Below are 121,553 nucleotides of genomic sequence, written 5' to 3' on the forward strand. Positions count from 1 at the left end.
CTGGGAGCCCCAGGAGATCTCTCTCTCTCTCTCTCTCTCTCTCTCTCTCTCTCTCTCTCTCTCTCTCTCTCTCTCTCTCTCTCTCTCTCTCTCTCTCTCATCTCTCTGTCTCTTTCTGTCTGTCTGTCTCTGTGTCTCTCTATCTCTCTCTGTCTCTGTCTCAGATCTCTCTCAGAGATCTCTCTGTCTCTTTCTTTCTCTGGCTCTCTCTGTCTCTGCCTCTCTGTCTCTCTCGGAGATCTCTCTGTCTCTTTCTTTCTGTCTCTGTCTCTCTCTGTGTCTCTCTCTCAGATCTCTCTCTCCGAGATCTCTCTGTCTCTTTCTCTCTCTGTTTCTCTATCTCTCTGTCTCCGTGTCTGTCTGTCTGTCTCTGTCTCTTTGTCTCTCCCTCCCTCCCTCTCTCTCCTCTCTCCGTACCTGGGCGCGCCCGGCTTGGGCTTGGCTGCACCGCCCCTCTTGTCACGCTATGGGATGGGAGGAAGAGGAGGGCAAGTGACTCCCTGGGCTGGCTTTTCTCCTCCCCCTTTTTCTTGTTCTTTTTTTTTTTCTCGCTGGTCTTCTGCGAGGGCGGCAGGGGCCGCTGTGCGGAGCTCGGTTGAGTTACTCCCTTAAATACAGTGGTGCGCGCTCCGCTGCGCTTCCCCTCTTGCTCCGTCTCGGTTCCCAAGGCTAGCGCTCGGCCCCGGCGTCTTACCCACTCTGCGCCCGGCTCACTTCCACCTCGCGCCAGCCTGTGAGTACTACTCTTTCCTTGGGTGGGAAACGAATTTTCTTTGGGAACGGAATCTCCCTTCAAGGTTTGGAACTCGGGCGAGGGATCGGGAGAGGAGGAGAACAGAGTAATCTGGGGGAACCTGAAAGCTCGGAGAAGCCAGGTGCCCTGAGATTGGGATGCCTGGTTTTCGGGGTGAATCGGAGCCCCCCGCACCAGGATGGGAACGACCTTTGAATGGTGTTTTGAAACAAGAAAGGAGGCCCTTCTCTCAGCTGAAGGTCCCGTGTTGTTGCTGCCTAGCAGGGTGGGGTTGGGGGTCGGGGGGCCAAACAGGAATGTGACGTACGCCAGCTCTCCTCGCTTCCTCCCTTCGCCACTGTCCCAAAGGAATCAATGGACAGATTGATGTAGCCTTCCTCCGGTGGAGAGGAGCCCGGTAGGAAGTTCTCTCGGTTCCGGGATAGCAGGTTTCGCCCTCTATGGAGTGCCCCCGCACGGCGCCTGCACCAGGCTTCCAACCGCGTGGGTCCCGGGAGAGGAAAGGCGCTCACTGGGGTTTGTCCTTGAAGTGCAGAGGTCGTCATGATTCGACTGGACTAATGACTGGCACACTCTTGCCCTAACTCTTGCTCCTAACTAAGTGTAAACTCTCTGGATTGTCCTAATTCCTTAGCTTCCTTCCCTTTCCTGGTCCTTTTGTGCTCCGGCAGCCCGGAATTCACTTTGGGCGTTGCACTTGGCGCTGGGTACTGTTTCTTTGGCTCCCCGAACTGCATCCTGTACTAGTAGCTTTTGCTGGTCGGAGAAAAAGGATGATGATGAGTAGTTTTTACTTGTAAAACTGGTCATGCCGGAGATGGGAAAGAGCAAAAGAGTTGCTTTTTTTTCTTCCAAGTTCTTGGATAAGGAAAAGTGTCTTCCTAATCATCCAGTTTTTATTTTGTTAAATATTTAGTGTCTACTATGTGAACAGCTTTGTCTTAGGTACAGTAGAATGCAATATGCGTAAAAATACGATCAATCTTTAGGAAGCTCACAATCCAATTGCATAAGCCAAGTACTCAAAACAACCTTTTCCCCAAAGAAGTATCCTTCCCCATTGCATCTTTCTCTCGGCCCTAAACTTGCTGGTGTTTCCCCTATCTTGAATGTTTTCCCTTGGCCCTTCTTTTATCACACCAAGGCACCATTCTGTTACTCTACCCCCTGAGATAAATGGATGGGAAGAACTTTGTAAACCTTAAAGAGATATATGTATACACACAGATTACATATATGTGTATGTATAAAACACACACATATGTATATATGTGCATATAAAGTTTGTGGTAAATTATATGTTATATATAATTTACCACAAACTTAAAGAAAGAGTGCTTTATACTGGGGTCTCACTCTAATATCCTGAACACATTCTCTCTTCATCTCCTGAAGTCTGGTTTCCTGTCCCAACTCTCCTGGAATTGCTCTCTTCAAGGTCTCCAACCACCTTGCTTGATGCCAAATCAAGTGGCTATTTTCTTAGTCCTCATTTCTGACCTCCCTGCTGTTTTAAAAACTATGAACTCTCCCTTCCTTCTCTTCCTTTGGTTTCTCTTTTTGTGGTTTCTCAAAACTGCTATCTTGGTTTCCTTTCTAGTTCTTTGGATGTTCCTATTCTGTCTCATTCCCTAGCTTCAGTTTTTTCTTGCCTCCCTAAATTCATATAATCCATGAAGCAGGCATCTGCTACAGGCTTTTCTCCTTGTATGTTCTTTCTCTGTGGTGGTTTCATCCAAGTTTATGACTTCAGCTCTCTCTTCTTGATAATCCTTGTATTTACCTTTGCTGCTACCTGATTTCCCTGCTGAATTACACCACAGCATCTCTAGTTGCCTTCTGGAACTTTCCATTTGGATTGTTCCAGTATCATTTCAAAGTCAAACTTTATGAAATGGAATTCCATTGATCTTTCAAAACAAGCTTCAGTGGTTCTACCTACTATATTCTCAGTTTCCAACATTTGAAAGCTTGGGGCCATCTTTGACTCTATTACCTTGGTCTGCTCCCCCATGCCTTATATCCAATTATCTGTCCTGTTGATTCCATTGTAATGTTTCTTGCATCCACTCCTTTCTTTTCAACTACTCCTGCCCATTCTATTACTACCTTAATCACCTTGAATCTGAACCATTTCATAGTTTTCTAATTGGTCTTCCACACTGTAGTTTCCCATTCCAATCTATCCTAATCACCACTGCCAGATTATTTGCAAAATAGCTCTCTACCTGAAACTGCTGCATAAAGAAGTCCAATATCTCTACATTCTCTACATCTACAGAATAGACCAAACACCATAGCTTTGTATCCAAGGTACTCCAAAGTAGGACTTTAACATACCTCACATAACTCTTTTACCATTTCACTCTTATTTGGACCCTCAGCTCTAGGCAAACAGGTTTATGATAGCCTGTACTGTTGGTACCAACCACTCCTTTCTTCTTGATACTCTCTTCTCCCATTACTTTCCTAACACTTCTCTCTACTGGTTTTCTTACATCTTTACCAGCTTTATCTTTGGCTAATTTCTCCTCCCACCAAAGAGTCCTTCAAAGATTCTACCTTTAACCCTCTTTTTTTTCCTAGTGGTAATTACATCCACTCCCATTCAGTTCACCAAACATTAAATGTCTACTATGTTCTACACACTGTGATGGGAGAAGGAGGCAAAAAGCTAAACATTCCTTGTCCTAAAGGAATATTCTACTTGGGGGATACAATGTATACACAAGCAAATAACAAGGACACATAAAATAAAAACAATTGAAAGAGGGAAAGGGTGCTAATCACTGAGGTTATCAAGGGAAGTCGGCTATAAGAAGTAGTACTTGAGGGGCAGCTAGGTGGCGCAGTGGATAGAGCACCAGCCCTGGAGTCAGGAGGACCTGAGTTCAAATCTGGCCTCAGACACTTGACACTTACTAGCTGTGTGACCCTGGGCAAGTCACTTAACTCCAATTGCCTCACCAAAAAAAAAAAAAAAAACCAAAAACCAAAACCAAGAAGTAGTACTTGAGCAGTGCTTTGTAGAAAGCCTAGGATATAGAAAGGCAAAAGTGAAGCGGGATTGCATTCCAAGCATAGGGAACAGCCTAGATAAAGGTACAAAGGCTGGAGATGGCTTCCAAGCTAGTTTGACTAGAAAGGACAGAACATGTGGATTCTTTCCATTAGTACCTTTATATAGATGACTCCCAGATTTATATAGTATGTACTAGTCTCCTAACTTCATTCCTGAATCTCCAATTCTGTGTTCAACATCTTCACCTGGATAGCCTTCTACTACCTCAAAAATAACACATCTGAAACTAATGTTCCTCTCAAAATCTTTACCTTCTCCCAACATGCCTACTTCTAGAGGTGGCATTGCCCACCATCCTCCCAGACACCAAATTTCAGAATCTTTCTTTACTCTTCCTTTTCCTTTGTTTCCAAATCTAGTCGGTAGCCATGTCATGTTGGGTCTTTATCTTTCATAGGTCCCCTACTCTTCAATCATTCTGTCACAACCCCAATTCAGGCCCTAATTTTCCTTTTCTGGACTATTGTTTGTTTTGGGTTTTTTTTGGGGGGGGGGAGCAACAAGGGTTAAGTGACTTGCCCAGGGTCACACAGCTAGTAAGTGTCAAGTGTCTGAGGCTGGATTTGAATTCAGGTCCTCCTGAATCCAGGGCCAGTGCTTTATCCACTTCGCCACCTAGCTGCCCCCTTTTCTGGACTATTGTAATAACTTCTTCATTGATCTCCTTGCTAGTATCTTCCAGTGTAACCATAACACTGCTTCCAAAATAATCTTGGAAGATTACAGGAAGATAGAACAGGTCTGATCATGTTATTCCCTTGATTAAATGTATTCAGTGATGACAAGAGTTTTCTAAAAGATAAAGTACAAACTCCTTAGTCTGGCAGTTAAGACACTCCAAACTCTTGCTGAAATCTACCTTTCCAGATTCATCTTACTCTACTTCTCTCTGTTACAACTAAATTCAATTAATTAAATTGTTAGATATTCCCTAAAATGATTTTCTATGATCTCCTATTCTCCAAAGTTCTGGAACTCTGATTCAAAGCCCAATCTCTTCTGCAAACACACCTTCATTCATCAAGTCACTCTACTATGATCTCCCCAGTGATCTCTAGTAGCACCCAATTGCCTGTCATTTTATTTGGTAATTCTTAGATGTTGTTCAGTATTGTGTTCTGTCTTTACAGCAATACTGTTAATTGTCTGAGGAAAAGAGGGAATCCTGGCTCTGCAAGGATATAGAAGCAAGGAATTTAGGTATATCATTTAACCCTGATGGCCTCATCTTCCTCCTCTGTAAAATGACTGTATTCTACTATATCAATAGTTTTGTAGATTGTCAGGGCTAGATAGGGCCTTAGAGATCATTGAATCTAACCCATGTCATTGTACATAAGAGGAAATGGAGGCTCAGACTTGTCCAAAGTTCCTTCTGGTGAATGACAGAATTAGGTTTCCCTAAGGAGGCTGAGAGATGTGACCTGACTTCACAGTTACACAGTTGCTTACCCAGGTGTTACACAGTTGGTAAGTAGCAGAACTGGAGCTCAAACCTGGCTCTTCTATATAATCCACTCTGCCCTGATGTTGCTCTGCAACTTTGTGAATTCTCTGATCCCCAGGAACTAGTACAGTATCTGAGACATGATCAGTGTTCTATAAATGTTTATAGATGATGAAGGGCAAATTAATGTTCTCCAGGAAACATATTGAGGGGAGAAGGGAAGTAAGTTGGGGTTGATAATAGAAAACTTCCTGAAAGATGTGGGTTTTAATCCAGGTTTTAAAGGCTATGAGGAACATATATTTTAATTTAGAGTGGAGGTTTGGGAGAAAGGAAGGCATTAGGGGTAGAAGAAATGATGAGAGATAAAATGAGAAAGTCACTTGCAAATCCATGGGCCAAGCCCAGCCTAGCTGAAAGTGTGTCATTTTAGGAGAATAATGAACAGAGAGGAAGAGGTCAATTGGTAGAGCACTTTGAAAATTAAGTTGATGGGTTTTGTTTATGTACAAACTATGAAGAAACCACATTAATTTCTTGAGTTGAGAAAAAGCGATGGAAAAGGTTATTATTGAAGGCATGGGAAGAATTGATTGGAGCAGGGAGACCAGAAAGGAGTCTTACCATTTCTAGGCATAAGGCCCAATATGGGCCTCAACTTCATCTGAGCAAGCAAAGAGTTGGCAAATACTGCTTAGTCAGTCAATAAGCATTTGAGTGCCTGAAATCCGCCAGACACTGTGCTAAGCATTGAATATACAGAGCAAGGCAAAAGACTGTCCCTGCCTTTGAGGAGCAGACAGTCTAATGGAGTCAGTCTACAAACAATTCTTTACAAACAAGGTGTATGAATATGAAACAGTCAACAGTGAGAAGGCATAAGAATCAAGAGGAATTGGGGAGGGCTTCCTGGAGGAAGTCAGGAAGCAGAGATGAGGAGGGAGAGCATTTCATGGGTGGGGAAACCATCTAGTTTCCTAGCTTCTGGAACCTTCTCTAAAGCTGCTTTGTGTAAGATACTGCCATTTTCATGTTGGACATTTTTATGAACTATAAAGGGGGTGGAAAGATATTTTAAAATTTTATTTTTAATGTATGGAGGGAACATATTTAACTTTATTATTATGTATTTATTATTATTATGTATAGATTATGTATTATGGAGGGGAAGTATTTAATGAATTGAGAGGAGAAGGGAAGTAAGTTGGGGTTGAGAATGGAAAATTTCCTGAAAGATGTGGGTTTTAATGCAGGTTTTAAATTGTAAAAGTATTTTATTATTTTCTAGCTACATGTAAAGAGAGTTTTCAACATTTGTTTTTCTAAGATTTCTAGTTTCAAATTTTTCTCCCTCCCTTCCTTCCCCCCCTCCCCAAGACAGCAAGTAATCTGATATAGGTTATATGTGTATAATCACATTAAACATATTTCTTTAATGCAGGTTTTAAAGGATATGAGGAACATAGATTTGAATTTGGAGTGGAGGTTTAGGAGAAAGGAAAGCATTAGGGGCACTTCCATAATATAGTACAATAAAAAAATTGCAAATGAAATTACAAATCTGTTATGTACAATTTGCTATTCCTTATAAATATATATCATGTAAATTTCTTTTTTCTTTCCTCCCCTTTCTCTCCCTATTCTGCCCCCCCCCCCAGATGGCTACTATTGTCAAATAGGTATCTATGTATATCTGTATCTGGAAAATTATTCTGTGCATACTTCTATAAAAGTCAAAATGACTGGGGGCTCCTAGGTGGCACAGTGGATAAAGCACTGGCCCTGGGTTCAGGAGGACCTGAGTTCAAATCCAGCCTCAGACACTTGACACTTACTAGCTGTGTGACCCTGGGCAAGTCACTTAACCCTCATTACCCTGCCCCTCCCCAAAAAAAAGTCAAAACGACTTATTTGCTCAAAGTTCATTCTTTGCTGTTACTGTATACAGTGTTTTCCTGGTTCTCTTCACTTCACATTTGCATGAGAAACACAGCTGAAAGCTGCTTAAAGAGAACACAGCTTCTTCAGAAACAAATGCTTGAGGAAAGCCACAAACTGGGTGAAGAGCATTCTTCAGTGGCTGGGATACTGCATGAAAGTTGCATTGCATTGTTTTCCATCAGCTTAGTAACATATGATTGTTTTCAGGGTTTTAAAGGTTATAACTGAGGAAAATATAGATACGAGAACTGTTTGGGGACTACTGTATAATAATTATTTGTTATACCTGATAGACATGTGGGTTTGGAGTTTTTCATCCTCAGCTGGAGCTTGATCCCTACTTATGAAGAGGCCCTGATATGAATGAAGCATTAGAAGCCAGATCAGAAGAAGCCAAAAAGGAAGATGCAGCAGCTGCAGGAAGAGAAAAGGAAAGCAAACCAAAAGAGTGGGGACTGCCCCTGAAATTAGCAGAGCAGAGAACAATAAGGAAAGAGGAGATATATCCCTATTTGACACATGGATTTCTCTCTCTCTTTTTTTTGGTGAGGCAGTTGGGGTTAAGTGACTTGCTTAGGGTCACACAGCTAGTGTTAAGTGTCTGAGGCCAGATTTGAACTCAGGTCCTCCTGAATCCAGGGCTGGTGCTCTATCCACTGTGCCACCTAGCTGACCCTACACATGGATTTCTTGACACACTTACCTTAATGCTAGGTTATTGTACATGGATGCCTATTATCACCCCATGGAAACTGTGGGCATCGGTGGAAGAGTATGTCCTAAGTTTATGGAACTGTTAGATTTATGTATTTCTTACTCGCACATTCTTTTGACTGTTATGATTGTATTTGCTTTTGTCTTTTCATTTAGTAAACATTTCATGCCCAAGAGTCAATGGTGCCATTGTGACTGATTTGTACAGTTGGGAAACACACTTTGGGGCTCAAGAACTATAGTCTTGAGTGTGTGTATGTATTTTTCCCACATTATGGTTAACCTTAGAACCTTAAGAATGAGTAGTAGCTATGAATGTGCCCATCTGAAGTGCCACTCAGAGCTGGTGGAGTGGGTATAGGTGGGTTGAGCTAACCTAATCAACCCCAGCAGAGAAAGTGGTGGGGGAAGGGATGACAGTAGGGAGAGGAAGAGAGAGTTAGAGACACAGAGGAAGACAGACAGACTGGGGAAAGAGACAGAGGAAGAGAGGGAGGAGAGAGAAGGAGTCTATGCCTCACTTGGATCTACTTCGCATGTATCTCATATATGCTTATTTCTGTACAGTACACATCATCTCCATCACCAGAACGTAAGCACCTTGAGAATAGGATTGCTTTTGCTTTTTCTCTTTGTACACCTAGCCCTTAGCATAGTGCTTGACTGCTAGTAAATACTTCCTAAGTGTTTGTGGGCTGATCGACAACTTTTGATGTGCAGGGTCAAGGAGAGAAAGGACTTGGAAGATCAGGAAGGTAGTGCTGACACATACTGAGAGTGATGGGGAAATATCAGAGGCAGAAAAATCTTTTCTGTTTGTATGTCTGTATATATTGTGGAGGTATTAGCTTTTATCATTCTGTCCTGTTCAAGCTAATGTTTGCCTAAGACTGTGATGACTTAGATACTGTGCACTGTTCAAAATAATTTTATGATTGTGCTTTTTCCAGAGCTGTGCTATCAAACTCAAATAGAAATAGGGTCACTAATCTGTACATAAAGCTCCCCGCAGGCACATATTGACTTAGAAAACCACATATTGACATTATCTGCATTTTATTGTATTTTTATTTATTTTGTTTAATACTTCCTAATTATCTTTTAGTCTTGTGTGGTGACCCTGCCCTGTGCCTGATATCACTGTTCTAGACCACTGAGGTTTGAGTCTTAGCTCTGACTGTTACAAGCTGTGTGACACTGGGAAATTCACTTAATCTTTCTCAACCTCAGCTTCATTGGTGAAATGAGGATGATAATAGTTGTACTACCCATACCACAGGGAAGGAGGAGAATGTGGGAAAATGCTTTGAAACTTGTCCCCCATGCCTGGAACGCTCTTCCTTGTCATCTCTACCTCCTGGCTTCGCTGTGTCAAGATAATGGAAAGTGATAGATGAGATTTAGCAGATACTCCGGAGCCCACCTGAGTGGTTGATTTTGACTGGATTAGTAGTTGATTAGATTCTAAGCACATCTGGCTGGTACTTGAGAGTACTTAAGAAAGTTTGGTTCTCAAGATCTAAAAAACTTTGAACTTCTGGCCCAATCAACCAACCAGCTTGAAGAACCTCCCCATTCTGGGAGGGGACAGGAAGGAAGAAAGGGGAGCCTGCGGGAAGAGCGCTGTTTTTTTGGTTCCTGACTTGGTGGTGACGGCAGGGAAAGACAGAGAAGAACTGAGGAAAGATAGGATTGTGAGGTTGTAAGAATTCTGTTCCCAATCTTTCTCTTTCTATGTTTCAATAAACCCTTAAAAATCTAAACTCCTTTTATCAGTGATTTTAGTCAGTTTCCCCCAAAACTGGGGAAACAGATTAGAACCCACATTTAGAATTTTAAATTACACACCTGACTTCCTTCAAGTCCCAGCTAAAATCCTGCCTTCTGTAGGAAAGCTTTCCCAATTTCCCTTAATTCTAGCACCTTCTCTCCAATTTATCCTGAACCTGTGTTGTTTTCATGTTATCTCCATGCGCTAGGGGACTGAGCTCCTTAAGAATAGCTACTGTGTGTGTGTGCATGCTTGGTTTGTTTTTTGACTTTTCTTTATAGTCCTAGCACTTAGCACAGTGCCTGACACATAGTGGGAGTGGGGTGGGAAGGAAACAAACATTTATTTATCACCTACTACATGACAGGCACTGTGCTAAGTACTAGACAAACATTATTTCATTTGATAGTAGGTACTTAATAGACCAAACTGACTGACTGAATGCACCTGGAGTCCTGTCAGGTCCAAGATGACCTATGTTCAAATGTGGGATTAGATACTTTCTGGATGTGGGACCTTGGGCAAATCACTTATCTGTTGCTTGCCTCAATTTCCTCATCTGTAAAATGGAGATAAAATGGGCTAATTGTAAAGTGCTTTGCAAACTGTTAAAGTGCTATGTAAATATTAGCTGCTATTATTATTGTTGTTATTATTACTGTTACCATTATTATTACTATCTTCATCATCATCATTACTTGTGTTAATAATGACTGCCTCAAGTGCTATAGAAATCTGAGCTAACATTAATAGTTGGGGGCATAGGGTTTCCATGTCTAGAAGTATTAGTAAACATAAATAACAAAGTGTGTTGTGTTAACAATAAATCCATGGAAGTTGACAAATGAGTAATCAGTGTGGACTTTGTTTTTCTATAAAGGCTTAATGGAAATGGGACCTAAGACAGATTTTGTAGTTGTTGGTTGAAGGATGGTAGGATTGGAAGCATAGAATTAATGAAATAGTTCATTTTTAAAATTAAAGTTTTATTTTTTTTCAAATAGAAATCTATTTTCTCCTTCCCTCTCCTCAACCCGGACCTAATGGAAAAGAAAAAACAAAAAACAAAACAAAACAAAATGTGCATAGTCAAGAAAAAGAAATTCCCTCATTGGGCATGTAAAAGAAAAAAAATTTGGTTCTGCACCCTGAATCCATCAGCTCATTGTCAGGATAGCATGCATTATCATTGGTCCCCTGGAATCATAGATTGTCATTGTGTTGATCAGAGTTCTTACAACTTTCAGAGTTGTATGTCTTTATTGTGTTATTCTTATTGTATAATTTTGCTCCCGAGTTTTCTCCTTTCATCATTAGTTTATGAAGTCTTCAAAAATGTTTGTTTTTAAAATATTGATGTTATTGTTTAAATTGTTCTTCAGGTTCTGCTCACTTCACTTGGCATCAGTTCCTACGAGTCTTTACATTTCTCTTTGAAATCATCTATTTCCTCATTTCTTATAAACTATTCCAGTGCAGACATACAGCATAGTTTATTTAGCCATCCCCTAACTGATAGGCATCCCCTTAGTTTCCAGTTCTTTGCCACAACAACAAGAAATTATAATTAAAAATTAGAAATAATTACAAGAAAATGTAATTATAAATTCTCTTTATAATGATAAATAAATATAATCTATAATAACTATGAAACTTCAGCTAAGGATTTGATTTAATGTCATGTGAAATGTATATTTTCCCCTCCCTGAACTAGCCATCGTTCTCCTATTCTCAAGTAATAGTATTCAGATTTTCTTCAAATCTCTTTCTTTGATTCCTTTCTGCATCCCTGTTTGTGGCTGCACTGATATCAAAGGGTGGGGATGGGGAGATAGTATGGGGAGAATAAATCATTCCAGGACTGTGGTAGAATTAGGGCAAAATTCAGGATTCAGGTAGCTCATGACAAATATCAAGATCTGAGATGAAATCTATGATAGTAGAAAAGCCTCAAGGTGTCAGGCTGCTTCTTATTTCTTTTTGTGTCCTTCCCAGTACCTAGCAGATGACATTGCAGAGAGGTTGCTTTGCAAATGTCAGATGAAATGCCTTGGTTTCAGTCTAAGGCAAAAGTCTGTAGGAGTTTCAAAGTTAATAAAATTTGAAGGGTTTGTTCTCTGAAGATTTGAGTGTTTCTTTTTTTTTTTTTTTGCAGGGCAATGGGGGTTAAGTGACTTGCCCAGGGTCACACAGCTAGTAAGTGTTAAGTGTCTGAGGCCAGATTTGAACTCAGGTCTTCCTGAATCCAGGGCCCGTGCTTTATCCACTGCGCCACCTAGCCACCCCTTGAGTGTTTCTAATTATTGATTTATATTGATTGTGTTGAAATCATTAGAAGGAAATATAAACACTGTCTATTTGATAAGACTGTGGGCATGCATTCTCTAATTATTCCTAAATACAGTAATAATAACTCAATGACTGATGGGTTAGGCTGTGGAAAAACAAAACTCTTGATAAATTATGCAAAGCTGGATGTTGTTGGCAGGTAGGCGATGTTTTTGTCCCCACCCTGTTCAAACAGGGCTAAGCCTGGTGAAATTTTTGTCTTCAGTGTTTGTTTTCTGTGTTACATAGCCTACTTTTCCTGTGTCATTTCTCTTGGGTACAGAGCTTTCCTCCATAATAGGTACCTCTCCTTTCTCTTCGTCTTCTCCAAACCGGGAAGTTCTAATTTCAACCATATATGTTGCTCCTACATAATATATCTTTTTTTTTTTTTTTTGCGGGGCAATGGGGGTTAAGTGACTTGCCCAGGGTCACACAGCTAGTAAATGTCAAGTGTCTGAGGCCGGATTTGAACTCAGGTCCTCCTGAATCCAGGGCCGGTGCTTTATCCACTGCGCCACCTAGCTGCCCCCTTTTTTTTTCTTTTTTTCATAATATATCTTAGTGTGACTGAGCTTCCAGCATATTACTCAAACTCCCATTTGCCATTTGAGCCTTTATCTCTAATAGTAAAGAGCTTCCCTACCCCCACTCCTCAAGACTATCAGGCAAGGCATCCTGTCTTTGGTCATGTGATGAAAAACAACAACAATAACATTGCTAATCTGGGGTTGGTGGTGGAATGAGAGGGTGGGATGAAGATAATCCCTGCTCACATTTACGTAGGCCTTTAAGGCTTTAGGCATTTTATCATGTCCTGTGATCCTCACAAGAGTTCTTTGAAGTACATGATATTATTCTCATTACAGATTTAAAAAAAGACCAAACTTTGACTTTGAGAGAAGTGATGTGACATATTCACTGTCATGCAACTAGTAAGTGTCAGAATCAGAATTTGAACACAGGTTGTTTTGACTCAAGTCTGGATCTCTTTCTGCTTTGTCAAACTGCCTCTCATAAATATAAAGATCCTGAAAATATTCTGTGCCTGTTTTTCACATGGTCCCAAAGATAAACTTAATTGAATAATTGTAGGATGAATTATGGGCATTTGGAGTCTGGAACTAGTGATCCGTAGGTCCATTCTCGCAGTTAGCTCATCTTTCTCTTAAGAAGGATCAGTAGGGAGAAGACCAGTTATGGCTGTTAGAGACTGACTCCTGGTCTCCAAGGATATGAGGAAACTTCCCCTGCTCTACTTAGTGGAGGTTTGGCTGGGGCTGGGGAAGGGTGAAGTGGGTGTGGGTGTGAGGGGCTGTTACTTAATCCCCCTTTTTTGTGCCAAGACTAGAGGATGGAGGTGTGGTGCTTTGGAATGCTAGATTAGGAGTCAGAGAACAATTTTTTATTTGATCTGGATTCAAATCCTGGTGCTTCTAGGTAGACTGTCATCCATGATTTTGGGCAAATGGTATTGTCTCTGAGCCTCAGTTACCTCACCTCTAAAATAAGGGGATTGGACTACAATTTCTTTCAGCTAGAAATCCATATATTATATTTTTACATGTCTGACATTTTAGTCTCTCTCTAAATAATATGTATATATATATGTATCTCGATCATCTATTTATTCATCTATCTATCTATCTATCTATCTATCTATCTATCTATCTATCTATCTATCTATCTATCTATCTATCTATCTATCGGTGGGGCAGTGAGGGTTAAGTGACTTGCCCAGGGTCACACAGCTAGTGTCAAGTGTCTGATCTGGATTTGAACTCAGGTCCTCCTGAATCCAGGGCCAGTGCTTTATCCACTGTACCACCTAGCTGCCCCTATTTAATTGTCTTTTGACCCCACCCATACCCACTCCCATCTCCTTATCTAGTGTCCTAAATGCTTCCTATATGCTTTCTACTCTTGGTAATAGAAATATTGAAAAAAGTCCATGGGATGCATCCTCTTCGTTGGTAGAGGTATTATTGAAAAATGCCTTTCATTGCATTCAGAGAAGTGATGATTAAACAAAAATTTAGTAGTATTTATTCATTCAGAGGAAGTTTTTAAAAGATCATCTTAGAAGTTCATATTTTAAAACTTTTAATTTTATTTGTGATATAATTATATTTTATGTGTGTATCAAACAGATATAATATACACAGAGACACACATATGACATATATAATGTAAATTTCTATGTTATTACATTTAGATATACATAGCTATATTCTAATACATATAACTTAGTATTTTAATTCCTTAAATAACTGTTTCATAAATAACAAATACATATCAATTTATATAAATTATTTATATGACAAATGTGTTTAAATATAATTACTATATAAATAATACCTAAATAACTCATAAATGCACAAAATATATGTGTGTGTGTATACAAATACATATATACCTCCTGTACCCTTCCCAGCACACCCCTCCCCCACCTTTCCAAGAAGTTCATATTTTTAATATGGAAAACCCCCCACATATAAAGAATACTCGTGGGTTGTCTTTTTCTATTCTTTGAGATAGGAAGTTTATTCAGAGAGTAAGTTTACAGGGTTAGTGACTGGTTAGTGTTAAACTATACACTATACTATGCATGAGCAGTACATAAGTGTATAAGTGACAGTTGTTTGACTTGGCAAATATTTGTTTGAAAATATTTGCTCTTCCAAAACTGAGGTCCCTAGGCTAAGAATTTGCAATAAAGCAGTACTTACATGCAAATCATCACCACACATGCCTAATTTGTACTAGGTTTAATTAATTGTGAGTGGCTGACAATGCAATCTTTCTCCAAAATAGTTCCTAGTCCCTAATTTCTCTCTCTTTCTGTCTGTCTGGCTCTCTCCCCTCATATTATATACACATATGCATATATATAATATACATATATATGACCTGTTACTTCACCTGTGTAGGATACTCCCAAAGTAGAATTCCCTTCACTGATACATACCTGTAACTCTGATTTAGAGTCTCAGAGAATTGCCTAGGGACAATGAGAGGTTAAATGACTTATCCAGGGTCATATGACTGACTAGTACTTATCAAAGGCTGGATTTAAGGCTCCCTGACCCCAAGGCCATATTCCACATTGTTTCTCTTATTTGTATTTTACAAATACATATTAAAAAATTTGGAGACATTTAATATATGCATATGCATGTATGTGTATACATATACATACATGCATATACATATATTCTTTTTATTTAGAGGAAAATGCTGTAAGTTCTTTTGAATTCATTCTTTATATTGCCTTACTTGCTAGAAATGCTCAATGAATAAGTGAGTAGATGACAGTAAGAAGTCTGAGTTGTGGAACCATTTGCAGCACAGATGAAAATGTGTCAAGGACTGACTTTAATATTAAGAACTGCAGGAAAGATTTCGGAATTTTAAAAAATGCATTTGCTGTTCACATTAATTTAATAGTTTTTCTTTACACACATATGTTCACATGAACACTCACACATATACACACAAACACACTTGCACATCTATGTACACTCACACACACAGAGATATACACATGTATCTGAAAAGGAGGTTAAAAGGGTTAACAGATAACTTATCAATTGTACCTAAAAAGGTTAACAGAGAAACTAAGGTTTGTGTTCTTACTGTAACCAAGAGGGTTCAGTCCCTATCAACCCTCACCATGAGTCCCTTATTCGACCACCCACTACCAAACACTTAGAACCTTTCAGATAAACACATTGAAGGACTGCATCAAAAACTATATGATTCATTTGAAATTTAGGTATCTATTTTTTTAAAAAAATGAACACATTTATTGATAATTTTGAGTTCCAAATTTTATCCCTCCTTCCCTCCCTCCTCTCACCCCTCCCTGAGGCAGTAAGCAATCAGATATGGGTTATCCATGTGCAATTACGTAAACCATTACCATATTTAGTCATTTTGTACAAGAAAAAAATGAAAGAGTGAAAAATAGGATACTTCAGTCTGTATTCAATCAGTTCTTTCTTTGGAGGTGTATAGTATACTTCATCATTAGTCCTTTGGGATTGTCTTGGATCATTGTATTGCTGAGAATAGTTAAGCCATTCACACTTCTTCATGGGGTATCTATTTTTATTTAAAGGTATGCTTTAGTTTAAGATGGACCCATTTTTTGTTTTTGAAGAAACTGTGTCTACTTGATTTGTTTTTCTATTTTTTTTCCTTTTCTTTTGTGGGGCAGTAAGGGTTAAGTGACTTGCCCAGGGTCACACAGCTAATAAGTGTCAAGTTTGAGAGTGGATTTGAACTCAGGTCCTCCTGAATCCAGGGCCCATGCTTTATCCACTGAGCCACCTAGCTGCCCTGAACTGTGTCTCCTTGAAAATAAGATCACTTTTTTTGTTTGTTTGTTTGTTTTTTGCGGGGCAATTGGGGTTAAGTGACTTGCCCAGGGTCACACAGCTAGTAAGTGTTAAGTATCCGAGGCCAGATTTGAACTCAGGTCCTCCTGACTCCAGGGCCGGTGCTCCATCCACTGTGCCACCTAGCTGCCCCATAAGATCACTTTGTGATGTAAGTTCCTCTGCATTTTAGTCATTCAGACTTTCAACCATTCTGTGAAGGAAATGATTTCCAAGGACTTTTTCTTGTTCCTCTGTCTCTAATAATGCTAAACTTTATTTATTTATTTAGTTTTTGCAAGGTGATTGAGGTTAAGTGACTTGCCTAGGGTCACACAGCTAGTAAGTATTAATTTAGAATAGGAATTTATTAGGTCAAAAATGCCAGTTCTCCTTATGTTAAAATAATATTTTTGTCGAGCATCCTGGTGACTTTTTGATTTAATAAAGTACCAGGATACAGGTTGCTTCAGGGAGTTTAGAGTGGGTCCCTATCTGATTTTAATGAGCAGCATATGAATGGAAGCCAAAAATGGGCATTATAGCATTAGCTAAAGTCTTTAAACTTGAAAAATTCCTCAAGACTTTGAACCAATGCGAGTGAAGCAGGCAGGTGGAATCTTTCAAAGTGTTCCTAATTCTAGACACAAACAACAATTAAGTGGCCTTTAGTGAAAGCATAATAAGCTCCTGTTTTATAGATTGACAAGAATAAGTTACAAGAACAGATCAAGGTTAGGCAATGGGAAGACAGAAATGACAGAGGTATAAAGAGGCTAGATTCATCTCTAACTTCCCTTAATCTGCTTTTTTTTTTTTTTTTGGTGGGGCAATGAGGGTTAAGTGACTTGCCCAGGGTCACATTGTTACTAATTGTCAAGTGTTTGAGGTTGGATTTGAACTCAGGTCCTCCTGAGTCCAGGGCTAGTGCTTTATCCACTGCGCCACCTAGCTGCCCCAGTGTTTTTACTTTTAAAGAGTGATAGAATAATAGAGCATTTGGGCTAGAGAGGACCTGAAAGCATGCTATATCACAGCACATGCTATATCACAGCTCACTACGGTTTCCATGACATCATAGAGGGGGTTGTTTCTTCTCACAGTCAATCTTTCTCTTTTTCTTCCTTCATCCTTCATTCTTTCCAGTTGGCACATAGTAAATGTTTATGGATCGGATTAGGCTTTAATATATATTTTCTAGAGGTCAGCCAACAAGCATTTATTAAATGCTTACTGTGTGCCAGGTGCCAAGCTAAGCTCAGGAGGGAGAAAGAGGAGCATGGGTAGAAGCATAGGACAGACAAGCTAATGTAGCTGAAGCAGCATGACTACCCTGAAGAAGAGACAGGAAGCAACAGGTACAAGGGAGGGTCAGGCTACTACCAGCACCTTGACCCCCATATCCAGACCCTCAGACTCTGATAGAGACAGCTCAAGACCTGAGCCAAGAGCCTTGGAAATGGCAGTGTCCACCAAACCATTGGACCTGCTTCTAGCTCCCTGACCCCTGACCTCACGTCATGGGGGAGGTAGGAGGACTCAATGTAGAGTAGCTCCACCCTCCTTACCACCTGTTGCTGCTGTTGTTCTGTTGTGTCTGGTTCTTTGTGACCCCCATTTGGGGTTTTCTTGGCAGAGATACTGGAGTGCTTTGTCATTTCCTTCTCTAGCTCATTTTACAGATGAGGAAAGTGAGGCAAACAGGGTTAAGTGATTTGCCCTGGGTCACACAGCTAGTGAGTGTCTGAGGTCAGATTTGAACTTGTCTTCCTGACTTCTGACCCAGCACTCTATTCGCTGTGCCACCTAGCTGCCTTATCACTACTAGTAACAATTGCTGACCGATTGCCATCTTCTGACAAAGAAGTGTAGAAACCCTGCTGTGACCACTGGTCCTGCTTCCTGTTTAGCCCTCAGTCATCATCTGGGGAGGAGAGTGGGGGGACAATTCCTGTAGAAAAGGGGCCAGCCATCTCCACCAACTGCTCACCAACTTAACACACAGGAAGGGCAAGCCAGCCTAGGCCTCCTAAGGTCCCTTGCTGAAGCATCAAGGCACCCTTAGAGAAAAAGGAGGCAGCAGGTGCCAGGCAAATGAAACCACCATTTTGACTACTGTCTCCCCTCAGACTCTGATGGAGACAGCCCAGAACCCAAGAGCCTTCGGAATGCCTATTCTTCCAGCCCACTGCCCTCAGCTGTGGAGCTGCAGCCTGGCAACTGTTCTGCAGGTGTTAGTGCCATATCTGCTGAAGACCTAGAAAAGCAATCTCATCAATTGGGAATTATGCCCAAAGAGTTATTATATGCCTATGCTCTTTGAGTCAGCAATGCTACTACTAGATCTATTTTCAAAGATGGTTAGGGGAAAAAGGAAAAGAAGCTACAAAATAATGAAGAGTGAAGTAAGTAGAACCAAGTGAATATGTATGCGGTAACAGCAATATTATTTTAAGAACAACTTTGAGTGAATAAGTCATTTTGACTATTATAAGTAACCCAAATTAACTACAAAGGACATAGGAAGGAAGACATTATCTGCATCCAGAAAAAGGACTGATAAATAGAAGTATGTATAGAATGATTTTACACACACACACACACACACACACACACACACACACACACACACACACGTCTAATGGTAGCCATCTCTAGGACAGGGAGGAGGGAAGGAAAAAAAAGGAAAAAAAATTACATGATAACTTTATTATATATTTTGAAGGAATAGCAAATTGTATATGATAGATTTGCAATTTCATATGCAGTCATCTTTTTTATTATACTATATTATGGAAATGCTTGTTTTATTTCAGAAATTAAAAATAAAATAAATAAAATGAAAAAAAATGAAAAGAAAGCTCATAACCAAAATCTTCATTGGCATTTTCAAATGGTTCAACATCTGAACATATGATTTTATTAGCAGAAATGACATTAAAGGATTGCCATTTGCTTTGCCATTGTACCCTAAGGACCATGGGACTTTTCCATCTGACTTGAAGCTAAAGTTGTCTTTCCCATTCAATTGTGAGATTCTTGGGAGAGAGTTGAGATTTGCTTTTGCTTTTCTTTGTATCTTCAGGACTTATCACAGTGCTTGGTACATAGTAGACAATACAGAATGTCATGGCAGAAGCACTTGAGAGGCTGGAAAACCTAGGTAAAACCTAGGTCTTTTTCCTAGCTTTGGAAGCATAGGTCGGTCTCTCTCTCTCTCTCTCTCTCTCTCTCTCTCTCTCTCTCTCTCTCTCTCCTCTCTCTCTCCTCTCTCTCTCTTCTCTCTCTCTTCTCTCTCTCTCTGCCTTTGCCCACTAGGAAGAATAAAAAGAGCACATAAAGATGAAGGCTCTAAATGTGTTTGGCAGCTGTTGGGGGTGAGGGATTGTTTTCCTTCTATAAAAACATTTATATACATTTTGATATACACATATATGTATATATAATGATGCAAACCTGAAAGCACTATAGAAATACTAATTATCATCATGATTATTTTTGTTATCTATAAGTTGCAAAGAAGATGCCAACTTGCACTGGTAGAGGAAGATTTTCTCAGGAGTTTCCTATACCCTTGAAATCACAGGTCCATCCCTATTCCTATACCTGATGTCCTATACATGATGGCCTCTACATCCTGGCTTCCATTAAGTCCCAACAAAAATCCCACCTTTTACAGGAAGCCTTTCCCAATTCCTCTTAATTCTAGTGCCTTCCCTCTATTAGTTATTTCCTATTTATTTTGCATATAGTTTGTTTTTTAGATATCTGTTTGTATGTTGTCTCTCCCATTAGATTGTGAGCTCCTTCAGGGTAGGTACTATTTTTGGCTTCTTCTTGTATCTTGATCACTCAGCACAGTGCTTGGCATATAGTAGGTATTCAATAAATATTTATTGACCTTGGACAAATGTCCAATCCATGCACGATTCTCAGTCATATTCATTGGCTAATATCAGTCAGGTGTTTATCAAATGAACATTTAGCTAATTTAATATTAGCATTTAACTAGTTACTGTTGGTATTAGCCACTAAATCTAAGCTAGATTTGATGGCTGCTTGTAGACAGATGCTCTTCTATAGGTCTAAGTCAATTAGTAGTAAATAAATAGACCATAAGAGTAGAGACAGAGTGACTGGATAAATTGAGTCAAAGCCCAATTTGTGGATGCTTTTAAAAATGCTTTTTTAAGAAATGGCGTACTAACGTACTTTCACCACAACCCACATATCCTACTTTCACTGTCAAAATATCTCTCCAATTATGCCATTAATGAGAGAGGCCATTTAATCTATCCACACATGGAAAAGGGAACAAATAGTTAAGAACTCTTTTAATCTGGGCAGAAATATTAATACACTGCTATATAAGCAATTTGACCACTTCCCCAGATTATATGGCTTTTTCTTCACAGTTTCTTTGACAATCTATTGTATACAATTAAAATCTCAAAGTCTCATGTATTTATTTTGTAGAGGGGCAGAGGAAAGATGAGGTACTGAGTTCTTTTGGCATGAACTTTATGTGAAATCCAGCAGTTTGCCTTTTTCTTATGAGTTTCATGATAGGATTTAGCTAATAAATATTTTAAAATTTGGAACTTAGGAACTTATCGACAATTTAGTAAAATAAAAACATAAGCTTATACTGTTAAGCTAACAAAATGGATCAAATCCACTTTTCCACAAGGTACATCTTTAGTAAGTGAAGTTCTTTTCACGCATTTAAGAGTTTATAAAACTTTTTTAGAGCAGAACTTGTGGAAATTGTTCCAAATAAATAAATAAATTGTTAATAACAATTCCTATTGTAAGGCAATGGAACACAATTCCTACTACTGTGTAATTTATTGTCTAATGGGAGCAGACACAGTAAACATAGTAAATGACAGGGATATTAAATAAAAGATGAAACCAACTATAGCTGTTCAGAGTTATAACTGGGGAACATGAAACAGAAGAAACATGGGTTGAATGAACATAGGTTCTGCCCTGGTAAGAGGATAGGATGGGGCAGTGTTGAATGTCAGGCTCCAGACTTTGCTAAGGGGATGAAATTGCTATCAACCAACATTTTATTAAACACCTACTATGTGTCAGGCGGTGTGCTAAGTGCTCAATATACAAAAAGAGGCCAGGGGGCAGTTAGGTGGTACAGTGGATAGAGCACCAGCCCTGGATTCAGGAGGGACCTGAGTTTAAATCCGACCTCACATACTTGACACTTACTAGCTGTGTGACCCTGGGCAAGTCACTTAACCCTCATTGCCCCGCCAAAAAACCCCACACAAACAACCCAGATATAAAAAGAGGCCCAAAAGAGTACCTCCTCTCAAGGAGCTCACAATCTAATGGGGGAGACAATATGCAAATAAATATCTAAAAAACAAGCTATATACAGGATAAATAGAAAATAATTAACAAAGGAAAAGAACTAGAATTAAGAGAGATTGGTAAAGGCTTTCTGTAAAAGGTGGGATTTTAGTTAAGACTTAAAGGAAACGGGGATATACAGCTGAGGGGGCATTCCGGGCATGGGAGAGCCAGAGAAAATATCAAGAGCTGAGAAATGGGGTGTCTTCTTCGTGGAACTTTCGAGGAGGCCAGTGTCATCGATCAAAGAACACACAGTAGGGTGTAAGATATAAGACTGGAAATATAGGAGGAGGCTACTTTATGAAGGGCTTTGAACACCAAGCAGAACATTTTGTATTTGATCTTGAAAATGATAGGGAACCACTGGAAGTTATTGAGTGGGGGCTGACATGGTCAGACCTGTGCTTTAGTTGAATGGGAAATGGGAGAGACTTGAAGCAGGCAGACCCTTCAAGAGGCTATTGCAATAGTCCAAGCCTGAGGAAATGAGGGCCTGCACTAGAGTGCTGTCAGTGTCAGAGCAGAGAAGGGGGCATATTTGAGAGATATTGCAAAGGTAAAATTGATAGGCCTTGGTAACAGATAAAATATGGTGGGAGAGGGGGGTGGTGAGGGGACAGCAAGAAGTAATTCTGGAGGGGGCAGTTAGGTGGCGCAGTAGATAAAGCACCAGCCCTGGATTCAGGAGGACCTGAGTTCAAATTTGGCCTCAGACACTTGACACTTACTAGCTGTGTGACCTTGGGCAAGTCACTTAACCCTCATTGCCCCACCAAACAAACAAACCAAAATACAAAAACAAGAAGTAATTCTGGAAAGAAAGAAGGCAGAAACATTCACCAGTTTCAGGTCACCATTAAGAACCAGGATGTTTGTCTGTAGGAGTATGGAATAGCATATGGTGCTACATAGCAGGCAAGGGGCTCATTTGTTTGCCAGGTTGTTGTTTGTTCTCCATTCTTGAAGAGGGCCATCACATCAGGGTGATGTCATGATTTGCAGTGAATTGGATTTAAGTGAAAGGCGGCTTTGCAGTCACCAGCCTCACTCTCTCCTACAGAACCATCTGGGTTCAGTGGCATCAGGGTGACTGGAGACAGTCCCATATGTTTTTTGTTTTTGTTTTGGCGAGGCAGTTGGGGTTAAGTTACTTGCCCAGGGTCACACAGCCAGTAAGTGTTAAGTGTTTAAGGACGAATTTGAACTTAGGTCCTCCTGACTCCAGGGCCAGTACTCTATCCACCGCACCACCTAGCTGCCCCCAGTCCCATAGTTTTCAAGGCAATTGTGGTTAAGTGATTTGCCCCAGGTCATACAGGAAGTGTCTGAGGTGAGATTTGAACTCAGATCTTCCTGACTCCAGAGTCAGTGCTCTATCCACTGTGCCATCCAGCTTCCCCCAATTTGCCAGGTTAGGTATCAGCAGGTGAGAAAAGGATATTTGTTATGATTGCCTGTACTTTGGGGGTATTCTGAGTGCTCAAAGAGCATGGCCTGTGTTCAGAATGGTTTTTCTTACAGAGAGCTGATTCATCCCCACAAATATAAACTGCTACTGGCAATAATGAAGGATGGACATAGCTAGTGGTATCACTGGAGTTAAGCAGAAGTTGTCCAGAGGCTAGCTTCAAGCTTTGAGTCTTGTGTGAAGTTATGGAGTTGAGGCATATGGTTTGATAGAGAGGAGGAAATTATGGGGAGGAGAAATGATATATCATTCTTCTGTGTAGGAAAAGGGATGAGTTATGAACAGACAATAGCAAGTAATAGAGGATAGCATAAAGAGCTGGGGTATGACAGGTAAAGCTTCAGTGAATCACAAGATTGAATTTTTATTTTGTTGAAGAAATAATTGAATTTACTATGATATTTTTCATTCTACTATGTTGGCTCCCCATCTTCTTCATGACCTTTTAAAAACATTTTTTGGTATCTTTCATTTTAATAAAACATTCATTTCCAAATATATGCTTCTTTCCTGTCTGGCAAACCAACCCTTGTAAGAAAGGAAGAAAAAATGCAGTTCAGAGAAACTAACAAATATATCAAATGAATTAGGCCCTATATACAATGTTCCACACCCATCATCCTCCAGCTGTTCAAAGAGAGGAGAGAGGTACATTTTCTCAAATTTTCTCTGGGGCTAAGCTTGGTCATTATAATTACAGAGTCTATAGATCAACAGACATTTGCTAAAACCTTCTATGTATCAGGCATTGTGCTAGAAGCTGAGGGTATAGCTAAAAAGAATGAAATAATCTCTTTTTATAAGGAGTTTGCATTCTATCTGGGAAAACAATGTGTGTGTGTGATATTAAGCCCCTACTATTTGCCAAGCATTGTGCTAAGCATTGGAGATACAAAGAAAGATAAAAGACAGTCCCCACCCTTGCGTAGCTCACAAACTAATGGGGGAGACAACTTGCAAAAAACATGCAAACAAGCTATAAACCCGATAACTATGAAATAATCAATGGAGAAGACACTAGAGTTAAGAAGGTGTGTGTGTGTGTGTGTGTGTGTGTGTGTGTGTGTGTGTGTGTGTGAATTGTGTGTATAGAATTTATGCAAAACACATACAAAGTGCTTAGGGAGAATGGTTACTAGTGGTTACCATGGTGGTGTGAGTCAACAAAGTCTTTATGTAAAAGGTGTTGATTGAATGAAGAGAGGGACTCTATGAAGCAAAAGTGAAGGGAGAGTGTGCTATGTTTTGGGGTGGTCAGTATAAGGACATGGAGACTGGAGATGGAAGGCTGCATAGGAGAACAGAGAAGACCAGTTTAGCTGGATTATAGGGTCAGTCAAGTTGATAAGCATTTATTAAGTGCTTCTGATGTGCCAACATGGTCCTAAGTGCATTGTATACAACAATGAAAGGCAAAAACATTTCCTTTTTTTCAAAGAACTCCCATGCTAATGGGGGAAATGTGTATAATATATACATCCAAGATATTTACGGAGTAGGGAGAAGATAATCTTAGAGGGGAGGGTACTAGTAGCCCAGTGACTGGAAAAGGCCTCCTGCATAGGGTAGGATTTGAGCTGAATTTTGAAGGAAGGCAAAGAAACTAAGATGAAGAGTGAGAGCACTCAGGGTGGTAGTTAAGGCAAAGGTGCTGAATTGGGAGATGGAGGATTATCTATGAGAATAGTGAGTAGGGCAGTTTTGCTACAGAATAGGTAGCTAGGTGGTGCAGTGTATAGAGCCCCAGGCCTGGAGTCAACAAGACTCATCTTCCTGAGTTCAAATCTGGTCTCGGACACTTGCTTAATTTCATTTTTTTTCTTTTTTGTTTTTGAGGCAATTGGGGTTAAGTGACTTGCCCAGAGTCACACAGCTAGTAAGTGTTAAGTGTCTGAGGCCAGATTTTAACTCAGGTCCTCCTGAATCTAGGGCCAGTGCTCTATCCACTGCGCCACCTAGCTGCCCCTCTCGGATACTTGCTAACCTTGTTTGCCTCAATTTTCTCATCTGTAAAATGAGCTGGAGAAGGAAATGACAAACCACTCCAGTATCTTTGCAAAGAAAGCACCAGATGGGGTCATGAAGAATCACACACAATTAAAATGACTAAATAACAACAGTGACAGAATGCCCACGTTGAGTAAAGTACAAAAGGACTAGAAAGGTGAGAGAGGAGAAAGGAGAAACCATTTGTCTTGTATTCATTTTGTCAACATAACCTGTGTACAAATGTACTCATAAAAAAGATCTGACTTCCTGTAATGGGCAATGTCATTTTTTTTTCTTTTCTCCTTCTTTAGGAGACATCGAGTATTCTCATTTCCCTTCTTCTATTGGGGACTCCTAGAACCCAGTTCTCTGTCCAACTTCCTTCTCATAGAATAGTCATAAAATCCTTCAATCTCAGTCCTACTGCTGTGATCCAAAGGATAGAGATTTCTGTTCCTATTACTAAGGGTGAACCAGGAGAGAAAATAAATTTTTAGAGTTCCAACTTGGAACTTGACCTGGATTTTCACATAGACAGTGTTATGAATTGTGGTTATGTTCATAGTCTTATTAGCCTTTGGTTTGGATATCAGATTAAGAAGAGTGAAGGGGCAACTAGGTGGTACAGTGGATAAAGCACTGGCCCTGGATTCAGGAGGACCTGAGTTCAAATCTAGCCTCAGATACTTGATACTTACTAGCTGTGTGACCCCTGGGCAAGTCACTTAACCTTCATTGCCCCACAAAACAAAAACAAACAAAAAGAAAAAGAGTGGAGGAAGGGAAGTAATGTATAATGAGGCTGGAAAGATAGGTTTGGGCCAGATCCTGGAGGGCTTTAAAAGCCCAAAACAAAAAGTTTATAATTTATTCTAGAGGCAATAGAGAGAGTCTTAGTTAAGCAGTGAAATGGACAAATCTCTGCTTTAGGAGAATCACTTTGGAAGTTATATGGATTGTAGACTGGAATAGAGAGAAGAGACTTGAAGCAGGGAGACAAATTAGGAAGCCATTATAATAATATAGATGAGAAATGATTTAATAATGTAAAGCATAATCATCTCTGAGAGGCAGGCTTTGTTTTGTATTTGCCCAACCTTTAGTCTTCTTTTTGGAAAGGGCGTGAGGCCAGCGTGCTCACCCTAACCCAACATTAATCCGTGCTCTTCTGCATACTCCTAAGCTTCTTTAAGCACTACTGATTGAAATACATAGGTGTGCTTCAAAGATCTCTGACTTCATTGATGTAGGTTCTTCCTCTGCTGATCCACATCATGAGAGCTCCATATCTAAGACTTCCTTTGGTCATTGTGGCAGAAGAAAAGTAATTGCTTGTGGCTATGCCTCTGATGTTTGTCTGAATTAATGTAGGCTGATGATGTACAAGAATAATTATAACAGCACTTCTTGTCACCATGAACTGGAAACAAAACAGTTGCCTGTCAATTGGTAAATGGCTAAAGAAACTAGTTTATGAATGTAATGGAATTTTATTGGGCCATAAGAAATGTGAAGGATTCAGAGAAACATGGGAAAACTTATTTGAACTGGTAAAATGAGCAGAACCAGAATAATTTTCATTAGGTTCATAATAATAATGGGAAAGAAAACAGGCTTGAAAGACCTCAGAACTCCATTCATTCCAGTCATGACTTTAAAAGACTGATGGAGTATACTGCATACTTCCCACCTCTTAGGACAGAGGTGATGGACTTAAAGAACAGAATGAACTATGAATTCTCAGAGGTGACCAATGTATTATTTTGTTTTGCTTGACTTACATGTTTGTTAGAAGAAAGACCTTATATTTGGAGGGCATGTAGTGTGGTAGGTAGTAACAGACATGCCAAAAAAAAAAGCATCAATAAAACAAACAAGAAAAAAGTGCAACAGGAGATGCTAGCAGAGCTGTTTTGTTACAACTTTTAAAAATATATGGGGGCAGTGTTGTATGAAAGGAGAGAAGGTTAGTATTCCCCTTTATAAGGATGGAAAAGGTCCTAGTGGCCTTTACAATACATATATGGTTAAGGCATTGCCACTTACTCTGTGGCAACAATATATGGGAGCAGCTAGGTGGTGCAGTGGATAAAGCACTGGCCCTGGATTCAGGAGGACCTGAATTCAAATCCAGCCTCAGACACTTGACACTTACTATCTGTGTGACCCTGGGTAAGTCACTTAACTCTCATTGCCCAACAAAACAAAACTATATATATATATCCTTAAAAAAACAAACCATGTAATGGAAATTCAGAGTTTTATATAATATTTTATTGCTTCTTTGTATTTGATTAATTTCATATTAAAAATAAAATTTCCTTTTTTTTTCTTACAAACCCAGGGTAACTTCTATGCTATGATGAGGCATTATATTAGGACTTTAGTGTAGGTTTGTTGAACTATTCACCAAAAATTCATATAAACCTGAGCTATACTTTATGTTTAGTTAGGAAAAATTCACTTGCTCTATGAATGTAAAGTACAGAAGATCTCAGTTCACCATCCTGGATCACTGCTGACTCTAGCTAGGAAGGGTAAAAGATCTGAAGTAAAGCTATTATCCTAGCCCCACCACTTAATTGTGTTACCTTGGGCAAATCATCTAATCTTTCAGAACCTCAGTTTCCTCATTTGTAAAATGGGTGAAATAATATTTATATTAACTGCATAGAAGGATAATTGAGAGGACAGTGCTATTAGGAAAGAACTATATAAACTGGAGCCATTCATTGTTTTCCAGAGTTCACCTATCCAGCAATGATAAATATCTGGAATGTCACTGAAACCATGCAGAACAATGCTGTGGGGAGAACTTGGAAGTCACAGGACCTGAAACTTAATGTTGGCTCTGCCACTTGATGTGGCCTTTGGCAAGTGACTTCACCCCCTCTGGATTCTTTTTTGCTTATAGGTAAAAAAGAAAAAGGAGAGTGCCCGGCTTCTGAAGTGTCTTCCAAAACTATCTCTGTGCTTTTATGGTGACCCTAAGAATTATGTCCCTGTGAACCAGAAAGGAAGGAAAGAAAAAAGACTTCCTAGCAGACAAAACATATGTCACACACTCTACCTCAATGAATCCCATGTACTCAAAGGAGAACCAGCTCCTTATGTCCTTTTCTTGTACCTATTTATTTTTTATTTTGGGCATAAGTATTTTTTAAATGGTATTTTATTTTATTTTTTACAATTACATGTAAAGATAATTTTTGACATCCATTTTTTAAAAAAGATTTTGAGTTCCAAATTTTTCTCCCTCCCTACCTTGCTCCTCCCCAAGATGGCAAGCAGTCTGATATAGGCTGTACATTACAATCATATTGAACATTTTTCCACATTAATCATTTTGTAAGAGAAGAATCAGAACAAAAGGAAAATACCACAAGAAAGAAAGAAAGAAACAACAACAAAAGTGAAAATAGTGTTTCATTTCGCATTCAGACTCCATAGTTCTTTTTTCTGGATGTGGAGAGCATTTTTCATCATGAGTCTTTCGGCATTGTCTTGAATCATTGTATTGCTGAGAAGAACAAAGTCTATCACAGTTGATCATCACACAATGCTGTTGTTACTGTGTACAAGGTTCTCCTGGTTCTGCTCATTTTACTCAGCTTCTGTTCATATGAACGGAAATCTGAAATCTGCCAGCTCATCATTTCTTATGGCACAATGGTATTCCATTACATTCATATAACACAGTGTGTTTAGTCATTCCCCAATTGATGGGCATCCCCTCAATGTCCAATTCTTTGCCACCACAAAAAGAACAGCTGTAAATATTTTTGTCTGTGTGTGTCCTTTTACCTTTTTTATGATCTCTTTGGGATATAGGCCTAGCAGTGGTATTGCTGGGTCAAAGGATATGTACAGTTTTATATCCTTTTGGGTATGGTTCCAAATTGCTCTCACAGCTCCACCAACAATGTATTTGTGTTCCAGTTTTCCCACATCTTCTCCAACATTTATCATTTTCCTTTTTTTGGTTATATTAGCCATTTGGATAGGTATGAGGTGGTACCTCAGAGTAGTTTTAATGTTTAAAAAAATATTTTCCCCAAATAAATGTAAAAACAATTTTAACATTTTAAAAAAGTTGAGTTCTAATTTCTATTCCTCCCCACTCCTCTCTAAGATGGTAAGCAATCTGATGTAGGTTATACATGTGCCATCACGTAGAGCATTTCTGTATTAGTCATTTTTGTTGAAGAAAACTTGAACAAACAAAAAAAAGAAAGAAGGAAAGTGGGAAATAGTATGCTTTGAACTGTATTAAGACTCCATCAGTTATTTTTCTTGATGTGGATAGCATTTTTCATTATGAGTCCTTTGGGATTGTCTTGGATTATTGTATTGCTGAGAATAGCTAAGTCATTTGCAGTTCTTCATTGTACAATATTTCTGTTATTGTGTACAGTGTTCTCCTGGTTCTGCACATTTCACTCTGTATCAGTTCATGTAAGTCCAGGTTTTTTGGAAATTATTCTATTTGTCATTTCTTATAAGCACAATAATATTCTGTTATAATCAATACCACTGCTTATTCAGCCATTCTCCAACTGATGGGTATCCCCTCCATTTCTGATTCTTAGCCATCACAAAAAGAGCTGCTATAAATATTTTTGTACAAATTGGTTCTTTTTCCTTTTAAAAAAAAATCTCTTTGGGATATAGACCTGGTAGTGGCATCAAGGGGTATGTATAGTTTTATGGCCCTTTGGGCACAGTTCCAAATTGTTTAGCCTTAATTCTAATAAGTTTGGCTGTCTAGGTTTCCATCCCATCACAGATTAAAAACAGCAAATTTAAGAGCTGTGGGGCAGGGAGGCATGATACTCTTAGAAGTAAGAAACAATTTCCAGGCATGAAAGTAATAAAGAGCCAGAAAAACCCTACAAAGTAAACACAAAAGTGTCTCAAAAGTATAACAGCCTTGGGCTAGTCAGTGAAAGGGCAAATAACCCCATTCCTTTAAAAAAAAAGCCCTTAAAGCCATTGCTCTATTCCAACTGAGTACAATATTAGATATGAATTTTCCCAACTGTAAAATGGGGATAATAGGGGGCGGCTAGGTGGCGCAGTGGATAAAGTACCGGCCCTGGATTCAGGAGTACCTGAGTTCAAATCCGGCCTCAGACACTTGACACTTACCAGCTGTGTGACCCTAGGCAAGTCACTTAACCCCCATTGCCCCGCAAAAAAAAAATGGGGATAATAATAGTACCTACCTCCCAGGTTTAATTGTGAGGATCAAATAAAATATTTGTAAAGTGCCTAGCACAATACTTAGTATACAGTAGGTGCTATATAAATGCTGCTGCTGATAATGAGGATGAGGATGATTATAATATTGACAATGATGGCCTTGAGTCATAAAGGAAAGGTTCAATCCTTCTCACTGTACCTGCTGAAGAAGTAAAGAATGCAGGGGGAGGATAATCTCCCTGCTAGCTAGACACCTTCCAGAGTTCACTTTGTCCTCTTATTTATGTTATACAAGTTTAACTTGTGACCTTGGGTTGGTCTCTCAAACAATTCACCGTACTTTTCTGTGTGCTGGAGCACAGAGCTCTGTGTTCAGTATTCATTTAGTGAATGCTGGGGAGGATGATTACTTCTTCAATGTCTTGGTAGTTTACAGTTTTATCTCCCTGTGTAGTGTAACTGAAACTCAGCAACTTTGACATGTATAGAGGGACCTTGTTGTGGCATCTTTTGATTGGTCATTAGGTATGACATGTCAGAATTGGCATCAGAGGACCTGGGTCCAAACACTGATTCTTTCACTTACTACCTATGTTATCTTGGGCAAATGATTGAATCTCTCCAGGAATATTTCCTTATATGTAAACTGAAGGCTGAAATGGATGAGCTCTAAGGTCCCTTTGGGGTCTTTTCTAGTTGGTAATCTCTAATCCTGTGGTGATCCTGTGATCTTTTGAGTAGAACACTGGGTTTGGGCAGAAACTGGCTATGTTGTCCCACATGGAGGACATTCTACTAGGAGAGAAGATGGAGCAGCATTGGGACTAAAGCCTAATGACTTATTCTTGCAAAGAGCTATAGGACCTCATCTTAATTGGTGGATCTCAGAAGTAGATCTGTTACTTCAAGGGTATAACATCAGCTCATACTCCATGATTTCTTCTATTGTTTTTTGCTCTTTTTGGAGGGTGGGGTGGAGTAAGGACACAGAACTGTAATGGGAAACTCCCTCTACCAATTCAGATTGACATTTGCTCATACTCTGTCATTAAGTTTTGAGAGGTGCAGGACACAGTGGATAGAGATCTGGCCTCAGAATCGGGAAGACCTGGTTTCAAGTCCCACCTCTTACTCACTAGATGGCCTTGGGCAGAGCAGTATCCCAGTTGACTTTCCTTGTGCTTTACTCACCAATAAATAACAATGACTGACATTTATAAAGTACTTTAAAGTTTGCAAACCAACTTTACATACATGACCTTATTTGCGAAGCTCAACAACCCTGTGAGCTAAGTACTTGAGGTATAATTATTCCTATTTTACAGATAAGAAAACTGAGCCTTTGAGATATTTTTCTTGACTAGCCCATGGTCACAGAGCTGGAAAGCTGGGATTTGAACCTAAATCTTCTCGACTGTAAGTCTAAACTGTAGTGTGCAAAACTATATGTGATTGCCTTATTTCTGTCCCAAGTTTGGGGAAAATTAGCTGGCGTTTCTAATATTTTTGTTACTTATAAATTAGAAGCTTTAGCACCAGTTTTGGGCATTAAGCATTTATTAAAGCATACCAAGTATTAGTAAAAAGAGAACACCTGGCTCAGAAAGTTAAGAAGCCCTATCTAGACACCACCTCAGAGTCTCAGGACAAAATAAGGAAGTTCCTGTCCCTGTGAGAGCAGAAGCTACCTCAGGATCCGGACGAGAGGTGGCCCCTCCACACCGCTTCAAGCTAATTGGCCAGCATCACCCAAATCCATTGGTTCACTGGGTTTGAGGGTGGTCCAGAGCAGTACATGATGAGGTCAGAGGTTCAGAGAACACCCCCCTTGAGGGCCAGGCTCTCAAGTAGGTATGGTTTCAATCAAGGCAACTTTAAGTGAGTTAATCAGCAATGTCAATCCAATCAATCCCAATATTATCCCCCTCAAGGGGGGCCTCTTGGTGGCCCAAAACCTATTATTTTCTCACAAACCCCCTTATGCCTTATTGTCCATAAGGTTTTTACTACATTGCCCCCATTTTACAATGGAAGATCTAATCCAGAGAAAAGTTAGGATCCTTTTCCAAGGTCTTAGTCTCTGCTTAACTATTGCCCAATTCGACTAATCAGTAAATATTAATGTGCCAAGAATATACTGAAGATACAAATGAAAAAATGAGATGACCCCTGCCTTTAGGGAATTTACTTTCTACATATACAGATAGAAATATATGGAGAATATCCACAAAGATACACAATTTTGTTTGGGGAGGGAGGAGGGGAGGGAGGAGACTAGCAGCTGTCAGGATAAGGAACATTTCATGTAGAAGGTGAGACTTGAGCTGAATTTTAAAGGAATTTCAGGTCTCCAAGAGGTATAGGGGAGGAGAGAGAGACTTTTAGGTATGGGGAAAAGCCAGGGCAAAGGCTCATAGATAAATAGAGTGCTATGTGTGACAAACAGCAAATAGTCCAGTAAGACTGAACTGGTGTGTGTAGAGAAGAATATTATACAAGAAGACAAGAATTAGGAAGGGGGTAGATTAAGAAGAGCCGGCTAGGTGGCGAAGTAGATGCAGTGCTGGGCTCAGAGTCAGAAAGACTTGAGTTCAAATCCAGCCTCGAAAACTTCCTAGCAGTATGATCTTGGGCAAATCACTTTGCCTATGGATCAGTAATCCACTGGAGAGGGAGATAGCAAATCGATTTGGTATCTTTGCCAAGAAAACTCCATGGACAGAGTTCCATGGGGTCACAAAGAGTTGGACACGACTGAATGACTGAACAACAAAGTTATGGAGAGCTTTAAATGCCAGATCCAGTAGTGTATATGTGCTCCTAGTGGTAATAGAAAGTAACCAGAGTTTGTTGAATAAGGAGATCCCATGATCAGATTCCTACTATAGGAAAATCACATAGACAGCTAGATGGGATAGATTGGAGTAGGCAGAGAATTGTGGTAGGGAGACTAATTAGAAGGCTTTTGCAATAATCTAAGTGTGAGGCAATGAGGTCCTGAACTAAGGTGTGGCTATGTGACTAAAGATAAATGATAGTTTATAAGAGATGATGTGGAGTTAGAAATGGCAAGATGTGGCAACTGATTGGACATGTGGGGTGAGGCAGAATGAAAGTCCAGGATGAAACTGAAGTTATAAACCTCAGAGACTGGAAGACTGGTGGTACACTCAACAGTACTAAGGAAGTTTGAAAGAACAGTGGTTTTGGAGGACAAGAAAATGAATTCTGTTTTGGACATGTTGAGCCGAAGTTGCCTACCAGATATCCAGTCTGAAATGTCCATTAGGCAGCGGGTGATGAGGGAGGACTGCAGCTCAGGAGAAAGGGTAGGGCTGGATATGTAGGTCTTTGAGTCATCTAGTTAGAGATGATAATGAAGCCCATTGAAGTTGATGAGGTCACTAAGAAAGGTTTAGGAAGGGGGGAAAAAAAGCACCCAGGACAGAGCTTTCAGGTACATCCACAGTTAGTAGGTATGACATGGATGAAGATGCAGCAAAGGAGACCTGGAAAGAGTGATCAGAAAGGCAGGAAAACCAGGAGGGAGCAGTGGCTTGAAAACCTGAGGAGGAGAGACTACCCAAGCTGCCCAGAGTTCAGAAAGGATGATGCTTGGTTCCTTGAATGAGCCAGCTCCTCTGCTTCTATTGTACACAGTACAATTGCCATCTGTCTTGTGTAGTCTACTCATTTATCTGCCTCAAGTTTGTGACTGGACTTTGGTGAAGGGATTCATTGTTCCTTAAAATTCTGTGTTTCTAGACCTAAAAAGAAGTAGAAATAGCTACTGGTTCTTAAGCCTTAGGCCCGTACATAGGAGGGACTGAACAAAAGAGACTTAAGGAATGATAAATATTTTTTGTGTGGGTTATTTAGAGAAAAGAATGCAGAAATTCTTTAATTCAAGTAAAAATCACATTTGTTTTGAGAAGCCAAATAGACTGGTTATTGTACAATATTAATGAAAGTGGGAGTATTTGGGCAGAAGCATATGGCTTGCTAACATCTAGGTCTTAATTGGTCATTAAAATAATAATATTCACTGTAGATAAAAAATGACTTTTGGGGGGAGGGTGGGACAATGGGGGTTAAGTGACTTGCCCAGGGTCACACAGCTAGTAAGTATCAAGTGTCTGTGGCTGGATTTGAACTCAAGTCCTCCTGACTCCAGGACCAGTGCTCTATCCACTGCGCCACTTAGCTGCCCCCTGACCATTTTTAAAAGAGTTGAAATAAGAGTTCCAGTTTTGTGTATGACATTAATGAAGGAAGAAAATAAAGAAGGAAGGAAATAAGCATTTATTAAGCACCAGCCCTGTGCCAGGCACTATGCTAAGTACTTTCCAAAGAAGTCATTTGATCTTTACAACTACCCTGAGAACCAGGTGCTATTATTATACCCATATTACAGTTAAGGAAAGTGAGACAGAGGTAAAATGATTTGCCCAGGGTCACATAGCTAGGAAGTGTCTGAGGCTGGATTTGAACTCAGGTCTAGCTGCCTCTTGGGGTGTAGGACTGGGCAGGTGAGAGAGATGATGTGCCTTTTTGCTATGGGGAGAAGGAATGTAAATTCTATTTGCCATGGACTCTTGACTATCATGGCAAAGATTTATGTTTCATAATCTAAGGAATGGTACCACTGATCCAAACATAAATAAAAGCAGGGAGGAAAGGTATTCACCTCGAAACATTCCTTTATCATATGAAGTCCCACAGTAGATGACTTGAAAATATATGAACAAACCCTGATTTATAATTCTTTCTACAGCTTTGAAACATATAATTTTGGGGGTGGCTAGGTGGCACAGTGGATAAAGCACCGGCCCTGGAGTCAGGAGTACCTGAGTTCAAATCCGGCCTCAGACACTTAACACTTACTAGCTGTGTGACCCTGGGCAAGTCACTTAACCCCAATTGCCTCACTAAAAATTAAAAAAAAAAAAGAAACATATAATCTTGATCAAGTTGGTAGGCCAGTGATTTCTATGAAATAGGGACCTTCTGGATAAGAATCTACCAATGCAGGTCAACACCTTCTCTGCAACATATATTCTTAGTGACTTAGAACTTTGAATTGTTCAGTGACTTGCCCAAGGGTTACAAAAACAGTATTTGTCAGATAAAAAACTTGAACCCAGATCTTCGCCTCTGAGGCCATCTGTCCAGCCATTGCACTGATCCAGTAAGGTGAGCAGCAGCCTGTAGGCTACAAGTAAACAGGAAGAACCTCTTTTATTTTTTCCATACATGCTTCAGGGCTGTTATCAGTCCTTTCATTACAGACCCCGTGCTTCACTAAAAGCAGGAATCTACCATATCATAGACTAAGAGCTGGAAAGAGCCCCAGATTTGGATTCAGAGGACCTGGGTTCAAATCCATTTTCTTTCATTGCACAGATTACCCTGCACAAGTCATGTGACTTCCTTAGGCTTCAATTTCCTCACCTGCATAAATTATTTTTCAGCCCTAAGTCCATGATCATGAGTCCAAGCTCCTCACATTTTTTTACCCTCAGTATAAAAATAAGACCAGCTAGCCATCAAAGGTCAGGCTCTGTGAAGTGATTACATCTTTTTTTTTTTTTTTTTTTTTTTTAGTGAGGCAGTTGGGGTTAAGTGACTTGCTCAGGGTCACACAACTAGTAACTGTTAAGTGTCTGAGGCTGGATTTGAACTCAGGTCCTCCTGACTCCAGGGCCGGTGCTCTATCCACTGTGCCACCTAACTGCCCCTGAAGTGATTACATCTTGATGGAATCATGGACATCTTCAGGTTTCTACATTCCCAGACCAAATGCTGTCAATCCACCCAGGGGGTAATTAGACTTTGTAAGATGTCTTCATTTTAACACAACACAAGGCCAGCTGGAAGAGACCTCCAAAGCCACCTAACCCAACGCATTCATTTTACCAATGAGGAAACTGAGGCCCAGAGGTTTTGACTTGCCCACTGTCACACAGGGTTACACAGCATCAGAGATGGAATTCAAATTCAGGTTCTCTGATTCCAGAGGCTATCAAAACTGACTTGTAAATCAGATCACCAGTTTGCTCTTATGTAGATTTGGAATACTTTCTCCTTGGTACCACAAACAATGAAATCCTTAAATTCTACCCTCCATATTTTCTAGATTTCAGGCAATTTTATTTCCATGTGACATTATGACCCTTCTTGATTTCAACATATATTCATAACATTTTACAATCACCAAGTTTATGGGTAATTTTTTTTCCACTAATAACCATTTAGGTTGGCATTATGACATATATCCTGATAAGACATACGGAGGTACCTCGATCTTATCAGTAAGTTAGCTCCAACTCCCAGCTCCTGTTTAAAACTGAGGATTTGGACGAGATGCTCTCTGAGGATTCTTTTGGTTTTAGATGTATGATCCTTTTATCCTTCCACCTCTAAGTACTAGGATCATGATGAACCACACCTTAGTTTTCTCATCTATAAAATGGCAACATTTACTCGTTCAGTTGTTTCCAACTCTCCGTGATGCCATTTGTGGTTTTCTTGGCAGAGATACTAGAGTGGTTTGCCATTTCCTTCTCTGCCTCAATACAGATTTCTACCTCCTTTACAAGTGAGGCAAACAGAATTCAGTGATTTACTTAGAGTCACACAGCTAGGAAGTATCTGATCTCAGATTTGAACTCAGGTCTTCCTGACTCCAGGCCTGGCACTCTATCCATTGTGCTACCTAGTTGTAAAGGATTATAGAGAAGAAAGCACTTTGTGCTTGGAGGTTAGGTATATGTGTATTTTACATGTGGATATGTACACATGCATATATCCCTGGGGGGCCCTTGTGCACTTGACTGGGTTACTCCTACTTCATTTGGTTTGGTCCTGTGACTTTATTAGTACAAGAACTCCTAAGCCCCCAAATTTGGGAAAATGGAGCTCAACAAAGGTTCTTTCTACTTATAAAAACTTATTAGAAGTTGACTTTTTCTTCCTAAAATCTCGGTTATTCCAGAAAATCTGGTCCATGTGGTCATTATGATAGTAGCGCCCTGAAGCAGACCTTTCTGACTTTTGTCACTGCCTTTGTAGCCAGACTTGTTGCTATTTGGCTTTTGAGCCTTTTTGTTCAACTATGAAAGCAAAGGAACTAGATCTGAGGCCAGATTCCCATAGGAAGTGTTTTTTTTAAAATATGTCTCACATCTATAGCCAGCACTCAGTGAATACAAATGATGATTATGAGGAAAAAAGTCTTTGGTTATTCAGTTGTTTTTTTTAATCTTTGTTGTTATTTAAGTGGCTGTTTTATGTCCTAACTAGGAGCTGAGCATCTAAGAAGTAAGAATGTAATTACTGGATTTTCTTTTAAACAGTGCCAATAGACCTAGAGTACTGGATCAGCTCTGTCATCAGCTAGCTGTGTGTTCTGACCTTCCCAGAACTCAATTTTCTCATCTCATCTATAACATGAGGCAACTAGACTAGATCACAAAAGTCACTCATTTCAGAAATTGTTATCTGAAGAGCACAGAACTTAGAAAGGGTGAATCATGTCTAATGAATTTGTAGCACAAAGTCTCTGTAATAGAGAAGTGGTGGTGAGCCATAATGAGTACTAATTTAACTACATTTCTTACTTTTTGATATTTGGTGCACTGCTGATTCAGTACATGTGTCTATTTTAAACATGCATGGCCACTCCCCCAGATCACAAATGTGATCATGGTCCCTAGGCCACCATTTTGCTTCTCTGTCTCTCCCCCCAGCTAGTGAGAGCTTGTGCTTATAAGTGTGGGCCCACAAGTCAGCAGCTCCTCTGAAACCAGCCTTTTAGTTGTTGAGTTGTTTTAGTTATGTTCAACTTTCCGTGACCCCAGATACTCCAGTATTTTTGTTAAGAAAATCCCAAATGGGGTCATATAGATTTATACACGACTCAACAACAACAACTTTAGAAAATGAACTTGGAATCAGGAAGGCCTCAGATGCTTACTAGCTGTGTGATGCTGAGTATAACTTCTCTCAAGCTCAATTTCTTCATCTGTAAAATGGGGGTATTAATAGCACCTACTTCACAGGGTTGTTGTGAAGATCAAATTAAATAATATGGCTAACCCTTTGCAAATGCTAAAGCTAGCTATACTTCATTCTCCAGGCAAATCAAATTATCTATAATACACTGCTCTTACCCTCTCTTTTCCCATCTCTGTGTCCTTGATCATCAGCCTGGAATAGATTTTTCTTTTCTATCATGCTCATTTCTGTCCACTGAAATCCTTCCTTTCTTTTTTTTTCTTTCCCTTTTTTAATTTTGCAGGGCATTGAGGGTTAAGTGACTTGCCCAGGGTCACACAGCTAGTAAGTGTCAAGTGTCTGAGGCTGGATTTGAACTCAGGTCCTCCTGAATCCAGGGCCAGTGCTTTATCTACTGTGCCACCTAGCTGCCCCCAATCCTTCCTTTCTTGAAGTCCTAACTCAGGTAACACTTCAAAGATTCCAAAATTTAAGGCTGGAAAGGGCTGCACAATCCTTTCATTTTACAGATGGGGAAACTAAGGCTATGAGGTTAAATAACTTGCCCAAGGCCAAAAAGGTAATGGCTCTGCCATTAACTATATGTATGACCTTAGGTAAGTGATTCCACTATACCCAAAGGGCTGTAGAACTGTGCATACCCTTTGATCCAGCAATTCCAAAAGAGAAAAAGACCTATTTATACAAAAATATTTATAGCAGGTCTTTTTGTGGTGACTAAGAATTGGAAATCAAAGGAATGCCCATCAATTGGGGAATGGCTAAACAAACTGTGGTATATGATGGTGATGGTGTGGTATATGAGTATTATGCTATAAGAAATGACACCCAGGATGATTTCAGAAAGGCCTGGAAAGACTTGGATGAACTGATGTATAGTGAAGTAAGCAGAACCAGGAACATTGTGCACAGAGACAGCAATATTGTTTGATGAAGAACTGTGAAAGACTTAATTATTCTCAACAATACAATGATCCAAGACAATCCCAAAAGACTATCGATGAGACATACTATCTCCCTCCAAAGAAACAACTGATATTGGAGGAACAGACTAAAGCATACTATTTTTTTCTTTCTTTCATTTTTTTCTTTTATCCAAGTTTTCTTATACAAAATTACTAATATGGCAATGTTTTAAAAAGAATTGCACATGTGTAACCCATATTAGATTGCTTACTGCCTTAAGGAGGGGGAGGGAAGGAGGGATAAAAATTGGACCCCCAAACTATAAATAAAAATGTTTATTCCTTTAAGTAAGTGATTCTAATTCTATGAACCTCCATTTTTTATTCATAAAATGGATATAATAATACTTGCATTTTCAGCATCCTTGTAAACACAATGGTCTATTCATTATGGTTCATCTTTGCTACCAGTTATCTTTTATTTATTTATTCTGAAGGTGGTTAGGGTTGAGTGACTTGCCCAGGGTCACACAGGTCCTGTGGAAGGTCAGATTTGAACTCAGGTCCTCCTGACTTCAAGCCCAGTGCCCTAGTGTCTTTTTAATTGATTACATTCAATTTATTTGCCATGATGTGGAGAAGTTTTGCACATCAACATTTATGTTGATGTATTAGAGGACTTAGGCAACTAGGTGACACAGTGGATAGAGTGCTGGGTCTGGAGTCAGTAAGACTCATCTTTTTGAGTTCAAATCCAGCCTCAGACACTTACTAACTATGTGACCCCGGGCAAGTCACTTAACTTTTTTTTTGCCTCAGTTCCTCATCTGTAAATTGAGCTGGAGAAGGAAATGATAAACCACTCCAGTATCTTTGCCAAGAAAAACCCAAATGGGGTCAAGAAGAGTTATACATTACTGAGACAACTGAACAAATCAAAAGGTTTAATTTTATGATATTGGTGGCTAGAGAATGGGGCCCTTTATAATGAATTGCTGATTGTAGTATTAAACCCCACAATATTTTTAACATTTTATTTCTCATCTATTTTCTTTTTCTTTTCTGTTTTATATTAATACCATAGACTTACATGAAAGGTTGTCAAAGCTAATTGCAGAAGCATCCTTATCATCTCATGCTCCCTCCTCTAAATACCAAAGTAAGTGTTTAATTCTTGGCATTTCCTTTGTTGTCTTTTTTTTTTTCCGGGACAGGCAAGGATAAGGATAAAGCTATGCCTAGGTAGAAGGGGTGAGAATTGCTTCTCAGGAATGAGGTAATAATGAGAGAGGAGCCCTAGGAAGAGATAATAGTGAAAGGTTTGGGAAAAGGGACATTGTCAGACTTGAAGGAAAATGATATGCTGCTACGCATATTCTTTTTTTTTTTTTTTTAACAGGGCAATGGGGTTAAGTGACTTGCCCAGGGTCACACAGCTAGTAAGTGTTAAGTGTCTGAGGCCGGATTTGAACTCAGGAACTCCTGAATCCAGGGCCGGTGCTTTATCCACTGCACCACCTAGCCACTCCCTATGCATATTCTAAAAAAAAATTTTAGAACTATATCTCCAGTTCAGAACCACCTTGGAATGTCTTTTTTGTTGTTGTTCAGTCGTTTTCAGTTGTGTCTGACTCTTTGTGACACCATTTGGGGTTTTCTTGGCCAAGATACTGGAATAGCTTATCATTTCCTTTTCCAGCTCAATTTACAGATGAGGAATTGAGGCAAACAAGGTAAAGTGATTTGCCCAGGGTCACACAGTTAGTAAGTGTCTGAGGCTGGATTTGAACTTAGAAAAAAGAGTCTTCCTGACTCCAAGCTCAGCACTCTATCCACTGTGCCACCTAGCTACCCAGAATGTCCTTAGGAAGCTCATTTTAGGGGACATCAACCATTACAATCAGTGTTAGGATAACAATAGGATGAGCAGACCTAAGGACCAGCCATGATCCTAGGCTACTCTGAAGGGGGGATCCAGTATAATGACAGTTCTGATGGTAGTAGTGTTACAAGGCAGTAACCTACTTCTGTATTAGCAGGAAGAAAGCCAAATGGTAAAAGGCAAACCCTTCATTATTTAAATAGTGCTATTTTGTTGTAAAGCAAGGAATGATTATCTGAGATATGAATTTGCATCAGGAACATTTCTTCATGATGCAGGAACCGAGACAATGTTTTTGCATCATCATCCGATGCCTATCTTGGGAATTTGTTATCTTGCCTGATGTTTCTGTAATAATGTGTATTGATTTCTCTTCTTGGCCCAAGTATTTCTTTCTTTTTGTAGATGTGTGACTAGTAGATCTTGTTTGCTGTTTGAGAAAAGGAAAAATGTCATAGATTACCAGCTCTTTTTCATGTTTTGCTATTTTTGTTGTTGCCTTGTTTTTGCTTTTTCACTGGTAATAGTACTGATGAAAGACACGGTGAAAGAGTTATTGGCGAGCTTGTAAACTGAGAAAAACCTGGGCTCAGGTCTTACTTCTGATATAGACTATGTCCCTGTACAAGTCACTTAGCTACTAACTATCCTCAAGTGACTTTCTAATAATATAGGTTGTAGAGCCAGGTGCCTGTCTGCATTGTGAGAGAAATTCCTAGGAATTTCCAATGAATACAATTCCAATAAAAATCAAAAGACATTATTCTTATGGACTAATTGGAGAGGGCATAAAAAATAAAACAGATGGAACTTGCTTGTGTGAAATTGATTTGTTCTTCATAACTTTAAAATACATTTTGTTGGGGCAGCTAGGTGGTACAGTGGATAGAGCACCAGCCCTGGAGTCAGGAGTACCTGAGTTCAAATCCGGCCTCAGACACTTAACACTTACTAGCTGTGTGAACCTGGGCAAGTCACTTAACCCCAATTGCCTCACCAAAAAAAAAAAAATACATTTTGTTGTTTAGTCGTTTCAGTCGCATCTGTCTTTTCATGCCCCCATTTGAGGTTTTCATGGCATAGATGCTGGAATAGTTTGCTATTTTCTTCTCCAGTTCATTTTATAGATGAGGAAACTGAGGCACACAGAGTTAAGTGACTTCTCAGCATCAGACAGCTGGTAAGTTTCTGAGGCCAGATTTGAACTTAGGAAAATGAATCTTTCAGACTCCAGGTCCAGTGCTCTATCCACTGCACTGCCTAACTGCCCTAAAATATATTTATTTAATGCACTTAAATATATCTTTAGTTTTTTCTTAGCGAATCTGAGCTGCTCAGGACTCATGAAGTTTCACAAGGTCATAGTATTAGAGATGGAAGAGGCCTGAGAGATTATTTAGAGATTTAACACCCTCGTTTTACGGATGAGGAAACTATGGATCAGAGAAACCAGTTTATCTGTCCACAGTCACATAAATAATGAGGAGTTGAGGATTCAAACACAGTGCTTTCACCACTGTACCATGCTGCTTCCAAATTCATTCTATTCAACATAAATAGGGAAAACACACAGTCTTTTGGAAGCATCTGCTTTAACCAAAGTGACCCTTGTCAAGCTGGTTAATTCATCCTACTCTTAGAATTACTAGCACCTGCTGCCCCCTTTTCTGGCATTTTGCCATCAAGACTAAAGAAGTAAAGAGGGATCTTTTTTAACCAAGGGGAGTTTTATATTTTTCTTGGTTTCATTTAGAATTGTTCACATAGAGGCCAGATTGTTAGTGATGAGTTTCTATACATAGCTAAGTTGGTCCTTAGAAAGCATGCCTGGGGCAGCTAGATGGCGCAGTGGATAGAGCACTGGCCCTGGAGTCAGGAGTACCTGAGTTCAAATCCAGCCTCAGACACTTAACACTCACTAGCTGTGTGACCCTGGGCAAGTCACTTAACCCCAATTGCCTCACTAAAAAAAAAAGAATGCATGCCTGTCAAGATTTCAGAGAGACCTGGAAGGATTTGCATGAACTGATGATGAGTGAGATGAGCAGAACCAGGAGAACATTGTGCATAGTATCATTAACATTATGTGTTGATCAACTGTGATAGACTTGATTCTTCTCAGCAATACAACGGTACAATTTAGTTCTAAAGGACTCATGATGGAAAAGGCTCTCCAAATCCAGAAAAAAAAGAACTGTGAAATATGGATGCAAATGGAACCATACTATTTCTTTTGTTTTTGGTGCTGTTGTTTTTCTTTTTTGAGGTTTTTCCTTTTTGCTCTTATTCTTGACTAATGCAGAAATATGTTTAATGTTATTGTACATATATAACCTATATCAGATTACTTGCTGTCTTGCGGGGGGGAGGGAGAGGAGGGAGGGAAAATTTTGAAACTAGAAATCTTATAAAAACAAATGTTGAAAACTATTTCTACATGTAACTGGAAAATAATAAAATACTTTCATACTAAAAAAAAAAAGAAAGTATGCTTGTCAACAAGACCATAGTCACAACTTTTCCAGTATAGTATAGAAGTTCTGAGAACTTGTGCTCTGGTCATATAACTTTTGGAGACCCAGGATCACCAATATTTTTATTACAAATACTTTTCCCAGTGATGCAGCATAGATACAAATCATGAAATACCATAGATCTCTGAAGAGTCAAAGTTATGGATCACCCACAGGATGATGGTGGCTATAAGAAGACTATAGCTTATTACTAATAATAAACTCAACTTGCAAAAGTAGCATAAAAGACATCAAGAAGGAAGAAAACTGATTATATAGCAGGTGCAACAGACGGGGAGCTCACCTGATACAGCAGCATTACCTATGTAATGCCAAGTGACCTAGACAAAGGTCCCACAGCACATTTAGTCCCTCCTGCCCAGGAAATGGATGGATGAATGGATGGGAGTTATACAGACAATAGTTGCAAAGGATGAAAAGACATAGATGGATTGTGATGTGCATTATTGGATGTACAACCCACATCAGTAAGAACACTGAATCATTCTCAAATATTTTTAGCATCACATCACTTTAGATCTGGGGGGAAAGATTTTTGAGGGTCTCTGATTCAATCATCTTTTTTTGCGTAGGAAAACTGAGATATAGAAAATATGTTCAATGTCTAAAGCTATTTTAGTGAGGAACCAGATTAAAAACAAGGTATTTTGATTTATAGATAAGTGAGTATTTTCTTTTGTCTTTTATATCTTCTACCTCACTGCTTCACACACCCACACACCCACCCACACACACACACACACACACACACACACACACGTCAAGTAAGAGCTCAGGGAAAGTTTTAAACTAGCAAGACTATTAATCCAAACAAAATTGTTAAATTCAAATATACTCATCCTTCTTTACATTATCCAGACACTTTTTTTTCCTGATGGGCAACTTATTATGGCAAAAATAAAGGAAAGGAAATGCAAACCAGTAAATCTTGCTATTTAGGGAGAGCCTAAAGTAAATTAGCTGATGTTTGAAAAATATCTGAATTCAATTTTTAAAAACCATCAGAACAAGGGGGCAGCTAGGTGGCGCAGTAGATAAAGCACCGGCCCTGGATTCAGGAGTACCAGAGTTCAAATCCGGCCTCAGATGCTTAACACTTGATAACCGTGTGACCCTGGGCAAGTCACTTAACCCCAATTGCCTCACCAAAAAAACCCCAACCCAAAACATTAGAACAAGTTGTAGCCTATAAAATTCTGACTATATTTTACAACACTTTTCCCTCTTCTATTCTGAATGAGACCAGGATAGAAGAGTCCAGATATTTCTTCTAGATAGGATGATAGTGGTAAGACAGTAGTAAGAAGGGTGGACTGGCTACTCAGTGTGGTGTAGTGAACAGAGGAATGGATTTCTAGTTACAAACCCTGGGATCAAGCAGAATCAGGAGAACATTGTATACAGTAACAGCAACATTTTGTGATGATCAACTGTGAATAGACTTAGCTCTTCTCAGCAACACAGTGCTCCAAGACAGTTACAAAGAACTCATGCTGGAAAATGCCCTCCACATCCAGAGAATTATGGAGTCTGAATGCAGAAAGAAGTGCACTATTTTTACTTTTTTTGTGGCTTTTTCCTTTTGTTCTGTTTCTTCTTTTAGAACATGACTAATGTGGGGATATGTTTAAGATGATTGTATCTATATCAGGTTGCCATCTTGGGGAAGGGCGATGAGAGAGAGGGAGGGAGAAAAATATTTGAAACTCAAAATCTTATAAAAAATGAATGTTGAAAACTTATCTTCTCATGTAATTGGAAAAAATAAAATACTATTAAAAGAAAAAAACCTGGATTAAAGTCCCAGCCCATCTACTTATTGCTTTTGTGGTGCTGGACAAGTCCCTTCATCCAGCTCAGCTCATTACCTCCTGGAAGACCTCTTCCCCAGTGGCCTTCCAACACTGGCAACATCTCTACCACACCTAGATCTTCCTCTTGGACTGGAAATGTAAAATAAGTGGAAAAATAGTTAATTACATTTTGCAGCTCATGTTAAAATAAAGTCACTGTATCCTAGAGTACTGAAAGTACTAGAAAATAGAATTGATGAAATACTGTTAATATCTTTGGACATCAATTTCTTCAAGGCTTACAACCTTTTCAAGGTTGGATTACCTAACTTCAAAGGTCTCTTCAGATTAAAGACCATGATCAATGATATTTGAAAGATTTGGGAGAACGGAAGACATTTCATAGGACTGGAGAAAGGCCAGTTTTCACAAAAAGGGAAGAGAGTGGAATCTGCTAAGTATAGATTCGTGAGTGTGACTTTTATTCCTTAGAAATTTTTAGAACATATTATTAAAAAGATGGTTTGTGGGGTGGCTAGGTGGCGCAGTAGATAAAGCACCGGCCCTGGAGTCAGGAGTTCCTGAGTTCAAATTCGGCCTCAGACACTTGACACTTACTAGCTGTGTGACCTTGGGTGAGTCACTTAAGCCCCATTGCCCTGGGGGGCGGGGGGGGGGGGGAAGATGGTTTGTGAAAATTTTGAAAGGGAAGCAGTGATCACTAAAAGTCAGAATGCCAAACAGGTCAGTGCAGATAAAAATCCTTTCCTTTTATGACAGAATAATTCGACTGGTTAATTAGGGGAATTCCATAGACAAACTTAGATTTCAACAATTCCTTTGACAAGATCTTTCATGCTATCCTTGTGGGCAAGAAAAAGATATGGGCTAGATGACATCAGAGTCAGTTGGATCTGGAACTGCTTTCTCTTGCCTCCAGGAGTAAATACAAAATGCTCTGTTTAGCATTCAAAGCCTTTCATAACCTAGCCTCCTTCTAACTTTCCAGTCTTCTTACACCTTACTCCCTAACACCCCTTCTTCAGTCCAGGGACAGTGGCCTCCTGGATGTTCCATAAACAACACACTCTATCAGCTCCATGCATTGTCTGTAGCCATTCCCCCATGCCTGGAATCCTTCCTCTCCCTCCTCTGTTCTGACTACTGACTTCCCTGGCTTCCTTTAAATCCCAACCAAAATTCTGTCTTGTACAGGAAGCCTTCCTCAGCCGTTCTTAATTCCAGTGCCTTCCTGCTATTATTTCCTCTTTATCCTATATATAACTTGTTTTTTTACATATTTGTTTGTATGTTGTCTCTCCCCCCCACCCCCCACCCCATAGATTTTAAGCTCCTTGAGGGTAGGGACTGTTTTTTGCCTCTTTTTGTTTCTCCAGGACTTAGCACAGTCCCTGACAGTTAATAATATTAATAATAATAGGCACTTAATAGATGTTGATTGATTGATTGATTGAATGACCAGGCCCAAAGATTACACATTAACTTATAATGTAATACCAAAAAAAAAAAAAGATTATACATTAACTGAGAGCTGTCAGCTTCCAGGGAAGATTTTAGAAGAGTGCTTCAGGGATCTGTACTTGACCCTTACTGTTCAGTTTTTTTTTATTACTGTCTTGGAGAAGAGATGAAATTTGTTCTTTATCGTCCCAGGGAACAGACTAAGAGATATGGTTGGAAATTGTAGATAGGCTGATATAAGGCTATATCTGTAAAATGAGCTGGAGAACGAAATGGAAAACCACTCCAGTATCTTTGCCAAGAAAACCCCAAATGGGGTAATGGAGAGAGAGACTGAAACAAATGAGCAACAACAACAACAACGAAAGAAAAATCTTCCTGATAATAGTACGATTCCTGGCATATAGTATGCACTTACATAATAAGTATTTATTAACTGATGAATTGACTGATAATTATTAGTATCCCAAAGTAGAATGGGCTCCCTTAGGAGGCAGGGGGGTCCTTCCCCTCATTGAAGATATTCAAATAGAAGTCAAATGACATATTTCAGGCATTAATTGGACCGACGGTCCTTTCTCATACTTAGGTTCTTCTCCTCTGATAATTTCAGGCCTAATAATGACTCTCTTTGTTCTGCCCTTTCATAATATTCTTTCCTGTTCATTCTTATATTCTACCATTCAGTATTTTCTTCTCCTCGCTTTGTTATCTCTCAACATTCTCTGGCTCTAAAGAGTTCTGGCAGACTGTTTTCTAAGGTACCATCATGCTAGAAGTAGTACACAGATTAATATCTAGCACATACTTACCATGTTGTCTCAGTTTAAATGAACAGGCATTTGTTGAGTGCCTGCTACATACCATGCACTGAGGCTAACTAGATGAAAGTCAGAGAGACCCTGCCCTCAAGGAGTTTACATTCATTTCAAAAAATACTATAAATTGGCCATGTATTAGGACAGAAAAACCTCACAACCAAATGCAGAAAAGCAGAAATAATAAATACATTCTTTTCAGATCATAACACAATAAAATTACATTAAATAATGGACAATTGAAAGAGGTTAGCAATTAATTTGAAATTAAATAATCTGATCCTAAAAAATAAGTGGGTCAAAGAAGAAATCTAGAAACAATCAATGATTTTATTAAAGAAAATGACAAAGATGAGGCAACATATCAAAATTTAAGGGATGCAGCCAAATCAATACTCAGGGGAAAATTTATATCCCTAACTGCTTACATTAATAAAACTGAGAAAAAGCAGATCAATGAATAGGGCATGCAACTAAAAAAAAATTAGAAAATGAATAAATTAAAGATCCCCAATTAAACACGAAATTGGAAATCTTGAATATCAAAGGAGATATTAATAAAATTGAAAGAAACCCATTGAACTAATAAATAAAACTAGGTTTTACGAAAAAATCCAATAAAATAGATAAACTGTTGGTTAATTTGGTCAAAAGAAGGAAAAAAGAAAAGCAAATTGCTAGTATCAAAAATGAAAGGGGTGGGGCAGCTGAGTGGCACAGTGGATAAAGTGCTGGCCCTGGATTCAGGAGGACCTGAGTTCAAATCTGGCCCCAGACCCTTGACACTTACCAGCTCTGACCCTGCGCAAGTCACCTAACCCCAACTGCCCCACAAAAAAAAAAATTAAAGGGGTGAACTCATTACCAATGAAGAAGAAATTAAGACAATTATTAGAAACTTTTGCCCAATTATATGCTAATAAATTTGGCAATCTAAATGAAATGGATGAATATCTACAAAAATATAAATTACCTAGGTTAACAGAAGAAGAAATCAAATACTTAAATAGCCCAATTTTAGAGAAGGAAATTGAACAAGCCATCAAGGAATTTCCTAAGAAAAAAATCTCCAGGACCATATGGATTCACAAGTGAATTCTACCAAACATTTAAGGAACAATTAATCCAGATACTATATAAACTATTTGGGGAAATGAGTGACTCAGAGTCCTACCAAATTCCTTCTATGAGACAAATATGGTGCTGACACCTAAACCAGGAAGAGCCAAAACAGAAAAAGAAAATTATAGCCCAATGACTATTGATGCAGAAATTTTAAATAAAATATGAGCAAAGCAATTACAGCAACAAACCACAAGGGTCCCAGGTGGGATTCACACCAGGAATGTAGGGCTGGTTCTTTAGGAAAACTATCAGTATAATCGACCATATCAATAACAAAACCAACAGAAGTCATATGATTATCTCAATAGATGCAGAAAAGGCCTTTGACAAAATACAGCACCCATTCCTACTAAAAACACTAGAGAGCATAGGAATAAATGGAGCTTACTTTAAAATAAGTAATATTTGTCTAAAGACATCAGTGATCAGTATCTATAATGGGGATAATCTAGAAGCCTTCCCAGTACAATCAGGGGTGAAGTAAGGATGCCCATTATCAACTCTATTTAATATTGTACCAGAAATGTTAGCTATAGCAATAAGAGAAGAAAAAGAAATTAAAGGAATTAGAATAGGTAATGAGGAAACAACACTATCACTCTTTGCAGATCATGTGATGTTATACTTAGAAAATCCTAGAGAATCAACTAAAAAGCTACTTGAAATTATTAACAACTTTAGCAAAGTTGCAGGATACAAAATAAATCCATGTAAATTATCAGCATTTCCATATATTACAAAGTCCAACATCATTTAAAATAACTGTAGACAATATAAAAAACTTGGGACTCTACCTGCCAAAACAAACCTAGAAACTATATAAAACATTTTTCACAGAAATAAAGTCAGATCTAAACAATTGGAAAAATATTAATTGTTCATGGCTAGGCAGAGCCAATGTAATAAAAATCATAATCCTATTATTTAGTGCCATACCAATCAAACTATCAAAAAATGTTTTATAGACCTAGAAAAAATAACAACAAAATTTATCTGGAAGAACAAAAGCTCAAAGATATCAAGGGAATAAATTTAAAAAGCAAAAGAAGGTAGTCTAGCAGGATCAGATCTCAAACTATAATAAAGTGGTAATTATCAAAACAATCTGGTACTGGCTAAGAAATAGAAAGGTGGATCAGTGGAATAGAATAGATACAAATTACACTATAGTAAGTGACTATAGTAATCTAGTATATGATAAACTGAAAGATACAAGCTTTTGGAAGAAAAACTCATTATTTAACAAAAACTGCTGGAAAAACTGGAAAACAGGGGTAGATAGGTAGCACAGTGAATAAAGCACTGGCCATGGATTCAGGAGGACCTGAGTTCAAATCCGGCCTCAGACACTTGACACTAGCTGTGTGACCCTGGGCAAGTCACTTAACCGTTATTGCCCTGCAAGAAGAAGAAGAAGAAGAAGAAGAAGAAGAAGAAGAAGAAGAAGAAGAAGAAGAAGAAGAAGAAGAAGAAGAAGAAGAAGAAGAAAACAAGAGTAAACAAAAAAAACTGGAAAACAGCATGGCATAAATTAGGTATAAACCAACATCTCACACCATATATTAAATTTAGGTCAAAATGGGTACATGATTTACACATAAAGGATGATACCATAAGCAAATTAAGAGATCATTAAAAAAAAAAAAGAGATCATGCAATAGTTTATCTGTTGGATTTGTGGACAGAGGGAGAATTTAGGGCCAAAGAAGATATAGAGAGCAAAACAAAATGTAATGTAGATAATTTTGGTTATGCAAAATTAAAAAGCTTTTGCACAAACAAAAGCAATGCAACTAAGATTATAAGGAAAACAGAAATCTGGGAATGAATTTTTGAAAAAAGTATCTCTGATAAAGGCCTCATTTCTCAAATGTATAGAGAACTGACTCAATTTGATAAAAATACAAGTCATTCCTAATTGATAAATGGCCAAAGGATATGAACAGGCAGTTTTCAGACAAAGAAATCAAAGCTATCTATAGTCATATTTAAAAAAAAGGCTCTGAATTACTATTGATCAGAGAAATGCAAATTAAAACAACTCTGAGGTATCACCTCTTGTCTATCAGAGTGGCAAATATGACAAAAAAGGAAAATATTGGATGTTGGAGGGGATGTGGGAAAACTGGGACACTAATCTACTCTTGGTAGAGTTGTGAATTGATCCAACCATTCTGAAGAATAATTTGGAATTATGCCCAAAGGGCTATAAAACTGTGCATACATTTTGATCCAGCAATACCACTGCTAGGTTTATATCCCAAAGACATCCCCCAAAAGAGAAAAAGACCCACTTGTACAAAGATATATCTAGCAGCTATTTTTGTAGTGGCTAAGAATTGGAAATCAAAGGAATGCCCATCAATTGGGGAATGGCTAAACAAGCTGTGGTATGTGAATATGATGAAATGTTATTGTGCTATAAGAAAAATGACAAGCGGAATGATTTCAGAAGGGCCTGGAAAGACACATGAACTGATGCATAGTGAAGTGAGCAGAACCAGGAGAATGTAGTGCACAGTAATATTGTTTGATGAAGAATTGCAAATGACTTAACTACTCTCAGCAATAAAATGATCCAATACAAACCCAAGATGAATGATGAAGTGTACTATGCACCTCCAAAAAAAGAACTGATATTGATTGAATGCAGACTGAAGCACGCTATTTTTCACTTTCTTTAATTTTTTTTTCTTATATGAAATGACTAATATGGTAATGTTTTACATAATTGCACTGTATAACCTATCTCTGATTGCTAATTGCCTCAGGGAGGGGTTGGGAGGGAGAGAAGGAGGGAGAGAATTTGGAACTCAAAGCTTTAAATAAAAATGTTTATTATTATTAATTTTTTAAAAAATCCTCTATGCCTCCTGTTCTAATTAATCTGCTTCTAGTGCGTGTCTAAAGCAGAAGTTGAAACCAAGTATTCCTGACTTTGAGGCTAGCTAATCTGGTCATGCTGCCTCTATACATTCAAACTTTTCCCTCTATATTTCTCAGTCCCTCTATCAGTGCCTCACTGTCAATAGGTGATCATGCCTTGGATTTTACTGAAAAGATTGTGGCTGTCTAGACCAGACTTCCTAATCTCTTTTTTTCTACCTGTCACTTCACTGACACCTTGAAATATCTTCAGTCTTTCCCACATCTCTTCCTTTTCCCCTTTCTCAGAGGGAAGGGTCTTCCTCTTCATTTCCAGTGCTAGGTTTTCCACATGTGACTGATTCCATCCCTACTGTTTCACTTGAGCTCTTATTTCATGTTATCTCTTCTTTCCCTAGTGTCTTCAATCTTTCCCTCCCCATAGGCTCCTACTCTTTTGCCTTTAAACAGGCTCAGGTCTCCTCTACCCTAAAAATCCCTTCCCATGAGCTTACTCTCATCCTATTTTTTTTTTTTTTTTGGTGAGGCAATTGGGGTTAAGTGACTTGCCTAGGGTCACACAGCTAGTAATTGTTAAGTGTCTGAGGCCGGATTTGAACTCAGGTCCTACTGAATCCAGGGCTAGTGCCCTCTCCACTGCACCACCTAGCTGCCCCCATCCTAATTCTTTTTCACCATTAACTACCAAACTCCTTGAGAAGGAGAGCATGTGGTATAATGAAAAGCACTAAACTATGAGAAAGAAAACCTAGGTTCTAGAATGAGCTGTCAGTAATTAGATGCATGACCTTGGACCAGTGACAAACTTTCTATGCCTTGGCTTCCCATTTACTGGTGTGTGTGCGCGCGCGCTGGAGGGTGGGTGGGGTGAAGCAATCAGGGTTAAGTGACTTGCCTAGGGTCACACAGCTAATAAGTGTCAGAAGCTAGATTTGAACTCAGGGCCTCCTGACTCCAAGACTGATGGCGCTCTATCCACTGTACCACCAGCTGCCCAGCTGTCTGCTGTTTTTTTTTTAAATGTGTCCCTTTGCAATCTGTCTTCTCTTTCCACACTGATCTGAAACTGACTTCTTGAAAGTGGTGCCCAGTTATCCAGTCCAACAGCCCTTTCTCAGTCTTTGTACTTTCAGATGTCTCTGCTGCTTTTCCTTTGGGAAACCATTCTCTTGTTTGTTTGTTTTTTTAAATTTTATTTTAGTGGGGAAATGAGGGTCCAGTGACTTGTCCAGGGTCACACAGCTAGTAAGTGTCAAGTGTTTGAGGCCAGATTTGAACTCAGGTCCTCTTGCGTCCAGGGCTGGTGCTTTATCCACCTGTGCCACTGAGCTGCCCCCTCTTGGTTTTTGTTGTTGTTGTTTTTTTCTTTTTTCTTTTGTTGTTGTTGTTGTTGTTTTTCTTTTTTTTTGGTGAGGCAATTGGGGTTAAGTGACTTGTTCAGGGTCACACAGCTAGTAAGTGTCAAGCATCTGAGGGTGGATTTGAACTCAGGTCCTCCTGAATCCAGGGCCGGTGCTTTATCCACTGCGCCACCTAGTTGCCCCTTGGTTTTTGATAGTACATTTTCCTAGTTGTCTGATCTCTCTGAGCTCACTTTTCTCTCTCCAGTGACTTCTTTCTTTGGCAGCCTAAATATAGGCATTTTAAAGGTCCTGCCCTCTTTCCTTCAGAGAGGTCATCCGCTCCTATTTCCTTCAGAGAGGTCATCCGCTCCTATTTGCTTCCAATGTCATCTCTATGAACTTTAAGTCCCAAATTTTATCTCTAGCCTTAATCTCTCTCTCTCTTCAGTTTTAGTTTCAAATTTCTGAATGCCTATTGAATATTTTAACTAGAAAAGCCTACTAGAGCCTCAGCATAGCTAAAGCTAAACTCATCTCCCCCTATTCTTTCCATTAATGTTACCACTTTAGTCCCCTCAGGCTCAAAATCTCAGAATCATCTTTAATTCATTCCGCTCTATTACTCTCTGTTTTCCAAATGCTACAGATTCTTCCCCTTTTCCCCATTTCATACCCACCCTTTCTTTTTTATTCTCACTACTACCACCTATTTTAGACCTTTATAACTGTGCTAATTTCCTAAGTGGTCTTCTGACCTTCAACCTCTCTGCTCTATTCACTAGCCTGTGTTATGTTAACCTTCAGAACATCACCAATCATGACCCTCCCCCATCCATAAATTTTAAATGGTTCCCCATTACCTGTAGAACAAAGTCCAGATTCCTTAGGGAGGTCACCATACCTTTTGTTCTCAGCTTACCAGGCCAGTCCAACACAAAGCTCAAACACCATTCCTTCTGGAGTCATACCTCCAACTTCACTTTCTTGAAACTGGGCTATGGTTCATATTGTTCTCTCCTCCTGGAATGTTGTCCTCACCATATGTACCTATGAAAGTCTTACCCATTCACCATATGTACCTATGAAAGTCTTATCCATTATCCCTTCCCTAGTTTCCATCTTGTCCCACTTCCCCCTTTCCAACACCAGCCAGAAGATACCTACCTTCTTGGCCCTTGGTCTGAGAGCTCTTTGTATCTATGGCTTTGTTTGTTAATGATTGTATTCATATCTTATCTCCTTATACTTGCTTATGAGTCCCTTGAGAACAGATTTTGCATTCTGTAAAGGCATTAAAAATGTAAACTCGGTTAGAAAAAGGGACTGGACCTGTGATTTCATGGGAGTTTTGTTTGTTTGTTTTTTGGTGAGGCATTTGGGGTTAAGTGACTTTCCCAGGGTTACACAGCTAGTAAGTGTTAAGTGTCTGAGGTTGGATTTGAATTCTGGTCCTCCTGATTCCAGGGCCAGTGCTCTATCCACTACACCACCTAGCTGCCCCGTGATTTTATGTTAAAGGAAATTCCCTGTCCAAGGACAAACAGTTAATATGTGTCAGAGTTGAGACATGAAGCCTGGTCTTTCCAGTTCCAAGGTTGGCTTTCTACCTGCTCTTCAATGTTGCTTCTGTTTGTGGAAAGAGAAACTGCATAACTACATCAAATACAAGGTAAGAAGACTGTGAGTGAGTCAGGAGGATATTTCCAGGCCCAAGGAGCAAAGAATTGTTGTTGTTGTTCCTGTTTGGTCATTTCAGTCATATCCAATTTTTTGTGACTCCATTTGAGGTTTTCTGGGCAAAGATATTGAGGTGGTTTGCCATTTCCTTCTCCAGCTCATTTGACAGATGAAGAAAGGGAGGCAAACAGAGTTGAGTGACTTGTGCAGGGTCACATAGCTAGTATGTAACTAAGGCTGGTATTTGAATTCGGGTCTTCTTGACTTCAGGCATGGTGCTCTATCCTCTGTGCCACCTAACTGCCCTGATTGTAACCCTGACTTTTTTTTAAAGATACAATAGCTGTGGGGGCAGCTAGGTGGCTCAGTGGATAAAGCACCAGCCCTGGATTCAAGAGGACCTGAGTTCAAATCTGGCCTCGGACACTTGGCACTACCTGTGTGACCCTGGGCAAGTCACTTAGCCCGAAGTGCCTCACCAAAAAAAAAAAAAAGATACAATAGCTTCCCCTGATAACCTATGTATCTCTCTAAATAGTATTTTTAGGATATTCTTAATAGTTTAAACTAAATCCAAAATTGCAACACTGTTTTGTATAATCACTCTTCTGAGGCATACTGATCCCTAAATGCTGTACTTTTTTTTTGACGCTGGCCTCCCTGCTGTTCCTTATACAAGATACTCCACCTCCAGACTCCAGGCATTCTCACGGGTGTTTCCTGGGCCTGGAATGCTCCGCCTTTTGGCTTCCTTCAAGTCCCAGCTGAAATCCCAACTATATTCTATACAGCCTTTCACAATCCTTCTTAATGCTAGTGTCTTCCCTCTGCTGATCATCTCCAATTTGTTCTATATCTCCTTTGACTTCCCTTTTGAGCTCTTTGAGATCAGACTGTCTTTTGCTTTTCTTTGTATAACCAGAGCCTGGGGCACAAAGTAAGCACTGAAGAAACACTCATTAACTGACAGACAGAAAAACACCAGACCCATTAGGAGTAATACAATTTTAACTCATAACTATACAGTAGTTTCAGATTTGCAAAGTATTTTATATTATGTAATCTCATTTGAACTTCATGATAACACTATGAGGTAGTGCTACAGGTATTTATTATTAGCCCCATTTTGCAGATAAGGAAAATGAGACTCAAAAGGATTATGTGAGGGGCAGCTAGGTGGCACAGTGGATAGAGCACTGGCCCTGGATTCAGGAGGACCTGAGTTCAAATATGACCTCAGACACTTGACACTTACCAGCTGTGTGACCCTGGGCAAGTCACTTAACCCCAATTGCCTCACCAAACAAACAAACAAACAAAAGGATTAAGTGACTTCTCCATGTTCTCAAAGCTAGTGAGCAGCAGAAATGAGATTCCAAGCCTAGGTTATTTCCTGATTCCAAAGGTAACACTTTCTCCACTTATCCTACCCTATCCAATACTCTCTTCCATATCCCCTCAAATGTGAAGCTTTGAACTGGCCTTCTAATATGTCTTAATAAGGACTCTAGCTAATATTAAGGACAATGAAAGAATTTACATGGTTAGACAGTGTTAACTGAATCTGAAAACAGGTCTACTGACTTGAAGTCTAACATTCATTTTGTTATTCTACATTGCTTCTGTATGAACAACAACAGATTTTTATTTTTTTAATTTCTAAAATTTTTTTTGTGGGGCAATGGGGGTTAAGTGACTTGCCCAGGGTCACACAGTTAGTAAGTGTCAAGTGTCTGAGGCCAGATTTGAACTCAGGTCCTCCTGAATCCAGGGCTGGAGCTTTACCCACTGCGCCATCTAGCTGCCCCACAACAACATATTTTTGAGCAGCAAGGTGGTGCAGTGCATAGAGGTGGGCCTGGACAAATACTTCCTAGCTGTGTGACCCTGGGAAAGTCACTTAACCCTGTTTGCCTCAGTTCCCTCATCTGTAAAATGAGCTGGAGAAGGAAATGGCAAACCACTCCAGTATCTTTGCCCAGAAAACCCCAAATGGGGTCATGAAGAGTGGGACAAGACTGAAATGACTGAACAACAACAATCTGTGTGCTAGTCATAAGGAGTAGTAGTAGAAAGAGCTTTTAAGTAGAAGTTAGGAGACTTTTGAGGTCTACTAATTAGCTCTGTGACACTGGGCAATCACTGGGCCTTTGTTTTCTCATCAGTCAGATGAAGAGATCAAGTAAGTATATACTCAATGCAGAGCAAGCACTGTGCCAGGCCAAGGATGATATCAGCTTTAGAAAAGGTATCTTTACCCCCATAGTACTTAGTTTAGTATCCAAACACATGAGTATAATATATGTTATCATATTATAAGTATGTTAAAGAGCTGCCCCCACAAAAAGTGGTTTGTGAGGTCTGAGAGGAAAAGATGTTACTGCCAGGTGGAATCAAGGAAGATTTCAAGGAGGATGCAAGTTGTGCTTTGAAGGATGGGTAAGAATTCAGCAGTTAAGGAGAAAGGAAAGAAGACAATCCAGGAATTTTGAACAGTAAGTACAGCCTGTGAAAAGCTGTAGAGGTAGGGGAAGTCCAGGGAATTTTTGGAGAGAGGTATAGAGGGGAGAAATAGGAGATAAAGATGGGAAAGAGTGGCATACTGTGGAGCACCTTGAATTCTAGGTAAAAAAATTTGAACTAGACATAGTAGGACCACTAGAGATTTTTTTTTTTTTTGGTGAGGCAATTGGGGTTAAGTGACTTGCCCAGGGTCACACAGCTAGTAAGTGTTAAATGTCTGAGTCCAGATTTGAACTCAGGTCCTCCTGACTCCAGGGCCGGTGCTCTATCCACTGTGCCACCTAGCTGCCCCTGCCACTAGAGATTTTTGAGGAGAAATGTGACCCTTTTCAGTTTCTTTTTATTTCATCTTCCCTGTTTTGCATATAGTAAGTAATTAATAAATAAATATTTGTTGAAATTAATAGCTATGTGACTCGATAAGTTAGAACTGCTCCCTCAGTTTCTCCATCTGTAAAATAAGAGTAGTAAAGTATCTAAGATAATTCACTAGTATGAGAATTTACAATAAAGAGTTTAGCAAGCCTTAAAACACTTGATAAAGTCAGTTGTTATATCACCATCTTGTTTTTCCACACTGCCTAGCATATTTTTATTGTTGTTGTTAAGTATTTTTTTCAGTCATGTCCAACTCTCTGTGACCCCATTTAGGGTTTTCTTGGCAAAGATCTTGGGGTGGTTTGTCATTTCCTTCTCCAATTTATTTTAAACTTGAGAAAACTGAAGCAAAGAGGCTCAGGTGACTTGCCTTGACAGCTAGGAAGTGTCTGAGGCCATATTTGAACTCAGGAAGATGAGTCTTCCTGACTCCACACCTGACACTCTATCCACAGTGCCACCGAGCTACCTGTCTAGCAGATAGTAGGTGCTTAATAAATGTTTATTTACTATGTGACCTCAGTGAAGCTTTATCTTTAAGTGAAGCATGAGATCTTAATATACACAGAAAGCTTGCATGACATGTTAGTACTTGCTAGTAGGATTCTTCCATTATGTTTAATGCTATAGTGTTCAGATCAATCACTGCATAAAAGGCAATCCATTGAGTTTGTCTGGGATAGTAGCTTAAATAACCAATAACAGTATCAGGGCAAGTTTTCCTCAGTGTGGGAGATATGCATAGATAATCCAGAAAAGTGAATAATCCAAAACCTTTTTCTATTTGGCTTTAGAGCATGATAGTTTCTGACTAAATAATGGGAAAACCAAGATAAGATAGATGAAATTCATATTTCTCTTCCCATTTGTATTTATTTAAACTACTCTTAAAATTAAATTATCTTCTTTGAGCATAACACCAAGTGGGCAATGAGAGAAGGAATTTATAAGTTCTATGGGTAACAGGGAAAGAGCAAACCATGTTTAAAAATTCATTGCAGACTATTTTCATTGTAGATAATTCCCACCTATTTAAGAGTCGACTATGTTTTTGTTTCTTTATCTGATATTCTTCTTACTCAGTTCTTCTCATCATAAAGTTTGTTGTTGATCAATCCTTAATTTATTAGGCAGCCCTGGATCCTATTTTTTAAACGTGTGAAAATTTTGTTTATACAACTCCTTTGTACCCATATTTTTCAAAATCTATCTGCTCTTAATTCATAAAGACACTGTTCCCTGGATTTAAGTTACATCTTGAATGTTCTTCTGAATCATCAGAGAAGTCTTTGTTAATAATGATATTATCTCTTGCTCCCTCCCTTCCTCCCCCGGACACTTAACTATATCTAGATGAAATGTAATAACATTCTCATTTCCCCATATGTTATTCTTCCAGTTTATTTCCTGTATTGCTTGGTTAAGTGTGTGAGTGATTTATATTATATAAGACATACAGAGGTTGGTTAGACTCTGCTGGTTTGCTCTGTCCTGTGTAAGGTTTTGTTTAAGAAGAATGCATAACTCAAGAGTTGTGAGATGTGTTGATTGAGAGGAGATGTCCAGCCAGTATCTAGACCTGTATGATAACCGATTTAAAAATGAAAATAAACAAAACAAGGATTTAGAGAAACAGGTACCTGCCACATATCTCTTAGACAACCCTTTCAATGTAAACTATCTTTTGATATGCCAGGAATGTGTTCTCTCCTTTCTATAGTTCTGGAGCTAGATAACCAACCCCCCAAGCCTTTCCTGACTCCAATCTGTCTCCTTCAATATCGTCACTCCATAGTTATTGAAGTTACTTTGTGTACACATTGTATTTACTTTCTTAAGGGGGCCCATCTCTCGTTATCCTGATATCCCATCTTGTCACTGGACCCAGATGGCTCTGGAGGAGAGAGTGAGGCTGGTGACTTTGAGCAACCCTCCCTCGCTTAAATCCAATTCACTGAAAGTCATGACATCACCTCCTGATGTCATGGTCTTCTAGAAGGAAAGAAATACAACAGCCATAACAGCTTTCTTGAGTATCTATTGCATCCCCCGCAGTTAAATGAAAACTGCTTAAGGGTGGGAATTGCTTCTTTTTTGTCTTTAATAACTTCAGTACCTAGTACATAGGGCCTTGCACATAGTAGGCAATTAATAAATAGTTGTTGAATTTCGTTCAACTTAATAGCTGTGCAATTCTGGAGAAGTCACAACTGCTCCAAGCTTCATTTTCTCTATCTGTGAAATAGGAGTAGTGACAGTATCTAAGGTACTTCACTAGTTGTGGGTACCAGGTGAGAATGTACAATAAAGAGCTTTGCAAGCCTTAAAACTCTTTATAAAGTCAGTTTTTATATCATTATGTTATTTTCCCAAACCTTTTAGAAATCATAATTACATACTATGGGGAGTAACTAATTGTTGTTCAGTCATTTCAGTCGTGACCAACTCTCTGTGACCCAATTTAGGGTTTTCCTGGCAAAGTTATTGGAGTGGTTTGCCATTTCCCTCTCCAGCTCCTTTGACAGATGAGGAAACTGAGGCAGACAGAGGTTAAGAGACCTGCCCAGCGTCACACAGCTAATGGGTGTCTGAGGCTGAATTTGAACTTAGGTTTTCCTGACTCCAGGACTACTGTTCCATAGCTTTCTGCATGACTAATTATTGTAAAATTATTAGGGGAAAAGTAAGAATAAAAGGTTGCAAGGAAGATCAATCTTAAAAGTGGATCACCATAGGTCCAGGAGGCACGAATACAAAGTAGATGTTGAACAATTAAAATCACTTTAACAGCTAAAATTCTTCTTAAAGTAAGAGACCAAAGGAGTTGATTAGATTTGGTAAGGCATACACTGAATTGAATGCCTATGAGGGGAGTACAGTTTTGCAAATTACTTATGTGCATCTTATCTTGGTAGCATGAAAGCTTACAAAGGGCAAAGATAGGTTTTCATCTTGTGCTTGAATCTCCTGTTCCTGCCCAAGTGCTTATTGAATTAAAAAGAAATACTTAACTGAAGAATGTAATGGTTTAGGAAGAGGATAGACAAAAAATTGTATGTTTTTTATGGTTCTCTTCTAACTCCATGACTGAGCTTTGGCTGGTTAGTAGTATAGTTATCCCTTCTGTATCTCAACTTTCTCCATTTTTTCCAGTTACATGTAAAGATAGTTTTCAACATTCTTTTTTTTTTTTTTTTTGTGGGGCAATGAGGGTTAAGTGACTTGCCCAGAGTCACATAGCTAGTAAGGGTCAAGTGTCTGAGGTCGGATTTGAACTCAGGTCCTCCTGAATCCAGGGCTGGTGCTTTATGCACTGCACCACCTAGCTGTCCTCGACATTCATTTTTGAAAGATTTTGAATTCCAGATTTTTCTCCTTTCTTTCCTCCCTTCCCTCCTGCCTCCCCAAGACAGCAAGCAATCTGATAGAGGTTATACATGTACAATCATGTTAAACATTTCCACATTAGTCATGCTGTGAAAGAAGAATCAGAACAAAAGGGGAAAACCATGAGAAAGCAAAAGCAAAAAAAAAAAAAAGTAAAAATAGTATGCTTCGATCTGCATTCAGACTCCATAATTCTTTCTCTGGATGTGGATAAGACTTTTCATCACAAGTCTTTTGGAATTGTCCTGGATCATTGAATTGCTGAGAAGAGCTAAATCAAATGAAAGGCTTAGCTCTTCTCAGCAATCCAATGATCCCATCAAGGTTTTGATATATCTTGGGTTAGAATAAGAAATTAAATGAGAAGTTTTGGGAGTTTTGCAGAAACCACAGACAATACAGAAAGGGCAGCAGATGGCACAGGAAAAATTTAGAAACTCAGAAATGCATAAAATATTTGTATTGGATAATATCAATATATTAGACTTCTGTGGTACAAAGGGAGGGCCAAAAAATTTTACACGGATTTCCCAGATCATGGGGGCGCCTTGCCCCTAACCCCCCTCAATTTGGAACAGATAAGTGTAGTTGTGTTTCCTGTCAAGTCTGGCACAGTGAACAATTTTTCTTCTTAACTTAACAGAGTTGAGTTTATTTAACTTTGGGAAGTTGATAACTGTAGCTTAGAATAATCAGTATTCCTGGCTCTGCCTTCCAGTTCTTACTGCCTATCGTCTATTCTGGTTGCCCTTTGGTATTTCCTTTGCTTGTCCTAATTTAGCCCCTCGCTTGGGACATTTCTAAGTATTGTTTTCTCCAGGTATTCATGGTTGAAAATATACTGGATGAGATTTGAGACCTAGTTTCAGCCATAACTCTGACATTAACTAATAATAACAACTTACATTTTCATAGATTTTTCACATGTATAGAATACCCTTCTTCTCAAGGATCCCAAGAAGTCTGTATTGTTAGTAATACTATCCCTCTTTCACAAATAAGGAAACTGAGGCAGAGAGGTATTAATTGGCCTGCCTTAGGTCAGGGATTTGAAATTGTGATCTCAGCCTAGGACTCTTTTTTTTCTCCCACGTTGCTTCGCAACTGCATGACATTTCACAATGTACATGGGCTCTCTGGCCCTCAGTTTCTCCATTTTTGGACACAGATTTGCATGAGGAAATGATATTTATTTTACTGAGCCACTTATAAATTTTAGTTTAGTTTAGTTTTGGTTTTTTTGGTGAGGCAATTGGGGTTAAATGACTTGCCCAGGGTCACACAGCTAGTAAGTGTTAAGTGTCTGAGGCTGGATTTGAACTCAGGTCCTCCTGACTCCAGGGTGTGTGCTCTATCCACTGCACCACCTAGCTGTCCCCAATTTCTCCATTTTTAAAAAAAGGAGGTGGAGGTTTGAACAAGATGACCTTCAATGTCCTCCTAGCTCTAAAACTGAGTCAGAGCATGACATGGAAATATGGTCTAATGAAAATATTTGGAATCAGAGGACCCGGGTTCTAATTGCATTGCTGTTGCTTAGTACCTTTGTAACCTCAGGCAAGTTCCTTCACCTCTCTTGGCCTCAGCTGCTTCTTTTGTAAATAGAAGAGGTTGGAGTAATTCCAACTCTGGATTTATGATTTTGTTACTTCAGTGCTGTTGCTGATTTGACTCCTTTGGGAGTCAAATCTTTCCTCACCATTCGATGGTTAACATAGTTGGGAGTGCTCTTGGTAAAATTTCTTTGGTTGGCTCAGTGGATAGAGTTCTGGGCCAGAAGTCAGGAAGTCTCATCTTCAAATCTGACCTCTGACACTTACTAGCTGTGTGACCTTGGGCAAGTTATTTGCCCCTGTTTGCCTCAGTTTCCTCATCTGTCAAATGAGCTGGAGAAGGAAATGGTGAACCACTCCAGTATCTTTGCCCAGAAAACCCCAAATGGAGTCATGAAGAGTGGGACAAGATTGAAACAACTAAACAACAACAAAGAAAACAAAGGTTCCTGAAAATACCATGTAACACAAGATATTTTGTATTTGAACCCTGCCTTCCTATTAGCTTCTAATGTAAAGAGACATTTTTAAGAGGATGATATCTGAACCCAATACTGACAAACTAGACTGCTCCTCAGTGCCATATATGGCACACTGTTGGTGAGGATGGCAAGGTGGTTCTCCGTCTTCTGCTAATGTCTGCAGCATGCTGTAGTGGAAAGAAGGCTGCATTTAAGACCCAGAGATCTGGTTTGTAGTCCCAGTTCTAAAGCTTACTGGCTATAGTGACCTTGGGCAAGTCATTTAAGATCTCTGAGCTTTAGATTCTTCATATGTAAAATAGAGATGCCCCCCAAATTATTGCTTATCTCACAGGGTTATTGTGAAGAAAGCCTTTTGTAAACTTCAAAGAAACAGAGGGAGCAGTTTAACTGTTAGTTGTCCTCCTGAAGCATCAGGAATCAAGGTTAAAGTGTCCTGTACACATAAGCTGCAGCTGCTGGTTATGTTGCATGTGATTAAGAAGAGTGACATGAAGCCTAACCAATCCAAAGTTCTCTTCTTTGTCTGTTTACTATCATGCTGTTGGACTTAATTTACAATTCCTCTGTTATTGTCTATGGGCATTGTTTAAAAAGTTTTTATTCTTTGAAAATCAGAAGAGAGGAAGAAGTGAGAGATTCTTGTTCTGTCCCATTAATAGATTAGTACTAATTAATGTTGCTTTTTTTTTACCTGAAGATCACTGATTATTAGATTGGTTTGTTGACCTAGGTCAGGAAGTCATAGCAAGTTTAGAAACAATTAAGCCCTCCTCCTATTTTAATCAAAGTTTGCATACCTCATGGTCAACTAATTTGACCATCTTGAAGGGGCCTCCAGCTAATGGGTATCGAAATGAAGTGACTTACATTGATTTTTTTTTTTTTGGTGGCGCAGTGGGGGTTAAGTGACTTGTACAGGGTCACACAGCTAGTACGTGTTAAGTATTTGAGGCCAGATTTGAACTCAGGTCCTCCTGAATCCAGGGCCGGTTCTTTATCCACTTCGCCACCTAGCTGCCCCCACTTACATTAATTTTTTTTTTTTTAGTGAGGCAATTGGGGTTAAGTGACTTGCCCAGGGTCACACAGCTAGTAAGTGTTAAGTGTCTGAGGCCAGATTTGAACTCAGGTACTCCTGACTCCAGGGCTGGTACTCTATCCACTGCACCACCTAGCTGCCCCTACACTGATTTTTAATGGAAGCTCTCTCTCTCTTGCATTCTTATCTGACCAGTGTGGTCCTCAGATTCAAAAATCTTTAACATTATATGGACCATTTTATTCTTATACATTAAAATATTTGTAGAAAATAAATATTTATATTTGTAGCAGCAACTTTTTGTAATAGCAAAGGACTGGAAGTAGTGTTGATAGCCATTACTTGGGGAATGGCTAAACGAATGATGGCACATGAATGAAGGGGATGATTACTGTGCTATAAGCAAGGAATATGAAGAATTCAGAGAAACATGCAAAAAGTTATATGAATAGAGACAGTGAAGTAATCATAAAGCAGAACAGATAAAATAATTACAAGAAAAATGACAAAAAATGTTTTTGTCCTTTTGTTTTCTTTTTATATGGGATGGGCATATGGGGAAAAGAGTAGGGGAAAATATATTAGGAATTGAAAGTGATCTAAAAAAAGATATCAACAATTAAAAAAAAATTAATGACTTTTCAGTGCAGTGGCTGCATCCATTTTATTTATTTGAGGTTCTAGTTGGGAAATAGCAAAAATGCCCTCCCTAATATTAATTATTAAAGGAAGGGGGAGACAATCCAAGGACAATTCAATATATTAGTTCAACAATGACTTCCCCCAGAAATGAATAGGAAGCCAATGCAGACTGTGTAGCATGGACATGATGAAGAAGAAATTTTTTTGATGAAAGAGATTTGTGAGCATCTTTGATGATAAATCCATGAGCACTATTTTGAATGAACATAATTTGTATGTTGCAAACTCCATGTGGTGAATTTCACATCCAACAACATTTAGGTTTTCAGTGTAGATCATGAAAATCACATTGAAATCGTCAAGTATAACATTTAATAATCTGGGAACTTTTAATAATGAATTTCAAAGCTATATCACAAATGGCAGACCCATAAATAGATATGGCCTGTTTTGGGAAATGATTACTTCAATATAGAGATAATTACTTCAGTGTGATAAAGGCACCATATCTATAATATTTGCTTATTTTTTAAATCAAAGTACAGGCTGGTCTACTTATTAGCATTTAGGGGCCCAAGGAACACCTTTCCACTTTACAAATGACCGAGGAAAAGGAAATGCTCATTTCATAAAATAAGGAAGGAAGGCTTTCATTACGATGATTTTTTAAAAGGATCTGAATAGACAGGAAAATACTTACTTGTATCAGGAAGTTGGAGAGTAGAAGAATGTAACATAGGAGAAAGGGAAGAAGGATTATTGAACACATAGAGCTAATAGAGATGAGGTTCATTCAGAAAAGGTAGTTGAACCTTGTGGGGAAGAAATTGTTGTGTGTCACTCATTAACCTGTTATTCAGTGCTATCCTCCAATTCAGGAATCTTTAGCTTCAGTAGAGAACTTCTCTCCCCACTTCTTTGTCTCTGTGTGTGTGTGTGTGTGTGTGTGTGTGTGTGTAGGAGGGTGTTTTCCTAGGTAGCATTGCGAAATAAGTTATTGAGCAATGAAAGATCAAAAGAAAAGAGACAAGTAGCATTGGTTGGTGATTCCTTCTGAGTGGTACCAAAGACAATTAAACTGATGATCATAATAAGGAGGTTTTCTTTCTTCACTGGATGTGTGTTTACAATACACTGGAGGACATCCTAAAACTTGTTAGATTTAATAACTTTACCCCACCTTTAATGATTCACAAGTTTCTTTCTCGGTCAAAACAGTTTGATGTAGTGGAAAGGGTTCTACAGTTAGAGTTGGAGGATGTAGGTTCGAATCCTGGCTCAGTCACATCTACCTGAATGACTTTGGGCAAGTCACTTAGGTTCTCTGTGATATGAATGATGGGGATTTTTTATAAGAGATAGAGTAAATCTAAAAGTAGCTAGCTAGCTAGCTAGTCAGTGTGGACTTTCATGGATATAATTAAAATTACTTTAAGCTGGAGAGGGAGAAACTGCCTACATATATTTGGCAAGCTAGAGTCCATAAAGAATAGCCGTAGGAAAAAAAGCAGTAGCCATCTACACCAAGATTCACAGAAAACAAAAACCAAGAGAAGAGCCTGCAATAAAACCCATGGTTTCAGATTTCTATATTTTTATTGTTGTTCAGTCATTCAGTTGTGTCTGACTCTTTGTGACCCCATGGGGCATAGCATGCCAGGCTCTTTTATCCTCCACTATCTTTTAAAGTCTAAGTTCATATTCATTGTTTCCATTATACTATCCATCTCATCCTCTGCCATCACCTTTTCCTTTTGTCTTCCATCTTTCCCAACATCAGGGGCTTTTCATCTGTCCATCTATCCATTCATCCATCCATCCATCCATCCATCCATCTAATTATTTTTTCTTTTTTTTTGGCAGGGCAATTGGGGTTAAGTGACTTGCCCAGGGTCACACAGCCAGTAAGTGTCAAGTGTCTGAGGCCGGATTTGAACTCAGGTACTCCTAAATCCAGGGCCAGCGCTTTATCCACTGTGCCACCTAGCTGCCCCCATCTTTCTAATTCTTAAGAAACAAAACAAGCATTTCCATGACATAGTAGAATAGGATAAAAAGATGATTACACATGAAACTGCAAATCTATTATGTACAACTTGCTATTTCTTTTGTATATTAATATATTATGAAATATTATATGTTTTAATATGATATATTAATGCATAATATATATATATATAAAAGTTATCATGTAACCATCAAGCTCATCATTTCTTGTAGCACAGTAGTATTCCATCATAATCATATGTCAAATCTTGTTCAACCATTCCCCAGTTGATGGACATTCCTGTAATTTCTAGTTCTTTGCCTTTTTCCCTAATCATCTTTGGAAACAGACCTAGTAGTGGTATTGCTGGGCCAAAGGCAGTTTAATTATTCTTTAATAACATCAGGATCTGTTCCAATGACTCCCATCTTCCCATCAAGGGGCCAAAGTACTTAAGCTTCAGCTTCAGGATTAGACCTTCAGATTTCTATATTCATGTGGACAAGTAGGATAAACTAAAGATCTTAATTTAAGGCAGGCAAAATAAAAATCCTAATATAAGGGAGGCAAAGTTGAGCCCATAACTATCAGTGATTCATCAATAAGACTTAGTGATATGTGTGGCCCAAGACTGGAGCATGATTCTGGAAAAGAAATAGCTTATTACAAAGGAACCCAGTAGATAAAGGGAGAGGGGAAAGGGTGGAATAGGACTATATGTTAAAAAGATCTTCCTCTGGGGCAGCTAGGTGGTACAGCAGATAAAGCACCAGCCCTGGATTCAGGAGGTCCTGAGTTCAAATCCAGCCTCAGACACTTGGCACTTACTAGCTGTGTGATGCTGGACAAGTCACTTAACCCTCATTGCCCCACCAAAAAAAAAAAGATCTTCCTCATGTGAAGAAATCCATGAACCAGAGCAAAAAAAAAATTGTAGAAATTGGTATGAATAGTGGGATGGACAATATTAATATAATATGAGAAGGCAAAACTACCTTGCTTTTTGTTTTTGTTTTCTTTTTCTGATAAAGAATCATCTTTGGACTAGAAAGGACAGGGCAAAAATGATTCATGTGGATTTTTAACTACAAGATATGTAGGGAGATTTTAAGGGAACACCTAGCTTCCTATGATGAACTTGATCCATAAGATAGTAAATTCCTCTTCACCCGAGCTCTTAATGCTGCCATGGGTCTGTTGTAGAGGAGATTCTTATTCAGGTACAGGTTAGACTGGATGGCCTTTGAAGTTCCTTCCAAGTCTGAGCACCTGAGATTCTGATTCTGTCTTTTGTTTCAAATTGAGGCAAAGCCAAATAACTTTAGTGCAAGCACAGGAAAGTTTGGCATAAACTTGGTGGTTGTTATTAGATTAAAATACAATGCCAAACATCAACATTCTAAAGGCTGTTTGCAGTACTGGAAGGCATGAAAGCCTGAGACTTTCTTCTGTATGAATTTTGGGATGAATTTTTAGAAATCATGGGTTGTAGTAGGACCCTTTGAGATCATTTAATTCAACTCTCTTCCCTGCTGCCCTGCTCCACCCCCACCCCAACAGAAGAAAACAGTGGCATCACCAAAAAGGTGAAGGGTTTTGTCTCATAATACAAGTACACTGGAAGGAGCAAAGGTAAGATTTGAACACAGGAGTTCTGATTCCAGGTCTAGTGATCTGTCATCCTGCTTTGTCTTGAGAGAACAGCAAAACAATATAAAATTACTTTATTTATTATCTAGGAAGGGTTTAAATAGATTAACAGGGACTCATTTATATCCAGGCTGATTGTATCATGGATACTTAAAGTCTAAAAACCACAAAACTTAGTGTAGTCTTCGGTTCCAAACCAGAGGAAGAGGTGTAGTTGGTTTTTTCCTACGTGCAAAATAATTTTCATTTTAAAGAAAAGACCTTAGAAATTAACAATTAACTAGAAAAGAGAGTACCTTATACACATCTCCCACCCCTGCCAGAATTATGATGAAACACGTTAACTAAACCTAGCATTTACCCATCATGAGAAAGTTAGCAGGCCTTCGGTCCTCAAAGAATTGAGAGCTTTTTCATCTCAGTCAGAGCTTCCACTGGATTCCATCCCCCTTCCATTTGTCAGTCATCATTTTACTCAGGCCAAAAACCAGCATTTTGCAAGATCTAAGAATATTCCAGAAATCCTACAAAGGAACCTGTGAGAGAAAGGAAGTCTAAGGGATCCAGGATGGTGCCAAAAGCTGCCTTGTCACACAATCCTCTGCAGGATATATTTACAAGTATTGGAAGGAGGAGGTATGGAGGGAGGTTAGTATTTTGATGACAATTCTAAGAACAGATTGGGTTCAGCAGGTACCATTTGGGGGGGGGGCAGGGCAATGAGGGTTAAGTGACTTGCCCAGGGTCACACAGCTAGTAAGTGTCAAGTGTCTGAGGTTAGAATTGAACTCAGGTCCTCCTGAATTCAGGGCCGGTGCTTTATCCACTGCGCCACCTAGCTGCCCCCCAGAGCAGGTACCATTTGAAAGAAGAATTTATGACCCATTTGTTCAGATTTAGCTCAAGAACTACCTTTTGCACAAAGCCTTTTCTGTTTCTGGCCCATACCCCGCCCTCTTCTCCCATCTACAGGGGCCTTTCCCCCATCAAAATTATCTCCATGCAGTAGTAAATAGAACATTGGACTTGGGAGTAAGACCTGAGTTTGAATCCTGCCTGATACTCATTAACTCTGTCACCCTAGACAAGCCCCTTAACCTCTCTGTGCCTCATTTTGCTCATTTGTAAAGTGGGGATAGCAATAGTACTTATTTCACAGAATTATTGTGTAGATCAAGTGAGATGATATATTAAAACACTTTGCAAACCTTTGTGGCATTAAAAAAGTTCAAGAGATATAGTTTCTGGGTAATTTAATCATTTTAGTAATACAACTAACATGTTATTAATAAAAAAGGTCAGTGGCATTCTTGAATGCCAAAGACCCTCATGGTAGTGGGCTTACATCTTATATGCCCTTGGAAAAGTGGGTGTTCTTGAGGGTGGCAATGAACTCTGATTAGTTAACAATTAATGATAAAATGAAGATTACAGTGAGAGGTAGGCTCATTCTAATGAGGATTTTAGGGGCACATGACTCAGATCACCCAAATTATGGTAAAAAAGATTTCTCAATTTCCATATCACCCATCTGACAAAAGAGAGAATCCACATTTTCCTAGACCTGTCTGAGTAAGCACAATGAGCAAGAATCCATCCATTTGCCTAAACTTAGAATTTATTTTCCTGTCTTTGATTAGATCTTACCTGGGTAAGTCTTTGAGAGAGATTTTCTATACTGATTGATTTCTGGATGAGGGAGTAGAAAAGGGGGAAAACTTTGGTCTTGATTCAATAATTAGTTATTAATACAAGAAAGAAATGATTACTTCTCTCTCCTCAAAGTGCTATATAAATGTTAGCTATTATATATATATATATGCATGTATGTGTGTACACATATATGTGTATGTGTGTATATGTGTGTGTGTATATATATATGTATGTATGTGTGTATATATATATATATATATATATATATATATATATATATATATATATATATATATATATATATATATATAATTCTGATCTATATTAGTAGAAGGAGTTTCCTGATTTAGAAGTTCTTTAAGTCAATGAAAGTAGAGGTCCACTAATTACTTTGACCTACAGGATATACTTATATATGTGTTGTTTCCCCTGTTAATGTGTAGCTTTATGGGGGACATTAGAGCCTTTAGCATTCAAGAAACAGTAGGGTTTATGTTAGTATATTCCTAAATCTGTGCTAGTATGCTACTGTTCTTTGGAAATCCCCCACCCTGCCTTCTCTCTCTCTTAGCTAGCTAGCTATCTATGTCTGTCTATAGACTGAACTCTTAGGTATTTTATAGACAGTATTCTCTTTCAAGTACAAGATCTACAGCTAGATATAAGGCTCTTCCATAGTCCTATTGTGTATATATGTTGCATGGGAGCATGTATCTGTATACACAAATGCATATGTAAAAATATATTTACATGTCCATATGTATATATTCACATATATGTACATATACACAGACATATCCATATATATGTATGTATAGATACATTGCTACCAGCCCGGATATCCAGAGGTATGATGCAAAGATGGTGATAAGAAGTCAAAAATCCTCTACACCCTTCAAAGCTCACAAGGTCCTCCTCCAGCCAAATGATGGAGTAAAGGAGACATGTGATCAGGGCATGCTGGACCTAGCTTTTAAGAGCTGGTTGTTTAAGAAAAAAGAGCTGGTTGTTAAATTTTCACCTCGGAAATCAGCAAATGCTACAAATCAGGGATTGATTTATTGATCTGTTGACTGTCTAGACTTAAGAAAGCAATGGAGAAAATGTTAATAACACAGATTAAACTTAATCTATCTTGTGTACATTTTCCCCCTGGACTGCCAATTGTTAAATAGGACACAACTCTATCTAGGACCTATGCCAAGGCCAAACCTGCAGTCTCCCCTTCCCTCACCACCTCCTAGCCATGGCTGTTCCTCAGGGGTTTGCTGCAATTCCCTCTCTCCCATTTGGCACTCTTAGAATGCTTCATTTTTTACCTAAACTCCATGCTTTTATGTAAGATCCATCGGGCACGATGAAATCCCTGAGTCAGTTGGAACAGAGTTCCTATCTTATATCATTTCACCTTCATACAATAGCTTTCAAGGACTTTTCACACTTATTCCAAAGTCTCTGATTGAGATTGATGGAATGATCATCTTATCACTGACTTTAAGTGACTTGTTTGGGTAAATATCAGTCAATTCCACCTTCACAGAAAGATATGGAGAGATGGATAGAAACAGAATCTCTCCCCTCCTCCCCTTATCTATATATGTATATACACATACCTAGAGAAAGAGGACAGAGAGAGGAGAGAGATGGAAAGAGGAAGGGGGAAGAAACCAAGAAAGAAGGAGGGAGGGAGAGAGAGGAAGAGAGGAGAGAAACAAAGGCAGAGATGGAGAGAGAGAGAGAGAGAGAGAGAGAGAGAGAGAGAGAGAGAGAGAGAGAGAGAGAGAGAAGAGGGGAAGGGTAGGGAAGGAAGAGAAGAGAAGAGAAGAGAAGAGAAGAGAAGAGAAGAGAAGAGAAGAGAAGAGAAGAGAAGAGAAGAGAAGAGAAGAGAAGAGAAGGAAGGCATTTGACATTTGTAGCAGTACTCCTATGTAGTTTGTCAGTTATGTCAATCTTCCATAGTATCAGATTGGCATCCCTGAGCATTTACCTTTTAATGGTATTCCCAAATCTTTTTTAGAGTATAGTCAGATACTTGTTTTGCCCTGTGATTGCATCGATGCTGGTACTTCTGCCAATGATGCAGGCAGCAACCCGTCCATGTCTTCCAATTCAGTGCAACTCTTGAGCCTCTCCTGCCACTAATAAAAACTAGGATCCACTGAATATGCCAGGAACCTTCCTCTGCCTCCCTTGACATTGCTTAGATACCAACAGAAGACATAGATTATCTTACACTTCTCACTATGTGATTGACTCACTTTCCTTTTTCGTCATGCAAGTTTTTAATGACAATTTTGATATCACTTCTGTACAGTTCTCTACAGGTAATGTATGGCAGCCCATTCACAGCCATGTGAGTTTCTTCAATGCTTTTTTTTGTGGGGGGGAGCGGTAATCCTCAATTTCAGTTCTTCAGATCCACGGTAGTGTATGACTGGGCCTTTGTTTCAGGGTGAAGCTGAGTTCATTGAAAGGTAATGAGGCGGGGCAGCTAGATGGCGCAGTGGTTAAAGCGCTGGCCCTGGATTCAGGAGTACCTGAGTTCAAATCCAGCTTCAGACACTTAACACTTACTAGCTATGTGACCCTGGGCACTTAGTCACTTAACCCCCATTGCCCCGCAAAAAAAAAAAAAAAAAAAAAAAAAAAAAAGAAGGAAAGGTAATGAGGCCTCCTCAGCTCCTTTTCATTAGTAGCCATAATTCACTGATTGTAACCAGTGTCCAAGAATATACTGGTGTAACAACTCTATGGGTTGTGCATCTAACTGTATATTGTAGTTTAGGAAATAAACTTACATTTTCTTCCTGTAACACCCTCCCCCACACCCATTCAGGTAGGTTAAAATCTTTGGGGATTATGGGTTTCATTTAAGAGGCTCCCTAATGTTCTAGGACCTGATCCAAACAGCACATTGTTATCTGCAAATAGGAGACTGGAGGATATCACCATCTATGGAGGGGTTCTTAACTTGGTGTCCATGAATTTTTCTTAGTTTTTATGGCTTATAATTATATTTCAATAAAAGTGGTTTCTTCTGTAGTCCTATGTATGTTCTCTTACATATTTAAAAACATTATTTTGAGAAAGAGTCCATAGGCTTCACCAGACTGTCAAAGGGCACCATGATACAGAAAAATTTAAGAATCCCTGATCTAGGGGGCAGCTAGGTGGCACAGTGGATAAAACACTTGCCCTGGATTCAGGAGGACCTGAGTTCAAATCCAGCCTCAGACACTTGACACTTACTAGCTGTGTGACCTTGGGCAAGTCACTTAACCTTCATTGCCCTCCCCCCCCCAAAAAAGAATTCCTGATCTAGAGGAACCACCCACATTATAATGATAAAGACTTGTGGAGGACATGGTTCTCCCTATTTTATACTTCTTTTACTATTAGTAATCAGAGGATTTTAGAACAAAGTTATAATCATTGTTATATCTTTCAAGCAATATGAGTTTGATACGTGTAAAGGGGGGACAAATTGTTGGGAGAACAAAGGCACACAAACTTACTCAGATTTCTACCCTTTATTCTTGGAGATCTCCAGGTAAAAGATTTTTCACATTTTCTTAAAATTCTACCAGCCCTGAGGGGCATCTAGGTGGTGCAGTGGATAGAGCACTGGCCCTGGATTCAGGAGGACCTGAGCTCAAATCTGGCCTCAGACGCTTGACACTTACTAGCTGTGTAACCCTGGGCAAGTCACTTAACCCCAATTGCCTCAAAAAAAAAAATCTACCAGCCTTAGACAACAGAAAGTTCTTCCTTATAGCTAGCTCAAGTTACTCATGCTTCAACCCATGCCTATTTTAATTTGTCCTCAAGGTGATAAAGAATTGCTATTTTCCTTATAGTAGTTTTTCTGTATAATTAACAATCTATTATCATGGCATCCTTGATCTTTCTTTTCTCCCCACTAAAGAACAATTTATTTCATCTTTATGTGTTCTAGCTTCTAGCTTTTCAATCATCTTTATTGCTCTCTCCAAATTTCCCACATTTCTTGGGTATCTTCTAGTATCTCACTGACGGCAGAAAGAGCTCACTCAACATTGCTGCTCAGCTATAGTTTTAAAATAGAACTATGGCCATGTTGAATGATGGGAAATGATGGATCAAGGAAAACAAAATTTGGATATTTAAAACCAAATATAGACATTTGAAACTACAGATACTCAAAACCCCTACCTAAGTTTTAGTCTTTTAGGACTGAAGAGGTATAATAGATCTTAAGAAAGTATGTGATTACTGGATTTGGAAATGTGTCAGTGTTAATTCACCTTTTTTTTTTCTTGAGGGGCAATGGGGGTTAAGTGACTTGCCCAGGGTCACACAGCTAGTAAGTGTGTGTTAAGTGTCTGAGGCCGGATTTGAACTCAGGTACTCCTGAATCCAGGGCCGGTGCTTTATCCACTGTGTCACCTAGCCTCCCCCTAATTCACCTTTTTTTTTTAAAAAAAAAAATACTCCATCTCCAATATACACTTCATTCAATAACTATTTATTGAATGTAGGAAGGGAAGTTGTAAGAGATAAGACTGAAAAGATAGGCTAGCATCAAATTAGAGAACACCTTGGCTTTTGAACTTTACCTTGTTAAGTTAATGAAGCAATGGAAGTTTATGAGCAAGAAGATAACTTGTTCATATTAATCTGGTCACAATGTGGATAGGAGAAAGAGAACAGAGATAAGAAAGATATTATAGCTCCATTGGGGAGTCATAGGTCCTGAACTGAGATGGGGTCAGTCAAACTAAAATAAAGGGGAGAGACATCTAGCATGATGGCAGTAGAAATTTAGCAACTGATTAATCAAGAAAGAAGTCAAGATATCTTGGGGGTTTTCTGCACAAGTACCTGCGAATATGGTAGTGTCATTTACAGAAATAGGAAAGTCAGGAAGAGGAAGGTTTTCTGGAAAAGAGGTTGAGTTTAGTTTTGGATATGTTCTTTGAAGTGCTGGTGAGATATCCAGACTAATAGAGGTGGTATGGAGGTCAGTGCTATAGATAAGGATTTGGGAAGCATTTAAATAGAAATGAGAGTAGGGGCAGCTAGGTGGTGAAGTGAATAGAGCACTGGCCCTGGAGTCTGGAGGACCTGAGTTCAAAAGAGGCCTCAGACACTAGCTGTGTGACCCTAGGCCAGTCACTTAACCCTATTGTCTTCCCCCACACCCCATAGAAGTGAGAGTAGAAGCTATAGGAATGGATGAGAAACCAAAAGAAAGCATATAAATGAAAAGTCAGAAAACAGAACCCTGGAGAATGACAACTTTAAGGGATTGGAAGTAGGAAGGAGACTGATCAGAGACTTAGGAGGGAGACCTGGAGACCCAATTTCATAGAAGCCAAAGGGACCCTTTCAAATGCAGCAAAAAGATCAAATAGCCTAAAGACTAGAGAAAGACCATGGGATTTACAACAACCAGAAGGTAGGAGAGAGTTATTTTCTTAAGGTGTTAGGATAGAAGCCAAATGGTAATAGTTTGAAAAATAAAAGTTATATGTGGGTTGTAAGCAAGAGTGTGCAGGAGGATATAGATATAACCTATATCAGATTGCCTGCTGTCTAGGGGAGGGGGGAGGGAGGGGAGGGAGGGAGAAAAATCTGCAATTGTAAAGCTTGTATAAACAAAAGTTGAGAACTATCTTTACATGTAACGGAAAAAAATAAAATACCTTATATGTAAAAAAAAAAAGGAAAAAAAAAAAGAGTGTGCAGGAGGGAGACAGTTCTTGAGAACCAATTGTTAAATTTTCAGCATGAGTACTAGTAAGCCAGAAATCTGCAAATACAATTAATCAGGAGTTGATTAAGTATTTTTGTTGTTGTTGTTAATTAAATGATGGAGAAAATGGTGATCATTCAGATGAGACTTAAAAATAGGTCATGCGGGGCAGCTAGGTGGCGCAGTGGATAAAGCACTGGCTTTGGATTCAGGAGGACCTGAGTTCAAATACAGCCTCAGACACTTGACACTTAACTAGCTGTGTGACCCTGGGCAAGTCACTTAACCCTCATTGCCCTTAAAAAAAAAGGATTGGGGCAGCTAGGTGGCACAGTGGATAGAGCACTGGCCCTGGAGTCAGGAGGATCTGAGTTCAAATCCGGCCTCAGACACTTTACACTTACTAGCTGTGTGACCCTGGGCAAGTCACTTAACCCCAATTGCCTCACTAAAAAAAAAAAAAAAAGGTAGGTCATTAGTACATTGGGATGGGGGTGGAGTCAGTTGTTAAACATTTATTTCCCAGCACATTTCTGGTGGTAAGGAAGTAGAGAACACATTTATAACATACCCCTCAAATTTAGTGGTAAAGAGGGACAGAGGAACACTGTCAAGGGAAGAAGATTTTAGGTGGAGCTTTGAGCAGATTTGTAGCTGTAGGGGGAGGAGCTAATAGAGAGATTTGTTGTTGTTTGTCCTTTGTTTTTCTGAAGAGGACCAATGACATCTGCGAGGGTGATATCTTGACTTACTTGGGAATTGTATTTAAGTGAGGCAGAGCTATGCAAAGTCATCAGCCTCACTCTCTCCTCCAGAGTCATCAAAATCCAATGGTAAGACAAAAGTTAAGATGACTGGCAATGGCCTGGTATGCTGTGGATGACCTTGGCCTTTCTAAATTAAGGTCTTTCCAAGGCTTTAGTTTGTTTCATTCAGTGACTAAGGAGTAGGTAAGAATTGAGACAAAAGATGGCCTAATTTATCATCACAAAAATATCAATCTGGGAGCGAAGACTTCTGAAGATGCTAGAGGGAGGGAATAATTGGTAGACTAAGGCCCTAGAAGATGAGGTTGGAGATGAGATTAAGGCCACAAAAGGAAAAATTAGCCATGAACCGGAAAAGAGAGATTTCTGTAGAACTGGGAAGGAGACAGACAATGGTTGAATGATGATGATAACTAACATTTATATAGCACTTGAGATTTTGCAAAGCTTGCATTGATCTCATTTAACTCTCAACCACTTTTTCTAGTAGGTGCTCTTGTTATCTGCATTTAGAGATTAAATGACCTGCCCAGGTTTACCTAGCTAGTAAATGTCCAAGGCAAGATTTGAGTGCCAAACCCAGTAATCAATCTATTAAATCATCTAAATAATAAATGCGTGGAGGGGCCGCTAGGTGGCGCAGTGGATAGAGCACCAGCCCTGGATTCTGGAGGACCTGAATTCAAATCCAGCCTCAGACACTTGACACTTATTAGCTGTGTGACCCTGGGCAAGTCACTTAACTCCAATTGCCTCACCAAAAATAATAATAATAATAATAAATGTATGGAGTTATTTTGAAGTGAAATTAGAAGAGGTTATACCCATTTGAAGACCTGTATACTCAATAGAGTAGAAGGCAGTCTTCTACAGAGTTTGGGCAGGTTCGGGGTGGGAATTTGAGTGGAGAAGGTCTAGAATAGCCTGGGTAGGGGAATTTGATAGGGAGTCTACTGAAGATAAAGTCTGCTAAATAGCACGAATAGCCCAGCCATTAGCATGAATTTGTATGGAGGACTATTGAGCCAATTTTATTATTTTTCTCCAATGTATGAGTGTAAAAGTTGAGAAACAGAACAGTAGAATTTTCAACAACATTTGGAGATTAGAAAGGTGAGTAGGATGGAAGGACAAAGAAACCAAAATGTTTTATTGGTGCCTTTTATCATGACTTCACAGTTTTTCTGAGGCAGAAAAACCTTCCTCCTTTCCCATCTGGGTTGAACTTTCTAACAAAGGCAAATCAGCCCCAACTACCCCAAACAATGATCAAATCTAATAATCCTTGCAGTATTCTTCCCTAGTGACTGTCCCTCACCTCTCATCTGTGGAGGGAAGTATGTTTCATCATCTATTTTCCCAGACCATCGATGATTTTATTTTTTGTTACTCAGAGTATGATTTCCTTTTAGTTCTCTGTTTTTAAAAAAAATTGTTCTAGTTTCTATTATATATAGCATACCATATATATATATATATATATATATATATATATACATTATGTATAATACTATTTTGGTTTTGTTTATTTCACTGTCGGGCAGTTTATACAAATCTTCCCATGTTTCTATGGCTTCCTCATAGTCTTTATTTTTTATTGCCCAACAGCATTTATAGAACGCAGTTAGTTCAACCATTTTTCCATTACTGTACACCCCTTTGTTTCCCCTTTTTTTTTCTTTGCAGGGCAATGAGGGTTAAGTGACTTGCCAGGGTCACACAGCTAGTAAGTGTCAAGTGTCTGAGGCTGGATTTGAACTCAGGCCCTTCTGAATCCAGAGCCGGTGCTTTATCCACTGAGCCACGTAGTTGCCCCTGTTTCCATTTTTTAAAGCAAAAGTCTTTTAGCTTTGTTATCTGGGTATGACTTTAAAGTAATAGGATCAATTTAAAATATAGGTCATTATTTATAAATCCAAATGACTATTTTCCTTCAAAGTAATGACCTTTCTTTGAAGTTTGCTCAGAATTGGTCTTAGAGGTTTGTTCTTCTTTTAATTGCCTTCAAAATCAGTTTACAAAATACTCAAAAATCAGTTTCACTATCTATCATTTAATAGCATTTTGGACCAAAAATGGCATTAGCTCAGTTTGGCCAACTTCCTTCACTAGATTCAGTCCTGAATGACTTGAGGCTGATTTTTAAAAATGTATCCATTTTGAAAGGATGAAAATTTGCCATTATTTACAAATATCAAAAATAATTCACCACAGACTATGAAAGAAATTTTGAATGCAATGGATTATGTCTTTTTGAGGACTGTTATAAGAATTTTTTAATATCTTTGCCAAGAAAACCCCAAATGGAGACACAAAGAATCAGACATGACTGAAATGATTGAACAGCAACAGCAATAGTATATGAACACTTTAAGAGTATTGATTATTGATTATTTTATTTGTATTTCCAGTGTCTAGCATAGTACCTGGCTCAGAGTGGACACCTAATAAATGCCTGTTGATTGATTGTGAAGGCTTCATCTGGTTGTTGTTGTTGTTTTTAATATATATTGTTGGTAGGGGCAGTCGGTGGTGCAGTGGATAGAGCACTGGTCCCTGGATTCAGGAGGACCTGAGATCAAATCTGGCCTCAGACACTTGACACTTACTAGCTGTGTGACCTTGGGCAAGTCACTTAACCCTAATTGCCTCACCCTCCCCCCCCATAAAAAAAGGAAAAAAAGAAAGAAAGGGGGAAGTAGTTTCATGAAACTAACATTGATTTATTAGTCTGACAGAGTTTGACATTGTTTAAAATGTGCCATACCCATAGCTCCCCACCTTTGCAAAGGTGAGAGGGAGGTGAATTATTATCTCTTCTTCACAGTTCAGCTATTAAAATTTCACATCATTCAGGGTATTTTTTTTTTTTACTTCAAAAATGCTTTGGGGGCAACTAGGTGGCACAATGGATAAAGCACCGGCCCTGGATTCAGGAGGACCTGAGTTCAAATCCAGCTTCAGACACTTGATACTTACTAGCTGTGTGACCCTGGGCAAGTCACTTAACCCCCATTGCCCTGCAAAAAAAATGCTTCAAGTTTTACAAAGCACTACATATGTAAATATCATTGTTCATAACAATATTCATCCAGTGTTCGGGCCAAAGAGATTGTACTTTGTTTCCTGAGCCCACCTCATACTTTCCTGCCTTTGTACATTTGCACATATTATTATCTCTATCTGAAATACCCTTTCCTTGTATGTTTTTTTTTGCCAGTCAAAATCCTATTCATCCTTTTAAACCTCAGCTCAAATGCCAACCCCTCCATGAAGCCTTCCATCATACTAGAAAAGACCATTAAAGGTGGGAGAGGTGGGAGAAAAGACCATTCTTCTAGCTCAGGGATTCTGAACCGGGGTCTGCAGATCCCTAAAGATTCTGTGGACAGATATCAAGGGGTCTGTGAACTTGGATGGGAAAAATACATGTTTATTTCAATAGAATTTATTTTCTTTTTAATCCTCTGCACTTTATTTTATGCATCTAAAAACATTCTCATGAGAAGGGGTCCAAAGGTTTCACCAGTCTGCCAAAGGGATCCATGACACCAGAAAGGTTAAGAACCCCTATTCTATATAAAGGGAATCCCACCATCCTTTGAATTATCATAGTACTTTCCTTGGTACATTTCATACACTTTCAGGTTCTATTTGCTGTTCAGTTTACTGGTGCCTTCTCAGCCTTGGTTTTGACTTTCTCTGGACTTCAAATATTGCTGGGACCTCCTTGCTGGGGAACAGCTTTTCGCCCTCAAATATTCTTCTTCAAGACCTGTCTTACCTTCTCCCATTGGTGAGTTCCTCCTGGAGCTCCCAAAAGGTCACCCCCCCCCCTTCATTCCTCTCCTGGCCCTGACTTTCTGACTTTATCTAGACTTTGAAATCATCTCCCTAAGCAGTACTTTTTCCTTCCTTTTGTGTGTATTCACCTATTAGAATATAAGCTCTGAGGGCAGCTAGATGGCACAGTGAATAAAGCACCGGCACTGGATTCAGGAGGACCTGAGATCAAATCCTGTCTCTGACACTTGACATTTATTAGCTGTGTGAACCTGGGCAAGTCACTTAACCCTCATTGCCCCACAATAAAATAAAATTTAAAATAAGTGTAATGTTATCTTTATTTTGTTGTATTTTAAATTTTATTTTCTTAAATATTACCCAATTACATTTTAATCTGGTTTGGGCCACATTTGGTAATGTTGCCAGCCATGGCCCATGGGTCACGTGTTTGATACCTCTGCTCTGAGGTCATTAAATTGCTCTTGGCTTTCCCTTTTCTTTCAATTAACATATGACATGGACCCAAAGCCCTTCACATCCTGGTTGTCTTTCTTTGGGCTACCCTCAATACATCAGTGTCCTTTTGGAGCCCAGAATGGAAAACAGCACTCCAAATGAGGTCAAATGAGGGCAGAATACAGTGAGACTACGTCATTTCTCTTCCTGGAAGATATGTCCCAATTAAGGTATCCGAAGATCCTATTAACTTTTTGTGGCTGCTGTATCACACTGCTACTTCCTGAAGCTTGGAGTGCACCAAAACATCTAGTTCTTCTTCAGAACTACTGATGTTTTTCCATGCTTCCCATATGCTCTACTTGTTATGTTGATATTCCCCCACACATACACAACTGCAAGACTTCCACTTATTCCTATTGAATTTCAACTGATCATTTCAACCCAATGCTCTAGACTCTCAAGATCATTTTGGATCCTGACCCCGTCAATGACTGTGTTAACCCTCCCAGATTTGTGTCATCTCTAAAATTGATGAACATTTCACCTATGGCTTTATGCAAGTCATTGATAAACATGTCAAACAGCCCAGGACCAAGCACAGATCCTTGAGATACTCTACTGAACACTTCCTGCCACACTGACATTGAACCATTTACAACCACTCTTTAAGTCTGACCAGCCAAACACTTCTGAATTCATCTAAATGTATCATTATTGCCTAATCCATTTTTTCCATAATAATATTATTAGATACTTTTATCAAAAGTTTGCTAAATCTAGGTAAACTACATCCATGGCTTTTCCCTCTTCTAATAGCTTACTAATCATGTCCAAAAAAAATTGAAATGAGGTTAGTCTAGAATGACCTGTTCTTGATGAAGTCAAGCTGACTGTTGTCACCCCATTTATTTTCTAGGTGTTGACTAACCATCTTTTTAATGATCTGTTCTAGAATTTCCCCAAGACTTGAAGTTAGGCTTACTAGTCTGTAGTTTTCAGATTCTGTTCTCTCCCCTTTAAATAAAAAATCAGGACATTTGGCTTTCTGCAATCTTGTGGTACCTTTCTTGTTTTTCATGATCATTTAAATATCACTGACAGTGACTCAACAGTCCCATCTGCCATTTCTTTCAGGATACAAAGGTATAGTTCATCTGGACCAGGTTATTTTGAATTCATCACGGGTAGCTACATGCTATCTTCTTAAATCTAAAGTATCAACTCCCTATTAGTCATTTTTGTTCTGTCATTTCTATGTTAAGCCCATTCCCCTTTGCAAAGAAAATAGGGGGAAAAATGAGCAGCTCTGCCTTCTCTCTGCTGTCAGGAGTCATTGTCTCATTGACCCTAAGCAAAGAGACTATCCCTTGTGAGCCTCCTTTTTTTCTCCAATATATTAATCTCTCTCTCTCTCTCTCTCTCTCTCTCTCTCTCTCTCTCTCTCTCTCTCTCTCTCTCTTTCTCTCTCTCTCTCCCCCTCTCTCCCTCCCTCCCTCTCTCCGTTTTTTGTTGTCCTTAGCTTTCCTGTTCAGTCTCATCTCATTCTGAGCTTTAACCATCCTTACAGTATTTTTTACATCCTATATCATGCGCTTATATTTACATTGTATTTCTTGTCTTTGCTTCTATATATTCCTTTAAAAAAAATTTAAAATAATATTTTATTTTTCCCCAGTTACATGTAAAGTCAAGAAGTTATTACTTGCATACCTTCTGGCACAAACAATTCCAGCAGATGTCTGGATAATCGAATTACTTGCCTTTATGATAGAGTTATCAGTTTTTTAAATTCATGATCTATTTTCTCTTTTTGTTCAGGTGGCCTATGGTATACTCATGAAAAAATCATTTCTGTTTCTCCCTCCTCCCACCCAAATATTCTCTGTTCTGCTCTTCCCTCCCAGTTTCTGGATTTTCTCACATGACATTATCTTCTTAATATATAGTACTCTCCAATAGCCCCACCCCTTTTGTTGTTCAGTTGTTTTTCAGTCATGTCCAACTCTTCATGACCCCATTTGGGATTTTCTTGGCACAGATATTGGAGTGTTTTTCTATTTCCTTTTCCAGTTCATATTACAAATGAGGAAACTGAGGCAAACAGGGTTAAGTGACTTGCCCAGGGTCACACAGGTAGTAAGTATCTGAGGCTGGATTTGAACTTAGGTTTTCCTCACTCCAGGCCCAGCACACTATCCAATGTGTCATCTAGCTCCCCAGTTATAACAAATCTACACAATCAAACAGAACAAATTCCTGTGTTGCCCATGATTTTAAAAAAGGTCTTATTCTGCCTCCATGGATAGCATACTTCATCATCAGTCTTCTTGAATTGGGGTAGGTCATTGCATTGATCATCTTGAGTCTTGTTTGTCTTTACAATGTTGTTGCTATTGTATAAATTATTCTCCTGGTTTTGTTCACTTAACTCTGCATCAATGCATATGACTCATCCTAAGTTACATTAGAACCATCCCTTTCATTATTTCTTATGACACAATAGTATTCCATTACATTCATATATCATAATTTGTTCATATATTCCTCAATTGACAGGAACTCCAGTTTCCAGTTATTTGCTACAATAAAAAGGGTTGCTATAAATATCTTTGAACATATGGATTCTTCTTGCTTTGATCAATTTGGGGTATAGACTTAACGGTAGTATTGTTGGGTCAAAGGGTATGTACAATTTAATAACTTTTGTGGCATTGTTCCAAATTGCTTTCCAGAATGGTTGGACCAATTCACAGTCCCACTGTATTCACATTCATTGGCAATACTTTTTATCTTCCTTCTGGAAGTACCATTTTTGCCCCTGTGAATGACTAGAAGTTGATCCTTTCCATTCTGTTCACTCTGAGGTTTCTCTGTTATGTCTTGGATACAGTCCCCTGGAAGGCAATAGGTTACTGGACCAACAAATAGGGCCTTCACCACTCCTAAGTAGAGAATTATGAACTACTATTTCTTTTCTCTTCTCCTGCTTCTTATTGCATGAGAGCAACAACTGTTTTATAATTTATCATCTTACTGAGTTTCCTGTGGGCTTTGAGGGGTTAAATGATTTGCCCAAGGGCCTTTTTGCTCATTCCAGTGACTTGGGTTCCATCTGTGTGTACCTCATATAACAACTCTTTAGGTTGGAGAATTGGTCACTGAATGGAGTCAGTTCCCCTTATCTAATAATCCCTTTCATGATCTCATAGCCTCATAATCCCATGATATTATAGTATTTGGCAGAGATTTTTCATTCACTATCCCCCAATATTAGCTTAAAGGACCATGCATTCACCAAGAGCTGTCAGTTAACTAAAAACAAGATTACGGGGGCAGCTAGGTGGCGCAGTGGATAGAGCACCAGCCCTGGAGTCAGGAGTACCTGAGTTCAAATCCGGCCTCAGACACCTAACACTTACTAGCTGTGTGGCTCTGGGCAAGTCACTTAACCCCAATTGCCTCACTAAAAAAAAAAAAATGAGATTACATTTGGTTTAGCTGAGACTATAGAAAAAGAGAAAGGAAAGAATAGACCAGTGTACCAACCATTTTACAAATTCAATTCAATTCAGTGATCATTTACTTAGCATTTACCAGGAACAAGGCATTGTGCTAGGCATAAGGGATAGAAATAGAAAATAGGAGTCCTTCCCCTTCAGAACTTTATCTTCAGCTAGGAAGATTCAACATTTACACCAATAAATTGTAATAAAGTTTATACAAAGTTTTAAAAGGGGGAAAGCACTTACAACTGGGGGATGAGGATAGGTCAGGAAAGACCCTGTATAGGAGGTGACACCTGAGAAGTCTTGAAGAAAGCCATGGATTCTGAGAAAAGATCATAAGGTTTAGTTATTTCTAGATCATTGGTAACCTTGGCAAGTGCAGTTTTAGTCACTGTGGGTGTGGAATCCAGATTACAAGAGGTTGAGAAATGAGAAGTAAATAAGTAGATGGGTTTTTCCTTGGGAATTTGGCTTTGAAAGGGAGAAAAGATACAGGCAAGAGCTTGAAAGGATGATAGAGATCCCAAAGGAATCTTTTTTGAAATGAAACATCTCCCACTTGTGAATTTGACATTTCAAATTTCAAAGTATTTATTTGAAAACCTTTCTGATTTCTAGTATAAGATTTTTCTTTCATAATCAAAGACTGTTAAAACATTTTGTCACTTTCAGTTGCAATGTCTACATGATACTATATAGGGAGGAGGGGCTTTGAGTTTGAAACACAGGCCTCATTTGTAAGACCAGGAGGCCATGACCTAGAATCATACTCGATTTACTGGATGGTGATAGTGGTGTTTTTTTGTTTTTTTGGGGGCAGGGCAATGAGGGTTAAGTGACTTGCCCAGAGTAACACAGCTAGTAAGTGTCAAGGGTATGAGGCCAGATTTGAACTCAGGTCCTCCTGAATCCAGGGCCAGTGCTTTATTTACTGTGCCACCTAGCTGCCCCCGGCGATAGTGTTTTGAAGAAATTAAGTTCCCTCACCCTCACCTCCCCTTCTATATCTTCTTTAGTTTCAGCAAGAAAATTCATATCTAAGCCCTTCCCTACTCCCTCACTTCCCCTATTATCAGAGACTTTAGCAATTCCCCCCTCCCCGCCAGCTCCTGAGGTCTTATCTTCATAAATCTTTTTCCCCCCTTGGATTTTACATCAGAGTATGGCAGAGATCAGATCAGTCACTATTGCCTTATATAGTTGTTGGAATGGGAGGTGCTCCTGCTATATTTCTTGAAATAATGTTTCTTTTACAGCTTTTCCATTTGGTACATGAAATTGCAACCATCTTTACTGAAGGAAGTCGTGTCTCTGAAATAATGGAATACTTGACTCATCTGCAATTGCATTGGGTCCAATATAAATGCATTCTGCTAATGCATTAGCCTACAGTTAAAGCTTGTTACTTTGCCAGTTTTCCCTATTAAATTTTTAGCATTTTTGAATATTGCATTGCAAGAAGCTTAGGCTTATTTGCATTTGTAGATCATAAGAGCTTTTTGTTGTTTTCTTTTAATGAAGAGATCCTTCCTGAGATCCTGTAACTCCTGTGGGAAATGGTCTTCAGTGATCTTACATCAAGGACTGTGCACCTTTATGATGAATGGATCAAAGATGCTGGTAAGTTGCTAAATTTCTTGTATGTCCAATATAGGTCTCCCATTCTTTTCTTTTCTTTTCTTTTTTAATATATTTAAGAGTATTTTGTTGCATCTAAATGAGTACTTTGTGGCCAAAGTTTTTTGTTTTTTTTCCCCCAAGTGAAAAGAAATGATTAACTTTGTTGCCAGGAAAGAAAGTATGTAGAATTTAAAAATTTGAACCAAACATTCAAGTTGACAGAGGTTAAAATGATTTCCCCAAGGTCACATAGCTAGATGTCAGGCCTGCTTCTCAGTCTAAAGCTCATATTTTGTTAGGATTTTTAAAAATCCTCCCTCTACCACCACCACACAAAGACTTAATGAGCTCAGTACACTGTATGCTGGGGATACTGTATACTCCAAAAGTAGAGGGGAAAAGAACCTTCTTGAAGTTCTCTCCCTCATGGTTCAGGGAGGTAGGACAGCACAGAACAGGTATAGTAAGGTGGGGGTGGGGGGTAGAGATTTACCAATAATTGGTTCAAAGCTGGTTCAAAATATAGAAATTTGTCTTTTTAAAAAAAAATTATCTTTTCTTCTAAATTCTCACCTTAGATATAATAAGGGGTTCTTAACACATAGTCCAAGAAACCCTCCCACCAGGGCTTGGTGGGGGGGGGTTGTACATAGATTCAAGCAGGTTGGTAAACTTGGGCAGGAAAAAAATGTTGCATTTTTATTTTCACTAACCCCTAACTAAAACTTAGCATTTCCTTCAATAATTTAAAAACATTATCCTGAGGAAAGTGGTGCATAGGTTTCAGCAGACTGCCAATGGGTCCATCTCACACACACACACACACACACACACAGGTTAAAAATGCCTGTTCCAGAATTTGTTCCCTCAGCTTGGCTAAGAACCTCTGTAGTCTGAGACCATTTTGCCTTCTGTTTATTTGCTCGCCTTTGAATACATCAAGAATAAGACAACCAGGGCCCAAGATTGAAGGTCTGGCATCTTGACTCTTTTCCTTGACTATGGTCCTAATTCTGAGTAACCACAGCCCTTGGGAAGTTTGTTGATGTTAACAGTTTTTTGACCTGTGATAGAGTGGACATGACGCCTATTAACTTCAGCAGGAAAACTCCATGGTCTAGGAACTACAAAAAGGCAGAATTTGGCAGTAGGTCAAAAAGCTGCAAATCCCCTACAGGTCCAATAACAATGCACATATTTCAAAGCAAAGCTAATTAAAAGTAACATTTGTCAAGGGCATCTTTGATGATCCCTACATTTGAATTGCCTGCTCTTGGTGTAATGTAACTAATGACAATTAATCTGTAACAATGGATTTCTCTGGTCCCAGTCTCTGGTCAGGTCTGTTCCATTTCATCCCTCCCTTTCCACCAAGGGTTTTCCAGGGTTGGGGAGTCTCTCTTTTCTTGTCACTGGATGGAACTGTGTTCTCCCAGTTTGAGGGGCTGAGTGACTAGCACCCCAATTCCATTTAACCACTTAACAATGGATTAGTTTGTACAAATGAATGTTAACTTCAGAGATATAGTAAGAATAAACATATCAACATTTCTCACAACACTTAGGGAGCATTATCTCCCCCTTATACCACCTCAGCCTTTGGGGACAGGAGGGGAATTAGGCTCACAGCTTAGCTCAGTTCCTACATTGCATTAGTCCTACCGTATTAAAGTTCAAAGCTCCACTAGGCTAAAATCCAGCACCCTTGCTTGTTAGGGTTTCCCTAGTGGGCTGGCAGGGCAGCTAGGTGGCATGGTCAATAGAATTCCTGGTCTAGAGTCAGAAAGACCCATCTTCCTGAGTTCAAATCTGGCCTTAGACACTTACTAGCTGTGTGACCTTGGGCAAGTCACTTAAACTAATTTTCTTCAATTTCCTTATCTGTAAAATGAGTTGGAGAAGGAAATGACAAACTACTCCAGTATCTTTGCCCAGAAAACCCCAAATGGGGTCATGACAAGTTAGACTTGACTGAAATGACCGAATGCCAACTGGAGTGGCTGTAACACCTCATCTGGATGGCTAAACTTCTGGATCCCAGTGACTCAAGCTTCCAGGTTAGAGATTCAGCTTTCTGAACCTAGAATTAAAAAGGATGGTCAAAAAAAGGCCAAACTCCCAGGAAATTTCTGGGGGCCACATGGCCTAAGTAGGTGGAAGGAGGGGAAGATGGCTCTTAGACCCTCCTCTTTTACTGCATGTATCACCTAATGTGACTGAAGAGGTCCTTCATCCTCTGATGAAAATATAGAAAAGACCTAGATTGCACTCAGGCAATTTTAAAAACATGGTATTTCTAGATCCATAACCAGTGGGAAAAGGCTGTTCTCAAGAAAATGGTAAACCAACACAGATGTCTACACAGGTACCAATTCTCCTCTCTCCTGGAATCAAGGACCTAATGTCTTCTAGGTGGGTTAAGCCATCTTAGGTGATCTGGGCTTGCACCAAATACCATTACAAATAAAACTGATGTGTAAAAGGAAAATATTATCCTACTGACCAAGGAGCTGGAGAGAACTATGCATTAAATAGCTAGGGAAATGAGAATTTTGTTAGTATTTTAAAAATCCATTCTTTGTATTCTTTTTTTATATTAGTGAGTTCTTTGAGCTCATTCAAAGAGATAAAATGGCATCAGGGACAGAGAAATGGGGCCAGGAGTTTGAGGATCTGGGTTCAAGTTCCACATATGAGCTGTGAGATCCTAGTTAAGTCTTTTAACCTGCCAGGGTCCTCAGACAACTCTCTAGAACTATACAAGGTAGAATAGATGTTGAACTGCATTGGTGGAGGGAATGTTCTCATGCAGAGTTCCCCTATACCAAAAGAATAAAATGATCTTATCCAAAAAATATGTATAACACCATATTAGATGAAGGAAGCATGAGACTATTGCTTTTTTGTTGTTTCTTTTCTTTCTTTTTTTTGGAGGTAATCAGGGTTAAGTGACTTGCCCAGGGTCACACAACTGATGTCTGAGGTCAGATTTGAACTCAAGTCCTCCTAACTCCAGGGCCAGTGCTCTATCCACTGTTCCACCTAGCTGCCTCCACTCCAGCCTCTGAACCTCTTAACTGATACTTCATCTTCTCTGTTCTTTGACTTGAATGTCAGCCAAAAGAATTGGATTTGGAGTCAAAAGCCCTGAATTTGAATCCTACATCAGCCACTTTACTTGCCCTGTGACCTTGGGCAAGCTATTTGACCACTCTAGGCTTCATTTTCTTCCTTGGTAGAATAAAGGTATTGGACTTGATAGATGGCCTTGAAGATTCCTTCCAGTTCCTTGGCCTGAGCATTTGTGATCTTACTGCAAGCATTTTACTCCTTTGTTAAGAAAAGAATACTTCTACCAGGGTGCATTTATGGAAACCAGTTAAAATTCTATATTGTAGGATGGAGAAGAAGAAGATGCAGAAAAGAAGCCTCATGTTTTCTCTGTCCCCACTGTGAGCATACCCAGGATAAAATGATTAGCCTCTATTCAACCAAAACTTCAAAGGAATCTGGGAAGAAAAATTTTTTATACAATGAACTTGTTCCTTAACTAAACAATATATATTAAAACGAGACACTTTTTTTTCCAAGGCAGTGAGGGTTAAGTGACTTGCCCAGGGTTACACAGCTTATAAGTGTCAAGTGTCTGAGGCCAGATTTGAACTCAGGTCCTCCTAAATCCAGGGCCAGTGCTTTATCCACTGCGCCATATAGCTGCCCCAAAACAAGATACTTTTTAAAATATGTATTCTATTTTTCCCTCAATTACATGTTAAAACAATTTTTTAAACATTTGGGTTTTGTTTTGTTTTTTTAAGTTTTGAGTTCCAAATTCTCTCCCTTCCTTCCCTCCCACCTCTCTGAGATGGTAAGCAATCAGATATGGGTTATACATGTGCAATCATGTAAAACATTTCCATATTAGCAGTTTTGTACAAGAAGACTCGAATCAAAAGAGAATGAAAGAAAATGAAAAATAGCATGCTTTGGTCTGTATTCAAATGATTTTGGTTCTTTCTCATTTTCCTGGTGAAGGGTCTTGCCTCAATGTTGATGGCTCCTAACTGATCAGGGTGGTGAAGGCTGGGGTGGCTATGGCAATTTCTTAAAGAAAACAGTGCTATTTGCCACATCAGTTGACTCTTCCTTTCACTTGAATGTTTAGAGGCCATTGTAGGATTGTTAATTGTCCTAATTTCAATATTGCTATTTCTCAGTGAATAGGGAGGCCTGAGGAGAGGGAAAGAAGTGGGGGACAGCAGGGAGGTGGAGCAATCAACACAAACAACATTTATTAAGTTTGCTGTCTTACATGGGTACGGTTTGTGGCACCCCAAAAATAATTACAACAGTAACATCAAAGATCACTGATCATAGTTCACCATAACAGATACAATAATAATGAAATAGTTTAGATTACTTTGAGAATTACCAAAATGTGACACAGAGATACAATGTGAGCCCATGCTGTTGGAAAAATGGTGCTGATAGACTATGTTGATTCAGGCTTGCCACAAACCTTTCATTTGTAAGGGAAAAAAGCCTACAATATCTGCAAAGTGCAGTAAAGCAAAATGCAACAAAGCAAAGCACCATAAAATGAGGTATGCCTGTAAACGTCACAGAAATGCTAGGAAAAAAAGAAATGAAATAGACAATTTGTAAATATTAATGTACACAACTAATGGGCAAAGTCAGAATTAGGGATTATTTCAACTTTGTCCATCCTGCCTTTTAACCAGAACTATTAAGTTAAAAAAATGGCAAATGTTTTTAGTTCTCTCGCCTCATATTCTCTTTGCTATCAGTAGAACTCTCCTTTTTAGTAGAGGTGACAATGAGTAGAAAAATAGCAAAAAGGGATAGAAGAGATCTTGAACATAAAGTAATAGCAATATGCTCAACTATGTCTGTGCAATTCTAGACACTAAAATTTAAGAAGGACATTTAGAACTTGGTAGGCCAAGATAGTGAAGATGTTTAGAAATAGACTAGCCTCAGAGGAATAATTATAGAGACAGAATTTTTAGTTGAGAGAAGGTAAATGGAAAGGACATAGCTGTCAAATACATGGGAGATATTAGGTTTACTCTAAAGCCTTCCATCGGGTAAACCAAGGGTAGCAGATGTAGATTCAATTCAACATAAGAGAATTTGTTTTTGTTTTTGTTTTGGCAGGGCAATGAGGGTTAAGTGACTTGCCCAGGGTCACACAGCTAGTAAGTGTCAAGTGTCTGAGGCCATATTTGAACTCAGTTCCTCCTAAATCCAAGGCTGGTGCTTTATCCACTGTACCACCTAGCTGCCCCCAACATAAGAGAATTTTTTAACAGAGAACAGGCTCCCTTTGGTGGGGTATTGAAGAAAAAAAATTAGTTGGTTATTTTAAAAAATCATTTTCTACCTTGCTCAAAACATTTTTTCAGGTTAAAATTTATCTGTGTCTAATTTAAGGATGGCAGAACTATAATTTTATCAGCGTGGGGACTTTCTTGGACAACTCATAACATTTATGGGCCTCAGTTTCTTTTTCTGTGTGAGGGCGGTGTGGCGCAGTGGAAAGACTACTGCATTTATCATCAGAGGACCTTGTTTGGTTCCTAATTCTTTTGTTTACTTCCTTTGTGACTATAGGCAAGTCACTTAACCTCTCTGGGCTAAATGAAATCCAGAGTCCCTTCTAGGTATAAATATGTGGATAGTATGATCCCATCACTGGAGAGATTTGAGCCAAAAGCTTAATAACTACCTTGAAAGGTAAGAATGTAGAAGGGATTCCTATATCAAGCAGAAGATTGGACAAGAAGGTGCCTTTCAACGCTGACAGTGATACTATAAAGAATGTACTGGCCTTGAAGAATAAAATACTTAAATTTGAAATAGTGATTGTGTGTGTGTGGGGGGGGGGCAGTCAGGGTTAAGTGACTCACCCAGGGTCACACAGCTGGTAAGTCTCAAGTGTCTGAGGTCAGATTTGAACTCAGGTCCTCCCGACTCCAGGGCTGGTCTTCTATCCACTGTGCTATCTATCTGCCCTGATTATATATTTTTTCCTAACCTCAACAGAAGGTAGAAACAGAGCTTTTACTATGCATTTTTTTCATGCTATATGTCAGTATGTCAGGATTCTGTGATGTCATCCATGTGGGAATTTCCTTCCTTGATCATGAGCAATGTAAAGTTAATCATCTTAGACAAATGCTGGGGGTGAGAGGAGTTCAATGATTTTCCCCTGGTCACAGTTAAAAATACCAGTGGGAATTGAACCCAGTTCTCTGACTTCAATCCTCCTTACCCAGTTCACAATACCATGTGGCCTTTCTCACCCTTTCTGATGCTACTGATTCCCTATGAGATTACATTATCCAATTTAGACACCCCATTCTAACCACTTGAAAAATATACATTCTCCATTAGCTGTCCTTTGACATAAGAAACATTCATTGACTTTTGTATTTTTCTTCTAGATCCCAGAGTGGGAGACTGGCCACTCATGTCCTCTCCTCTGCCACAAGCCCTTATCCTCGGACTCTATGTCTACTTTGTCACTTCTCTGGGACCAAAACTCATGGAAAACCGCAAGCCCTTTGACCTCAAGAAATGGATGATTACATACAATTTTCTAATAGTGCTCTTTTCTTTATATATGTGTTATGAGGTAAGTATTTTTAGTCTTTCTAATGGGAGATTTTGTTATTATTAGAGTATAAAATAAGCATGCTTCATACACTTTCCCTTTAATGACTATTGTGATTATGAGAAAAAGTGCAGAGACAGATTTTTAGTGACTAACTTGAGCCTGTGAAGGCCTTGTTAGATGCTTCCCCCCAAATCCCCATGAATTGCCTTGAAGACCATTGTGAGAAAATAATTATTAATAATGGATTTCTGGGAAAGATCCAGACATTAGCTTTGTTGTTCTCTCTCCCCCACCCCAGAAAGATCGGTGCCTAGGATGAGCCCAGGTGAACAAAAGGAATGCAGATTGATTCTTTTAACTAGGGGAGGACGCCACCTAGACTTAGAATTTGCCTTTTCTAGACCACCCCCAAGTTATGTCAATCTATGAAGCTAAATGATGCTATAATCAATTAGCTTAGATCAATGTATGGTGACCCGCCTCTACCAAAAGAGGATAAAAAGCCTGGAGAGGCTTTCTCTCTCTCCTAGCCCTCTTGGATCAGAATGCTGTCTCTTAGGGGTATGTAATTAGGCCTATAAGCCTTATGCTAGTGGGGAAGTCAGGAAGACATGCAGTCAATACTTTACTGATATGTAATATTAATCAATAATAAATACTGCCAAAATTGGTGCAATAGCCATTAATATATAATTAACATTAATTTTTGAAAAGTACAGCTTAGCAACAAATAATTTAAATAATACACCATGAATCATTTGGAACAATCTCAGTGTAATTTAGCCCACAGGCAAAGTGAGAGATTTGTTAATTTATCAATAGCTTTAAAGTAAATAATTCAAAGAAAAAAAAATAAAGTAAACAATTCCAAATGAAATTTTAGCTATAAAATATGGAACCCAATTTGTTTTGAAATATTAAAAATACTCCACTAAAAGATGATAATTAACTAGAATATTCAGGATTTGGGTAGGGGAGGGGTCACTGAAGATCAAGCAAGATATTCCTTTATTTTGACAATGTAAAGAAAAAAAGCTTTCTAATGAGTTACATTTTTTCCTTATCATTTTCACTTCCAAAGTGCTTTTTTGATGTATTACCTCCTCTGGTAGTTACTACATCCTACTATTACTATGTGAAATAGTACTTATAAAGTGTTTTGAAAACCTTAAGTCACTTAGTAAATGCTAGTTATTATTATCATCATCATCATCTTCATTATTATTACAGCATTATGGTGCTTCTTAGCAGAAAAGGGCACTGGCATATTCTTTTCTAATAATATTAAGTATCTATTTATTGAATTAGGTCCCAGAACTCAGGTGTTTGTCATTTTTGTTTATAATTGATGTTGCATTTTCAGTTTTATGTGCCTGAATTTAGGGCCAGCATCTTAGAAGACATTTCTAATGTCAAACTTGGGTCAGGAATGAACTGGAGAAGCTCTCCAACACTTGGACTCTTCTACACAGCTGTAGCCTGGATTGTTTGTTGTGTCTCAATGGTTATTGATCTATCTTTTTTTTTTTTTAGCTTTCTGGGGGGTGGGGCAGTGAGGGTTAAGGGTTAAGTGACTTGCCCAAGGTCACACAGCTAGTGTCAAGTGTCTCTGGCCGGATTTGAACTCAGGTCCTCCTGAATCCAGGGCCAGTGCTTTATCCACTGCGCCACCTAGCTGCCCCTACTGATCTATCTTTAAGAGGACAAGTGGGTCCTATGATGTTCAGTCAGTCATTTTTTTCAGTAGTGTCCAACTCTTCATGACCCCATTTGGGGTTTTCTTGGCAAAGATCCTGAAGTGATTTGCCATCTCCTTCTCCAGTTCATTTTACAGATGAGGAAACTAAGGCAAACAGGGTTAAGTGACTTGTCCAAAGTCATATAACTACTACATGTCTGAGGCCATATTTGAACTCAAGAAGATGCCGGTCTATTTTTCTATTCACTGCATTACCTAGCTGCTCATGAGGTAGTAAGACATAAATAATATAAATATTCTTTGAAAACTTAAAAAGGCTATGTAAGTATATGGTAGTGTTGCATATTGTGAGAAGTCTGTGATGTGTTTTAAATTAATCTATGTTTTAAGAACTATTTTTTTTAAGTTTTGGTCCTTAAAAACCTGCTCTAGTCCTGTTAAGCTAAAAGCAGCTTTTCGGCTCTGTTGTGAGAAATATTTTATTGAAATAGTGATTATGTAGTACTTCAATTATAGAAAAATTTTGTGCCATAATGAATTTCCAAAATGTTTAGTTGTAATGGAATTCTGCTAAAATGAATACACCCAAATGGCAAGTTTTGAAAGTAAAACAGTGACTGTGCATCCTCTGTGTAGTAAATAAATGCTTATTAAATTAAATTGGGAGTGAATTATCAGACTAATTGCTATTGGACATCAAAAAAAAGTATGTTCTCTTCTCATTTCTAATTCTTGCAACACTGAATTAGCCTGGTATGGTAGAAAAAAAACTGGATTGAAATCAGAGTATTTAAATGGGCATTCTGACCATGCCTCTTACTATATATGTGGTCTTGGGCAAATCATTTAACTTCTTTGGCCTTAGTTCTGCAATCTGTAAAATCAATGTATTGGTCAAGATGACCACTAATATAGCTTTCAGATCTTTAATTCCCAAGTGTCTTCTTTATAGAGGCTGATATCTGAGGAGACAATTTATTACATAGGGTACATGGACATGGACCAGAGAAAGCTCTTGGGACAGGTTCATTTGTTGTCATAGTAACAAATGGCTTGTAAGAGGCTGGGGCATGGAAGTAGGTTGGTTATGCAGTTCTTCTATATGATGATATAATGGCAGCTAGATGGTGCAGTGGTTGGAACCTGGGCCTGGCGTCAGGAATGCCTGAGTTCAAATCCAGATTCATATACTCACCAACTTTGTAACTGTGGGTGAGTCACTTAATCTGCTTGCCTCATCTATAAAATTGGGTTAACAATACCTCCTACCCAGGGTTGTTGTGAGGATCAAATGAGACAGTTATTATAAAGCATTATAGCACAGTGCCTGCCACATAGTAAATACCATATAATTATAATTATAATAATAATTATTATTATTATTTTACCCACATGGGAAAATGGTTGAATTTGTCAAATGGTACCTCGGGAGAAATTGTGGCAATCCCTGGAATTGCAGTAACTAGTGACTTCTGTGATCTCAGTTTCTTTTTTTTTAAGCAGTAACCAGGTTGCATGCAGCTTGCTCTTTCCCTTCCAGAGAAGAATGGGGCCAACTTCATTCCTTATCTTAAGTTTCTTCCAGAGAGTAAAGTGGAGTTTAACCCCAGTCATTTGGACCATTTCCCTTGTTCCTTTTGCCTCCCCAAGCTGCTTATACCAACTATTCTTACTTCTCTTTATGGAATGTGGACATATGAGCAAGAAACATCAATGCTGGCCAAATAGGTGCTGAGTTAGGGGAGGGGAAGTAAGAATATGAGCTTGTTTATGGTCTCTGTGAGCAACTCAAGTGTCTGACTGTGTTAGGGAGTGATTTTCTTGTATATGTTCTACAGGTTTTAAGGTTGTGATACAGAACCAAATTGCATCAGTTGATTTTGTTTCTTTGCTGTCAGTGCTGTCTACTAAGAAGTTTGAAACATTCTTGGATTAGGCAAACCCTTTCCCCTGGGCAAATTAAGGGACTTGCCCAAGACAGCATATGTAGTAAGAGGCACAGCCAGAATAACACATTCAAGTCCTCTGATTTTATTCCAGTTTTCTTTCCATTCTACCAGGCTGGTTCAGTGTTGCAAGAATTAGAAATGAATAGAGAACAGAATCCCCTTTCCTATTGGCCTGCCTTGCATCCAGTTAGCCTAAATGATTGATTTACTCATACACTAGCTTCTTCTCAGAGTGAAATGGGTGTTCCTTTTGGCTTGGATGACGTAAGTTATTTCTGATCTATGGTAAATAGCTATTTCGAAAGACTCATGCACAAGTGAAATTAATATATGCATATGTTATTGTGGCATTCTTAGCTAATTAAAAGTTAGAGATACGAAAATGGTGAAGAGCAATAAGGACCCTACCTCACTTAGAAGGATGATACCATTAGCAGGTGAAGAGGATGCCCCCTTGCTTGTACAGTACAGCAGAGAATTTTTTACACAAGAGAATTATTATACAAGGTACAGTGTCATTAGTTGTGCAGGGTAAATAACCTCATCAAGAATGTGATAAAGATACACGATTGTTGACCCAGGGTCAAATAGGGAATGAGATAAAGGAAAGAAACATTTGCTCAAAGAACCAAGCCTTGCATAGGACATTGTGCTTTCCATATTCTGTGTCTTTTCAAAATATCCTTAAGAGAGTTAGTTACTCAGCATACATTAGGGGTCAAGAAAGAGTCCATGTTAGAATGTAAACTTTGAAAATTTCATCTAGTCTCTTATATTCAATATAGAGTTGTTGGTTTGGGGGGAGTTTTTGTAGAATAAGAACTTTGGCCATAGCAATTCATGAAAACAATCTAGTAAGGTATGAGATCATTATAAGAAGCACTGATAGAGGAAGTGCTCACTTGGTCAAAATCAGAGCTCCTTAAAGTAGGAATTAATGAAAGGTATTTGTTAAATACATATGATATGCCAAGTACCATGTTGGGTGCTAGGAATACAAATAAAAAAGGAATGGCCTCTGCCCTAGATGAGTTTATATTCTAACATAGAAGACAACACATATAGAGGAATGGTGTCCAGGGAAGGAATTTTTTTGGGGGGAGGGAGGATTCTCTTGAAAGATAGCTGGGTCAGTCAGTCAGTAAACATTTATAAAACTCCTGCTGTGTGTCAGGTACTGTGCTAAACACTGAGGATACAAAGAAAGGTAAAAGACAATCCTTTCTTTCAAGAAACTCACACTCTAGTGGGGGAGGCAACATGCAGATGATTTTGTACAAAAAAGCTATGTACAGGATAAGTTGGAAATGATCAAGGTATTAGAATTAAGATTGGTTGGGAAAGATGTTTAATAGATGGTGGGATTTTAGTTTGGACTTAAAGGAAGCCAGGAGGAGGCAGAGAGAAGGAGGGAGAGAATTCTAGGCACAGAGGACAGCCAGAGAAAATGCATGGACTGTGGAGGTGAACTATCTTATTCAAGGAACATTAAAGAAGCCAGTGTCATTGCAGTGTAAAGTATAAGGAGGTAAGTAAAATAGAAAAACACTGGGGACATAGGAGGGGCCCAAGTTATGAAGGGCTTTAAAAGTCAAACAGAAGATTTTATATTTGATCTTGGAGATGATAGGGAGGACTGGAATTTATTGCATAAAGGGTAAGGGGTGATATAGTCACATTTGTGCTTTAGGAAAATCACTTTGACAGCTGAGTGGAGGTTGGATTAGAGTGGGGAGAGACCTTCAGAAAGGAAACAACCAGCAGGAAATAGATTGGATATGGTGTGTATGGGTGTGTGTGTGTGTGTGTGTGTGTGTGTAGTCAAGCATGACACATAGGGTGTAAGCCTGAGTAACTATGAGAAAAACTGCTGCCCTCAATATTAATAGGAAAGTTTGGAAGAGAAGAGGGTTTTGGGGAAAAGATGAGTTCAGTTTTGAATATGTTCAACTTAAGTTGTTTACATGATATCCAGTTTGAGATGTTTAATAGGCAGTCGGAGATACAAAACTGGAGGTCATTAGAAAATTTCGGGCTAAATAGGTAGATTTGAAAATCATAAGCATAGGGATGGAAGCACAGCATGAAATATGATAGAGGGAGAAGAGAATAAAGACCAGGATAGAGGCCTGTACTGAAGTTAACAAGGTGATCTGGATGAAGATCCAGCAAAGGAGACTGAGGATTGGTTGAGTAGGAGGAATACCAGGAGAGAGCAGTGCCATAGAAATCTAGAGAAAAAAGAGTATAAAGAAGAAAAGGGTGATTAATGGTGTCAGGGGCTATGGAATGAAGATTGAGAAAAGATCAATATCTTTGACAATGAAGACAGCCTTCCTAACTTTAGAGGGAGCCATTCTGGTTGAATGATAAGATTAGAAACCAGACTGCAGAGAGTTGAGAGTGAGAGAATATGAAGTGGAGGCACCCATTGTAGATAGTCTTTTCAAGGAGTTTAGCCACAAAGTGAAGGAGAAACATGAGATTATAGTTAGTAGGGATAGATAAATCAAGAAAGGGTATTTCAAGGATGGGGGAGATATGATCACATTTGTAGGCATTCAGGAATGAAGATAAGTGAGAGAGTGGGAATGAGAGAAGAGGCAATCTGTTGGAGAAGGCACAGTGTACACATAAAGGGGTCATTTACCTGCATGATGGCAGGCTAGATGAGATGTGCAGCATGCTCTAGAGCCAAATAGATACAGCAGTTTAGATGTATGCTCATCATAATTCCAAAGCTGAATGAATTAACTTCCCCTGGAAGAGAGTCATGGTCTCTGGAGGTTTACTCTGTAGCCCATAGGGTTTCTGTTACAGTACAGAGAAGAGGGGGCAACTGCAGAGCAAATGGCAAGATACCTTGTAATGAAGAAGAATCTGGCAGATTAATTATTTATTGATAATTATTAATTAATCATTATAGTTTAGATCTCAAGAGTATATAGCAAAGCTTCAACCATGAGATAGACTGTCTTACTCTAAAGGAAAGTACTAACAAAAAGGTTCCCAAACATTAGCAGATTTAGCTTTTCCTTATTGGAATCAGTCATGTCTATCTATATGTCTCATTCCTATGTTGCATTTTGCAGTTTTCCTAGCTTGCTTAGAAACGGGAGTCTAAGCCCAACAATGTTTTTATGTACATATTTTCACTGAGGCAGTATGTGTCCTGTCTCAGACACATACTAGATGTGATGATGAGCAAATAGTTTCAGTGCTGTGAGACAACTCTCTGAGAATATAAATTACAGATAAATTGTCAATCTGCATGAATTCCCACAATCTGTGTGCATAGATACATTATGCATTTGTGTCTGTGGAACTATGCTTTCTCTATAATCATTGTATTCTATTCTATTAATTACTTGTTTAAGAATCTCTCATATCTAGGTAAATAAAGTGATTAAATATGCCTGTCAGATGTTGACTATGTTGGTTGCTTTTGCTTAACTGTTTTCCTTTACTACAAAAGAAGGTTCTTTCTCTGCTGCTGGGGTAGGTGGGGCAAGAGGGTCTATCCGAAAATAACCATATTTTAAAAACAAAAGGTACCAATAAAATGGATTTTTAAAAAGTAAATGTATGAGCCAAGTAAAGTGCTGGTATTTAAGATGAATTTTTAATGGCCCATGATATTTCATAATCTACTTTTTTTTTTCTTCCTTAAATGTCTCCATATGGCTTTCAAGATTAAAAATGACATGGTTACATTTCTAGCTCTAATAGACCATTTCAAAAAGTTTGAGTAGGTACCATCCCATGATGAAATAAGTTTTTAATTAAAAAAAAATTTGTGTTAGGTTTATCAAATGTTAAAGTTGAGGCCTAGTAGAAGACAATGGCATGAATGCTCTGCTCAGCGAAAAGTTCTAAGAGAGGTGACATGTGGGAGGTGGGTATTTATGCAAATAAAATATTGCCAACCATTTAGCAGAATGTCCATTAGTTTTAAAATTAATAGAACCCTTGGTAACTCACTTTCAAATACTGTTTTAATAGTAAACTTGCCCACAGTCAGACTTGGAAGAATGTTGATACAGTGTTTGGATTCAATTTCAAGCCACCATCTTCAACAAACAGTTCATTCTTTTCTTTACTGGACTAAAGCCATTTTGTGGGTGTGTTGGAATTAAGGTCTACCAGACTGCAAAATTGTAACTGACTTATTAACCACAACATCTTTTTTGGATGACTTTTCATCCAAAGTCATAGAAAAGAAGATCTATGGTTTCCCTTATCTTTTAAAAAAAATGTTACTTTGCCAATTTTCTTGAATTTTAATTTAAGAGAAAATACTGTCATTGTGAGCTATCATGTAAAGCTGAACCCATGCGCAAAAGGCAAATAAAAACCTACTTGTTGTGTTTACCTAGAACAAATCTTGAGGTAACATTTTGATTTGGTCATTTGTTGATTCAATAAGTCAAAATATTGATTATTGCTACATGTGAGAAAATTTCAGGTATTAAAGGCTAATTGTACCATCTTTCATCACCTGGCAATCATCTGAGTCACATGCAGTTTGGATAATTTTTGCCTCACTTTTCTTCTCCCTGTTCTTTCAGTGGGGCACATTATGTTGGGATAACTGTCCAAAGAAAGTTGTTTTATTCAGAATAACATTTACATGAGCAACATAAGTATGGTTCATAGTTGGTCACCATTTTAGCTAACATTTTTCCTTCATTGCTGAGATTTCTTGTTCAAGTACTCTTGTAAGAAATGTGTGGGAAAGACTTAATTGAAATTGTTAGGTGCACCTGGTAAGTCTATATTTCCTTAATGGATTTTTTTTCTGTTTTTTCCCCCTCCTCATCTGTAGTTCATTATGTCTGGCTGGGGTGTAGGCTATTCATACCGGTGTGACATTGTTGACTATTCCAGATCACCTCTAGCCCTCAGGGTAAGTTGTTGTTGTTTCATCATTTTTCATTTGTGTCTGACTCTTTGTGACCCCATTTGGGGTTTTCTTGGTACAGATACTGAAGTGATTTGCCATTTCCATATCCAGGTCATTTTACAGATGAGGAAACTGAGGCAAATGGGGTTAATTGACTTGTCCAGAGTCACATAGCTAGTAAGTGTCTGAGGCTAGATTTGAAATCAGGAAGATGAGTCTTCTTGACTTCAGGCCTGACACTCTAGCCACCGTGCCACCTACCTGCGCAGCCTCAAGGGTAACTGGTAACTATTACTACTGGACAAATTAGAGGGATGTTTTTAAAGCTGATTTGGAATCACATTTAATGCACCCTAGATTCAAAATCAATGGGAGGGTGAAGCCAAGATGGTGGAGAAAAGGCAAGGACTCAACTGGTTTTCCAAATTTCTCTCCAAATACTTTTTTTTTTTCTTATGAGATATTTTATTTTTTCCGTTACATGTAAAGATAGTTCTCAACTTTTGTTTATACATGCTTTACAATTTCAGATTTTTCTCCCTCCCTGCCCTCCCTCCCCCCTCCCCTAGACAGCAGGTAATCTGATATAGGTTATTCTCCAAATACTTTTAAAATAATCTCTCAAAACAAATTCTGGAGCTGCAGACCTCACAAAAGGACAGACTGTAACAATTTTCTAGCCCAAGAACCAGAGGGTAAAATAAAAATGGAAAGAAACCACCAATCACCTCCTGAAAAAGATCCCAAAATGAAAATTCCCAGGAATATTACAGCCAAATTCCAGAGCTCCCATGCCAAGGAGAAAATATAGCAAGAAGCCAGAAAAAGGAAAAAATTCAAATATTGTGGAGCCACAGTGAGGATATTGCAAGATTTAGCAGTTTCTACATTAAAGGATTGGAAGGCTTGGAATATAATATTTTAGAAGGCAAAGGAAGCTAGGATTATAACCCAGAATTACATATCCAGCAAAACTGAGTATAATCATTCATGGGGAAAAAATGGATATCCAATGAAATAGAGGTCTTTGAAGCATTACTGATGAAAAGACCAGAGCTGAATTGAAAATTTGACTTTCAAATACAAGACTCAAGAAAAGCATAAAAAGGTAAACAGGAAAAAGAAACCTTAAGGCTTTCAATAAGGCTAAACTGTTTACATTCCTACATGGGAAAATTATATTTGTAACTTCTAAACACTCTAGTGCAGTTAGAAGGAGGATATATAAACAGAAGGCATGGGTATGAGTTGAATATGATGAGATGATTTATCTACAAAAAAAAATTGGGATTAGAAAGGGGAGAAGGGGAAAAGGAGTGGTAGAATGGGATAAATTATATTACATAAAAGTGGTGTGAAAGAGCTTTTACAGTGGAGGGAAAGATGGAGAAAGTGGAGGGGGGAGACAAGTGAACCTTACTCTCATTGTCAAAGAGGGAATAACATACATACTCAGTTGGGTATAGAAATCTATCTTATCCTACAGGAAAGTAGGAAGGGAAAAGGATAAGAGAAGGAGGAATGACATAAGAGAGGGTGGATTGAGGTAGGTAAAAGACAGAAGCAAAACACTTTTTAGTGGACTGGGCAAAAGGAGAGAGAGTAGGATAAAAGGGGAGAAATAGGATAGAGGGAAACACAGTAATCATAACTGTGGAAAAAATGTGCAGGAAGTTTCTCTGATAATGACCTCATTTCTCAAGTATATAGAGAACTGAGTCAAATTTATAAAAATAAGAGCCATTCCTTAATTCATAAATGGTCAAAGAATATGAACAGGAAGTTTTCAGACAAAGTAATCGAAGCTATCGATAATCATATGGGAAAATGCTCTAAATTGCTATTGATTAAAGAAATGAAAATGAAAACAACTCTAAGTTACCACACCATGCTTATCAAATTCACTAATATGATAAAAAAGGTAAATGACAAATATTGGAGTAGATGAAGGAAAAATGACTACTGTTGGTTGATTCAACCATTCTGAAGAAGAATTTGGAACTATGTCTAAAGGGCTATAAAAACATGCATACCATTTGACCAAGCAATATCCCAAAGAGATAAAAAAAAAAAAAGGGAAAAGATCTATATGTAGAAAAATATTTATATAGAAGGTTTTTTAGTGATAGCAAAGAACTGCAAATCAAGGCAATGTTCATCAATTGGGAATGGCTGAACAAGTTGTTCTATATGATTATGATGGAATATTATTGTGCTATAAGAGAATGCTCTCAGAAAAACCTGGAAAGACTTACATGAACTTATACAATATGAAATGAGCAAAACCAGGAGAACATTGTTCATAGTAACAGCAATATTATATGATGACCAACTGTGAATGACTTAGCTATTCTCAACAATATGATGATCAAATACAATTCTGAAGGACTTTTGATGAAAAATGCTACCCATCTCCAGAGAGAGAACTGATAGAGTCTGTAGATCAGGTCTGTAGATTCTTTATTTTTCTTGGGGTTTTTGTTTGTTTGTTTCTTGGGTCTTTGTTTTTTTTCTACAACATGACTAGTGTGGAAGTGTTTGCATGACTGCATATGTATAATCTATATCAAATTGCTTTGCCTTCTCAACAAGAAGACAAGGGAGAGAATTTGGAACTCATTTTTTTTTAAAAAAACAAATCTTAAAAATTGTTTTTACATGTAAATGGGGGAAATAAAATATTAAATCAAGAAAAATCAGTTTTAAAAGCATCTTTCTGATTGTCCATCTGTAAGTTACTAGTTATGATGTCTGAATTAAAATCTCTGGATTTTAATTCACTAAACTAAAAACATGATGAATGAATGAACTCAGATTTGAAGCTAAAAGGCTTGCAAGAACTTAAAATTTTTTCTATGAAGACATCAGAGAAAATCTAACACATGTTCCTTTTCTGTCATTCCCTTTTCTTTTTGGTAGGATAGGAAGTGTTGGTATCATTATTTGCAGTCTTTAATTAAAATTCCTTGTTCTCCTGTGTATGTTTCTGCAGATGGCATGGACTTGTTGGCTTTATTACTTCTCCAAGTTCATTGAGCTAATAGACACTGTAAGTATGAAATCATGCAGTTAAGTAAATATTTGACTTCTTTCCATGGAAATCATAGACTAGAAGAAAGTTAATACAGTATTATTATTTGGTGCCTCACTCCCCTTCCTCACTTGCCAGACTTTGTATCTTTGATTAGCCTCATTATCTCTCATTCATTCAAGAGAATGCATGGAGGAAGATAATTCAGTTTTCGAAATGTTCCCCAAACTTTAAAAAAGATCTCTCCACACATCAAATCATGCCAAATCATTAAGTAACAAATATACATAAACACAACTCATAACCCATATAACAGCTCTCCTCTACTCCACTGATTTGAGTTCCACACAACTATCTCATAACCGTTAAAATAGCTCTCCATTGCTTTGAGTTGTAGGATTAAATTTAGGACGTGAACAGATCTGTTCTAGGATCTTTCTAGTTCAGATTTAGGAAGGACTAGATTTATGCAGGACTATTGTTATTTGTACAAAATTGTTGCCATCAGAACACAAAAGATTCTTATTCTATAAAGCACTATAAACTAATGCTAAACTATACCCAAAGTGCCTGTCTTAAAAAAACAAAAGCTAACACAAATACATAGAGGGCATCATCCAAGTTACATTATATCATATCAAAATCCATGCTTATTGAGTCCCCTTTTCATCTTGTGGGCATGCTAAGTGGCTACAAACTTTGGTGGCAGAATCTGCAGAAATACTTGTAGCAAGGATTGAGTTCCTCTCAACCCCATTAGAAGAAGCCACGTGTGTTTTTCTATTCTTTCTGTGGAAATTAGGATAAAATAACCACCCCATTCTCTGTTGCTCATAACTCCAGTTAGGACTGGCAGAAGAACCTCAAGCCCCAAGTCTTTTCAATGGTATTCTCCATTTGGGACCTATACAAAAACATCCTGTGTTTCAAATCTTCACCTCACCTATTTGTCATTTCATTATTCAGTGAATGTTAGAGGTGGAAGGGATATTAGATATCCTTTAGTCTAACTCCTTCGTTTTACAGATGACATCACTGAGGTTCAGAGAAATAAACTCACTTGTCCAAAGTCACACAGTGAGTGAGTCCTGGGTGGAGACAGGCCTAGGACCAGAATCCTCTTGACTCCCAGTTCAATTCTCTTCCCACTGAACCATGTTGCTTCCTTACATTTTTGTAAGCATATGTATTTTGGCTTTGTTGCTATTTTGCATGTTCTTGGTGCTGTGCAGAATGCTGTGCCCTTACCCTCCAATAATCCTCTCCCTTGCCCTTATTGCTCCTTTGGGCTGCTCTCTTCTTAGCTAGCTTATTCCTGTGGAATTCTGGGCTTTGTTTGAACTCTTCCTCTTAAGTTTCCTAATGATTTTTCTTTCATACTTTCTCTGCAAACCAGAAGGCAGATTCCATTTTATAATGCCTAGACTTGGCAATGTTTCCTAAGCTACTTTGCTTTCTGTTTCTGAAATTAACTCTTTGGAGGTTGTATTTTTTAAAAAATATTGTTATGCCTTTATGTATTTTTGGATAATTGCTAATTATTTTTTTAAACACCTCTCCTCTTATTTGCTTAAGTCTGGATTTATCTAAAGTAGAGGAAATACAGGATGTTTCTAATCCCAAGAATTAGGGCCTGTCTATTCCTATCATTATTTTTTCCTTCACATTTGCCTGGAAAAATCATTCTGAGTTCTTTTATTTGTTCCTGCTCCTTCCTCCATCCTGCCCATTTGACCAACTCACTCCATACCTACTTCCCCATCCCTCATACCTAAGACCTTAATTTCTCTTGATTATCTGACTCTTCATAATCAGATAAAAGAAAGACAGCCTCTTTTGTGCTTATCCTTGTGTAATCATCTTGTCCTGTAAACATTCCAGAAAACTTGATTTTTAAAGTAAATTGTGTTTGTGTGTTAACTAAAAATATTTCATACTTCCCCTGTGTTTGTGTATACTAAATGAATATTGCATGTATTTTAAATGTGAACTTGATTTTCTTTAAATTATTTCAGATCTTTTTTGTTCTGCGTAAGAAAAATAGCCAAGTTACTTTCCTGCATGTCTTCCATCACACCATCATGCCATGGACCTGGTGGTTTGGAGTCAAATTTGCTGCAGGTAGTTGAGGGAGAATTGGGATCATGTGTTATAATAATAATAAAATTTCCATATGTTATAAAAACAGTAATAATGATAATAGCATTTACATAGCACTTTAAGGTTTTCAAAGTGCCTTTACAAATATTATCTCATTTGATCCTCAAAACCACCCTGGGAAGTAGGTGTTAATACTATCTTCACTCTACAGATGAGGAAACTGAGGCACATAGAGGTCTTGCCCAGGGTCATACATTATAAATTGTCATTAAAATGAAAAAAAAATTATCTAGAAAGGTCAGAGAAGACACTTAAATCAAACTCCTGACTTTTCTAAATTCCCTACTTCATTTGTGGGGAGCTAATATAGCTTTTTCTGTCTTGCCTATTTATTCTTCCATGGTCCAAAATACCAGATATTTAAGGCTCTTTATCACACTGTTCCATGTGTATTCTCTAGTTGAGAATACTTTGGGTCCTCTTTTAAGTTTCATTTTCTCTATTTCCAATGTGTTAATAGTATATTTCTTTTTAGAATAAAGCAAATCCTCTATTGGTAGAGATTTTGTTAAATCATTGAGAAGCAGAATTGCATAGGGAATAGTAAGCCAGTTTTGATCCCAGAAGACCTGAATTTGAATCCTTTCTATGACACATTCAGAATGTATGGCCCTGAGCAAGTTACTTAACTTCTCTATGTTCTAGGCAACCCCCTAAGAATGTTAAGTTGCAGAGAAGTTGTCAAAGTCCATTGGTGAGAGCATTTCTTCATTCAGGAATTCCCAGTACTAGAATTTTGTTGTTGTTCAATTGTCTTCAGTCATGTCCCACTCTTCATAACCCTACTTGGAATTTTCTTGGCACAGATAGTAGAGTGGTTTGCCATACCCTTCTCCGGCTCATTTTGTAGACAAGGAATTCAAGCAAACAGGGTTAAATGACTTGCCCAAGTTCACATAGCTAGTAAGTATCTGAGGTTAGATTTGAACTCGAGTCTTCCAGAATACAGGTCCAGAGCTCTATCCACTGTATCACCTAGCTGCCCTTTCTATATTGAGAAGTTAATTTAAATTTCCATAAATTTCATATACCTTACCTTATCTAGATTTCTTTTTGTCACTTCCCATCCAATTATTAAACATTCTCAATAATGTTCCCATTAAAGGACCTGTCCAAAATTTACTTGTATTCTTGTGCTACTTCTAGTACTGACAGATTCTCTGAACGTATACTTTAAAAAAGGTGTTTTTTTTTAAATTGATAGTGCATGGTGTTTTGAATTCACATAATTAATGAAGTATAGAATTAATTTGTCTTCTAAGTCACTTAAGGGTAAGGGTCTTTATATCTTTTCTAACTCCTAAATTAATTGCATGAACTGACTTTAAGAGGAAGGCAGCATGGTATAGTGGGGAGAACACTCCCTGGTTCTAGAGTAGAAGGACATGGGTTCAACTCTCATCTCTGATGCTTACAAACCTGTGTAACCATGGGCAAGTCATTTAACTTCTGTGGCTCATTTTCCTGATCTATGAAATGAGAGGGTTTGATTAGATGGCTTTTGAGGTCTCTTGCAGCTCTAGCCCTTTGATCCTTATAATTCCTTTGACTGAAAGAACTCCCTGTATAGGAACTACTTCTATCAATACAAGATGTCAATTAGCTTATGACTGAGTAGACTTCAAGTCCTAAGGAGTTGCATGTTTTTGTGCTTAATAAATATATATTGAGTGAGCATATGTTACATAATACATCTTGAATAGTTTGTACTAAATTATGTTTTGGGCCCACAAAGAAAACTTACAGAGAATTTATCTTTTTTCTGATATAGAAATCAATTTCCACAGAGAGAGAGTATGTGTTTTTTTTTTTTAAAGAATCTTCCATCCAAGGATTCAAACCGTGCAGTCCAGGTTCTACTACCATGTTAAATTAAAAATGTACCTAAAAAAAACCATGCCATACACACACACATATATGTATATATGTGTATATATGTATGTATTAGAGATTTATGGTTTCATGTACAATCCTCCCTCTTTTTTTTGTTCTTTGCATATGGAAATGTTCATGTTTCTAGATACTCATCAAGTTCATAGTGAAAAAAGGAAAATCAAATTTTTAAAATTATATCTTCCTTCTCATAGAACAAGATTATTTGGAGTGGTACTTCTATCTCTTCTTCAAGTTTAAGAATTCTTCAGGCTGCTGGAATAAAGCTTTCCCCATGTAGTGACATGACTGCAACCTAGTTTTAGAGATTAAGGAGAAGACATTTAGAAGCTTTCAAATCCAATCCCAGAGATCTCAAGACATAGGGGAGAATCCCTATGGTTCATGGGGTAGTAAGAGGACTAGGAAGAAAACTGTGGCAGGAGAAAGATCCCAGAGTTGGCAGGGTACTACAGTGATTTCAGACTTCCTTCTGAGTTTCCTGCATACCAGAAGACATGTCAGCAATTGAAGTCGCTCAGGTTGGCAGCTCGTCAGGGAAAATTTTTCTTGAGGAAACAGACCTGATTTTATATATATAACCTAGTTCACGAAACAGAATTCAGGTTATAGTAAGATTTCTCAATTATGTCTATTTCATTTTACTTTCATTTAAGAAATGTTTTTTAAGTACCTGCCATTTGCAACACAGTGTGTTAGACTCTGGAAGAGAGAGAAGTCAATGCAAATGAGAGCAGGTCCCCTTTTTGGGGAGGCATTTATAGTCTAAAAGGGGAGAGAGAATATATTTGGAAATAACTGTCATACAAGGTGCAATGTGCAAATACAGTCATAAGGAATACACAAGTAGTCCCCAGTAGGGATTGATAAGAAGGAGAGATCACTGCTTGCTGTGCTACCTTTTCATGTACTTTCTAGTTTCTATTTACTGTTAAAGATTTGAAAGATATTTGTACCGAATTCTAAGTCAGCTCTTTGTATGTCATATGTCAAAAGTCATTGACCTTATGAGGATTAAAAGTTCATGGTACAGTGCCTTAGTAAATACATAATAGCCTTCCAATAAATATTAAATCAAATCCCATAAAGCACTCAGCCTTTTTTAGAAGAATACTATTTAGTCTTGGCCACTAACAATACTTTACAAGAGTCTTTCAAGGCCATAAAGTAAGGAATACCCATATATCTGAATCTTAACATAAGATTAAGTTACTTAAACTTACTCTTTCTTTTTTAATCTTCTTTTACATCCATATTTCATAAATATGTATTTGCTGTTGTTGCAATCATTCAGTAGTTTCAGTCATGTCCAACTCTTCATGATCCCATTTGGAGTTTTCTTGGCAAAGACACTAGAGTAGTTTGCCTTTTCCTTCTCTAGCTCATTTTACAGATGAGAAAATTGAGACAAACAGGGTTAAGTGACTTGCCCAGGGTCACACAGCTAGTAAGTGTCTGAGGCCAGATTTGAACTCAGGAAGCTCTTGATTTACTATGCATATAATTCATGTCAACACATTACAACAAAAAAGGATTTATGGGGAATTGAGAATTACTTTATATCCATCCTACTTTGTGCCCACTGACTCTCCAAATCTTGATCTTTTGAGAAAGAGTTCATAAGAATGTTAAGAATTTCAATCTGGAAAGGACTTTAGAAACCATCTGGTCTAACACTCACTTTAAAGTTGAAGAAACAGAAGCTCTTGAAAGTCATCAGATCATAGACTTAGGGCTAGAATTCACCTTAGGGACCATTTATCTTTATTTTCTAAATTCAGCAATTTTATTGACATAATACACTATATTTAGTAATCTCATAAACCAATGGCCTCTCCTACTTTGAAAAATTTCTATCTCACTAGCTTATCCTTTGCAGTTGTGCATTTTTGAGGCAGTTAGGTGGTTATGCAGGGGATAGATCACTGGAATTGGAATCAGGAAGACCTGAGTTCAAATCCAGTCTCAGATACTATATTTACAAGGTGAGTGATGCTGAACAAGTCACTTGACCTCTATCTCAATTGCCTCATTTGCAAAATGGGGATTTAATAACAGCACTTACTATACCCCCTCCTCCAGGATAATATCAGATAATATGTGTGAAGCACTCTGCAAACCTCACAGCACTATATGAGTGCTGGTTAGTATTATTTCCTTGACATCTTTGTTTGGTCTTCCATGTGGAGTTCTTTGAAATACTTTGTGCATGGAATTCAGTGCCATCCAAGGCAGCAGTACTTTTAGAAGTATTTCCAACATGTAGGCCAAACCTTCCTTACCTACAATGAAATTGCCAAACCTGGAACAGATCTTTTAATACATTCCAGCCCAGCTGATATTTACCTTGTATTTAATTCCCTGTGTAGCTGTTGAACTTCCTTATGCAATAGCATTAGCATGGTTCTCCTCCTTATGTTTTCTTTCGATTAAAAGGGTGTATGCTTAGTAGATTTCTGCAGATAATTTTGACATTGACTCTGTATATCCAAGTAAAGGGAGAGAGAATGGCAAGAGTTTCCCAGCTCTCCAGGTGATAGAACATTATGTGTTGTATATTTACAAAGTTTAATTCATTTGGAGATTCAAATACTTTGGGAGACCTGTTATCAGAGAAAGGAAAACAACTTCAAAGAAAAATAATCTTTATCAGGAAAACCTTGCAAAATCAGGTACAACAAGTTTATACTTAAACCATCAAAGATGGATTAAGTGTCTTCTCATAAAATTCTCAAGAAAAGTTTTGCTGCTGTCCTGGTCTATTTGCTAAAAGTTATTTTTCCAGAAGGTTCAGCAAAATGAGAATTATAAAAGCTTTAAAAATTATAATAGTAAAGGGCTTCATACATGATAAAAATTTCATTTTAGGTACCTGTAAACAGACATATTAAAATATTTTAAAGAGAATATTATCATGATGAGAAAATTAGCCATTTACCTTAGTACTCTGTTTAGTGGGTTCTGACTTGCTATGACATTGATACTAGGATCCATACCCTAGAATTCTTTCATTGATGAGAGTATCATAATTTCATGATACAATAGGTAGAGTTATAATGATGACCTTGTGCTAATGACTATGGAAATACCTCCCCATCGTAGAATCATGAAGCTCAAATGAATATGTAGAGTTAAATATGGAAGTAGTGTTAAGTATGGAAGAGCCTTTGTGAACTAAGACATCAACAGTCAAAAATGAATTATCTTTATGGCTTTCCAGAAAAGTGTTGCTGCTATCTTGGTATATTTATTTAAATTTATTTTTCATAAGGTTAAGAAAAATGTGAATAATAAAAGATAAAAAATTATAATATTAAGGGTTCCACATATAATAAAACTTCATTAATTCTAACTCCAGTGGGAAGTCTGGGGGGGGACAGAGACCAGCCAAAATTGAATTTGACCATGTTTATAAAGAAAGAGTTTGCTAAAACAAATAGTATCAACAAGATTAGAGGAGGAAAAATGCAATTGCTTCAGAGAATAAATCATTTTAGGCATCCCCCTAGTGCTTTGTGAGCATGTGTTTATGTATAATTATTATGGTGATTATGAATCTTATATATTCATCTGATCTCTATGAAATAACATTTTGTTAATCCATTTGGACTTCTTGTATATATTTAGAAGTAATTGTCTATTTCTATGTTGATTGCTAAACTACTGTGTTAAAAAACAACAACAACAAATGGGGTAATATAGTAAATAGAGTTTTGGAATTAGATACAAGAAGACTTGGATTAAAATCCCATGCTTGGCACTGGTTGGTTATGTGACCTTGGGCAAGTCACCTAACCAATCAATGCTCAGAGAATTCCCCAGGACTCATTTCTTAAGTCATAGGCAGTTAGAGGGAGCCCTCATACTAGGTGTCCTCCCAAACTATCAAATATAAGGTGACAACACTCCACAAAAGTCTTACTCCACCCCAGAGAATACCCTGGTACCTTGAAGGTTATTTCACACAGTCTGATGGTTCCTACCAAGCTTTTGGAAGGGCTTTAGGTATAAATCTTCCATCAATGTTTAAGTCTAGCTAAGCTGCAAGAGATTTAACATCAAAAGTTTTCCACCAAGTGATAACATTTTGTGGTCTCTGAAATTCATAAAGATAATATAATCTTTCTCCTGGACTTCATGGGGGTATCTCATTTGCATAACAAACAAGTATGTCTAATATGAAACTTATTGTCTCCTTCCATAAACCTTTTCCTCCATCAAATTTCCCTATTTCTAATGAAGGCATCATTATCCTTCTACTCTCAGATTTGCAACCTTGGAGTTATCCTTAATTCTTTTCTTTCACCACCCATATCCAATCAATTAACAGCTCTTACAGATTATACTTCTACAACATTTCTGAAATTGCTTCAGGCCTTTATTGTATCTTGCCTTGACTATTGCAAAAATAATTTGGATTGACCTTCTGCCTTCCGGTCTCTGCCCTTTCCAATTAATCTTCCATGCAATTCCCAAAATAACCATTCTGACTGCAGCATACCTCTGCTTTAAAAAAAAAATCTTTAGGGGGTGCCCTGTTGCCTTAGAGATAAAATACAAACTCCTTAGCCTAACATTTAAGACCCATTTCCAACCTTATTTCTTCTTATTTCCTCTTATGCACTCTACAATCCATTCAAATGAGCCTCCCTGAAATTTCCAGAATTCAGAATTTCATTTCATAACCTCTTTCCCTTTGCACAATCCATTCCCTATTCCTGGCTTGTATTTGTTTTTCACCTCTGCTTCTTAGAACAGGATATCTTAACCTAGGGTCTGTGAGCTTGCTTTTAAAAATATTTTGATAACTATTTCAATATAATTGGTTTTCTTTGTAATCCTATGTATTACATTTCATCTATTTAACAACATTACTCTGAGAAGGGATTCATATACTTCCCCAGACTCAAAGGAGTCCATGATACAATGATGATTAAGAAATCCTTTCTTAGGATTTTTCATTTTCTCCAAGCCTCTGTTCAGGTACCACCTCTCACTGGAAGCCTTTCCTGATTCCCTAGTCATTAGCACTCTCTCTTCTTCAAATATCCTACAGTTGTTTATCTGTCTACAACTTGTCTCCTCTAGTGGAAAGTAAGCTCTTGAAGGCAGAGACTGTTTTTTGGGTTTGTTTTTGTCTTTGAATCCTTAGAACGTAACACAGTGCCTTGCATATAGGAGCTACTTAATAAAGTTGTGTGGAATTGAATGTAAAATATTTATAAACTACATTATTGGAAAAAAATAACCTGTATTGATGAAAGTACAGATCTTTAGATTATTAGAATGCTTAACACATTATTTTCTTTAAAAAATTTTGTAATTTCAATTTTTTTTCTAGTTCAGATTGGATTTCCCCAGTAATTACTCTGAAGCTTTTAAGGATTTGTTATGTTAATGAATTAAAAGAATACTATTTTTTGGAAAAAGCAAAATGCTTTTATTAATATATTTTAAAACAACAAAACTGTTATCTTTTCTCACAACCAAGAAAAATCTATTACCTGTTGGTGGAAGGAGAATCCTTTTTTTTTTTTATGCTTGCCTGTCAGTGCCATAAATTATTGTGTTACTTTGAAAATATTTTTAAGAGTATTGTGGATAGAACAAATAAATTTTAAAAAGAATGTTCTGATAGATAACCATTATAAGTGGAGCTCATCTTTTATTGGAAGTAAACAGCCATTTGAAGAGTCATTTTACACCTCATAGAAATAAATTATATTTGCTAAAGTTGTCAAGGATTTTGCTCATCTTGTGAATTGTTCCTATTTTTTTCTGATTTGTTAAATCTGTGGATTCAGCAAATTTGAGTTCTTATATGACATTTTCTTCCAATTAAAAATCAAGGAATAATAACATTAACAATCTTCAATATAAATCCATCTTTTGGACAACCAGTGACAATGCTACATTTTGCAGGTGGTTTGGGAACCTTCCATGCTTTGTTGAATTCAGCTGTCCATGTAGTCATGTATACCTACTATGGATTATGTGCACTGGGACCAGCCTACCAGAAATATTTGTGGTGGAAAAAATACTTGACAACACTACAGCTTGTGAGTAACTCCCTTCTCCCCCCACAAAAAAGGTGGATTTTAAGCCCAACAAGTGGAAATTAGTCCATTTCTATGTAAATTCTATTCCCAACTAAATAGTCCACAGAGCAAACAAATAACTTCATTATTATACATTTTGTCATCTTTTGATATAATTTTAGTTTTATCAGGAACCTAGCTGAAAACAATTTAGTATATTTATAAAATAGTAAGTACTAATTATAAAATCTTAAGCCAGAATAATGGGTGTACCATTCCAGCTGTTTCACTTAAAGTTAAATCAAATAGGTATCTTTGAATAATTAACATGAATCAATCTAATGGGATTTTTTATGACTATAATACTAAACTGAAAGAGAAAAGATTTACATGCTTGGTTTAAACTCTGCATAGCTTATCCCACAATCCTGGTGAATTGTTTAATTTTTAAATAATTAAAAATTATCAACCTCTTTTTCCTTCTACCCACTATTCCCAACCTCAATATATATATGAGCTCCCATATTTCTTTTTTTGTTTGTTTGTTTGGTTTTTTGGTTTTTGCAGGGCAATAGGGGTTAAGTGACTTGCCCAGGGTCACATAGCTAGTAAGTGTCAAGTGTCTGAGGCTGGATTTGAACTCAGGTACTCCTAAATCCAGGGCAGGTGCTTTATCCACTGCTCCACTTAGCTGCCCCCCCCATTTCTTTATCACCAAGGATTATTGTAAGAACTGAAAAATAAAATTCAGAAAGGTGATAAATGAATGTGCTTTTAAAAACTGTTTTCCAATCACAATTCATAATTTCCCTCTAATCAAATGAGCAGGAAACCTACATCTAAAAATCTGTCTAGCAGGAATATTTCTCCAACATCTAAATTTAAATTCTGAATAATATAAATTCAGACAAAAATGTGACATGTACCTTTGTTACTTTAGTTTTTTAATTTTTATTTTTTGTGGGACAATGATGGGTAAGTGACTTGACCAGGGTCACACAGCTAGTAAGTGTCAAGTGTCTGAGGCCGGATTTGAACTCAGGTCCTCCTGAATCCAGGGCCGGTGCTTTATCCACTGTACCACCTAGCTACCCTTATCATGTTTCTTGTCTTAAGTTGGAAAAATTAATTTTTGATTCAGGACCTTTGCCAAGTCAAGATTTGAATGTGTGCCTAGAGACATTTGCCCTTTAGTATACCTGGAAGAGCTGACTCTGTACTCTCTCTAAATCTAATTTCTATAAAGGCACCATGGTGTTGTGGTAAAAATACTATACTTGGAGCCAGGAAGATCCAGGTTCATACACTGCCTATGACATTGAACTAACTTCATTACTATGAGCAAGTCACTTAGTCTCCCTGAGCCTCAGTTTCCTCATCTGTAAAGTGAAATGGTTGGACTGTGTTGCCTCTGAGGTCCCTTCCAGGTCTAGATCTGTGAACCTAAGATCCTAGGAACGGAGTATGGACTTAGAAGAATAGGGGGGAGAGGGAAAGCCACTCTTGCATAGAGCAATTTTCTCATACTCTTTTTTTTTTTTTTTTGGCCAGGCAATGGGGGTTAACTGACTTGCCCAGGGTCACACAGCTAGTAAGTGTCAAGTCTCTGAGGCCGGATTTGAACTCAGGTACTCCTGACTCCAGGGCCGGTGCTCTAGCCACTGCACCACCTAGCTGCCCTCTCATACTCTTTTAAAACTTGCAGCTCAATATTATTTGAGAGACTTGTGCATGCATGTGTAATTGTAAGTTACATGAAAATATAAGTTGAATATAATTACTGAGTCACACATGCCTATGTAATCAAAAGTGGACCTTCCAGGGGCAGCTAGGTGGTGCAGTGGATAAAGCACCGGCTCTGGATTCAGGAGTACCTGAGTTCAAATCTGGCCTCAGATACTTGACGCTTACTAGCTGTGTGACCCTGGGCAAGTCACTTAACCCCCATAGCCCCACAAAAAAAAAAAAAGAAAAGAAAAAGAAAGAAAGTAAGTAGACCTTCCATAGCATTTGGAGGCACACCTGACTAAAACTGGGGGCATGCTCTTGAAGAACTCCTGGGCTTAGTGTGTGGGAAGATGCTAGGGATTCTTTTGGTTGCTTCCAAGTCAGGGGCTCTCTTATCTCATTTTGCAAAGAGAACCCTACACATTTAGGTTGATGATGTTGTTCAGTCATGTCTGACTCTCCTTGACCCCATTAGGGGTTTTCTTGCCAAAGATAGTGGAGTGTTTTGCTATTTCCTTCTCCAACTCATTTTATAGATGAGGAAACTGAGGAAAACAGGGTTAAGTGTCTTGCCCAGGGTCAGAGCTCATGTCTAAGGTTACATTTGAACTCAAGTTCTCCTGACTCTAGAGCTGGCAGTTGCGCCACCTAGCTGCCTAATTTAGGGATACATTTAGAACAACCTGAATTTTCCAAAGACAGTCTCTGTTGCTGTTGGGAACTAGTCCTGGATTTATATCCAGATTGAAGTAACTCAGAAGGAAGCTAATTTTTTTTTGGGGGGGGGGCAGGGCAATGAGGGTTAAGTGACTTGCCCAGGGTCATACAGCTACTAAGTGTCAAGTGTCTGAGGTTGGATTTGAACTCAGGCCCTCCTGAATCCCGGGCTGGTGCTTTATCCAGTGCACCACCTGGCTGCCCCAAGGAAGCTACTTTTTAAGTAAAATTGCATGGCCCAGGAACAGTCAGTATGGCTGGAGGGGTGGTTTAGGTGGTTCTTCAAGTGGTTAAGAATTAAACTGCTAATTAATTAAAACAGTTTTTAAATGGCAACAAAATACCTGACTATTTCCTTTGTTCTCTTCTTTAGGTTCAATTTGTTATAGTGACAATCCACATAGGACAGTCATTCCTCGTGAAGGATTGCAAATACCAGTTTCCAATCTTCCAGTACATTATTATGTGCTATGGGTGTATCTTCCTGTTCTTATTTGCCCACTTTTGGTACCGTGCTTATACTAAGGGCCAAAGGCTGCCCAAAACTGTGAAAAACGGAGTCTGCAAAAGCAAGGATAACTGAAATCTCATGTTGACACAGATATGTGCTTCAGACTGTTACCCTATACTCCTAGACAATCAGGACATATTTAGATGTGCAGTATATTTTGTATGTTTTTCTTCAAAACCAAGAGCTTGTATTTTTATGATAAGTTATTTGGGTTTCTGATATTTGAGAGAAGGGTAATATGCAGATTAGAAACTAGCCTTGAAGTTTTTTGACATTTCCAACTGCTATACAGAAGGTCTTGCTTGATACCTTTTTGTTCCTATGACGCAAGGCAGTTATGGTAGAATACTCTTCAAAGAAGTCCAGCATGCATGAAAAATATAAAATATTTTGAGCACTGAGAAGAGTTTAAACCAGTAGCTTAGATGTTTTTGAAGGTGGGCTAACTGTATAGATGATCACCACTGGCTCCACTAAACACTTCAATGATCTCGGGTTGATTTTTCCCATTTAAATAGATAAGAGTGGCAAAGACCAAGTAACTTTCCCAGAGTACGTCTGTCATATTAAATATAATTCAGAGGTAATTTACAATCAGTGGGTCTTTCGGATAGCAGTCTTAATTTCTACTAATAAATCTTTCCTCCTAGAACATTAAGAAAAAAGATCATAGGGACTACTAGGTTAATAAAAACAACCCATTACAGTTATTTTATCCATGGGTAGAGTTGAATTTACCAAGAAGAAAATGTACTTTAAGCTCAGCTGTGATCCTCATTTTGAGTATTTTTATTGGCTCTTTTATGTTTTAGCATGTCTCGGTTATGACTTGTCTTCTTGCAAGTTTGATCTATGGCTTAAAAGAAATGACCTTTCATTACTGGGCTAACCAGACTCAAGTGTTCACAGTGATTTTAGGCTGCCAGTTATGCCCACCATATCTTTTGGAGGTAGTTTTTAAAGCAAATGAATGCAAACAATAGGGTAGGTGTTTAAGAGTGAGTATACCTGTTTATATATGATATTGTTGTGTTTTTTTTTTAATAAAAGTGATAAGAGGAAAGGGATTATAGAATCATACAACTACTAGTGCCACAAAATAATTAATTGTCCCTCTCCACAAAAAAAAAGTATTAAAGAGGGTAGTGTCTGTGGTTGGTTGTTAGCCTTAATCTTCTTTGAGATATCCACAGTGTTATGGCACTTTAAAAAAAAAAGTTCTGAAGGATTAACATTTACCTTAAATGTGTTCTGTCTCTTTAAAAAGTCCTTCTTTCTAAAAATTCTTATTTTCATAAATGCAAGATAATGTTAGACAATCAGAATTAGCCATGGATATACTTTGGTCAAGAAGGAGTTGAAATCAGAAAATTCTGAATTTTTCTAAATTTGCTTATATCAAATTTTGAATCATTATTTTACTACTCAAACTGATTTTGGTCCCCAAAATAGATATGCTACCCAGCTAATGTGTGACCTACAACACAAACTGACTTATTGCAAATCTAGTAGATTGTGTAAAACTAATTAGATTGTGTTTTTCCTATATATCTGTGACTCCCTGGCCTAAAGTCTACCCTTACCATGGTCATATGCCTTCATTCTTGCCAAATTTTCAAGTTCCCTTGTTTCAAAATGATGTACAGGTACCTGATTCACTTACCATACAAACATTTAAAGGGGTGTAGAAATGACAGATTAAAGAGAAAGAGGAGCTTACCTTGAGGAGCATAGGAAAGGATGCAGAGATTAAAGAACCAATCCCTCTCCAGCCATCTCAGTGCCCGTGGTATATGCCAGCAAGTGTTCCAGAATGTTGTGTGCCTGAGTGCTGCGTAGCTATTGGCTCACTTAGATGGAGATTGAAGTTAGCAAATTATAATAAGGGGTTGCTGTGGTCTGTGCTCTCTAAATGATGAAAAGCAGAGACCTTCAGGAAGGCAAAAGTGAAAGAGAAAAGAGTATTTTTTTTTCTTATATTGTTTCCTGTGATCTTGCCTCCACTACCTACTTTCTCCTCAGTTTGCCTAAATTGTACTTTCTTTATTTTATTTTATTTTATTTTATTTTTGGTGAGGCAGTTGGGGTTAAGTGACTTGCCCAGGGTCACACAGATAGTAAGTGTCTGAGTTTGGATTTGAACTCAGGTCCTCCTGAATCCAGGGCCAGTGCTTTATCCACTGCGCCACCTAACTGCCCCCAATTGTACTTTCTTTATGATATGCATAGTCATGAAAAGGATAGCAAACTTTAGTTGAGAAGAGGAAACCATTTTTTTTTCCATCTGATTAGAAGTAGATTCAAAATCAAATGAAGAGGAAATTAAGGGAGAAGAAAAGATTTTAAAATATCCCCAAAAATCCTAAATAAGGTCTTCTTCTATTAAAAAAAAAAGAATCACTAATTCACTGTGAATGTTTCTGGATGAGGGATTTGTCTAGAATTAGTTTGGTAAGGACAGGCTCCAAATCTCTTGAGTTACATAAAGATGTTCTATCTAGGCAGATGTCTTTAACTTTTCAGTATTTCCTTACCTTTGATTTTAAACAAGCTTTATTTGTGAGTTTGCCAATTACAATTTTTTGCTTAGAATTTGTGAATATTGGAAGGGACTAAATCTATAAGGCATTTCTAAATGCATAAATTGCTAAATACTATGGAACTTTACCATTTTACGGTTTTAGTGTATTTTAATTCAATGGACCACAGTGTTTGCTCCATGAAATTGCATCTCTTCCCTGATACTTTACTTCCATTGACTCTTTTATCGGTTGTAAAATACTCTCTGGATAATATGAAAATAAAATTTGAATCTCTGTATATTTTAATAAATTTGAGATATTATATCAAGTTCGTCTGTTCATTTTTCTATTGCTTTTTACCTTAGGTTGTAGCCCTTTTGACGGAAGAGTGTCAAATATTCATTCAGTACTATATAACAAATATTTGTTAAGCATCTATTGTATATGTCATTTTTAAATGCACCCATTGTATATAATTTACTAGATTTTTTGTGGGGGGGAATAATAATAAGATAGATCCTGCCATCTAGGAGATCACTGTGTTGTAGAGGAATGATAACTATTGCAAAACAGTATATAAATTATATAAATGGTACCAATTATTATTTCTATAAAGGAGGCCAAAAACAGAAAACACCCTTATTGTGATTGATAGTGATCTGGTAAGGCATTATGAGGTGGCTAGATTTTTATTAGGCCTTAAAGGGTGTTTGTGTGTGTGTGTGTGTGTGTGTGTGTGAGGAAGAAGGTGTATCAGGGAATTCATTCTAAGTAGAAGAAAGAGAACAGAGTTACAGATTTTTCAGAACTAAAAAAGAACCTTACAACATGCCTAATTCAATCCCCTTGTTGACCAAGAGAGGTTAAATGATTTCCTCTATAGTTCATTAGGGGTAGAATCTTCTGAATCCTGGGCCAGGACATTTTCCAATACACCACGGAGAGGCAAAGGCAAAGAGAGAACAAAAACATAAGATCTTTTCCGGCCAATTTAGCTGAAGTCGAGGGTTTCTTTAAAGTAGCATTGAGGAAGGTCAGAAAAGTAAAGAGAGCCAAATTATAGACAACCCTAAAAATCAACCTAAGGAATTTAGAATTTTTTTATTCTGTAGGGAATAGGGAGCTCTCAGAAGTTTTTGAGCAGGGGTCCTGAAAATCAAAACAGTATTTTAGGAAAACAAATATGATGGTGGCATGTAGGATCACCTCCTGATTTCTTTCAAGAATCAGCTCAAATCCTACCTTCTGCAAGAGGCCTTTGCCAGTCTCTCCTACTGCCAGCGGCTTCCCTCCAAGATTTTGCATGTTGTCTTCCCAATTAGAAGATGAACTCTTAAAAGGGAAACACTTCTCTTTGTATTCTCAGCACTTAGGGCAGTATAAGCATTCATTTTTTAATGATATTTAGGCTGGAAGGTTGAAAATCAGTTAGGAGGCTATTGCCAAAGTACAAACAAATGAGGTGGAAGTGGGCCTGGATTAGGGTGGTGACAATGTCATAAAGGAATTTATGAGAATTGATGACTGGTTGGATATGGGGAATGAGGGAGAGGGGAGAGTAAAAGATGATTTCAGATCTTCCAAAACAGCTAAAATCACCCATTAGTCTATATTTAGGGGGCCTATGTGAGTTAAAGAAATGTATGCAATGAATACTTGTGAGGCTCAAGGAATTTCTAAT

At 38.3% G+C, this 121,553-nt stretch overlaps 1 protein-coding gene and 1 pseudogene across 2 annotated transcripts; both read left to right on the forward strand.

Moving 5' to 3' along the window:
• Positions 1–555: 555 nt before the first annotated feature.
• Positions 556–120,162, forward strand: ELOVL7 (ELOVL fatty acid elongase 7). 2 transcript variants are annotated; one of them, XM_043979201.1, is made up of 9 exons: positions 556–733; positions 40,457–40,531; positions 85,983–86,081; positions 92,549–92,739; positions 101,195–101,275; positions 104,265–104,321; positions 106,319–106,424; positions 114,279–114,415; positions 117,213–120,162. In XM_043979201.1, the coding sequence occupies exons 3-9, from the start codon at positions 86,018–86,020 to the stop codon at positions 117,420–117,422; spliced, it is 846 nt and encodes a 281-aa protein (XP_043835136.1). In that variant the 5' UTR covers positions 556–733; positions 40,457–40,531; positions 85,983–86,017; the 3' UTR covers positions 117,423–120,162. The 2 variants fall into 2 exon arrangements, with proteins under 2 accessions (XP_043835136.1, XP_043835135.1); XM_043979200.1 differs by lacking the exon at positions 40,457–40,531.
• Positions 27,194–27,313, forward strand: LOC122737827 (annotated as a pseudogene).
• Positions 120,163–121,553: the final 1,391 nt, after the last annotated feature.

This window comes from Dromiciops gliroides, chromosome 1, assembly GCF_019393635.1.
Source record: "Dromiciops gliroides isolate mDroGli1 chromosome 1, mDroGli1.pri, whole genome shotgun sequence".
Classification (NCBI taxonomy): domain Eukaryota; kingdom Metazoa; phylum Chordata; class Mammalia; order Microbiotheria; family Microbiotheriidae; genus Dromiciops; species Dromiciops gliroides.

Excerpts from the sequence above, each read along its gene's own strand:
- ELOVL7 (XM_043979201.1), top strand. The coding sequence starts at position 86,018 with ATGGTCTTCAGTGATCTTACATCAAGGACTGTGCACCTTTATGATGAA. Across the intron at positions 106,425-114,278 it reads TGGAGTCAAATTTGCTGCAG|GTGGTTTGGGAACCTTCCAT; the intron begins GTAGTTGAGGGA and ends TACATTTTGCAG. Across the intron at positions 114,416-117,212 it reads ACTTGACAACACTACAGCTT|GTTCAATTTGTTATAGTGAC; the intron begins GTGAGTAACTCC and ends TCTCTTCTTTAG.